At 38.4% G+C, this 144,179-nt stretch overlaps 5 protein-coding genes across 7 annotated transcripts in view; 3 read left to right on the top strand and 2 right to left on the bottom strand.

Moving 5' to 3' along the window:
• The first annotated feature begins 5,639 nt into the window (after window positions 1–5,639).
• sptlc3 (serine palmitoyltransferase, long chain base subunit 3) lies at window positions 5,640–34,189 on the top strand. Its single transcript, XM_057341939.1, has 12 exons — window positions 5,640–5,934; window positions 6,658–6,858; window positions 9,197–9,351; window positions 9,747–9,895; window positions 18,246–18,370; window positions 19,982–20,075; window positions 22,420–22,525; window positions 23,296–23,515; window positions 26,081–26,207; window positions 29,853–29,988; window positions 31,959–32,088; window positions 32,219–34,189. The coding sequence occupies exons 1-12, from the start codon at window positions 5,830–5,832 to the stop codon at window positions 32,330–32,332; spliced, it is 1,662 nt and encodes a 553-aa protein (XP_057197922.1). The 5' UTR covers window positions 5,640–5,829; the 3' UTR covers window positions 32,333–34,189.
• Window positions 34,190–37,181: 2,992 nt separating this feature from the next.
• Window positions 37,182–49,049, top strand: ism1 (isthmin 1). The gene is made up of 6 exons (XM_057341981.1): window positions 37,182–37,486; window positions 41,304–41,519; window positions 43,510–43,777; window positions 46,387–46,530; window positions 47,078–47,167; window positions 47,288–49,049. Exons 1-6 carry the CDS (start codon window positions 37,352–37,354, stop codon window positions 47,803–47,805), a joined length of 1,371 nt encoding a protein of 456 aa, XP_057197964.1. The 5' UTR covers window positions 37,182–37,351; the 3' UTR covers window positions 47,806–49,049.
• A 5,154-nt stretch (window positions 49,050–54,203) lies between these two features.
• tasp1 (taspase, threonine aspartase, 1) lies at window positions 54,204–81,538 on the bottom strand. 2 transcript variants are annotated; one of them, XM_057341957.1, is made up of 14 exons: window positions 81,348–81,538; window positions 80,790–80,984; window positions 80,157–80,224; window positions 79,401–79,469; window positions 78,875–78,995; window positions 77,996–78,080; window positions 77,676–77,755; window positions 73,686–73,777; window positions 71,016–71,189; window positions 70,484–70,562; window positions 64,723–64,833; window positions 63,308–63,415; window positions 60,537–60,610; window positions 54,204–55,747 (listed from the first exon to the last, which is right to left on the bottom strand). In XM_057341957.1, exons 2-14 carry the CDS (start codon window positions 80,917–80,919, stop codon window positions 55,655–55,657), a joined length of 1,284 nt encoding a protein of 427 aa, XP_057197940.1. In that variant the 5' UTR covers window positions 80,920–80,984; window positions 81,348–81,538; the 3' UTR covers window positions 54,204–55,654. The 2 variants fall into 2 exon arrangements, with proteins under 2 accessions (XP_057197940.1, XP_057197939.1); XM_057341956.1 differs by having other exon boundaries at window positions 81,360–81,538.
• Window positions 81,539–85,987: 4,449 nt separating this feature from the next.
• On the top strand, window positions 85,988–124,038 carry kif16bb (kinesin family member 16Bb). The gene is made up of 20 exons (XM_057341344.1): window positions 85,988–86,094; window positions 86,421–86,490; window positions 86,576–86,689; window positions 87,078–87,194; window positions 88,197–88,294; window positions 89,445–89,554; window positions 90,323–90,465; window positions 91,246–91,414; window positions 91,502–91,624; window positions 92,201–92,376; window positions 92,628–92,693; window positions 93,283–93,342; window positions 104,693–104,812; window positions 104,949–105,000; window positions 105,092–105,229; window positions 108,027–108,109; window positions 109,960–110,027; window positions 118,792–118,879; window positions 121,828–123,493; window positions 123,548–124,038. Exons 1-20 carry the CDS (start codon window positions 86,048–86,050, stop codon window positions 123,937–123,939), a joined length of 3,900 nt encoding a protein of 1,299 aa, XP_057197327.1. The 5' UTR covers window positions 85,988–86,047; the 3' UTR covers window positions 123,940–124,038.
• Window positions 124,039–142,997: 18,959 nt separating this feature from the next.
• The window catches only part of macrod2 (mono-ADP ribosylhydrolase 2), a 510,226-nt gene continuing 509,044 nt past the window's right edge, over window positions 142,998–144,179 (bottom strand). For both annotated transcript variants that reach the window (XM_057341952.1, XM_057341953.1), the window contains one exon: window positions 142,998–144,179. This exon is cut by the window's right edge and continues 161 nt beyond it. The gene's annotated coding sequence lies outside the window, so the exon portion shown is untranslated.

The following is a 144,179-nucleotide window of genomic DNA, read 5'->3' as shown; positions in this document are numbered from 1 at the left end:
AACAAACAATCATAAACTGCCTCAGTGCTTATACCTTATTAAATATTCAGTGCACTTTTTCAGCATCCGAGGGGGAAACGCACAAAAGTTAAATAGCGACTGCGAACACATTAACTGGAGCAACTAAGTTTTATTTTTGGCGTACGTTGCTGAGGATTTAGGGCAATGCAAGCAGATTCCTGTCACAATTCCCAAAGACAAACCAGCAAACCAGAACCTAAACCAGGTTATGTGCTGTATTTCTCTACAAAGCTATAGGACATTAACCCAGGCTTTAGAATAACAAAGAGTTAAACGTGTAAAAACCCCACGTTCTTGTTGTCCTTCAGAAACCTCGGATGTCCAGATTCCTTGTTTTGACAAGCACTTTTTAACACTTTTTATTGGTTAGATATTATGTTTGATACAGTGACAAACAGTGACTAATAATTATGATTTATGGCAACAACAAAAAAATCACGAAATATGAAGATACAAGGTTTCAGAAGGACAGCTGCATCTTTTTATATTAAATATACCCTTTACATCTTAATTATTAAAAAATTGGCGTTTCCTTCAAGATGCCTATCTGACCCCTCTGATCCATTTTGTCTACAGTCCCACTGGCCTCCGCAAACAGCCATCTATCTCCTGTAAGCCGTGTGTACACACTGCCAACAGTAATACATTACTACCAGACGTGGAAGTGAGCTTCTTGGAGTCAATGCATCACTACCATGATGGCATACGTCATCGATGGAGTGTTGTTTCAGAAAAGGGCAGACTTCCAATCCTGGTAGTTATGGCTGCAGCCTTGGATGGACTTGCAGGAAGGAGCAGCTCAGCATCACTCACAGGACCCAAGCAAGGATGGATTGTGATGTGGGCCATGAAGCGAGCAGGCAGTCAAGACAAATAGTTCCTGCTTTTAGTAAAAAGGATTTGGGGAGCGTGTGAGTGGACCTGCCAAACAAACGGCTGACGGAGAAAAGATTCGCAATCTGTGCAATGTGATAAAATATGTTCAGAGATGAAATAAAGAAGGGTACTTTGAGGCTTTGGGACAGAATAACGTGTCCATCTGCTGTTCAGAATGTCAGGATGAAACAAAATGTAGATGTTACAACACTGAGCTCATACATTTTTACTGTGCTTGAGTTTCAGAACCCTATATGATTCACATGCATGTCTTTTGTTTAGATAGACAATACATCCTATATCCACTGCCAGGATGACAGTCTACGTACAGATACCTGACAATACCTAATGAGATTACACTGAAAAACAGACAGGCTAACAATAAATGTGGACTGTTCTGTTATCTTCGCTGGCTTCATTCATGTAGGGTAACGACCAAAATCCTCACCTTTATCTATACAGTAACAGACGCTGGCGTGAAAGCATTTTAGCTTTAACACAGGCATAGCTAACCATTTAACCCAGCTGAGAAAAACTAGCTACAGAAGCAGGTTGGGGGAGATAAAACAGCACTGCGAGGAAAAGAGGGGCAGAGATGCTATTTGATTGACAGCAGGAAAGCAAGAAGATACGGGAGACGGGGACAGAATGGAGGCAAACACTGAGAAAATAACAGGATTTTGCCTGAAACTTCATTAGTCGAGGCTGCATTTTTTCAATAATAAATGTCTTCATCACAATTGAGTCACATGCTGTGGAAATCATTATTAGAGCTAGGGAAGAAGCAGCAGTAAAGAACTGAGTGAGCATAAGCCCTCTGTTGACATCCACTCTCATTTGCTTCATTTGTTCCATATAGTCCAACTCATTTTCTATTATTCAGAAGGATTCGTTTCTCTTTTTTTCTAGACCACCAGATTTTTTTAGCTCTGTGTTTGAGTGATTTTTCATTTCTCAGCTCTGTTTTTCTTTTTGTGACAGATAGAGGGCACTCATTTTCACCAGCACTGACAGCAGGGAGGAATATTACCTGTTTGCCACCACCCCCTGGAGCTCACCTGTCCAATTTGAGGTTGGATAAACAGTCATGACCTGACTGCACAAAGCAGCTCGGGGATGCTGACCTCTATTCTACACCCCTTTATTTGTATTCACACTTTCACTTAATAAGATCATGGGAGCCTGCGTTTCATAGTGACAACGATAAAATTATTATTGCAAATATTGCTAGTTTTATGAGGCCTGGGATGGCAAATGCATACAGAGACATAAACTTTTTTCTCTGGTGCAGCATTTTAACTGAATTTAAAAGAGTGCACTACCCACATACATTAGAGTGAACTCATAAAAATGGTGTTGTTATACAGAAAACCCTCTTAATTTACACAATTTGACAATAATTTGACAACTATTCTATGTTACGTTACTCTAAAGTGTTAGATCTGTGTGAAATATACAGTGATATCCTTGAGAGTGAGAGCTTTCATTTGATAAATGGCTCATCTATGTTTTATAAGTATTAATATGAAATTTAATATTATTCATATCATTTTCACAAGAGGGAGGAGGTGGGTTTTGGGAAGACGAATTCAGACCTTATTATGTTATTTTATATAGCATAAATGTGAAATTGATAAGACTAGTAAGAAAGTTGAGGCTCTAAGATTTAAAAAGATACTATGGGGCGGTTTCCCGGACTGGGATTATTTTAAACCAGGACTAGGCCTTAGTTTAATCAGAACATTTAAGTAGTTTTAACAAACATGCCTTACAAAAAACATTACTTGTGTGCATTTTGAGACATTATAAAGGCACTGATGTATTTTTGAGATATGTCAGTGCAGGCTGTTTCAGTTTAGACAGCTCTTATACTTATTTTAGTCTAATCCCAGTCCGGGTAACCACCCGTCTAGTTTTGTACTCCACGATTTATAGATTTGATGATGCAATATTAGTCCCACCGGTGGGTTTAAGAGGTTAATGTTTGCTTTGTTCTGTGATGTGGTATGAGAGAGTAGTTTAAGGAAGAAGCTGTCTTGCAATATTACATGTTTGGTCTGATATACAGTATACTGTATATAAGGATGCTTAAAGGTGCCACAGTGATTATATATGAGGCCAATAAAGAAAGTGTCATTGTTAAAATGTGCAGTTTGCAATCAGACAGATTCATTTGGGTACTAACATGCTACATTTTACACTCATTTATTAAAAACAGCATTCAGTTATGAATTGATGAGTGAACTTGCCGTTTGAATGAACTTGTTTATTAAATAATGTATTAATAATGAAAGTACCTTTATTATGAACGTTGGATTAGATATTTTTTTCAGACTCATATCTGTTGTGAGAATAGAGTAGAGTAGAGTAGAATAGAATAGAATAGAATAGAATAGAATAGAATAGAATAGAATAGAATAAAGCAATAATGTTGATATCATGTCAGACAGAATCACTGTACTGCAGGAGATTCAAAATTTATACGGAAGTCTCTACATTTATCTAATATTATTTAATTTTTTCCCCGTTGCTTAAGGAGACTGGAAAATCAGGTCAGACCCAGCTGATGAAGAAATTATGTGATTTAATGGCCCCTGAGGGTCAACACAAATATAGCTCCGCATTAACTCTGCCCCCTCATAGGACAGAATGGCAAGGACATCACCCATAAACATCAAGAGCCAGACACGACACACACACAGGCCTGCGCGGCAAGAACAGAATGAAGTATGAAATGTTAACGAACAAAAATTCATTATGCTGTTCACTTCATTTCCCATATTCAATTCCTTTATGAATACAGCGGTATGACGAATTAACATTTCATCATCTGATTAAGTGCAGTGCATAAAATATTAAAATAAATTCCTCATTGGTATGTGAACTATTAATTAAAGAGTGTCATTTTCATCTCTCAACAAGTGTACAGTGAATCCAGCACATTAACCTTCTTGCTTTGACCACTAGGTGGAGGAGACACACTTTGCAGAATGTGAACTCACTTTTACAAGCTGCTTTGACACTTTCATCAATGCAAGGTCTGCAATAAGTGCAGTATAAATCTGCAGGAAACACAACCAGGTTGAATTCCTCCAAATTGTAAATACATTCTCAGATACTCATTCAAAGTAAAAAAGAAGAAAGTCATGCATTTCTTTCTTTTCCTAAAACATCTACATTTAACATTCAAAGGAACCAGCACACGAGTAACTCCCTCACTGTGTTTCATAAAAAAATGATTAGCCTATTTAATTTACTTCAGGTACTTATTCTGAATACTACAGTATGCACTTTATTTGCATTAGCAAAATATGAGTTTGTCATGACAGCAAAAAGATGCACAAATATGTTCACATTTCATAGTTTGTAAAGGTCAGCACACCTCTAGATGGCAGTTTCCAGAAGCGTAAAGGCAACTTCCTTTTTAGGCTGGCATGTCACCTGAGAAATGCTGGTATTAAGGGTTTGGTTAGTGGGCAGTGCACCTATGAATACTTGGGGTAATACAGAGAATTAGTTTTCAAATACCCCCTGTTAATATGTTGGTTTCTGGAGGTTAAACACCTATGAATAAAAAATAACAAACACAATAAAACAGCCAAGGCCTCTCATGCATCACCGGGTTTAAGTCTAACTGATGAGCTATTAGTGGTTTATAGGGAAAGAGCACAGAAACACCCGTCATGCAAAAACGTGCTAGAGATAAATAATGAGTGTTAATATTAATAAAGCTAATGATGCTTGACATATCTAGGCTAACACGGCTCCCTAAACACAGAGGATTGGGAAGCTCTGTGGATGTGGAGGTGAGCAGAGGGGAGGGCTTAGGGTTCGGGTGGGAGAGAGAGAAAGGAAAGCTGTGGTTAATTAGCAGAGACAGATCCAGGGTTGGTCCAGCATTAGTTCAGACAGCTGCAGGCTGCTGCCAGTTTCCACAGCCACACGTTGCCACCCTCATTCTTCCTCTATGTTCATCAAGGGCCATTCTGGATAGATCCTTTTTCCTGTCCACACAGGTGTTCATTTATCTTATTTTATGTGAATGTGAAAAGCAAGAATAAGGCACTTAATAGAGATGACGAGAAAGTCAGATCAAAACCTACTGTACACACTTTTTAGATCACAAATCACACAGCAGAAGCTTCTCTATTTGTGTAAACACAATGGCTTCTTGTTCTGCGGTGAAGGCTTCCCACATTCTGCTAAATGGAGTTGGTGTGGCAGACATGCAAAACGCAACAAAGAGATTCAAAGTCGGCTCATGTTGGAACTGTTGCAATAATACCTGTTTCCAAACCGAGGGTGTAGTGTCACGTTAACATAACACTATACATACTGATAGTTTGGGGTGCTGTATTCATCCATTATTCTTTTCAATATGTATTAAGGCTTCTATTTCATATAATTTGTTTACCATAGTTACAATGATCTAATGAGGAGACACCCATACCAATTTTCACATTGCCCCATAATAGTCTATATTATACGCACATACTGTAGTCTACTACATTAAGTTTCACTTTAGTGGCTTATTACATCGGGTTTACTTTTACTTTTGCTTCTCCTTTACTTTACAGCACATGGGAGGAACGACAGAAATGTGACAAAGTTTGAAAGTAAGCACACATCAGAAGAACTAAAGCTCAAAGTCAGCGCTCTCTCATTCTTGATCAACGCAGTTGTCAGCGCGAGCGTACACTGTCGCGTCGCGTCGCGTCGCGTCGCGTCGCTCTTCTGATGTCCCTACGTAGACACTTCCTGGTCCAAAGTTGTGTGTACTCAAATCAAAATCAATTGAGCATGAAGTCGGATGGTAAACTCTCATTAGAGGAATTGCACCTCAACGGATATACACGCACACTTCTCTAAACTGAGGGACTGAGGGAAGTTCAATATATTGTAACTTGGCTGTCTGCGTTGACGTTGGCAAACATGATACGAACAGGTGGACATCATCCACGCAACGGATCGAGTTCTAACCAGAAACCACTGGAAGATAACATTAGTGTGAAAAATGGATATCACAGAAATGAAAAGGTATGTCAGATTGCATCACAGTTAACGTCTTTTAAACGAATGTTAAATTGTTTTGTTTGGTGTTTCTAAAAGGTAATTCACGGGAGTTTTACAGTCAAAGCTATAGCATTTTACAACGTATTCGCGGTTTTAAATTCCCGGAAAGTTTAGCTATGGGGAGTATGGTTCATTTCAGAGTCGGTTCGTTTGGACAGTTTGTATAAATGAATTAATTCAAAAGAATAATTCACTGATTCGTTCAGTTTCACTTATGCTGCAGGCACAAATCGGGGCACCATGTACCCAGAAATCTTTGCGCGTGTAGTTTACCTGTATGAAAATAGCTACTGAATGCTAACCCAAGTTTTTTCAAGTAGGTTGTTTGTAAGACCACAGCAAACACAAGAAAAAAACTCGTTTACTTTGGTAAGACAACTATAACTGTGGTTCCTATAAAACAAACTGTGGTGTTTGGTTGGTGTTTGAAAAGTAGCTTAATAGCTATATAGTTTACTTTAAACACATAGAAGTTATTGTTATTATGTAAATTTGTGTGTTTTAGTTTTATTAAGCTTAATATAAAACTAAACTAGTATTTAATGTTTTTGTTTTGTGGTCCAATATAATGCTGTTACCTCAAATAAGATCTTACATTTAAACAACAAGGTTACTTTATATTTTCTTATGATGTAATTACGTATTATTAACTGTTGTTTTAAGTTTTGTCAACATCTGATGTTGTAGGTGCATTCCAATGGCAAGGGAAATGGATTTTATCGGTCTTGGGATAGGGGTGAAGATTCATTCGAGGAGGCCCCTATGTATGTGGCTGTCCTGACGTACATGGGGTTTGGCATTGTCACCCTATTTGGCTATTTCAGGGAATTATTAAGAGCTGTTGGGCTTGAGAAGTGCAACCAGGCTCAGGAGAGAGAAGAGCAAAAGGTATGTGTAATTTGTGGTGTGTTTTGATATTATCTTATGTAAACCATTTATACTGAATTGGTGGAACTTGGAGCTATAAATGTACCTCAAGATTTGAAGATATTGAAGATATTCATTGTCAAGTACTTTGTATTTAAACAACAAAAAGTTATTGAAAAATATGTAAAACACTGATGAAATTCAGTCCCAAAGCGTTGTCAGTAAGTGAGTCACAATTTGTTTACTTTAATATCATTTATCCATGCATAGCAAAATCGCCAGTGTTAAAAAGGGTCAAATTAACTCTCACAGTGTTTATATAATCCACACTTTGAGAGTGTGGATTATATATACACCGTGAGTGTTAATTTGACCTTTTTAACACTGCCGATTTTACTGTGTATCTTACAAATGGTGTATTTCATTTACACTATGGAAAATCTCCATGGTATGTGTGCGGTAATACTGATGAGGCTAATACGCAAATAAACCTCAAAGGAGTGCGAGTTCATTGTCTCTGTTAACAGGCTGTCCTTTGAGAACATTGCCTTCAAAAAACATGCTTTTATTTGGTTACTTAAGATAATAATTTTATTTTTTTTAGTCAGACAAATCACGAAACGTACATTTTATGAGAGAATCTCACCCTTTGCGATGGCTTGATTTCGCAGACTAAAATGCTTTAATGTGAACACATTTTGTGATTTTCTGCTCTGTTGTTTCCTGCTTTGTTGCACTGTTAGTATGGATGACCGCAGCATTGTGTAAATCTTATGAGCTAGCTTTAATGTGTGAGCTGCTTCAACTAGAAATCATGTGAGTTTGAATCAGATCTCGCTGCGTAGGAATGCTGATACAGCATCATATTTTGCCATTAATATCTAATGAAAATAAATATATGAACCGGAAAAGGAATCGTTAAGCACTGCACATTTCACTCTGTGGTGCTCGATAAGGCCTGTCCACTCCATTAGCATTTAAGTGCAAAATTTACATGTGGACCCAAATTATCTTGTGTCATTTCTGGTCCTCCTGGTTTCTACATTGTAGTATTTGTCAGAACACCAGCAGAGCTTTAATTCGTGTGCTCACTGCTTTGTAATAAATGAGAACATATGAAGCAGGTGAGCCAATGGAAACGTTATATTGTGTTTTGAGCACTTATTCCATATCTCGGTCTCTCCAAAAGAGTTTGTAGTGCCTTTGTTATTTTCTACAGTTCTACCTATATTAGCTAGCCTAATAGAATTCAGAGCAGTTGAAATTTTATTGAAAGCAACATAATGAGAAGTTTGCTTAGCCTCCTCTCCTTCGGTCTTTGGCAGAGTTTACTTAAAGGGTAAGTTCATCCAAAAATCAAATTTGTGTGATTTTTTTTACTCACCAACATGTTAAACATGTTTTGAGACCTCCCGGCGTCTTCGGAGCACAAATAAAGATATTTAGGTGACATCCGAGAGATTTCCAGGCCTCCTCATAGACATAATGGTTATTGTTGTTGTCAAGGTCTAGAAAAGTACAAAAGACATCGTTAAATTAGTCCATCTGCTCATAGTGGCTCGATTGAATTTTTTTGAAGCGAAGAGAATGCTTTATGTGCGAAAAACAAACCAAAATAACGACTTTAATCTATATATTCTCCCCTGTCATGTCAGTCCTGGTGTACGTTCACCAGAGCACTTCGACGCATGCTCATTCGGTGGGGGCAGACGCCGGCGTTCTGACTGAAAATCCCGAACCGCAACTCTTGTGTTTACAAGACGCACGCTGTATATAAGCTGATCTTCGCAAAAGGTCTGATGATTTCGATATTGAGGAAGACTTGCACTTTTTTGCCCAACCGAATGCGCATGCGTCGAAGTGCTCTCGTGAACGTACACCATGACTGACATGAGAATATATCAATTAAAGTCGTTATTGTGGTTTGTTTTTCGCACATAAAGCATTCTCGTCGCTTCAAAAAAATTCAATCGAGCCACTATGAGCAGATGGACCAATTTAACGATGTCTTTTGTACTTTTCTGGACCTTGACAACAACTATAACCATGATGTCTATGAGGAGGCCTGGAAATCTCTTGGATGTCACCTAAATATCTTTATTTGTGCTCCGAAGACGCCGGTAGGTCTCAAAACATGTTTAACGTCATGTGGGTGAGTAAAAAATCACACAAATTTGATTTTGGGATGATTACCCTTTAAGGACAGACAGACTTGGGGTTTGTCTCATGGATTTCGAAACTACCCACACACAAAGAGTGACTGTGGTTACATGTGCATCTAGTGTCTAAATGTATTGAAACAGGATGCTGGATTATTCTAGAGCTGTTTAATGTTGAATGTTAATTTCTTGTATTACAGGATTTTGTTCCTCTGTATCAAGATTTTGAAAACTTTTACAACCGCAACCTGTACATGAGAGTGAGGGACAACTGGAACCGGCCCATTTGCACTTTACCAGGTCCTGTTTTTGACCTCATGGAAAGAGTCTCTGATGATAACAACTGGACCTTCAGGTAGATTTTCAAACAGTTATGACCTTGTTGAAAAGACCTTGAGAGAAGTGCTGTTGTCTCAAACAGGTTTATCAACTAGGTTAACCACAAAGGCTTCCCAGGCCTTCCGGCTTCACCCAAATAACCACATTTACCATCAGTTTTACTGATAAACAGCATAGATGTGTTAAAAAAGAGTTTCTTTAATTTTGTTCTGTTCTTATTTCTCATGTTATTCGTTGTTTCTTTCATCAGCCTCTCTAATTCTCCTCTCTCCCTGTTATTCACTCAGTTGCTCTTATATTATACATATTGATTCAGTTCCAGCCTCGAACAATGAGTAACTATGTACACAATAAGCTTGTCAAGAGAAATCAATATTAATAACACCTTGCCCTGTGTTACTATTCTGAAAGGTTAACAGGCAGAACGATTGACAACGTCATCAACATGGGCTCTTACAACTATCTGGGTTTTGCTGAGAACAACGTGGACTTCCTGAAAACTGTAGCGGAGACGACCGTGCAATACGGCGTGGGGGTCTGCAGCACAAGACAGGAACTTGGTGAGTGTGCCTGTGGCTTTACCACATCTGCAAAGTTCCTGCAATCCCAGCCAAAACAGGTCACTCGCATCACCAAGCATGTGGGCTCTTCTGGGTGTGTGGCATTTGTGCTTGCTTAAGAACAAACATAGTAGGCCGTTTGGCAACTCAAACGACTAATCGGGTGTTTTCATGAACCTGACAAAAGTATTTTTTGCAGTTGCCACCAGACCTGCTTTGAGCAGCATTCATGGGATTCCTCCTTTACAAATACATGTGACAAGTTTGTCCTTGGTGATATATTAAAAAGGCAGACTTTTACTGGTTTTGCGAGTTGATGATTGACTGGATAATTTCACATCTCTCCTTAAAGGATTGTTACATGTGTTATGGTCCGTTACTTGTGTTATGGTTCGTCAAATGGTCCTTAATGATCTTCCGGTGGCTGCCCTGCAATATTTTTCTGTAATGCAGTTTTTGTAAGTATGGAGTAGTTTGTTTAGGTTAAAAGCTGGACTAAAGAAAAGTAGTGTTTTTTTCTATTGTATCATGTTAGGGTTTTTGCAGTCAACATGGAATTTAAAAGTAGATCTGAAAGCTTTAGAAATGTGTAAAATGTTAAGGAATTGAGATGTTTACAATGTTTATATTTAATTGTTTTTTGTTTTGTACTGATTAGATTAGATCTAAAATATTTAATGGGAATCTTTGTTAAAAGGTGAGGGAACTCAGTGTGTAGACTGAATTAGATTATCAAGTGGCACATTTTGAAATACTTTGGTGTGACCAGAGCTGTGCGATCTGGTTATTCTGGTTTGTTGCGTTTGTGGCATTCTTTAGCTACTTGAATACACACCTCTTTGATATGATATCAATTTAATCAGGTATCGGATAATTCATACTAAAGCAGGCTACTTGGGATTACGTTCACAAACAGGTCTAAATCTTAAAGGGGTCATATGACACGGCTAAAACGAATATTGTCGTTTGTTTTACTTGTAATGCAGTGTGTATACAAGAGTTTAGGTTCAAAAACGCTGTATTTTCCACATACCGTGCATGTTTGTATCTCCTCTTTGCCCCGCCTCTCTGAAACGTGCAGATTTTCTACAAAGCTCATCGCTCTGAAAAGCGAGGTGTGCTATGATTGGCCAGTTAACCAGTGAGAAGTGATTGGTCGAATACTGCAAGCGTGTGACGGAAATGTAATGTCCATATTTAGAACATCAGGTTCCAAAGCAATTGTACGAACAGGTACGCCCACCTTACTTGCGTATACATTTGGGCGGTCTTAGTCAAATCATACCACAAACTGAAGTAGATTTGTGGGGGTGTGGTTACATGAGGCGTTTCAGGCAGGTCTGGGTGAGCATTCGCTTTTAGATAGAATGCATCTTTTGTTTCCGACACTTTAATTTTTGCAATTTTATGCGTCTAATACATGCATGGGCAACTTATAACACACCAAAGACACAGAAAACACGTATTTGCGCCATATGACCCCTTTAACCAAATACTTTCAAAGAAATAGATCGTCAGCCATGTAGATATTTGCTATAAATGTATGAAGTTCTTTTGCATAAGCTGTTCATTTAAACAATATTTTTGTTTGTATACTGTATATATTATTTTGGATATATTTCTGTGGGCACTCCAGGATGTGAACATAACAAATAACCCCACGACTCCTCATTAAGACCCAGTGGGCAATTGACACCACTGATTGTGTGATTTATTTACAAGTACTGTCTTTGTGGTTACCATAGGAAATTCTACAAAAAGTATGGCAAAAATTGACTGGCATGTGCGTAGTGGCACAGCTTAAAATTTAAAATTGTGTAAATTCATAATGAGCCTAATTCATGGAAAGACAAATGACAGTGGCTTAATTTATTGCACATGGCACAACGCTATACTAGGGGTGTAACGGTACGCATATTCGTACCGAACAATCACGAGCTGTCGAGGGGAAAATTCCAAAATGAAGTTATCATTCCTATGCTCTACTCCCTTGGAAGGGCAGAGCCCTTGGAATTTAGACTCTGGAGTGAACAGGGCATTTGCGTGCCATTATGTAGACGTTTGGAATGCACTTGGCAAAGTAAGCGACATAATTTCCTCATTATCTTCAGCTGGCATGTTCCTGTGACAACGAAGCATTGTGTCCGTCAGCAGATGTCGCTGTTTTAATGGCATAATTTAAGCATAAAACCTAACTGTTTGCAAATAAACAAACATTTTATATTTGAAAAAGTTTTTAAAATATGCTATATAATATATAAACAATAATATATATAAAACTTTTCAAAATATAAAATGTATGTTTATTAAGTTATGCCATTAAAACAGCGACATCTAATGACGGACACAATGCTTTGTGTTCATGGGAATATGCCAGCTGAAGAGAATGAGGAAATTACGTTGCTCCCTTTGCCAAGTGCATTCCAAACATCTACATAATGGCACGCAAATGCCCTGTTCACTCCAGAGTCTAAACTCCAAGATATGATGCGTTTGTCCCATGTATTGTCACGTATAAAAAAAATGTGCATGTTGTAAAGACATAACGTGTTTCACTCATAGAGAGCATGTTTTTGGTTTTCGTAGATATGATACATTTATCATGTTAACTGTCACTTATAAGAGCAATGTGCCAGTTTTAAAGATGTAACGCGTCTGTGCATTCACTCAGAAAACAGCATGCTCAGTTGTTAAACAAATAACGCGTTTGTCTTATGTACTCTCACTTATACCAAACAATGTGTTTGGTTTTGAAAGATGAGACAGTGTTTCTCATTCGCTTAATGGCCATTCTCTTCAGTTTTGCTGTTGGAAGCACCGGCTCGCAGAGCCATGAGCTTTCTGCTAGAAAGGGGGCGGAGACCAGCAGCTCATTTGCATTTAAAGAGACACACCAAAGCAGCCTGTTTTTCCTCACAGGCAAAAATAGACTTGTAGGGCACAGTATAATAAAAGATCTGTGGTGTATTTTGAGCTGAAACTTCACAGACACATTCTGTGGACTCCTAAGATTTATATTACATGTTGTAAAAGGGCTACATTAGAGGGCCTTTAATGCTGAAATACACCTGCAAATCGGAATCGTCATTTTTGCATATGCACTTATACTGATTCAAGAACTTCCATAAAAAATGCAGAATAGAGCCTGACATGCTGTTTTACTGACGCCCAGGAGAAGTAGGGTAATGGGTCATTAACTAGCATAACTACACAGAAAGGTTTTGTTCGCACTGCCCAGATCAATACTCTAGGTGTTTGTTTTTGGTGGCAGGTATAAAGACTAGCATCAATCATTTACAGAATGATTCGGCCTATAGGAGTGTCCCTGTATCCCTGGAATTCATGCAAATGTTTTTCTGTCTCTAAGCAAGATTTATATGTCCAATGAGGCAATCAGGTTTAGCATTGCATGCATGTCAGAGGGTGAAATCACTTACTCAAAAGAGACACTTAAGAAAAGAAGAGTCCACAACATAATGAGCCATTTATGTGTCAAATTCATTGTCAGAAGAGCTGACATGTTTCACCATGGTGATGTAATCGGAAGCAAATGTTGTTTGCGAATGACTGTTCCCTATGCGACAACAGTTAAGTGACTCAGAAATCTGGGATATTTTTTTATTCATTTACCATTTAGACATTTAACCAACAAAACGATTTTTTTCTATTTTAGTTTTGAATACACAGTTCATGGCACCGGTGCTGGTGGAATTTACCAGGATTCAAAACCGGTTAAGCTCCAACAACCCTCTGTTGGTACAACCAAACAAAACATGTGTTTACAGTAAATCACTTACAATGGTCGTCTATAAGGAGTCTATGTACTCATGTTGTTTCAAATGCATATTCCTTCAGAAAAATGTTAGTGACTTACAGAATCTCTATTTTCTTTCACTATATGCAAAAAGGAGCAACAGTTTTTCCAGAATGTCTTCTCTTCCATGGATAAGTAAACCTCCTCTCTTAAAAATATTTGAGCTTGGTAAAACATCATTTTTGTGGTGGGAATACATTTCTGGTGTAATGCATCATCAATGTTCATGACAATAGCTAAAAAATCATAACTTTGCACAAACAGGGCTAGTAAGTAGTTTTATCACACCAGTCTCATGTTAAAACGTAATTATTTTGTAAACCTTTTATTGTAAGTCTAATTCTGACTTCATGACTTTATTTTACAAACTGAGCGGGAAATCTGATTTTTTTCTGTGGTAATAGAGGTTAAAGGGTGGATGCAATGATGTTTCATGCATTCTGACTTATTTACGATGTTAAACATGCAGTCTTATCATGCTTAACATGGTCAACTTGTCAAAAAACGAGTTGAACGTATGACATAATGTTTCTGTGCTTGATACACTCCCCCAGCGATCCAACTTGTTTCGAAAAGTGTTTTATAAGTCTGGATCCCTGTTTCGTAACAGGGATTCTATTCTTTTTATTGGGCAATTCTCCCAGAAAAGCACGGCAAGGCGAAAGAAAGAGCCCAACCGACGAGAGAGACCCGTTTACCATCAAGATTGTCTGCGCTGTGTCAAGATTGGCTGCGCTGTGGGCCTGCAGCTCGTTACTCTTGCGATAGTGAGGTTTAGGTGTGTCTGTTTGTTCACAGCATTTCAGTGTTGGATGCTATATAAATAGTGGATATAACGCTGGATTTGCAGATCGTTTGAAACTGATAGATGGAGCGTTCCCAGCGCTAAAAGATGCCGGACATGAATAGCATGCGGTAAGTGAAACCAAGTCATACTGTATGTCTGTATTTGGTTGGCAATCGGCGCGTACGTGCATAATGTAAACAACACGAACTTTATAGTGAATCAATAGTTATGCAGGGATAATGCGATGATGTAGGCTATTATGTGCCCCCTGCACACCCCCAGGACGTCGTATTTTTCCGGAAATAATCAAACAGATGTATCAATCTTTTATAAATGTGATCAAACTAAATACTCTTCGAAGATACGAAGTATCCAATATACTACTCTATAGGTACTCAAGATTAATATGAGATTGGCAGAAACTATGTGTGTGCTGGCAGCTTTAACATTTACCAAAGCTGAAATAAAACACCTGTTTCATTTACTGACAGAGCTTTCAGTCGGCACATTTTAATATGATAAAATAAATTAAAGTGTTTCATTGGAGGTTTCTGCTGTTTCTGCCAGTTTATCCACTCTAGCCAGGTGAAGGAGATCTCCATGGGTCTCTGTCTCTCATTTCTCACTTCATTAGACTTCTATAATACCCCATTTAGAAGTCAAGACCCTTGTGGGTCTCTTTTGTAGCATAAGCCTCCCTGATAACACACTTGACGTGCACTGTAGATGCCCCAGTACTGATTCAGTTTTAATCCAACACATCACAGCCGCCAATGTGTAGGAAGGAAATTATTCAATTTAGACACACATTAGCACTAGAACTCAAAGTCTGAGTTTGTGCACTGTTAAGCCATATCTATGATGGTATTGCTTCTTTCATTGGGTGAGCAAGGACAGAAATAGTGGGTGTGGCAATTGAATATGAAATAAAATGAATAAATAAAATCCTGGACCTGCGAGTACCCAATTTCAAGTAGAAGATTTGTGTTTGACTTGCAATATGTAAACTTCTTCCTCTTGTCATTCTGGTTCATATTCCTGTCCAACATCCTGTGGGGTGTGACCAGTTCAATTCATAATTCCAACACTTGAATTAAAAAGGAATAGATTCTTAAATTTTCACTTTTGCCCAGAGCTGTTGTTTGGACATGATAACCTCTAACAAAAATGGCTGTTTATTAAGATATTTAAATATTGACATGACATCGCTTTAGTAATTAACACCAACACATTCAAGGTTTATGGTGCGTATCTATGACCCTTTTATTTATCTGTATTTGACCTATCAAGCACAGGTTATTCTTTTGGTTATCACTTTTTTATGACCCACTCTCACATGTTGCATTTTGTTTTTGTCTTTACGTTTTTGCATTAATATTTTGACTGTACTGCATGTCTGTCTTTAATCCCCAAAGGCACCTACCGTGAGTTATTAATAACCTTTTACCCAACACGTTCTGACAGATCTAATTTATTTCCTCTATGCTCTCGCTGTCAGAGCAACTAAGAAGTAGGAAAGCTGAAAGAGGCGTGCAGGAAATTCTAAACTAATTTCCTCCACATCTGTGGAAGGGCGAATGTGACTGGGATAGACTGTGGTCTAATGAATTCTTAAAGCGCTGTGCTCTGGAGCTGTAGTTTCGGCCAGCTGCTTTGCCGATGGGGTGGTGTGAAAAGCTGTTTTTTCTTCTGTGGCCTTTGTGGCATTCAGCTAACCCAAAGACTTTAACTTAAAGATCCAGTGTATGAAATATAGCAGCAACTAGCGGTGAGGTTGCGAATTGCAACCAACGGGTCACTCCACAGCTCACCCCTCCCTTTCAAAGCACAACGGCGGCTGACACGGCTAAGATGTCGTCAAGTTTCCGCTTCTTTTATGAAGGAGATAATGTATTTACGAAACGCACTTTGTAGCAGTTTGTCCGTTTAGGGCTACTGTAGAAACAACATGGCGAATTCCATGTAAGGGGACCCGAAGTGTATGTACACACTGAACAAAATTATAAACGCAACACTTTTGTTTTTGCCCCCATTTTTCATGAGCTGAACTCAAAGATCTAAGGCTTTTTCTATGTACACAAAAGGCCTATTTCTCTCAAATGTTGTTCACAAATCTGTGTTAGTGAGCACTTCTCCTTTGCCGAGATAATCCGTCCACCTCACAGGTGTGGCATATCAAGATGCTAATTAGACAGCATGATTATTGCACAGGTGTGCCTTAGGCTGGCCACAATAAAAGGCCACTCTAAAGTGTGCAGTTTTATCACACAGCACAATGCCTCAGATGTCGCAAGTTTTGAGGGAGCATGCAATTGGCATGCTGACTGCAGGAATGTCCACCAGAGCTGTTGCCCGTGAATTGAATGTTCATTTCTCTACCATAAGCCATCTCCAAAGGCGTTTCAGAGAATTTGGCAGTACATCCAACCGGCCTCACAACCGCAGACCACGTGTAAACACACCAGCCCAGGACCTCCACATCCAGCATCTACACCTCCAAGATTGTCTGAGACCAGCCAACCGGACAGCTGCTGCAGCAACGATCGGTTTGCATAACCAAAGAATTTCTGCACAAACTGTCAGAAACCGTCTCAGGGAAGCTCATCTGACTTGACTGCAGTTCGTCGTCGTAACCGACTTGAGTGGGCGAATGCTCACATTCTATGGCGTCTGTCACTTTGGAGAGGTGTTCTTTTCACGGATGAATCCCGGTTTTCACTGTACAGGGCAGATGGCAGACAGCGTGTATGACGTCGTGTGGGTGAGCCATAACCCTAACTCAGCCATTGAAGAGGAGTGGACCAACATTCCGCAGGCCACAATCAACAACCTGCTCAACTCTATGCGAAGGAGATTGTGTGTTGCACTGCGTGAGGCAAATGGTGGTCACACCAGATACTGATTGGTTTTCAGACCCCCGGACCCCCCAATACAGTAAAACTGCACATTTTAGAGTGGCCATTTATTGTGGCCAGCCTAAGGCACACCTGTGCAATAATCATGCTGTCTAATCAGCATCTTGATATGCCACACCTGTGAGGTGGACGGATTATCTCGGCAAAGGAGACGTGCTCTCTAACACAGATTTAGACAGATTTGTGAACAATATTTGAGAGAAATAGGCCTTTTGTGTACATAGAAAAAGTCTTAGATCTTTGAGTTCAGCTCAAAATGGGGGCAAAAAAAAGTGTTGCATTTATAATTTTATTCAGTGTAGATATAAATAGCTCATTCTAAGGCAATGAAAACATGAACAACGCTACATCGTGTAAGGTTTTTATACACCTCTGAAGACATAGTTATGTATATTATATTGCATTTCTGTCAATAGATACTTCTTAATCTTTCATATAGCACATTTAACATTAAAACGGTCTTTATGTATTTCCCCGTTTGGCAATAACGAGATCTGAGTTATTTTGGCTCTGTTTAAGCTCTTTCGTTATCTGATCATAAGTGGTCAGGTGAGATAAATTACAGATAATACCTGGTAGTACAATGTGTCTTGAATGTATCTAATTTGTGATCTTTGATTTTGTGATTACACACTACGTCAATGGGTCACTCCACGCATTGTTTCTGATATACTTCAAAATTTTGTTCGTACTTAAATATGCAGTTCTATATGCATACTGTGCAGTGACACAGATCGTCCAAAGGACATGCACGTAATGTTTATATCAGGCATATGGAACATTTCCAGATTTTCTGTTTATGTTCTTTCTTGATTGTTTTTTTATGTGTTATAGCCAACCTCACTGTTCATAAGACACTGGAGCAACTTGTGGCGGAGTTCTTGGGAGTGGAGTCTGCCATGTCTTTCGGAATGGGATTCGCCACCAATTCCATGAACATACCTGCGCTAGTGGGAAAGGTTAGCGTTTAAACATTAATCCCTGTCGGTGGCGGTGCCTCTTTATTTTTACATATGTCTGATGTTTCTTACGTATATCCGTTAAAGTCAGCACAGAAGTGTACTATTAATTAATTATTTCTGGCTGCCTTCCATTAATTGCTGCAATAAACATAAATAACACAGTGAACCAACACACAATACGACCCCTCATTAAAAGTAATCTCAAACAGTAAACAGTTGAGAAATGACAGTGATTGTTTATGGTATCTCATTTGGGTGTTTATATGGGGCCCAATGATGTTGTCATCATAACCAGCTCAGATGAGAAGACATCAGGATCTGGAGAATGTAGTTGACGGGTGGGGCGTGGTGTTAGGGAGGGGTGTTTGTCCTCAAGAAAACCGCCCTGAATCTAGATAATGTAGCCTTAAAGGTATTTCTTATGCATTTCTTCAGGTTTAAGAATTCCAAAGTAAATGCAAAGTGACAGCAGCTGTTATTATTAGATCAGGCCATGCATGCCAAAGGCCAAGGTCTTCACCTATTGGTACATCATCATCAATCCCGCCCATCCAGTTCAAATCACGAGATCTTCCCTTACTCTGATTGTAAAAGCGTCTCTTTGTCTGTCAATAACAGGCTTAGGGAGTAACTATCTCAAAGTAGAAATGTGACTAACTAAACTGCATTTTGCAATAGCCTGACAGTAGAGCAGATTTTTACAATAGCTTGTTTTCAGCTGTTTAGACAGACCAACGGTTTAAAAACAGTCAAGAACGTATCTTGTATGGCCTGTGGTTACTATCGAATAAAGCATCAATTGTAGAAACATAACTCGAGAAGGGGGACATCTTTGTATTTGGGACCCTCAAAATCTCCTTGTTTTACTATAAAATAATAATGCAACATTGGTGAATTCCTGCTTCGTACTAGGGCTGTCACGATTATTAAATAATCGTCTCATAGCGATTGTTTGACCTCATCGAAATGGTTTCAGATCATCGCAATTATTGCACATCTCTATAGAAGACACTAGGGGGAGCTGTAGTGCATCTGCATATTGCATATTTTAGTGTATATATTGTAACTAAAGCATGGTAATACTTGTAAAATGTGCCACCACAACACAACACAAAAAAACTAAAGCATATACCATAAAAATAACCTGCAGTACAATTTAAAATTATTTCAGTGTGAAAACCAGTCTACCAAAATCTCATTAACATAGAAGTAAACTTTTATTGTAGTCTTTCTTGCAAGTGAGAAAAAAACAGACTAGAAGCTTTTCTATGACTGACAGCATTTTAATGGTGGCTTCAATTCACTCCTGATCAATTTACTTCATTTACAAGTATTTTGACAGGTAAAAGCCTAAACCTTAAGTATGACGACCCAATTTTTTCCTATGTATTTCCAAGAAAAAGAACATAGTCTTTATATTCAGAACAATATGGTCGTTTCAAAGCTGAATAAAAAATGTATGAGAATTAAAAGTCAAAGCTCTAAAACAGACAATTAATCGTCATAATCGCAATGATTTATTAGACAATTAATCATCAGCCAAATTTCATAATCGTGACAACCCTACTTCGTACCCAGAATTGCACGGTAACACTTGTCTGTTTCCAGGGCTGTCTCATTCTGAGCGATGAGCTAAATCACACCTCCCTCATCCTGGGAGCCAGGTTGTCGGGGGCAACCATTCGGGTCTTCAAACACAACAGTAAGTAGTACATACATATAAACTATTAGTTTGCCGCAGAGCGGAAGTACAGTGGGAGTTATACTGTGACCTGGTGTTTATTTGCTTACCAAATTACTGTTGGATGGAGTACATAAACCCACAACTGTTCTTTCATAGTGTCGTTTGTTAATATAGAGTCATCTTTTTCACATTGTGCAAACTAACTTTCCTGCACTGAGGCATATTTCTCGTATTCATTGGTTTTATAATAGCTGTGCTTTAGGGAGTCTATAATGGTTAATGGTATTCTTGTGTAGCTACTGAAGAACCGGTGTGCATCTTTCTCCAGAGGACAGATGAAAGTACATGATGCATAAGCCACAGAAGCTTAAATATATTCAGACAGCACCGTGTAAGATTTGGTTAGGGCTTCTTTCAGCAAACCCTAGAGTCACCACGTGCAACTGTATGACGCTTGTTTGCCACGTGCACAACTGGCAAGGGAGTTCAATGCTTTTTTAAAATAAACCTGTCTTTACCTAACTGGTGGGACCTTTGCCAATAACTGCCAAACATAAGCAACCTCGCTCCGGCATGGCTGGTTGCAATATTCAGGCAGAACCAAAGACTGGTTCAGGTGTGTTTGAACTAATGCTGCGTTCCACTCGACTCACGAATTTGGAATTTTCTACCTGGAAGAGTGCAATAAAACTGAAAATCACAACTCCGAGTTAATGATGAACATTTATGTTTTAGCAAACAGCATGAATGAGTCAAAGTTCCTATGTTGTATGTTAATAAAACCTGTTTGGTGATCATTTGCAGACAGGTGTGTAAAACACACTAAATGATCCCCTCTGTTTGTGCTGTTACTGAGCAAACGCTAGTATCAAGTTTGAAGTTTATTTGTCATGAACCAGATCTCAATGACAATTTGTATATTGGAGTGCTTTGTTTCAGGCATTCTATGAGGTAAAATGTATGTATATACATATATTTGCATGTGTTGTATTTTTGCAAGTGTAGATGCTTATTGTAACCGGTGGAAGTTGTATATGTTGGTATGTGTGCGAAGTATGCAAGTAAAGTGCAAATCCTGACTGTAAACAACATGGGATTTTGCGGTTTCATTCAAAAGCTTTACACCTCATTGTTTTGAGTAATGATCATTTCCATTTTGTACATGAAGCTTTTTTACAGTGAGTGGGTGGCCCTCTACTGCACACTGAATAGTTTGTTGTTTACAAATACAAACCAAAATCTTATGGCTCGAACTTCCAGTTTTTTATAACCAAGCTAGATTTTTCGTCTTTAAAGTGACAACATAACGCACACGTTTGGTTTAGCCAAGCATAGTTTAGACACAAACACCTTTTTTTCATTTTGAATTGAAACCTGCATGCCATTGTTTCTTGTTTATTTGTTCTTGATCTGAAAGCTTTGGCAGATCCGTGTTTAGGTGAGCCTAGTGTTTCATGGTTGCATAAAAGAATCGTCTCTATTGATAGCATAGAAGATAGAGATGCTAGCTGAAAGCAGGCCGCGTCCACCCTGGCCTTGACTGGCCTACATATATCCACCTGTTAGTAACGAGGCCACTATAATGGGAAACAATATGGAACGTTCTTTTTTGGATGGACTTTGACACTTTTTTTTATTTTTAGAGACACCAAAGAGATATCTAGTTATTTAGGGTTAAAGAGGGGAGATCAAACCTGCATTTTATGTGTGATCCCTTTTCTCCTGGAGCTGCCCACTAGATCACGACTCCAACAAAACTTGTACTATGTCTGATTTTATATAACAAATAACTGTTTAGACTTAAACGGGTGCTGTTTTGAACACTTTCCCACGCTTAGCATTTTCCTAATTGCTTTTGTCAAGATATTACTTTATCGATATGTCTCTTAAGATTAAGAACAAATTTGTTTACTATAATGAAAGAATGTAGATGAAAAGCTTCCTGCAAAATCAGATGCAGTTTAATGCTGCCATCTGTTGGCCAGTTTAAGCATTAACAGCAGTTAACATTAGTGTTTCTCTGTCTGGTCCCCAGTATTGCATATTTTAGTCCGCATCCAAAACAGATGACAGTCGCATTGCTGTCCAGATAGTTAGTAAATTTAGTCAGCTTTCATAAAGGAATGTATTGGGAAAACAGGGTTAAGACCAGCATCTAGTCAAGTCAAAAGATGTGCTTATTTCATGTTTGAAATCATTTTTAAATAGTGTAATGGTTTTAATGATTATGTAAAATAAATAAAAGTCAGGGTTTGTCAAATAATTAAATTTCTTTTTTTTTGTTTAATTAATTTTCTTTAAATATTTGATTGTGTATAAAATGATTAAATGTGTATTCAATTGATGTGTTTTGTCTTCCCAGACATGCAAAGTCTTGAAAAGATGCTGAAGGAGGCTGTTTGCTCGGGACAGCCTCGTACCCATCGCTCCTGGATGAAGATCCTCATAATGGTGGAGGGCATTTACAGGTCAGAGAACAACTCTGAGCCCACGTTTGTGAATCTTTACAATTATATTCTTTGTTTATTTAATCTGCTACAACAAATAATAGCAAAGTAAACAAATTCATAAAAATGCTGTGCATAGAGAACCTTTTAATGCAGTTTTGTTGCTAATAATGTTAATGAGCATGAAAGCCTTTGGATTTTATACTGGTGGCTCCTCTTTTGTATTCAGTGAAACACTCACGTGATGACAGATAGCAATCTTGGTTGAGCAGTCAATTTTAGACAGAATAATAGTGATGTGGAATGTCATTTATATGAGCACTGGCTGCACGATCATTTATTTATTGAGGTCAAAGTCTTCAGTCATGGTTCTGTTACCTTTTCTAGCCTTGTGAGCATCGATAACCTTTTTTGGGGTCATTTATTGCATAAATCTGTGCCGTGAAGAAAACACTGAAGGGTTACCTTGTCGGATCATATACTACATTACATTGCCTGATTCTAAGTTATTCATAAACTGGCATGTTATACAGTATGTGTTTTCCTAAATGGCTACAGATCATTTTTGGATATATTTTAAAAGTGCTGTAAGCCATTTCAGCCATGTGTGCTATTCCAGAAAGGAGTTGATAGTTATTAGAATTTAACAGTTGAAAGGTTACTGGTCATCAAAGGTTAAAGATTAACCCTATTTTAATAGTCACTGTTTGCATGTTAACATGTCATGAAACATTCTGACTTCTAACATTTTTATTAACAGATCCTAACATCTGTTCGTCTGTTTCTTTCAGTATGGAAGGTTCTTTGATCCGTCTTCCAGAAATCTTAGCACTGAAGAAAAAGTATAAGGCTTATCTGTACCTAGATGAGGCCCACAGCATCGGGGCGGTGGGGCCCACAGGTCGCGGAGTTACAGAACATTTTGGGGTAGATCCGAAAGAAGTGGACGTTCTGATGGGCACCTTCACTAAGAGCTTCGGGGCTGTTGGCGGGTACATAGCGGGCAAAAAGGTGAGGATCATGTAATAGTTTCCTGTCTGTGCCCTGCCTACAAAGCACTTTTACTGAGGTCCAGACCCGCCCGAGGTATACATAAAACTGGCCCTTTGAGCTAAAATAGGATAGGTTTTCTTAACTGTGTAGCAAAAATAATTATTTTATTAAAAGATTTAAGCACAAAGGTGTAGGGAAGTCCCTCTAATCAGTAAATTTTAAATAACTTCCAGTTTAATATACCGAAACAGCTACAAGTAAGGGGCAACTAGTAGGGGCGGTGCTATGTTTTTTTGACCAATGGCAGCCAGTCATTTGAAATTCTGTTTGGTGACACTAATGGCACAAAAATGACATGCTTTACCTTTTTTTTCAAAGCACACACATGGTCTCATTTCTTCATGTAAAGCCACATATGTTCCCCAAATGTCACTCACGCTACCTACACACCGCCTCTCTAATCTCATTACTCCATTAATACAGACCACTTCACTTCATAACCACATCACGGACATGGCAGTTGATTATAAAAGACTGAAAATGAAAGACGACAGGTTTTTTGAATTACACATGGCTCTCTGCACATGTTGTGTTATATTAGGATTTTAATAAAGTGAGAGTGTTGGCTGATAGCCAGCTCTGTTTTATGAAAAATTGCTTGTTTTCATGAGATGCCTCACAACACGCAACTTGCCTGTTATGTATAGAGCAACTTTTATTATCTTGAGAATTTGGGAAAAATGATCATTCAAATAAAAATAATCTTAATTTATAAATACCTCAGTATCTAATTTTATTACTGGTTTGTTAACATTTATAAAATTGTTAAGATTTGTCATTTGTATTCGGATGTATCTTACAAATGTTTTGATGCTCTTGGCAGCCCAGCAGCTTTTGATTTGTGTTGTTGTTTGGAAAAATCTCCAAATCCTCTCCATAAGTCGATTCTCTTTCACCCCACAAAAGCATATGCAGCAGATGTGCCGTTACAGGCAGTGTTACGAGTAATTATTTTTATATGCTCGCCTTATGAAAGTACGTAATGAACACGCTTCCTAACGGCGCGGCCATAAATAGTCCGCGGATCTTTTTGATCGTACTTGTCAACTTGGGCGTCTAAAGGAACTTCTGTTTTTGAATTCCCGAAGGTGTACTGTTTTCCTGTCAACAGGTACACAATAGAGTAAAACATATGCTCTCAGCAGCTATGAGGATATTGTACACAAGCGCAGTGGGAGGTACGCAAAGAGAACCGCCAGATGCCCCCAGCCAGGCCTCCGCTTCACAGATGTGGGTGGATTTCGGACACGTTCTCTTAACTGACTTATCTTACGCAGTTTCCACAAAGCTCCCAGGACCTAAAGCTCTGCAAATCTTAAGCTCTAAATGGAAGCAGATGTTTGGTATGGAGTCCTTTCCCCTAAAAGCCCCCTCGCCCCCATCCTCAAAGTAGAGGACACATCTGGAAGCAGAGGCCCGTTGCAGCACGAGTTGCGTCTCCTCCCCTCACCCCTCCGCAGTGGATGCAGATGTCAAAGGACAGAGATTAAAAGTTGGATACTGGCTTCTGCTCAGCAGCCTTGTAATGGATGTAGAATGAACCAGGGCTAAATCTCCAAAACCTCTGTCTTATACGAAATGTATCACCTTTGTTAAATGCAAGTTTTGATAGACTTTAGGCTGGGTGTTATAGTTGTTAGAATCAGTGAGTGGTCAGGTGTGTGCTGTGTGGTTTCCTCTCCCTCTAGTGGTATAATTTTGCTATGGACATGGCATTGAGAGCTAGAAAGGTTAGACTTTCTGAGATTCAAAAATCTCATTTTAGGAAGAGCATTACTGGAAACAGTGAATCTCTGGCCACTGTCTGAGTCACAAATCTTATTTATACAAAACCAGATATCTGATTATTTTTTCAGATCATGACATTTTGATTTGATGTGCTCTAACAGTTAAATATGTACATTCTTAATGCCAGTAGTCTATAGGGGAGCCCGTGACGTTCCCAATGGCATTTAGTTGTAGGTGTAATCTGAATAGTAGTTAGGGATAGTTTACTCAAAAATAAAAATGTTGTCGTTTTTAATTCACCCTCATGTCATTCAAAATCTGTATGTGACTCTTTTTTTCTGTAAAACACAAAAAAAGATATTTTAAGAAATGTCTCAGTGGTTCCATACAATAGAAGGCAATGGGTGGCAATGTTGTTTGGTTGGTTATCAACGTTCTTTAAAATATTTTCTTTTGTGTTCTGCAGAAGAAAGTAAGTCATACAGGTTTGAAATGACATGAGGGTTAATAAATGATGAAAGAATTAACTTTTTTTAGTGAACTATCCCTGTGTAACTATTCTGTGTAAGGTGCTTTTGCATTCTTTAAAGCATCGGTTTCATTGGAATTTGCATGGGAAAAGGATAAAAAAATCAATTTAATCCGATTATGTCCTTTTGTATTTATGTCAAATATATGGTTACAATCTTGAGAACACCCCCCTATTTTAAAGTATTGAGACTGATGGACGGTTGACCCCCATCAATATTAAATATACCATGAAATAGTAGTTAATGATGTTTTTTGTTTGTGCAGGAGCTGGTGGATTACTTGCGAAGTCATTCTCACAGTGCAATCTACGCTACGGCCATGTCGCCACCTGTTGTAGAACAGATCACCAGGGCCTTGAAATGCATCATGGGAACTGATGGCACAAGAGAAGGTTAGGAACGCAGACATCAAAAGGATTGTCCAGCCTTTATCATAAACGCACATAATCAAATCTTATTTTTAAAGAAAGTGTTGTTTCCGGGGTATATGATGCTATTTTTATTTACTTGCCTATTTGCAGAGGTGCTGAATCTTGTTGCTTGTTCTGAACTGTCCCTTATTTATTTACCCATTCCAAAATGGAGGAGTTAAACGATAAAGCTCTAGTAAAAAAAAATTTCTGACATCACCCGGTGACTTATTTTGGTATAGATATAAAATGTTGCATTAGATCATATAAAAGCTTATATAATACTGATATAATGATACACTCAAATCCGTGTGCCACAGTGATTTAACAACACATTGCTTTTTGTCATGCTCAGATCAGCCCTTACTAATGGTAAAGTCACGGTATCACATGACCAACAGTGGCTTATTGCATTATTCCAATGACTCAAGACAGTAAATTTTGCGTTCTTTTCCTGAGCACTTCTCCTGAAACATGAGGAACCAGATAAGAAGGAACATCACTTTGATTTAATCAGCACGTAAATGCACTCTGCAACAGCGTATAACTCATGGAAAACAGATTTCAATAAAGTACAGGGAAAGACATAAAGGCTCTCCAGACCTTTAGTCATGGGAAGGTCACATATTTCCAGGTATTAGGAGTCCGCAGAATGGCACCAGATGTTGTGTGGGTTTTCCCAAGATGCCTTCTGGTTTTGATATGTGTTAATCCAAATTTTGTTTTTAAGACAATGTTTTATTTTAGTTGTGCTGCTTTTAATGCCACAATCGACAGGTTCCGTTCATTAAGAGAGGTGGAACTAAATGAACAAAACATTAATGGAAAAGCAATGACCAATGACCACTAAAAGGATAAAAACATGTATTGTTCCTAACTAATGTTCCAGTATAGAGGTCATTAACCACCTAACTATTTCTAAGGAAATGTATGACGCAAACAATTTTTTGCTTCTGTTGGATAAGTAGTGGCACATTGTGAGATCTACTGTATATCTGACTCCAACGAGTGTCATTACTGGCACAATGTACATTGTGTAGGGTGAGTCACACTGTTTTGAGAGTTCAAAGTGCTCCACCAATTCCCAAAGTCAATGCTGGATTTACTACACAATAATCTGTAAAGAATCTACCACATCTAAACTTTTACCGCATCCATGACAAATGATTTGGTTTGAGCTTCACCTGCTGCATGTAGCGTCGGCCAGCGTTTAGTTCTTTTGAACCGTTTCTAATGTAATGAAGTTTAACAGGGGTTGTGTTCAGCTCAAGACTTTTGTGCTTGGCTTTACAGCACACCTCTTCTTCAAATACCTGCTAGTACAGGTAATTATATGCAAACATGCTGTTGTTTTCCAAAACCTCAAGCCATGATGCCAGACTATGAGACAGACCTGGCTGTGCCCCCAGTGCTGCATGAGTCACACGATTAAAACACAGGAGGGAGAGTTTCAAGGTATTTAATCGAGACTAAACATAGAAAAGTAAAGTATGCTGCTTAAGATATTGACACTTCTTGAATGATTTTAGCTGGTAGAATGTGAGAGTCTTACCCGCCAAGCTAACATGACCCCATGGCCTCATGCGTATCTGAGTCCATGCTTTTTAGTTCACCCCCCGTCTCCAAATGTGTGCCAAATCCACTGTATCCTATTTACAAGCCAAGAGTCTCCTGGCATAGAAAGAAATTTGTCTACTATTTAGCCTGACAAAACAAAACCAGCTGGTACTGCTTTATAAGGTGTTTTTAAGACCGAAGAGAAATGGGCATCAGAATGTCACATAAAAGGGACATTTTACCCAAAAATAAAAATTCTGTCATCATTTACTCATCCTAAATTTGTTCCAAATCTGTATAAATTTCTTTGTTTGAAAGATATTTGGAAGAATGCTTGCTTGTAACCAAACAGTTCTTGGCCACCATTGACTACCATAGGAATAATTACAATGGTTGTCAAAAGTGCCCCAGAACTGTTTTCTTTCCTACATTCTTCAAAATATCTTATTTTGTGATCAACAGAACAAACCATTTCTACCATGGTAGTCAGTGGAACTGTTTCTTTAATGTTTTGCCGCATTTAATGAAAACGGTACATGTTGGTATCTGATGCTTTTTTAATCTTTAGTGGAAGATTTCAATAAGGACATTTCCTTATTGTAAAACTTCAATATTGAATATTATTGTATATATAGAGTATATCTATATTATTTAAGTGCATTCATTTAATGTTTACTTTTACAAAATGACAAAATAAAACGATTTTATGCATATTCCACGTATTTGGTAACATTGTGGCACAAATTGCAAATCCTAAAAATGTATAGAAATTTGTCAATTTGTTAAAAAAGATAAATGTGTTATTAAGAGCTTCAGTTTCTATTTAGTGTCTTATTGGTAAAAAGTGCTTGTTACTGTTTTCTTGGTTTTGTTTGTTACTATGTTTTTGGTTATTTTTATGAATGAGTAACTCACGTAACTACTTAATGGTCTAAATGAGGGGCTATTAAAAGGCTGATCCTGGGATTTGAACAGCAGAGCAGATGATGTCATTTCCCCTTTACTCATTTGGGCCTCTTTCCTAGACTTTACCAATAGAGACGATCATAGTGTAGAACAACAGACAGCATATATTCTACAGGAAACTCATGTTCATTGTAAACAAATCTGCTTACAAATAATATACCAAAGGAAAATAAAAATACTTGTTATCTATAGGGTCTAGTGTTCTAGTTATCGGATGTTTGTGTGAGCAGTAACTGCTGGTGGTATGGCATTATGCCACTACACTATGTTGCAATTGCTTGGCCGTTTTCCCAGTGTCTTCAACTATATTTGGTAAAACAACTATGCGACTTACAGGCAAACAGTGAACAAAAAAACAAGAAATGGACTGATGTTTGTGCCAGCTGTTTTAGGGACAAGTTTGTAGACATATTTGTTCTATGGTTTGCAGGCACTGCTTGACATGGTCTGTTTAACGTTTGTGCTACCGCGGAGTGGGCACAGAGTCTCAAAATGCTACAAATGACTGTAGAATTGCTGTGAAACTGACAGCAACACATTTTCTTTAAACAGTACACATACAGTACTGTATTTTTTTGTACTGTAAGTTACATTGATAGCAATTTCTTTTTTTGCCAAAAGCTTTCATAAGTACTATTAGCCTTTACAAATGTAAGACAACAGATGTATTACGATTGAGATCCCCTTTGCACACTTGAACATTGAACATGACAGACAGTATAAAGTTGCATGACCACTTAAATGATGTTTTATTGCTTTAAAAACTGGTGACCTCTATGTATGGCAATGTATCCTAATTTTTTAATTTTATTTATTTCTGAGATGTAAATAATATGCTTATACCATTTATCTTGGTGCATCTACTGTAACCGACACTTTCATAACCTGCAACGCTCTGATCCAGAAGGGGAAAAATATCCTTCAAGTACAGTCCCAATGGAGAAGCCCTTTCAGATTATTTGCACTGCTCCTTTCGGCCTACGGTTGCTCCATTGTAAATCATGACCTTTACTTTATTGTAGGCTCCCATTTTATGTCTCTCCTTTTCCAATAAAAGCTAACAAATTCTACTCGATGACATTTCTATCTGCGTCTCCCCCGCAGGCCAGCGTAGAGTTCAGCAGCTGGCTGAGAACACGCGCTACTTCAGATCTCGGCTTAAGGAGATGGGCTTCATCATTTACGGCAACCAGCACTCTCCCGTGGTACCGCTGCTGCTGTATCTGCCGGGGAAAGTTGGGTAAGCAGATTGCCAGCGTTATTAAAGCTTCTTTCCTGTATGTAACAGATTCAATTCCTAGGGTATGCACGTACTAATAAATGAATAAGATGTACACAAATGTATTTAAATATGTAATCCGATTATAAAAATCTTAAAAAGTGCCAGTGTAGCAACAGCATCTCTCAGCATTCATTTACCGAAAAACCTCTTTAGTGTGTTTTAAAAACCCAAGCTTAGATCTGTGGGCCAAAGACAAAGTTTCTTTGTAAGCTTTGTTCACGTCTGTGCGTCTTTGTGAAGGACAGTTTCCACAGTCTGGACACTATAGTAATCCCCCTTTGAACTTGTGAACCTGGCCACATCTCGGACTGCCAATAAAACCACAATGCCAGGCTTACATGGGGCTACAAAGGTGATGGCTTTGAATGCCATGTGGAAAACGCGCCGACCGCTTAAGGACGCCCCAACAAAAGCCGCAGTCATCTCCACTGGTCACTCCAAAGGCCACGCTGTCTTTTCAACAGGACGTTGGAGCGCGGCCATCTTGGATGCTCGGGTTGATCCATGAATCAGCGGTGAAGAAAAAACAAGGGAGGCAGAAAGAAAACATGACATGCGAGAGGCTCATCACCGCACAGGCGTTTTCAGACTCCTCCAAAGATAACAGCTTCCTGGCACGGCAACAAAGACCACGGCAGCTGTGAAGCCTTTTAAATCCAGCTTTCACTCTCCGCCGCCGCTCTGTTCTCTCGTTGCTGTCTTCTCAGCTGACAAAGCAGAGGTCTTCTCTTCGTCGTCTCGCTCTCAATGCTTTCCTCCTCTATTATTCCTTTCCCTTTGCCCGTCTCTCCCTGTCAATGCTCTTTTTTTCTCTGTCGTTTTGGCTAATGCAAATGACAGTCCAGCTGTGCAGTTTAGGATGAATTTCCCTTCACTCAGAGGGTGAGGGAGAGGTAACAGACAGCAGAATCTCGACAGCTTTACCCCACAAAATGTCTTTACTCGGAGCTCTAGAACGGTATAAGACAGCAGGCAATGATTGATCTCCTGCATGGTGGTATCTGATCACGGTCTGTTTGTTCTGTCTGTTGAGAAGAGTGACACGTTAAAAGCGTTGACAACTTTTGGAAACTTGAAAGCTGATTTGCTAGCGATTGTTTTTAAGGTTTAACAGGGATTAAAATGATTTGTGTATTACTGATTTTTTGGTTGTATTGAGTTGAGAAATTATTTGAGAATACCTTTTAAATGCCTGTAAATTCCACCTTTTTATTACATTACATTTACATTTATGCATTTGTCAGACGCTTTTATCCAAAGCGACTTGCATTGCATTGTACTATACATTTTGTTTCTGACTATGTGCAATCCCCTGGGATCGAACCCATGACCTTGGCGTTGCTAGCGCTATGCTCTAACCACTGAGCCACAGGAAAGCTTTTTGAAAAAGTAGTGTTAAGAGTTTCACATAAAAATGATAACGCACAAAACAGAACATTAGAAACAACATTATATTAATCGGTTTTGAATACGTGTATATTTCTTTATATTTAAAGGTCCAGTGTGTAATTTTTTGGAGGATCTATTGACAGAAATGCAATATAATATACATAACGATGTCTTCAGAGGTGTATAAAGAACTTACATAATGAAGCATTATGTAGCACTATTTCTATCTACATACACCGCAGGTCCCCATGCATGGAATTCACCATGTTGTTTCTACAGTAGCCCTAAACGGACAAACTACTCTACTGAGCGTGTTTCGTAAATACATAATCTCCTTCGGCAAAGAAGTTAAAACGCAACGATCTTATGCATCACGCGCCATAGTGCTTTAAAAGGGAGGGGTGGGCCGTTGTTTGCAATTCACAAAAACTCGCTAAATTTTATACACTGGGCCTTTAATGGGTTTTTATTTTATGCATCATCCCAGAATTCTGTAATTTACCCCCAAATCTTGACACAAACTAACTGTCTACTTACAGGGCATTCTCACGGGCCATGTTGGAGAGGAAGATTGGTGTTGTAGTCGTAGGTTTCCCAGCTACACCCATCACAGAGGCCAGGGCTCGTTTCTGTGTGTCTGCCGCCCACACCAGAGAAATGCTTGACAAGGTAATAAACTACAATCTGTTGATTCCAAAACCATAAATCGTGAGAAATAAAAATCTTTGACTCTTTTCACTGATCTGTATGGGTGTACATTTGAAGAACATTTTTCTCTTTAAACTCTGTCTCCTTCTAGGTTCTCCAGAGTCTTGATGAACTTGGAGACAGCATCAGATTGAAGTTCTCTCGTCGCAGATGTCCTGTTCGGCCACAGGTGTGCAATGAAACAGACTTTGAACTGGACAGCTGATCATTGACCGTGAGAGCATTCGCTCACTCGCTGCTTCAGTAACCTCAGTGAGAATGAGTTTTGAGAGTTTAAAGTGCCTTGCTATTCGACCAAAAAACAGTTCTTCTCTTCCAAAAAATGTGTTCAGTGTTCGTATTAGCTTTTAAACAATGCACGGACGGACAGGAGACGTTATGCTTTTTCTAGCATGCACAACTCCCAGCTTGGTCGCCAGTTCGAATCCCACTCCGAGTGGGTCATGTGGAACTGGTTACAATTACACATTTTACATGTATATATTGTAAACTTGAATTGCTTTTTTTAACTGCTCTTTCGCATATTTGTGAAGTTGTATGGTAAATTATCTTTTCTCAGGGGATTGTGGTAATAAGGAGGGACCGTGACGGCTGTGTTTGCAGAACGTTTATCAAAAGCTGCTCTAAATATATCAAACAATTAACTTGCTTAACACTGACCTACATCAGAAGTCTAGCTGCGGATAAGAAAAACCTTGAAGTGGCACTATTTTTTATCCTGCTGCTAAGATGGACTGATGAAAGACTTTGCTGGTTTATCCAGAAGTTCGTTGATTGAAAGAGATAGGACAAGGCCAAACGTCTGAGACCCAAGCACACTCGCAGTCATTTAACATTGTGGTATTGCATCTTTCAAATCCCAATAGACTCACAGGCATTTATTTGAATTTCATGTGCACGAAACTACTGATTCCAAAATAAATCTGCAGAAACATTTATGAACTGATTGTTAAAAACAAATATTTGCTTGAAAAGTTTAAGTGTTTTGTGTATTTGTGTTAGCACATTTTTGGCATGGTGCGGCTGCTCATTTGAAGGATAATCATTTTGTGTTTTTACTTTGTGGTCATTTTTTCATGATTGATGATAAAATTGACAAGATTTAAATGGAACAATTTAAAGCGGAACCGTATGTCATAAAGGGATAGTTCACCAAAATATGAAGATTCTGTCGTCATTACACATACTCTAGTCATTTCAAACCTGTAACTTACTTTCTTCTCCAGGTCACAAAATAAGATATTTTGAAAAATGTAGGTACAGTGTGAACAAGGGTGGTACCCATTCACTTCTATTGTATAAACACAAAACCATTGCAAGTCAATGGTCGTCTCATTTGTGTTCTGCAGAAGAAAGACAAGAGGGTGAGTAAATGATGACAGTTGAAGTTTCATTTTTGGATGAACTATCCCTAAGCAACCACCAGAAAACCAGAGTTACTGCAAGGCATAGCACCAATGAAGTTGTGGCAAGCTTTGTGGACATTTGCATGTATGAGCAAACACCACTTTGATCAAGCTTTTCTACAATTTAAAATAGTATCTATAGAAAACATAGCACCTGACTAAATAAAGTAATAACCGCTGACTTCAATTTGCTGTACAAAACGTTTGTTCTAAGGATGAAAAGTGGTGTCTGCACACGTCCTACCAAACTACCATCTTTGCTTTGAATAAGCAAGAAAAAACTTAATTGTCACTTTTGAAAGAGACCCAAAAGCGCTGTCTGAAGCTGGGGCTAAACATGCCAGCTATTTTGCACGAGGGCCAATATTCACCTTAACCTAGCAATTAGTATAGAGATGCACATTCCGCAGATGTGGGGTAATGACTTGATTAACGCAGGGGGGGATAAAGACAGATAGTAAACGCTGCAGACAGATGAGCTCTAGTCTGCACTTGTTGCACTAGTGTTTGAAGCAATGTTTATGTTATTTCAAGAATACCAACACCATAGTGATGAAGATTTCCCAGGACTGAGGAACTTAAGGGCAAGACTTGTTGGATGTTGTGTGCCATTTTAGGCATGCACTCGAGCTAATGGGAGCTAATAAAAGAAAGTTTCTTACACATATATTGAATTCTAAGCACAATTGTGATGTTTTGAGTACAATTGTAGAGAACGAAGAGAAATGTAGATGTGTAAGCATTAAGTGATAGTTCACCCAAAAAGGAAAATTCAGTCATCATTTACTCACCCTCTTGGCATTCCAAACCTGCATCACTTTCTTCTGCAGAACACAAAATAAGACAGTATGAAGAATGTTGTGTGAAAATTGGTTTTGTGTCCATACAATAGAAGTGAATAGGGGCCAGTGTTTTTCGGTTACCAACTTTCTTACAAATATCTTCATTCATGTTTTGCGGAAGAAAGAAAGTCAAACACGTTTGAAATGACAAGAGGGTGAGTAAACCATGACTGAATTTCCCTTTTTGGGTGAACTATCACTTTAACATGATGTTTCAATGCTTGTTGATATCATGCATACTAAAGAAGTGTCATATGTATGCTCGGCACGCTTTCTGTTCATTTAATTTCTTTCAAAGCAATGCACAATCAGGAAACAACTTATTTTGCTCGGTGGATGATTGGCAGGTGAGAAAACCTCTGCTGCTGTTTCCGCATGCATCAGGATGTGCATCAGCGAAAGGCTTTAGGTTGTAGGTTTGAACCCCAAAAAGGGCGACCCGTGAGTTATCACCATTGTAACTCTTAGCATGATACTTAGATTGATGACTTGCTCTTTGATTTGCTGGCTGTAACAGCCCAACCGGAGAAAAAAAGTTCCTTGTTGTTTATAGGAAAATGAAAGACAGAACGACGGTTCAGCAGACGAGCGCAAATGGCGGAGAGAACAAACACACATGGACACGCACAGGACGGGCCCCTCTCCATCAGTTTCCCCCACCCCGTGTCAAAGGGTCTAGTCAGTCTGGAGAACAGATGTCCAGTCAACTCTTCTTCCTTCTGCTGTGCTACCATCGCTGCAATGCACTTGAAGAAAACATCTGTCTAAGCGTTGACCATCAACGAAGGGGCCCAGCTAGCTTACTCATCCGCCCTTTGAAGTGTGTGCCACTTTAACTGTGAAGCTATTCTCAGTGGATATGGCTGAAGATTCCTTGTTGTCCTGTTTATGAAGGAGAGATCTGGAGATAAACAGCACCAAATAAGATCAGACAATTTGACTGTCTTGATTGGGACATTTTAAAATGTTACTGAAGTGTAAAACAGACCGGCTTTTCAGGATGCAAATGTCTCGAAAGGCATACAGATATTTTTGACAGAAGTTTAGTTGTTCTCCCACACCACATGGCAAACCCTGCAATACACAAATTCAGGACAAGAGCTAAACATTTGTCACACTTTTTGATGTGGGCTCCTAGACGACCCATGAAGAACAAACGAATGCAAATCGTGACACCTTGTGCCTTCTCCACACATTCCTGAAAGTGTGAAATTTGGACGAGGTCAAAAAGACCCTCATTTCATTACATCAGTAATTATCGCTTTTCACATCAAGGTACCTTCATTACCATTAGATTCACTTAAAGAAAATTTAGACCTATTGGAACTAATGACGGCCCATTAATCACTTTAATTTAACTAATCACTAAATGATTTGCAATAAAGAGACTTGAACAAAGTAAGAAATTAAGGATTTGGGCAAAGAATCATAGTTGCAGCTGCAAAAATTTCTGTTTTTCGTAGTAGTTTTGACATTTTCATGAATATCATGTTTGGGCAAGTTGTCACATGATGGACATTTATTCATAAGAATATCATCTGATATACATTTTCCATTTTTTTCTGATTTCTGTCATTTATTAAAGCCATTTCAGAAAGGTGTGTCTATATGAACAATATATGATTTTCTACTTTACGTTCAAAAATGTAATCTCAAATCGATAGTGACAACTTGTCCCATCACGGGACACAAGGGTCATGTATGTAATTTTTTCACAGGGAAATAACAAAAGTATTTAATATCTAAAACAATCAGCTTAAATAGACACCCTGTGAATGTCAATGGAGCATTTTGAATTTTACCTTTAAGTTTAAATTTCTATTGATGACAATTAACTGTAGCAACTAACATTAGTTTAATCTTAAACTGTGATTTAAAAGATATGAGATGAATTTACAACAGATATCGATAAAGGCATCTCAAGAGTCCGGTGATGAGTGCGCTGGGTGGGATGGGGCAAGAGAAGGGTTAAATCAGTAAGGAGGGGAGGTGACGGCAAACCAACAGAAGAGGGGGGATATAAAAACACCAAAGGCTTCATGGGCACGAGTCTGACTGTGTTTGTGCTGGACTAAAAACACACAACGACAGAGGGGAACACACACGTCCTGAGCTGCGGTGTCGTGTGTTATTTGACAGGACACTTTTACACAGAAGGTGTGCGCGTATGCGTGCGTGGATACTGTTGCGCAAGAGAGCCTCATACACCCCTTTAGAAGGACTGAGCTCAGTTGAGTTGCAAACTCAAGAAACTTTAGATCTCGAGCATATTGAAGATGGGCTTACAGTGAGCGAGCCTTCATCCCTGAAGACATACTGGCGTTTGGAGAGGTTGACAACACAGTTTGCGCAACTCACCGGAGCGCGACCATGTCTCCAAACCAGAAGTTTTACAATGGACGTGAAAGAGAAGAAACCACGAGGACCTGAATCTGTCTGAGATTTGATTGCTTTTACTTTGTTTTTATTTCAAAGCAAAGCAGAATGTTGCACGGTCTTAGAACTGTGTGATCTTGCGCCAATTTGCCAGCTTTACCTGCGCACCATTAAAACACAGACCTTCATATAGCATCATTTTTTACTTTTGCAGAAGAAATGTGAAATACCCAAATGGAATGGTACAAGGATTTGGAGTGTGAAGTTCATATTTGCCTTTATGGTTTGTGAACTCTTCTTTCGGACATCAGTGAAGCATTCATAGGAATAAACTTTATTTTAAAGGCAAACAACCACGGAGCTGTAAAACTCATTGATTTGTCTATCAGATGTGGATTCGTTTAGCCTTTTAAAAATAATCTCAAGATCTTCACTATTTTTCGCGTGAATATTGCTCTTCTGGACCCCGAGGTGGCTCCGCAGTGGTGTTGCGGCTCCTCGTCCGCGGCGGATCCGGAGATCGGAGTGTCTGCGGCGGCGGGAGGCGGCAGCGGGACCCCGGCATCACCGCAGGGTCCTAAGAGCGGTCGGGTGAAGAGGATGTTGCGGCTGGCGGCGGAGCTTCTCTTACTGCTGGGACTCCTTCTACTGACTCTACACATCACTGTGCTGCGGAGCAGTCCGCTTCAGCAGGGGAATGACACTGTGAGCGCAGAGCAGGACTCACAGGTGCAGGTGAGTTTATTCTTAATGTATAAGGGCTTCACGAAAACATGTCCAGGTCACCTTCACAACCCCCCCAGTAATATTTTTAAACAATACATTTGTTTTGCATTGTGATATTTGCACCCATCCATACGGACATAAATTAAAGCAAATACAACACAATTGCCGTTATATTTAGACATTTATAAAATGTATACATTTTATCAGTATGCATTTTATCATTTGCATCTATACATTTTTTCATTTCTTTGCAATATGGTAGTGAGAATTTGGGCAGCAAAGGGATAAAATTCAGCCTTTTGTACATTACATTAGATTTAACACTTTTATCCATATTTCAACGTATACATTTTATCTGTATATGTGCTCCCTGGGGATCAAACGCATAACCTTTGCACTTCATATGCAACATTTTACCAAGCTACAGAAAGACCGTCACAGATGTCAAGATATTTGACGTTTCATTCAATAATTCATTGTTTTGTAGTGTATAGTCAGGAAGCTTTGACATAGCACAGGGTCAGCAATGTTGACTACCTCTTAGCCGCAGGCTATCATTTATCACCATTGGTCCGTCAGTGTCATCCAAGCATCCTGTTAATATGATCTTGCTTTAAACTTCGGTTTTGGTCAGATAAATCTTCAGGCCAAATATAGATCGTACATGCAACCAATCTGATCTACGCTATTAAACAGCTCAGTGACTCGCAGGGCTACAGAAAGCGGACCCTGTTTGGAGTGTCCTTTTGAGCCATTAGCTCAGATTAGACCTGCCTTTAATGAGTCTGTGCAGATTTCGGCTAAAAGTGTTCTACCATCTGTTTACGGAGCAAGTGCAACGCTCCTAGAGAACAGAGCAGGGGTCAAGAAGGCTTTGAGATCAACAGGGCTTTGTTGCAAGCATAAAAAACCCTGCGGCTGCCTTTTTGATGTATTTTTAGTATGACACCCGAGATGCCTTTGACTGCCTGCAAACGTTGGCACAACACCATTGTGAATGTGTGTTTATCCACATACAGCAGGTCTCAAATGCGATACAGTTAAACAGCTGTTTGACTCTGTATTTCGAAAACTATAGCCTTGTATGAAAATCTTTTATAACTAAGTAAAACGTTTCCACGTTAGTACAACAGTTTGTTCAGTGGTTTCATTACTGTCAGTGGCTGAGGTTAGTGAATGGATCCTGAGAGGGTCTTTAAAGGCGACCTGGAGGTCAAGTCCGTGGTTTTGTGTGGGGAGTTTGGACACTGTCTTGGGACTAAACTCTCTGCTCAGAACATGTTTATGACATACACGGTTGTTGGAAATATGTCAGGAATGTACATAGAATATGTCAGACATAATCAGGTTTGGGCAGAGCTTCTGATCTCAGATAGCTTCAGGCATGGATGGATGTATAGCACCAGCACCTGAAAATCATGAGACCAAACCAAACAAAAGCGTATAAAGACAGAATAGTTGTATTATTGGATTTAAGTTCAAGGAACAGTTGTTCCTCACAGTCACTCTCGAGTTGTTCCAAACCTGTGTAAATTTGGTTGTTCTGCTAAACACTAGTTAAGATATTTAGAAGAATGCTTGTAACAAACCAGTTCTTGGCCACCATTGACTACCATAGTAGGAAAAATGTACAACAACTCGAGGGTGAGTAAGCGAAGTCAGAATTTTCATTTTTGCGTGAACTGTTCCTTTAAGCACAAAGTGACAGCAATTCATATTTCGTTATTTATCATACCACAGCATTCAATTTAACACACTTACCAAAAATGGTATTTCCTGTTTCAGAAAGGTAATTTTTGTGTATAGGTGTGCTTTGAACAGCCTTTTGTGGCGTGTCCAGCCCTCGCTTCCTGTCCGCTCTTTGGGAAAGACCCCCTGAGAGCTTCCCAATTGAAACTGGTGTCATGCTTCTTAAGCAGAGGGAATGAGGAGGAAGTGGGGAGGAGGAAGTAGACACCGAAATGTGCTGGTGGTGGGTGGTTGAGTTGTGTGTGTGGGGGGGGTGACTTTCAATCATGTTTGTTTTGTTATTGTGGGATTTTTAAAGAAGTTGTATAACTGTAACAGGAGCTGACAGTTACACTTGACAGATGTTTATAGGAGACGTAGACTCTCAAAGTTCTTTTCATGTGACTCTCAAATTTCTTACATTTTTAATTGTTATCAATGTGCTCTGTAACAGTAACGCTTGTCCGTGTGGCTCCTTAACGCAGCGTTAAACAGCTTTATACAGCAGCCCATGTTTTTCTTAGTACCTCAAGGGGATTGCATTGCAAGCCACGGAGCAATGTAGCGCTCAGGCAGTCAAATGAAATGGCTTGGGTGAAAGGGAGAGGAAGGGGAAGAAGAGACAAAAGATTGATGGTGCTCTTTGATCTTATTGTCTAGCTCAGTATGCATGATTACAAGCTACTTATAGCTGTCCAATTGTGGAGTAATTGCCCCCTGTGTGCCTATGTGACAGCGAACACATGCCTTGGCAATCTTAAGGGAAAACGATTACAACCCCTTTTGACAGGGAAAAGTGTATTTTTCAGTCAGCAGGCGAGGCGCACAACAATTTTGCAATACGAGCCTTGCACTATATCTATTTCAGCTGCTCTATAGCAAAACAGCAGCTAAAAACGAAGCCGTTGTGGGCCAGAAATCTTTCTTTTCATCCAGATGCAGAAAGGAGTTAGGCCCACAGTAGTTAAAGGGATAGGTGACCCAAAATGACCCCACTCACATTTTGTTGTGCTGCTAAACACTAGGAAAGATATTTGGAAGACTGCTTGTAACCAAACAGTTTTGGCCCACTATTGACTTCCATGGAAAAAAACTACTATGGTAGTCAATAGTGCCCCAGAACTGTTTTGTTTACCACATTCTTCAAAATATCTTATTTTGTGTTCAACAGAACAAAGAAATTTATACAGTTTTGGAAGAACTTGAGGGTGAGTAAATGATGACAGAATTTTCATTCTTGGGTGAACTATTCCTTTAAAAAAAGAAAGAAAACAGTCATTTGTTTTTTATTTGTCACAAAATTAAATATATATAACAAAGGTCATGTGAACTCATTATCAAACCATGTTTTCCCTTTAAATTATCTTTAGTATAATTTTTGTAAGGGTTTTTGTAAGCTTTAAGCTGGTTCTCAAACTGTGGCCTAAGTACTCCAGAACTCCCAGAATGCCTTTAGTCTGTGTTTATATTATGAGGTGGTAAGGGGCAATGTAGCACCTGTGGGTAATGATGCCATCAGAGGTGAGATTGAGTGAGTGGAGCTGCTAATGTCTCTAATCTTTCTCTGTGTAAACAAACAGTACTGGGCTCAGCTGGATGAAACCAGTATTGTTTCCCTTGATCTCTGTCTTTAAGGTCTGTTTCGGGAACATATGGCTGGTTTGAGGGGCGACAAAGGCGGCTAGGTTTCAGTCGCACCTTCCAGGTGAAAAAAAAAATACGTTTGAATAATTCTTCTTTTGAAGCATTTTATGGCTGGCTAATTCAAAATACAATAAATCCTAATATTAAACTTCCAAACCTGCTGTAAAATGGCATAAGGTGAATTTAGAACATGATTGTCTGGGTGTTCTGTCAGTCCAACACAAGGTTTATTATAGTGGGCAAAACCAGATTCACAGGACGATTGTATGGCTAATCACATGATTCAAACATCAATTGTAGAACATCATTTTTGATCTACAACAACAAAGAGTCAAGCATTACTTACACTTGAATGATTCACTCTGAACGTCCTGTATCATTTTTCATAATAAATCAACTCATTATAAAAAAAATGTGTCACTTGTCTAATAGTTTCTGTTTTGGATTTACGCAGAATAAGGTCAATGCGGAAAGCAGCTCCTCCGTTCAGCTGGGGTCTGGGACGAGACAGTCCAGAGTGGCTCACAGTCCAGCATCTCAGCCCTGGGTTCAGAGTCAAGTGACGGGGGGCAGCTTGCAGAGAGACGGTCCGGGAGGTTTCATGCTCGATTTGCATAAGATCCCTGATCTTTCAAAAGCAGACATAAATGAACAGAACCCCAATATACAGGTAATAACACATTTTTCCTTTAAGTTTTTACATCATTAGTTGTGTGTTGCATTTACCCCTGGTCATAATGTGACCCTCTGTGACCCCTTAAGATCAGATTTTTGGGGTATGATTGGATGGGATGGTTTGATTTGTGATAATGTACATCACTCACTACACAACTGTGTTATTGCATGTTGCAAAAAAAAACACATGCATGTTGCAAATATGATGTTTCAGTCATTAGTTAATTTGATTTCAGTTTAGCACTGTCCTTTCGAATAATCTGAAGCAGATGTTAAATAGTTAATACACCCAAATATCATTCCCTTCCCTCATGAAACAAAGATAGGAAATAATATAATATAATATAATATTTAAATAAAACATTTCCTTAGTTTGGAACCATGTGTTTATGAATTGAATGCAAAGCAGCAATTCTTTATGTATTATTTGAAATATTGTTATATAGTAACAATGTATTAGTCGATATATTTTCAGATACATATTAAATTATTGAATTCAATATATTGACAGTAAATATATATTTTAAAAGTCATAAGGGCACCCAATTTTATTATGCAATGTAATGAAAGATAACAAATGTATTCTTGTATAGAAAATGTAAAGCTGCTAACAGAAAACAAAGAATTGTGAAGGAGACATGGCCGACCAAGCACATAATAAAGCCAAATGTTGGCACACAGAATGTGGCCGAAAGCCCTGTTGCACATCAGCACCTCTATTCAAGAAAGAAGACTTTAGCCCCCGCGCTTTATCTCTCTCTCACACACGTACAGACACTCACAAACACACAATTCAAACAACCCCTAACATTCACTTAGTGGAGGCTCCATAACAACATCCACCTGCACAGCACCGGCCAGCCAATCCATATGGGCTCGGTCCACATCAGAAGAAAAAACTTGGAAATCTTAACCCAGAACAGATAAAGTGTATCAATGTCCAAAGATGGAAGGGAGCGGGCAATGAGTGAATGTGTGTGAGGGGTTGGGGTGAGAAGGAGGGGGGGTGGGCATTGGGTATCTTTGATCCGAGGCATCGTCTGGCTTTCATGTTCTTAAGGAGGCTGAGAGGCCCTTTGAACTTGATGTTTAGGTGGAGAGAGAGCGAGGGTTGAAGAGGGTAAGCCCACCCCTCTGCCCCAATCTGTGAGGCACATGTTACTTGTAGTGTGTTTGGACGGGGTGGGGGTGTCACTGCCGCCTCTCCGAGTGAGCCAGGGTGCATGACCATGACCTAAGCCGACATCCATCTAGACCCTCCAGCAGATCACACATTTCCCCTCACAAAACATCACTCAGTACAACAAACACACTCGATCTGAGTGATTATTCTTAACATGTGCAAATAAACAAATTAGAATTGCAATAGAAAGGATTGATACAGATTGCAGCGTTTGATTTTGGTTTATAGCACAGCATGGAATTAGTGTTACATTTTAGTTCATAGTGTTTACATTTATAGTGTTACATCGCATATATTTTTACAAACAAAAATATATGGGAATATACTGAAAAACATATTGCAATATTTTACATAATTGAAAACAGGTGCTTATATTTTCCTATATGCAAAGCAGATACTAGATTTAAAGGGATAGTTCACCCTAAAATGAAAATTCTGTCATCATTTACTCACCCTCTTGTCATTTCAAGCCTTAATTACTTTCTTTCTTCCGCAGAATACAAAAGAAGATATTTTGAGGAATGTTGTTAACTGGCCCCCATTCACTTCTATTGTGTGGACACAAAACCAATGCAAGTGTATGGGGGCCAGTTACCAACATTCTTCAAAATATCTTCTTTTGTGTTCTGTGGAAGAAAGAAAGTCATACAGATTTGAAATGACGTGAGGGTGAGTAAATGATGACAGAATTTTTATTTTTGGGTGAACTTTAAGTTATGAATATACTGCGTATTTTGCTTATTTGCTTGTGTATTTCAATGTAATAATTTACAACAATAACCATACTAATATATCATAAAAGGTTACTATAGAAGTGGTGGACAGTCTTGAGCAGCCTGAGTCGGAAAAGGGAACGCGCAAAGAAAACAAGCCAGGCTGGACGGCTCCCAACTGGAGGAACTGGTTTCAACGTTCCTCATCTTCATCCTCAGCGTCAACCCCGAAGGTGCCCGAGGAACAGGACTACCCCCACGAGAGCAACACAGAAGACAGCAACTTCCTCAAGCCCCTCGCTGACTGGGAACGAAGAGGGGCTGCCAGCACGGGGAGCAGAACCCAGACTGAATACGGTACGTTACGGCACGCAGCAAGTTAATGTCATAACGAATGGCTTTGAGAGGTTCGAATACTGAGGTTTGCNTGTACAATGTCTCTTATATGTTATTATCCCCCATTTTCTGTAAAATAAAGACTATTTTATATATGCACAATTTAGAATCTTTTAGACTGTAAATCGTATTATATTGTATTGTCATTGTGTTGAATGTCTGTACTAGAAGCTTCCAACACCAAAGAAAATTCCTTGTGTGTGCAAGCACACTTGGCAATAAAGCTCTTCTGATTCTGATTCTGATTCTGATTCTAATTGAAAACAGGTGCTTATATTTTCCTATATGCAAAGCAGATACTAGATTTAAAGGGATAGTTCACCCTAAAATGAAAATTCTGTCATCATTTACTCACCCTCTTGTCATTTCAAGCCTTAATTACTTTCTTTCTTCCGCAGAATACAAAAGAAGATATTTTGAGGAATGTTGTTAACTGGCCCCCATTCACTTCTATTGTGTGGACACAAAACCAATGCAAGTGTATGGGGGCCAGTTACCAACATTCTTCAAAATATCTTCTTTTGTGTTCTGTGGAAGAAAGAAAGTCATACAGATTTGAAATGACGTGAGGGTGAGTAAATGATGACAGAATTTTTATTTTTGGGTGAACTTTAAGTTATGAATATACTGCGTCTTTTGCTTATTTGCTTGTGTATTTCAATGTAATAATTTACAACAATAACCATACTAATATATCATAAAAGGTTACTATAGAAGTGGTGGACAGTCTTGAGCAGCCTGAGTCGGAAAAGGGAACGCGCAAAGAAAACAAGCCAGGCTGGACGGCTCCCAACTGGAGGAACTGGTTTCAACGTTCCTCATCTTCATCCTCAGCGTCAACCCCGAAGGTGCCCGAGGAACAGGACTACCCCCACGAGAGCAACACAGAAGACAGCAACTTCCTCAAGCCCCTCGCTGACTGGGAACGAAGAGGGGCTGCCAGCACGGGGAGCAGAACCCAGACTGAATACGGTACGTTACGGCACGCAGCAAGTTAATGTCATAACGAATGGCTTTGAGAGGTTCGAATACTGAGGTTTGCGTGACAGACGATTTGAGCTGTCACTATAACAGGGGCAGGGCATCTTTTACAGTTTGCGATTGTAGACTTTGACAGATTTCTGTGTGGCGGAGTGTGTCTGTTTGATAAAAAGCACTCCTGAACATCAAAGGAGGGACGAGAGAATCCAGAGCATCTGTTCTTTTAGCCTAATAGCCCTCGTTCTCTCTCCATCGCTCTTTCCTTGGTAAAGTGGAGCTAAATGAGTGAATATGTGATCAGACTTCCTGTCAAACACATTCTTACCCTGTCCCCACTTGCCTAAACCCCTTTATGCCTCGGAGGAATTTTCTTTGATCAATGCGTTACGGTGATACCATACAGACATAAAAATACTTGTCCATTCATCATGAGAAGCATTGTCTGTTGGATGGTTTTGGGTATAGTGTTGTAGATTGTCATATTAGTTTATATTAGTGGAACTTTGGGTCAAGTGGGTATCGAACATGTTGCTCCCTGTGTGTCAGACTGCTCTCGACTGTGACCATGTTGGTTTGACGGCACTGAGTTGGTAATGTTGCTTTGAGACCAATAACCACTTTTTTGAAATGGATATAGACTGTGGTTAGACGGATGGTCTATGTGTATACATATATATATATATATATATATGGAAGCTATTTCAGTATGAGTAAAACATATACCAAGGATGTGACCACATATTCAGAACTTGTGGGATGAAATTGAATAATATAAGCATCAAACCCTATATCAGTCAACCAATAATCCTAAATCAGTATCTGTAGTTACTGGCCTAAACTAAATGTATTAAGACAAATACCTGGAGAAAGGCACGAATCTTTTTTATCTTAAAGCTCTGTAACTTTTTGGGTTAAAATAAAGTATTGAGCAGATACATAAAAACATTCGAAACTGTGTTCTGACATTACAAATTATGTGATTTGTAAGCGTGTAATGATAATTTTGCGCAAAATGTCAGTTTGAGGTGATTTAACTTTATCCCTTGTGTGTAGATATATGTACGTAAAATAACCTGCAATATTACGCTTCAAGCAGAGATGACAATAGCGAGGCAAAAGTTGCAGCTTAAAAATGCTTCTAAATAATACAAAAATAGCCCACAAAATCAAAATTGTGTCCTTATTTTAAGCTCTCCTAATTCTAAGCATACAATGCATCAGATTTGTAGCAGCGAATACTCCACCCGTCCCGATGGCTTCTTGGTGTTTGTTGTTTAGTAAAGTATCCATTGGGCCTTCATTGAATCACAGGTTGAGTTGAAGAGTACTACTAGGTCATTGTTTAAAAAGTAGCTGGAAGTTGGCTGAAGTATGCAGTCCTGGCTGATTCACACATTCCCTTGTGGATCAGCCAATTAGAGAGGTATGCTAATAGTATAGTTAGCAGACGGGTTTATGCGCCTCAGGTATCTGAAACATACGGTCTGAATCAGATTTACACGGGGAGCTGTGAACACAACTTGTGCTTGAACTCCACAAGTTTCAGACTGCCAGCGATTGTGTTTTTGACCTGTTTTTGCCTCTGTTAGACTACATAGATGGAGAAGGAGACTGGAGTAGTTGGTCGCCGTGCAGTGTAACCTGTGAAAATGGCAACCAGAAGCGGACAAGGTCATGCGGCTACGCCTGCACCGCCACAGAGTCCCGGACCTGTGACATGCCCAGTTGCCCAGGTGAGGCTGTGATCAATTCCCTTACCCAAAGAAAATATATATACTGCTATATAATAACTGTCAATATATGAAGAGTTTGGTTCCAAAATGAGAAAATAAAAAAATCATGTTTTTTATTGTGCATTCCAATTAATATCAATCAAACTGCAGTTGGTTTGTTTTGATTTAAGCCATAATAACTAAACAAATACAGCTAACTAACAAGATAAAACACAATAAAAACATGATTTAATTTTTTTTAAACAGAGTTCTCATTTTGGAACCAAACTCTTCATATAAAATCATTAATATATATTTATATATACAGTATATATAAATATAATACATATTTTAATATTAAAACATTGAAAAATACAAGGAATTTATACTTTTCATATTTAAAAAAATTTAAGCACTTGGTTTGCCATATATGTAAATGTATTATTTTATATATTGCATTACATTTTTCGGTATATTCACAGATATTTTAACGTTATTAAAGCAAACTCTTCTTAGATTCTAAAGTTACACATTGCTGGTACTTATTTGACGGCTTTTGTACATGCAGGGATTGAAGATGCCTTCAAGACAGCTGCGACCGAAGTCAGTCTGCTGGCCGGCACGGAGGAGTTTAATGCAACAGAGCTCTTCGGCGTGGGTAGGTTGTTACCAAAATGACCCACTGTTCCATTATTGGTTGTATTTACATGAACATCATGACCTCAAAATATTACTTAACTGTGTGACATTAATGATCCTGATGTTGGTTACTCCTCAGACACGGACAGTTGCGAGCGCTGGATGAACTGCAAGAGCGAGTTCCTCAAGAAATACATGAGCAAAGTGGCCAACGACTTACCCAGCTGCCCCTGCTCTTACCCAACCGAGGTGGCCTACAGCACCGCAGACGTCCATGATGACCCTACCAGACGTCACTTCCGTTGGAAAGACGCCAGCGGGCCAAAGGAGAAGTTGGAGATTTACAAACCCACCGCACGCTATTGCATCCGTTCCATGCTCACGCTGGAATCCACCACGCTGGCTGCCCAGCACTGTTGCTATGACGACAGCATGAAGCTCATCACACGTGGCAAAGGGGCCGGCACGCCTAACCTCATCAGCACAGAGTTCTCCGCTGACCTGCACTACAAAGTGGACATCTTACCGTGGATCATCTGCAAGGGCGACTGGAGCCGTTACAACCAGGCTCGACCTCCCAATAACAGTCAGAAATGTGTAGAGAACCCTCAGGATGAGGACTATTACAAACAGTTTGAGGAAGCTAGAGAGTTCTGAGTTGAAGGTGTTGGAAAAAACGTTGAACTTATAAGGACTGAGAACTAAGAATTATTGCACAAATGTGGAAAACTGTGGCTGTGTGTTTGAACAGGACTTGCTATGAGAAACATACACACAGTTTCCATTGAGCACAGAAGAGCTCAGGATCTTCGTATGGTTTCCCTCAGAATCTCCGGATCATAGTTGCTTTCATGAAAAACTATGAAAAATAATACCCAAGATAATAACCACATAACTCTTCATGGTTCTCTTTGTATTGCATATATAAGACTTGGGGTATCTTGACATCTAACTTTGTTTATAAGGAATGAAAGGGAAAATTATATTATAAAGGGAAATCAATGTCAGGAATCAGCAAACTACATTTTGTGAGCTATGTAACATTTTGAATACAAAGTTCTCAACACTTTAAAAAACAGCAAGAGCAACCAGTTTTCATGTTTTTGCATGCTTATTATGCCCAACATGCAGTTGGCAACCCTCTCCTCAGGATCTATGGATAGATCTACAAATATTGGGTACTATATTGGAATGTTGGATAATGTTCACGTAAATACATTTAGTTGATATGAACAGAATTCATATATAATGTCCTGTCGTATTCCCGTATTGCTGAAGAAAGTGAAGTCAATCTCTGCATAATCTTTCAAAAGTATTTATTGAGTCATAGTTATGTGCCAGTAGGGATTTCTAACAGAATTTGTGCATAGAGATGTATGGACACATTTGAGTGATAAATAAACGGGCCATATCATATCACAAAACGTGCGTCAAAATGTGCAGAAGATGAGTTCTATCTCAGATCAACTGCTGAGGTCAAAGGTTCTTTCACCTTCTCCGGCAGTCGAATTAGATCCATCCTCAAATAATAAACTCTTCCAAACACTTTAAGCCATTCCACAAGACTCTTATTAGCTCCATCCAGAAACGGACCTAAGCTCTGCTTTTGATGTCAGATGGAGAATATTCTTCCCCCTTAAACAGGGCTCAAATTCTCAAATTCCTCAGTAATTCTGCCAACTATGATCATGCAATCATATGAATAGAGGACCACATTCTTAGGGGCTACACTGAAACCTCAGAGCATCCCTTTAGATGTTTATATTAATGTTTTCACGGATGTTTTTGCAGTTTTTCTGGACCAATCCCAGACCTGCGTTTACTGCTATATAAATGTCAAACATGTAACTATTCTTTGCATGCTAAGTGTTCAAAGAAATTCAACTTTAAATCCCACCTTGTTTTTTGCTAATGCAAATTATCTGCAAGTGCATTGATACATTTTAGGCATCTGTACACTTCAAAGATATAACTTTTGTTTTTTTTAAGCTGCAGCCAAAATCCACTTGGATCAAAAAAACTTATTTCCAGTTTTTCCATCATTTCAAATTCTGGTAATATTCAATGTCTGCATTCTAAAAATCAAAGGATCCCAACACTAAAACTATTTAGATTTGTATTAGCCCTCCTAATTCACTCGGACACCACCTAACGTGTATTTGGTGACAAGCATGTGTTCATTTCCCTTCCTGCTAAAACAATTTTCGATCAACTTGAATTTTTGATGTATGTGCACAGTAAACCAGATTCTTTTTCAATACAGCCGCAGGTCAAAATGAATCTCGGCAGCCCGGAGCACCCGGGTGTTGTCACCCTCTCTGCAGAAATACTCGCATTCACCAGAAGTGCACAGTGAGCTCCACAACCTCAGCGGGATGCAGATGGAGAGGGGTTTAAAATACGTCTGCTGTTGGCATAAATTGAATTCTCGTGGTCTTCTCCCGTCTCACCTTCATACAAGCACATCGCAGTGAAGGCTAAGCTTACGGCGTGAGTGAAATAAGCAGCGGTGATCTTTATTGAATCAGACCGTCTGCTTCAGAGGCCCCTCGACATCAAAGCAAACAGGCTGCTTTATTTTAAAACATCAGGCCCGTGTTAAAGCGGCGGCAGATCCTGCTCCATACCAGCTCTATCTGTTGCTCTCACACACAATCCACGTGTCCTTGGACAACGTTGGGTTGCAGTTTCCAGTGTCGCTGTGTCATTCAGACTAACCAGTAACAAGATGACGTTTATATTTATTTATTTAGCAGACGCTTTTATCTGAGAGTGCATTCAAGTTTTTACAGTAAAATTACTTAAAATCTTTCACATTTCTCAAGTAAACTTTAAATTAAATTTTAAGACTTTTTAGACAACATACATTATGTTTTTTACCCAATTGTCAAATTGTCATTTGTTGTTTTAAGTGTTAATCTCGTTGGTTCTCGTGGTCACAAGACACGCAACAACCAATGAGATTCATAAACTGACATCCGTGAAACCTCTCTGCGGCCTTGTATGAGTGAAGTGATGTATAGTATTATGTTTACATCCAAACGTGTACATCCAGGATGGCATGAGGGTGAGTAAATTATGGCTTTAATTTCATTTTCGGGTGAACTATTCCTTTAATCTTAATAAATTTACAAAATTTTCCAATGATGTAACAAAATCGTAAATTAAGATAGGCGCTTGGAAAAAAGCCTTATTGGGGCGGTTTCCGGGCAAGGACTAGTTTAAGACAGTACTAGGCCTTAGTTAAAGTAGGATATTTAAGTGTTTTTTAAATACATACTTTACAAAAAATGAAGAATGTTGTTAACCGATCAGCGCCGGCACCCATTCACTTCTATTGTAGACGCAAAACCAGTGCAAGTCAATGGGTGCCGGTTAACAACATTCTTCAAAATATCTTTTGTGTTCTGTGGAAAAAGGAAAGTCATACAGGTTTTGAAATGACAAGAGGGAGAGTAAATGATGACAGAATTTCATTTTTGGGTGAATTATCCCTATAAGCCCTGACCGGGAAGTAAAAATGTAACATGTTCAGATATTTTAGCTAGAAAACAGCAATTGAAAACTACAATTCCAAAGAAAAAAAAAAAACTGATAGCCCAAGCCAAGACGTTTGCAATGAGGCAGAACCATTAATTGGCTTTTATAAGAGACCCTGCAGCACAGTTGACCACCCTTTTATTTTATTTGAGAGAGGTGAAGAGTGGCGGTTTCGAACGAGGCAATTTTTAGACCGAATCTCATTTGCTTTCGCACTCATTTTTTCCCAGCGCTGGCACTTTATGGGTGGTGTAGCACATTTCAGGAAGTGTCTGGCCCGCAATGCGCTGCATGGCAGGCTTAATTAGAAGGCACCCTCTGTTGCGTGGAATCTGGAATAGCTGACCTGGACCGCCGGGTCGCAGTTTGGCCAAGACTAGCTCGAACGCCTGGGTTTAAGAGTGTTGCTGGAGAAAAGGGTATTACCTGGCACGACGCCCGACCTGCAGTCAGCTTGTTGGCACAGGGCATACGAAAGGCGGGGGGGTCAGGAATGAGATGCACGCAGCTGAACAAACAGGTCAAGTAGCTGACAAACACCTCAAAGGGTTCAGGGGCTCAGATTAACCCTTGTGAGGGGTTGACCTTATAAGCAAGAAAGCCATAAATGTGGCTGAAAATGCACACATAACCTTTTGACCTCAGCCTTTCGACTCGTATCGCTTCAAGTGTGCCTTACATATTAAAGAGAATAAAGCGACATGGAAAAACACAAGTTAAAAATGATCTACATTGGTCTCCAAATGAGTTACATGAAAATGTTTGACTTTTTTTTTTAAGAAATGTATTTACGGTGTCCACTATTTAATAAGACTCTGCTTATCACAAGACAGTAAAGTTGGAGAAAAAGTTAAGCCAAGTTCTCTTGTCTTCTGCTTTAAGATAGAAGGGGCATCTGACTGCTATTTCTGGCACAGGAGCATGGAGGTACGTGACTGTATTTGTACACACGGTTCAGAGCTTTTGGTGGCAGTGAGCAGTAGATACTGTACCTGTCTGTGAGCTGGTGTGCATGGAGAGACGGGCCACACGGCTGTGATTCATCCTGACAGGAGAGCTCCGCGTGTGCGGACAGCAGGCCGAACGGGGGCACGACGGCAGTCTTTGATCTTTACTCGCGCTGCCGTCTGTTTTGCGTTTTAGGTCTCGCTGAGCGCGGGGCATTGGATACACCTTGAATGTCGAGGGGACCCCTGTGCCCTGCCACCTCTTAAAAACCCGGTATCTCTTTTCAAAGCCGAAGGGGCCAGTTATAAACTCTCAGCCACAACCTCAGAAATAGCATTAAGGTGCACACAGCATGACTGTGCCAGTGAACCAGAGGATCCAAACTGAAGATGATAAAAGAAATATGCTTGTGTTAAAGGGATGGTTTAGCCAAAAATGAAAAATCTTGTATACACAAAGATATTTTGAAGAATGAAGGTGACCAAACAACATTGGCCTCCATGGACTTCCATTATATGGACACAAAACCACATAGACATTTCTCAAAATATCTTCTTTTGTTTTATAGAAGAAAGAGTCATATACAGGTTTAAGACAATGACGGTTAATAATTGATGAATAAATTAGTTTTTTGGCTGCTGGGCTTAGATGTAAATCATATTTTGTAAATGCTGTATGTTTCAGGTTGTGTCTGTGCTCTTCATACGAGCGGCATTTTGTTAACAAGCTCTTCCATTTAATCTGAATTATGAACAAAATGCCTTAATTAAAAAAAAACATATGCTTGAATGTACAGTTACAGTGTATAAATGTAAAACGTAAAACACAAATGTTTGGGTTTAAGGCGTGTTTCTCTATTGTTGGGCTTTCAGATCTAATCAAATTTCATAAATAATTGATGCAGACTTTACACAGAAAAACATCCTTTAGAAGAAATAAAAATGATAAAAATGATTTAACTTAAAATAAAAAACACATAATTCTTATACTGTAGGCTGTAAAAGAAACCAAACAGCAATGGTTTACTGACCACAAATACAATGGGGCAACTATAAAGTCTCGGACACCATAACAAATTTCTGCACAGCATATAGAAAAGCCACTAGATTTTCACCAATGATGTTTCTTTAAAAAAAGTAACATGCTTTACAAAACTGCTGACTGCATGTATTTACATTTACGCTTTTGACACTTTTATATGATTTTATTCAAAAACAACTTGCAGGGCATTCAAGGTACTGTTGACATGCTACCAAAATGTCAAATATCTTCCTTTGTATTCTGCAGAAGAAAGTAAGTCATACTGGTTTGAATTGACAAGAGGGCATGTAAATAATGACAGAATTTTCATTTTAAAGTCCCAGTGAAATTAAACATTTTTTCATGACATATTGCAGCATTTAAATTAAATATCTCATCAATGTGGGTCATTTTCTTTTTAAAATTCATGTACCCTCATAATTTTCAGTTAAAATCTGAAAATGCACTTCCGCCCTGAAATGACTATACATCTCAAATGACGTAAATTAGACGGCTTGGCCGGAGCATCCATTAACTCCTCCCAATCAACCTCCCTCATTTCAAAATCAATGCAAAAGCTGTTTTTACTCATCCAATCAATTTGCAGTGAAAAACACAAGCCACGCCCACTAATTTTCTCCTTTGAAATTCCTTTACACTCGAAAATGTATCAGGATACAGAAGTAAAAACGATTGCAACCACCGGTTCACGGGGAATTTAAAGGTGAACTATTCCTTTAAGACACTGAAGACAGCCATCTATCTGACAATGAGGCGAAGAGATGCGTGAGCTCCGGCTCCTCTGGATTGCTTCTATTTTCACCCCTGGGTTATTGTCCAGTGTGTAATTTATTTCTAGACTATAAATCTTTGGCAGCCCACAGTTAAGATTATAAGATATGTTGGGAGTGGAGCAGGCAGGAGTAAGACAGGGATAGAACTTGTGCTGTCTGTTAGAGCCTCAAAAACAAATGTGATGCTACAAATAGAGCAGTGTTTTTGTCTGGAACACTACAAGGGCTCATGGGACATGGAGACGAAACAAAGGACAGTACCGACAAAGGCATTACAAACAACGGACTGTGGACAACAGATTTCAACAAGGCCAAAAAAATAAACAAAACGCAAAATAGCCAAAGTGGTATGTGATCCAAACAACTACACTGTGAGTGGAAAGCGGAGCAGAATAAGATCTGGGTCTATTTTCAAAGCCATTGTGAATGCGGAACTGGACTTTTTTCCACACTGTTTACAGACAAAGGGATACGAAGTCTAAGTGGTTTTACAGTGGAAGTCAATAGGGGCCAATGTTGTTTGGTTACCAAAGTTCTCAAAAATATCTTCTTTCGTGTTCTGCAGAAGATAGTCATACAGGATAGAAACAAAATCAGGGTGAATGAACTTTTGGGTGAAATATACCTTTAAGTAGGTCCAAGTTTATTTTAAAGTGAAAAAGTAATTTTTGCTTATTTTGCTTAGCTGCATCAGAACAAATTAAACCTTTAAGAAAGTTCAATGCCTGAAGGAAACCACGAATAATCCATAAAAACATTGACCATGTCTCAGTTTTATTGAGCATTATAAGAGCAAGAGGTTATTACAATCTGCTTTTGCAAACGTTTACAGACATTTCATAATAAAAGTCAAGTAAAACTAAAATAAGCAAATATGCATTACATATTTCTATAGTACTGCAAGAGATTTAACTAAAAACAAAGATCTAAACCTCAAGATCGCCTATAACATCAATCCACTAAACACTACCCCTTGTCAAAAATACCCTCAACATATTTGATGCAGTGTCACTTTTAAATACATTTTTGACATCCTCTCATTCTTCTGCCGTTATAAAATACAGATCTGTTTTATCTGCTTACAAATATATTTTGCATTCTCAAAGATGGACTAACAGTCTTTTTAAGCTTGCTTTTTGCAGTCCCCTTGTATCTCCTGAGCACTACACATTATGCATTAAAAAACACAAAGCTGTTCACCTGTTAATGCAGCTCAAGCACAGAAGTGCACTATGCAGCTTTCAAGGGTCAAGTGAAGTAAAGGTATGCAAAAGAAAAGCATACTTGGATTGCTCATCATGCCCCGTTCAAGAGAACTGGGCATGTAGTTTGCTTAGTACACTTACAAGCAGTGCAGTTAGTAAAAGTAGTGCACATAAGTAAGACGCTAGGCGAAAGTGCATGTGCATCTAGTCTCGCTGGAATCTCTTACTGCGATCTAAATGCAAACAAACTTGTGGCAAAACCATCAATCATGAACCTGTTTTAAACATAGTGCAGATAGTTTGATTTACTAATAGTCCAACTCTTTAACTAAACTCTTATAGCTTAATATAAATGAAAAAAAGGCGACTCCTTTCATTTTCAAAAGGATTCAATCCAGTAAGCTATGCTGCGTACATACTCAACCAGACTTCAAGCACACAACGTAAAATCTAATAAACCTACTCAGCTATATATAAAACATATGTAATAGTAAAACTAATATCAAACGTCAAGTACGAAAACATAAGTAACGTTAATGACACCCTGTTTTAACATCCCATAGCTTATTTACAAAAGGACGGTGCATATTCCAAAAGAAGGACTAGATCAAGTCTTGTCCAGCACATACTAGAAGCTGAGAAGTTTCTTGGAAGCCCACTAAAACCAGAGCAGGGCACTAGTCCTGAAGTGCACTTAGCATGTCCTTCACTGCTGACTTTGGCCCTCTTATCAAGTGACAGTAAAACAGGTGACGACCTTCGAATGTAACATTAATGGGGAACAAACTGGTTTTATAGGAGAATTGAATAAATAATTATACTGTAAAATGATTATATGTGTGCAAGAAAGAAAAAGAAGACAAACAATGGAAGTAAAGACGTATTGCAACCATTTTCCCCATTTATAATTGTGTCCTACAGTGACAATGCCAAGCCCTTGCTACAAAGGTCCTAGTGCTGGCATATTGCTGCAGAAATAGAGAGTGATTTCACACAACTTCAGTCGCTCCCCGTTCCAAGTCGACAAACTCCACCTTCGATTGCCAGCGACTGTCCTGCCACCGCCCCAGGAGGAAGTCTGGATATGCGAGTCTGGCAAACAGAAAGAGAGAGTGTGTTTAGAGTACGCATGAGTGTGGAGGAGATGCGCACAGCTGTTGCATGCTGGGAGCGAGGCGTCTTCGATGGAATCAAAAGCAGCTGCCGCCCGCCTCCAGCGCATGCACAGCCGTGCTCTTTGACAGGTTACAATAAGTGGCCCTTGGCGAGCAAATAGAATCAAACAGCTCCCCGTCAGAGCGTGTGGAGAGAGTGACAGTGGAGGTGTTATCCCGGCGCACCCGGGCCACCTGTCACCAGCATCGGCCCTATTGAGATGACACACATATGGCGGCAGTCAGTGGAAAACGGTGACCCCCTTTGACGTCCCTGTGAGTCAGTTATGCTTTCATCTGATCCATAACTCACACCCACACTCTGTATAAACATCTAGCATGGTCCAAGACAGGTTATTGATTTCATTGAGTGAGGTAGCGAGTAAGAAAACAAGTTAGAACACCCACACTGTCCACACAACATTTACTACAGGGGTGTAATGAACAATACACTCAGTTCGCAATGCATTTACATTTAAGTGCGTTCATTTAGCAGATGCTTTTATCCGAAGCAACTTAAAGTGGAGGAATACAACAAGAGATTCATCATAAGACGGCAATAATCACGAGAAGTGCCATTAATGGACTCCGTGCACAAGTGTAGTGACAAACTTCTGTTGTTGTCAGAACTCGGGATATCAGTTTCTGGTTTACTTTCGCATCGCCAATGTGGGTATTTCTAAAACGACTTAACAAGGTTCGTATAGGTTTCTGAAAAAAAAGTGAACTTGAAAAACCATTAAGTTACAACATTTCTTAGTCCCTTATTGGGCAATTCTCCCAGAAAAGCACACTCACGGCAAGGCGAAAGAAATAGCCTGCCCACGCGTCAACCGATGAGCGATCGGAAGACCCGCTCACCATCAAGATTGGCGTTACTCTTGCGATAGTGAGAGAAGTTGAGGTGTGTTTGTTTGTTCACGCCATTTCAGTGATGGAGGTTATATAAACGCTGGATATGCAGATCGTTTGAAACTGATAGATGGAGCGGTCCCAGCGCTAAAAGATGCCGGACATGAACCCCACGTGGTAAGGGAAACGAAGTCATATGTCTGCCGTAAGGGAAACTAAGTCATATGTCTGTGTTTTGTTAGCAATCGGTGCATAAGTGCATAATGTAAAAAACAGGAATTTATAGTGAATCAATGCGATGATGTATTGTGTGCTCATGATTTAGGTCCTCCCCCCGCACACCCCCACGAGGTCGTATTTTTCCGGAAATAATCGTACAGCTGTATCTATCTTTTATAAATGTGATCAAACTAAATACTCTTCGAAGATACGAAGTATGCAATACTTCTCTATAGGTAATCAAGATTAATATGAACTGCACGTTCAACAGGACCTTTAACGTGAGATTATTCAGAGATTATTTGTGAAATAAGAGCTCGTTTTTTGACGGCAGCTAGTGTGTATTACAAGTACATTTTGACAGATATATGGCTTCCCCGGTTGTTGTTTTAGAATTTTAAAGTTTTAATTAATTAATATTGCATATAGGAATTTATAGTCTGTTATATTTGACCTGTGCTTCTCTCTCCTTTATCCTAAATGTGTGCTCTCACTGAGCGTGTGTGTGTGTGCGTACTTGTCTGTGTACGTACGTGTGTGTGTGTTGTGTGTGTGTGCGTGCGCATCCGTGTGTGTGTGTGTGTCTCTATGTCTATGTGTGTTAGTACGTGTGCATATTGTGTGTGTGGAGTGTTTTGTATGTGGGTATGTCTGTCTTCTGTGTTTTCAACCTTTTCTTGTTTCTGCAGGTACAACTTTAATTATTTTGCTTATAGTCAATATGTCTCATGTACAGCTGCTTTGTAACAATGAAAATTGTAAAAGCGCTATATAAATAAAGTTGAGTTGAGAGTTGAGTTGAGTTGTTCAGGTAACGTTAAGTGGTTTTAGAAATACCCACATGAGCAATGCGAAATTAGACCGGAAACTGATATTCCGACTTCTGGCAACATCAGAAGTTCATCACCACGCTTATGCACAGAGTCCATAGAAAGTTTGAGATACAACGTTCAGATAGTAAGGGAAAGAACGATATAGTCGAAAGGTTTTCAGTAAAGATGCAACGATATATCGGCCAATAATCGGCATTGGTCAATAAACAGAATTTTTCACACTATCAGCTATCGGGCGATCATTTTAAAACACCCGGTGATCATGGACAATATATCCTATCAATCAAAAGAGGACAGAAAAAAATGCAATGAATTTGTGCTCTGTATATAGTAAATCTTAAGAAACATCACCAGTTTGATGTTCAATATTAATAGACATTATATGAATTAATAACAGAAAGTTAAGAAATATTCATTTAATTTTTAGAATCGGTATCTGTCCTGGCATCGGTAGATATCACTCTAACTAATCGGCTATCAGAATCTGTGGAATAATTTAGTATCGGTGCATCTCTAGTTTTTAGGATGCAATACACAATACTGGTAAATGGAATGCATCAACGTAAGGATTATGGGTAGGACAGTGAAGGAATCACATCATGTAACTTCACTACAACTTTTTTTCTTGATCGCCTATGAAACATTGTCCTATACATGGATAAAAGCTTTTCATTATACATGTCCATGTGCTTAAAAAACACAAGCGTCTTTGTGACTACGTCCCCCAAGTATTCCAAACTGACGTGGAGTTCCACAATTTAGTAGACATTTCTGTCCTTTGTGACAGATTTATTGGTTCACTTCCCGAAAGCTCAAAAGATGTTTTCCTCTAAAGAATGCATCTAGATTTCCGAAGAAAATTGGAGTGCTGCTTGGCTATGCAAAACTTACCACAACCAGAGGGTGCTGCGAGCAGCGGCCCACCCGACCAACACCCTACCCTGTTGCTAAAAGGTTGATAACTAAGGTTGTTCTGAGAGGATTTTAGCACATTGATATGTGGTGTGTTTAGGGTTGGCTGTTTACTGGGTCAAAATGGCTTGGGTTCCTTCTACTGTATGCGTTTTAATAACATCGATGTCAGCCATCAACTCTTAATAAGATTGATTCTCAAGCTAAAAGACAACAAGCAGCATTTTGAAGCTGAACATGCTTATTGACTTGCATGGGTTTTTTACATGTGGTTGGAATTACCACTGCTGTGAATAATTAAGAAAGCAGATAAGACTCGATCCACTGCGGTAAACCAGAGATTCATTCTGGACCGAATAGACATCAACACTCACCCAAGCATTTAAGCGGTTGGACATAATCAGAAAACGGCTATTCTTAAGAGACATTACCAAAAATATGCCATTAAAATTCCTTCCTAACTGCCGTGTCAAAAAATCTCAAGCGTATGATGTGTTAAAGAGCTGAAAACCAGTGTGTTCAAACCAGAACTGGGGCTGTAGTGTAAAAAGCAGATCTATGACAATGACCGAGCTTTAGCTGCGGTTCTCACATTCCACTTTGTTCACAGCCACAAAGTGCCGTCCCTCTTTCCGAAGGCTAAACGGAAAGAAACGAACAGCGACACCCATTAGCCACCAACCAGAACGGGAATAAGATGAGAATCTTGAGTTGTTTTCCAATAGTAGTTATGTATGGGGATTTGGGAATCGAGTTGGAAGGTTTGAAATCTTGCCATCCTCTCTGGCCTCAGAAAAAAATCTACATTCCAGGCTACCGCAGAGGTTTTCAACTGTGCTCCTGGAGACCCACTGTCCTGCAGAGTTTAGGGTCAGGGTTGGAGGTGATTTCATAAAGTATTGCTGTATTAAACTGTCAGAAATTTGTGGCAAGTTAACACAAATACCTGTCAAGAGGTTTTTATCGCATTACGGATGGCAAACAATGCAGGTACAGCGGGCAGGAAATTACCCCGGCAAATTCAATCTCTTCTCACAAACACTTCCTGAAGTGACAACATGAAACGCTTTCAGGAGGTTTAATATCTTAGCACCTTCGTCCGTGCCAAAGAAAGCGTTTGTCTTACTTCAAAAGACCATCATTAGTCAAATTTCTTTGGCACTTCCAAAATGAAAGGCCCTCATACAGGCTCCTTAGACACTCCAGCTCCAGCCTACTGCCCAGCATAGCAACTGTGTAAACAGATACACAGGTTTGGAGGTAAGGACAAGATTCATCTATGCCGGGAATATGAGCCAAAGAGCTTGAAGGAACAGACAGCCCCAGCTTCCAGCCAACGCAAACCCAAACTGACAACAGACTGGACAACGAGTACACTGGCTCCTACGAGAACAGACTGGAGCCCCTGTTCCGAGCGCAAATCCAACAAAGGACTATTCTTAAATGGTTTAACGCACACTTCCAGATGCGCTCGGAGCTACTAGCGTGAATAGAAAAGGTTAAAAAGGCACGCAGCTCTGGACTGGGTTTTCTATCTCGCTGAGCTGCCAATCAACTCTCGGCTTTCATCTCATCAAACGAGCATACACATACCACAGTACAATACACAGAGGAATGGAAGGAATGTTTCGGCAATGGTACAGAAATGAGTTTGTGTCTTTCTACTACACTCTTTTCTAAAAGTGGTCTGAAGATGCAAGCAGACCGGTCAAATACCAGGAACTCTTGTTTAATAATGACACTAACAGCCGTATATGGGACCAGAATGTGACTTGCTTGATGATATCCAGCCATCTTGAGCTTTGAATAGAATGGGTCACATCCCACAATCGTTCTCGTGGAGACAGCAATCGTTCTCGTGGAGACAGTCTGAGTATCTGATGTTGAAATGTCACTGTAGGAATGTCTTACCCTGGCTTTGCTGTCCTGGGCCGACATGTATCCAACACACATGCTCTCTGTAGTGTGGCTCCACAGAAACTCCACTGCAGAGTGAGAGAGAGAGAGACAGAGAGAGAGAGAGAGAGAACAATAGTGAGATTCAACTACTAAGCAACTGTTAAATGACTCATTTGTTTGGAAAGACAGGATGGCATTTCAACAAAACCTAATCTAACACCATGTCTACACCGGACGCCTGTCGCGTTCGGTGTAGACACGGTGTAAGATTGACATTGGAAAGGTACGTCTTGCAAAACTGTGCATCATGGCTGGTATCGGCTTTGATTGTAAAGCGACTATTCATTGACTGTTGACTCATTGTAATACTCGGAGACCAGAACAGACCAGTTTCTTGTGATGTTTGTGAAAGCAGCGAGCTGCCATGTTTATCCCTGAATGTTTAAACAAAAATGCCTGGAAAAGTAGTCAGCATCTTTAGGCGTAAAGAAAGGAAGTGTGAACAAAACATAGATCAGGAAACTTCACGAAAAACATTTTAAAACATTTTCAGAATCTCAGATGATTAAAAAAACTAGATTATCATATATTATGTGATGTTTTTGCCCTTGCAAACATTATATGGGCAGTTTATGGATGGATCACTGCTGTCCAATCACAAAGTAGTTCTTCTAGACTACAAGTTACACCAAAATACTACCCATTTAGTTCTTAGTGTAAATATCATTATTATATGTGACCTTCGACAAAACCAGTGGGTCAATTTTCCGAAATTGAGATTTATACATCATCTGAAAGCAGAATAAATAAAGATCTGATTTATGATTTGTAACACCGTGTCTACATTGGACGCGACAGGCGCGAAGCGACATGACAACCCGCTAGTTCTTAATGGGCCGCGCCACATCCGGTGTGGACAAAATTTGAAATTATACTGGGTTCTAATGCGTTTTTTCACATCGGTCGCATCCGGTGTAGACACGGTGTTAGGATAGGACAATATTTGGCAGAGATACAACCATTTAAAACTCTGGAATCTGAGGCCGTTTTCAGACCTGACTTCTTTTTCGAAGCTGCTAGCGTCTGTTTTACATTATAATCCCATGGAGTAAACCGTGTTTTCAAAAAACGTCCTGAGCGCTTTTTTAAACGCCAGCGCCGGCATCTTTTTCTGCAGCTCAGGGCGTCTTTTCAAGTTGAAAAAAGTTAAACTTTTCTGAAAAAAACGCCCTAAGTCAAGCTCCTTTTCACAGCTAAGCAATGACAAGCCAGTAGCGAGACCTGTCGTTTCCATAACAACATGCGAGGAAGGTGATTGGTCGAGCAGGATCCTTCTCTAAAAAATAAAATGGCGGCCGAAGCGCTGATTTGAACATATTTTTATATGAATTAAAGTTTATTTTTCACTTTTAATAACTTTCGATTGCATTTCTAGCGAGACATTAGTACTGTAGTTTTAAAATATGTGGTTGGTTTTTGCAAAGACGGTCTCTGTTTATAATTCAAATAGACTTCCCTTACTCTGCCTATATGAATCCTGTGTGCTAAGCTGCCTTCATGCACAAACGCTGCCAGCTTTTCTTTTTACAAAAAAAGCGCTCTTGTCAACTTTTTCTTCTCAAAAAAGACGTCAAGTGTGTTCATGAGGTTGCAAAAAAATCGAAATATTGAGAAAATCGCCTTTGAAGTTGTTAATCAGAGATGCTGTAGCAGGCCGTTTCTAAGAACAGGTTTGTTTTAACGCTGTCTATTGGCTTTAATGACATTGTGTAGAGTAGATGAACCCGAAAGCAAAAATTCTAAGCTTTACATAGATACCAAACTTGAGTGGGTAATTCCCAAAGAGTGGGCAGCAGCAAGTGAAGTTTGTAAGTCTGTGTGTTTCTGGCCATTTTTATAAGCAATTTTGCTGCATCCACTTACAAAAAATAAAGTTTTGATATATTTAGTTCAACCTTACAGCTCAACCTTGTCACATGCAAACAATAACGTGTGAGGCTAAATCTTTTAACTGGCATAAGCTGTAGCTGGGCTGAGTCAATCTGGCAGACTCACTCAAACAGATTTTGTACATTATTGTGATTTACAAGGTTCCCACACTTTTTTACCAATGAAATTCCAAGACTTTTCCAGTCATTTACAAGGCCCTGAAATTACACATGAAAAATGTTTACGGATACTTTTTTCTGATAGGTTTCATCATGTTTTGGCTTCTCTACTTAAAGGGGTAGTTCACCCAAAAATCATTATTCTGTCTTAATTCTGTCATCATTTTCTCACCCTCAAGTTGTTTCAAACTTGTATAAAGTTTGTTGTGCTTCTGAACACAAAAGAAGATATTTGGAAGAGTGTTTGTATCCAAACAGGAAAAAAACTGCTATGGTAGTCAATAGTGCCCCAGAACTGTTTGGTTACAAACATTCTTCCAAACATCTCTTGTGTTCGACGGAACAAAGAAATGAATACAGGTTTGAAAAAACTTGAGGGTCAGTAAATGATGACAGAATTTTCATTTTTTGGGTGAACTATCCACTTAAAAACAGTTAAAACCAGTGTAAGGTGGCTGGTTGGTTTTAGATGTTTTCACAGCCTTGGTCCTAGCTGGTTTGAGTAGAGTTTCAACAACGTTTGGCTGGTTGTAGCTGGTTAGTCTTGAGGACCAGCTTGAGCCAGCCACTAGTCTGGTTTTAGCTGGGGGGGTTTCGCAGGGAGAAGTTTATTGTAGTACACAGTGGTGTTTTGTCACCATAGTGTTGTGTTGTTTTGGACAGAAGAGCACATACCAAGCAGAGCCTTGATGTCTTCAGAATTCTGCGCTTCTCCACACGTGCAGCACCTCAGAACGATCACCCCACCCAGAACACAGTCCTCACCGGCCAGGAACGGCGAGCCTTCGGCACACAAACAAAAACAAGCCAGACTCATTTCAACCGTGACCCTTTTTCCAGTACAACCAGATTGACTTACCACTACAATCAGTCTAAATCTCAAGCATACATGAAAGTGCATTAGAGACATCTAAGAAAGTCCAGTGATCCTGTGAATGATTTGTTAGTGCTCTGTTCTGGACGTTAATGAAATGAGGCTACACATTCATTTCCTTGCTTTCCCTGCCAACATAAACGACTGAAAACAATTATTCTTTTCAAAGCTTTTGTTTTATTAACCGTTTGAGAAAAATTGGATGCGAATCAACTTTTTGCTCTTTAATAGGTTAATGGTGGAAGACGTCATTTCTGTAACCCCACATGGAGCCGTGATAAAGGGAGCGTTGAGAAAGCAGGTGGGAAGAAAGCAAACACTCACAGTTTTCCACCGAGGAAAAAAGCAGCATTATAAACTTCAAGCCCATTACAATGATCACATCTCAAAGCCAAACTAGCAATGGACGCAGACTTAAACCACACAAGCTTAAGGTCAACGTGGAGGTTTAATATTACCTCAGAAAGGTGTTTGGCTTCAATAAAGCCATGCTGGTTTTTCACATAATGTTGTACAAGGAGTACAAGGCTCTTTTTTATGACATTTTCAATTGTGCTGGTTTAAACACCATACTTAGGCATCTTATAACATAGTTGTATTCAATATTAAAAAGGTTTTATTCCATAAAAGAAAATAAAATGTTACACAAAAAAAATATTTTGGACATTTATGTACTACATTCATTGTAAAAATGTTTACTGACCAAGCTTTGCAACATTTAAACACACAGGGAAAATAAGAAAAAAGGCCCTAAATATCTGCAACAAAACTATTAAGGTCACAGGCCAAAACCAACAAATTCCCACATGCACTGTGTGTGTTATATTTAATATGAAATCCAAGCGGTCACCCAGCTTCACGAGACCAGAAAGACAAAACAACAGAGCAGAGCTTCTGAACATAAAAGACCACTGACATCTTCAAATACGATGTCAACAGAGTATTTACTAAATCTGAAAATAACTGTGGCCGCACAAATATGATTTAACCAAAAACTTGTGGAGCACGTTCAAAAGAATGCCATTGATCCCTGTATCCGAACAAACAAACCAAAAAAAGAATTGCGGCGGTCGTATTTTTGTAGTGCTCATTTCCAGTCAAGCAAGTTGTTAATGATTTTGTTGTTTAGTGTTTAGTTTAGGGTTCCTCTTACTCACACATACCAAGGTGAAGCGATGTAAGAGAGAGAGGACGAGTGTTTGTGAAAGTCACTCACTGATGAATTTATTTTGCATAGCCTCCAGTAGAGCCTGGTGTGCGTTCTCAGCCTGCATGGCAGCCGAACATTCTCTGGCCAAAATGGTGCGAATCAGGTGCTCTCCAGAGCCTGCAATAGTACAGACAAGCAAAACATTCCTAAATCCCACAATTATATATATACAGCCATGGAAAAAAATTTAAGAGATCATTCCAAATTTTTTAAAATCATTTCTAGATGTATTGTGGCCATTCCAGTTCAGTGTGTTAAATTTCAACAAAATCAAAACTCAGGAGTGACATAAAGTCATCCAACAGCAATGTGAAAGACTGACAGCATGACAACTGATAAAAATCGAGGTTATCACATAAAAAATAACTTTTCCTAAATGCATGTACAAATATTACTGTTGTATTGCCTAAAAGTAAATATGAGCTTGTTTTCTTTGTAGTATTTGAGGTCTGAAAAAATACAAAACATGTACAACTTTTCTGTTATTTTGACCTGTTTCTCAAGTTTTCATTTTCTGCAAATGAATGCAAATAGAAACAAAATTGTTATTAGAAATAGTGTTAGTAGTTCACAGAATTAAACAAAAATTATAATTTTACCAAAACATTTTTTAAAAATCTCTTATTAAAAGTCTCCTATCTTATTCCACGACTGTATATATTTTTTAACAAAAACAGCATTTCTTAAGCAAGAAAACAATTAGATATCAAATACAGTGGCATTAAAAGCAAACAATATATGAGCACAAATTATGCTAGAGAACCACAGCGAACTTTCTTTTCTCTCGATTTTAGGTGGTTAGTGAATGCCTCATTTTTTGTAAATCATCAATTCTTAATGAATGTTTACAGTTTGTGACTGAACAACATCTATCACACAATTTTGCTGCAGTAACTCTTTATGAGAAGGTCCTTTAAGCAAGCGCGCCCTGGAAAAACACGCATCTAGCAACCCACAGCGTCTCAAATGACAGCAAGACTGTGAGACTCTGTGCTTATATGACACCGAGCGCTTCTTAGAACAAATTTCCGCAGCCGTACAGAGAACAAGAGCAGCTTTGCATTGCTGAACTATGTTCCTTTGGAGCAAATGATCTACCTGAAAGACAGGTGCAGGCCTGCCGCCTCCTATACAAACAAGGCGTGATGAAATCAAAAATCTTTCTGAGGTAAAAGGGTGCTGATGTTTTGATAACAGAAAGAAAAGCAGGGATTATAAATGCTGTAAAATGAAAGGTCTGTGTCCACGCTTGTTCATATTTTCATATAAACTACGAAAAAAAACTTGGCTGTTTTGTTATATATTATTCAATGGTCTGAAATGTCTAAATAATCATAACATCAAATGAAAAGACTGTAACCGCATTTCAGACTAACTGTGACTGGCAGCAGGTGTGTAAGGAAATGTTAAATATAAAAATTGTAAATATCTTACTGTCAAAAAAAGAACAGCCAGTCATAGAAATTTTCCTTTCAAAGGCAAAGTCAAGGGCAGCCAGGTTTGAAAAGAAAAAGAAGGGGGTGTTAAGAAATGCCTTAAACACAAAAAGTCTGGCAGCAGCTCGACCCCGAAAAACCATAAAGTCTAATGAAAATAGCCGTGTTGTTTCTGTAAACACAAACGTGGGTCTCGTAAAATATCAGGTAACTACAACAAAGCTCTGTGCAGGTTTGTTGCCATGACAACGAGATGCTAATTTCTTTTCTTTTCGTCTTTTTTGTATTTCAAACAAGAGAGCGAACAAACGTCTGGCTCCACCGTTGGCCTATGGGATTCCTTTTGTGCCAATAAGAATGAACGCAAACTTTTAAAAAACGAACAAAAATATACAATGAGAAAGAAAATAAACACTTTGATAATGAAAACAATAAACTCAATTGCAAGAAAGTGACATGATTTTCAAATAAACTGCTATTTTTCTTAACAATTTTCTAAGTTTTGTTTTTGCAAATAATAGTTTTGAATTCGCTGCTAGATTTTTCATTTGCGCTTTCCGAGTTTTCGTTTACGCTTCTCAATTTTTCGTTCGCCTTTCTGGCACAAATCTCACGTGTAGGCAGGACTTATGGCCGCTTTACACTGATTGGCTAGTGAGTTTTTGATTGACAGCTCCCTGATAAGGAAGTCGATACTGAAGACAGTACAGTGCAACGAATCTTAGAGAACGATCTGCATGCTGTTATCTTTATTGTTTGTACTTAAAACTACTTTCTTATTTAGTTAGTATATTAGTAATTGATATTTGAAGTTGGCAAATCATGCGCGGTGTGGATCCAAGCGTAGTTTGCATAGTTACTGTACAGAGATTAAAACTTTTAGCGATTTTATTATCTCGGTTACATAAATGTACCTGAGGGTGACTTGTGTCCAGCTGATGAGGAGGATGACGATGTCACTCTTGCATACAATATCCTTTTAAAGAATTAAGTCCACTTATAAGTCAAGTACTGTATCTTTCTTTTTAAACTCATGGTGAATGTACAGTATTATACCCCTTTCTTTACATTCACAGGAAGTACACCTCATAAAACAGTACCAATACATTCAAATGACATTTATGTTTTTTAAACGCTACAACAAAACACATTCATAAGGTGACACAATTAGAGGCCTTTAGAATGTTTTATTAATATAGTCTGCCTCTTGCAAACAACAATTTCATTATGTATTTACACACCTACATAAAACAGGTTAAAGAAAAGCAGAAGAGAGACTTCTTTAACTATAAACAAACATTTAAAGATAGAAACAATACATAAAATGCCACCACAATTATAATCTATAAATTAGAAATATGAACTTGAAACATAACACTTTATGTCCTCAAAACTCACTAGGCATCTCGTTTTCCTGATATCATTGTAATTATAAATTATAGACTGCTGTCTTGAAGGCCTCTAAACCCATGTAGTTGTAAAACCTGCATGTGAATATGGCTAACGTTATCTATCCTGTCTTTACTCGACGTTGGCTTGTTGTTACGGCGTGATAGAGCCTGGAAGCGTATCCTACTTTTAAGTGCGTGAAAGTTGGCAACCCTGCTAATATACTAACAAAATAAGAAAGTAATTTAAGTACAAACACTAAAACAACACTATACAGAAAACCGCAAGCAGATTGCTCTCTAATCCACTGCACTGTCTTCAGTATCGACTTCCTGGTCAGGGAGCTGTCAATCCAAATCTCACTAACCAATGAGAGTAAAGTGGCCATAAGTCCCGCTCACACATGAGATTTGTGCCAGAAAGGCGAACGAAAAATTGAGAAGCGTAAACGAAAACTCGGAAAGCGCAAATGAAAAATCTAGCAGCGAATTCAAAACTATTATTTGCAAAAACGAAACTTAGAAAATTGTTAAGAAAAATAGTAGTTTATTTGAAAATCATGTCACATTCTTGCAATTGAGTATATTGTTTTCATTATCAAAGTGTTTTTTTTCTTTCTCATTGTATATTTTTGTTCGTTTTTTAAAAGTTTGCGTTCATTTTTATTGGCACAAAAGGAATCCCATAGTTGGCTCGCTATTTTCAGGTTACCGTGAACTCTTCAGAAATAAATGTTACTGGCAACATTACAGCAAGTTAACAGTTGATTTAACAAGCAAACAGTGCCATGATAGCGCAAACTCTATTTCCAGTGGAAAGTAAATAAAACAAAAACCAGAGACGGCATGAAAAGGCCACCAAAGGAAACAACACCAACTACCCGGTCGCCCTTTAGCGAAAACCACAGCGAACGCACAGGGCGCGACGGGGTTGACCTGAGCACCCGCGCGCAAGCAGGAGAACGCGAGCTCCGTGTGTCAGTACGAAGCCAGAGTGATTGTTTTTCTCTTTTGATAGGAACGCCTTTTAAGTTGGGAAATGAAAAGCAGGTGAGCCGCTCGAGCGCACATTCGAACGGGCCGTCCTCGCAGTCATGCGCTTTCAATTTTGAGGAAGATGAAAGAGAAACACATGCTGAAATGGCCATGGGGGAGAAGGTGATAAAATGTGTGATTCTGCTTTTGTTTTCGGAATGGCGAACGATCAAAAAAAAAGAGGCACAAAACACGACGCGAGTTTCGTGCCTGTTGCATGCGAGTTGTGCAATTATAAAGTAAAATGTCAACAGGGAGCACACATGTAAAACAGCGCTCGTAATATTTCAGAGCTGTTGAACCGTGCGATTGAGGAAAATCTCACGAAAATGAGAAATGATGCTTTGAATATGAAAACGGCAGCCAATTTATAGGCATATTACAACAAAAATATGACGTATCATGAGAAATCTCCTACTTAATGATCATTTACTGATATAAAAAATGAGAAAAAAATCAATTATTACCTTAACTATAACACCGCAATACAACATGTAATGCAATGTGTATAGCACAATGCAAAATAAACAACAAATTCTCTCAAAGAACAAGTGTGGCCAACAACAAAAACAACAGTTGTGCGATTTTGCTTTACTAGAGGAAGTCATACATGCTGCACCCCTGTGCAACATGCCAAGTCTGAATGAACCACAGTCTCTCTCAACCGGGCCAGGTGTGCATTCACTCAAGAGATCGGGCCGGGCCAAAGGTGCTTTCACACCGAGGTGCCGTGGGCCACTGAGGCCAAGTGTATGGATGTGATTCGAAGAAAATATGGCCTTCATCTTTCTAGAAGTTGTGCAAGTGATTACGGTACAGGAAAACATATTAACAGCAGCTACGGTTCGACCAATCAAAGCCACGTTTTTTACAAGGTGTCTGGTTGTTAAAGCAACATCGTGCCTTGTGAAATATTACAATAAATTACAGGTGCAGTTATGCCTGAAAAGTGCTTCACACAGTGTCGTGGTTATGAGCTGAGCAAGTGCACATTTATGACACCTGATATCATTTACTCCAGTTGTTGAAAAGGAATTAAACCGAGGTACTCAATTCTACTCGCCCGAATGTCACCATATTGCTTGTATGCACATCAAAAGAAATGTGGCGCATCCACCCAAACAGACTTTTCCTCTTCTTTAATCTTGACCTGTTGAGAATAGCTTCATTTATTCAAACCCGATTGTCTCATCCTCTTCCGTGTCTAACCAGGAATAACAAGCTGTTATTCCTGTACATCCTCTTTGGGCACAAAGGACAAGTGCGCTTGTATTTGTTGTATAGATGGTGAATCATGTCTGTGGCTTATTGACCTGGCCTTGACAGACAATATAAAATAGAAAAGCTATTTTGATTCATGTGACAGAATGCATTCGTTTAAAAATGTAAAGCATAGGGCCTTGGGTGCCGTTTAAGGCAGAAATACCAAGCAAAGAATGAAGTCTTGAAATATGTCCTACCTAAGTGTCTGGCTAAATATAGGGTTGATAGTTCACCCCAAAATGAAAATTCATCATTTATTCACCCTCTTGTCATTTCGAACCTGTGTGACTTTCTTTCTTTCGCATGAACACAAAAGAAGATATTTTGAAGAATGTTGATAACTGGCACCCATTCAATTGCATTGGTCTTGTGTCCATACGTGAATGGGTGCCAGCACTGTTCGGTTACCAAAGTTCTTCAAAATATCTTCTTTTGTGTTCTGCAGAAGTAAATGATCACAGAATTTTCATTTTTGGGTGACTTTAAGGTTATAAACAGCATAGAAAAACCAAATTTGAGTAAAAATGTGCTTTTGCTCAGTAAATTAAAGCCAGTTCGCTGGTGACTTTATTAGAAACTACAGCTTGACGTGTGGTTTTAATCACATAATAAGAATTACAGTCACATAGACTTTTTATTTAATACCTGAGGTACTCGCAGCTGTAGAGTAAAGACTGACATCACGACCGTTTTCAGCCCAGCAGCCACACCCATAATGAGCGGCCTGAGAGACACAAAAAAACCATGTCAGAATCACAAAATATCCAATACATTTATAGATTTAAACATTCATTTTCGATTGGTTTATACCTGCTTTATACCTTTAGATGGTTTATACCTGCTTGTAAAGTATTTTCTACCTAAAACAAAGGCCTATTCACACCAAGGGTGACACAACAACCACCTGATAAATGATTCTTCCACCAAAACTATTTACACGGTGCAATGCAAATTTTCTCTGCAGAGAAATTTGCATATGATGTCACACTCCTGGAATGGGAAGTAAACGTAAAACAGTGTAATAGATTGGCCTGTGCTGACCACTGTGTTTTGTGTGACAAATTATTGGCTGTTATTTTGGTATTGGTGGTGTGTTGGGTCATCACTTAAGATAAGAACAGAAGAACAAGCAAGGCTTTAAATAGAGTGATTAGAAGGTGCCAGTGCCAAGAGTTACCTGTCCTACCCGGCCCGGGTGTTTCATTGCCAGTCCCCCGCTGGATACGGCAGCGGCCACATTCCCTTCCCGATCCACCACCACCGCCCCAACCGTGTCCAGACAAGCCGAATTATTCTCCTCACCTTCTACCATGATGTCCGCAACATGCTCCAAGCAGCCAAAATCATTCCCCTGAACACGAAATTGCTGTTCAATTACAATTTCCGATTACACACAAAGATATTAAACAGCGCTTTGAGTTTCTGCACTCTAACATCCTGACTTCATTTACACGGTGAAATCGTAAATAAATGTACTCTTTTAAAGTGTCAATGTATCTTCATGCCTAACCGTGGGCCAAGAAAGATGAACAAAGAAGTTGTAGTTTCTGGCAGCATCACAAAGGCATGTTTCCAGAACCTATGCTAAAATGAAACACAGACTGAACGCTGTTTTTTTTCTTTTGATGGAGTCCATGCCGTCTGCTTCAAGACCCAGCTGTCTACCACAACCAAACATGAACCTTCTCACCAACCTGAGAAATGAAATATACTTTGCTTTCTAACTTAAGCAAATAAACTCCAATTGTGGCCCATTATCTATCAGCGTCTGACAAACGATCCTAGCGCTGTCATTTACAATGTCTAAAGTGGTCATGTGAAAGGACTGTTTTCATTGGCTGATTGCTGTGTACTTTGGAAAGAGTTGATGTGGGCTGAAAAAAGCACAGAGCGACTTATTTTTATGATAAATTTGCCATTCCTGGGAAACCTGCGGCGGGAACGTGATGATTTTAATTTATAATTCATTCTTCCCATGAACAGAGTCATTACTGGAGCTCAGATCTTCAGACATCGAGTGATTGTTACATGAAATAACTTTCTAAAACATCAGACTAAAACAGATTTATCAGCAATAAATTTGACAAATTCCACCCCGGCACAACTCCTGCCTGCAGAACTTTCCAAAAAAAGAACATAAATTTTCCTCTCCTTTGTGGGTAGCTGTTTGTACAACCTTTACGTCTTAAAAATTAGTCCACTTTGTCTTTGTCTGGGTTTGTGATGAAAACACGTTGGTATTGGGGGAACTTAGAAACTGTTTAACGCTGCTCCAACCACAAAAAAGTTTGAACAATGAATTTCCAAGAAATCAAAAAGTTGAATCTATAACGTCTTAACCGTGAAAAGATGAGATACACTTTAAAAACGGCACTAAACGTTAAAAATACATAACAGAGTTTACAGAGGGTTCTGTCAAGCACATTAAACCCGTTAAAAATGAGCAAGATCCAAGATCCAACTCATGGCCTCCAGACAAGCGACACAAATGCATTTCATCCCCAGTATAACAATAAATATACCACATATCAAACAAACCACAGGCCACTTGAGAGGAGACTGGGGGATGTGTTGTTATCTTAATTACCATTTAATGCATAGCTTTGGAGCAAAGAGTTTATTGAACCGGACTACATTTAGAAACAAGGACGCAATGTGGCTCCCTACAGGCACAGATCATTCAAGTAGACAGAACCAACAGGAATCATTTACATTAAACTGATGCTATCTTTAAAACAAACCATACAAGCTTCTAACTCCAAACATGAACGCCATATACTCTCCACCCCAGTGTATTTGTCTTTCTTGTGGAAAAACATTTTCGCCCAAATTTTCCCTGGGATATTCAGACTGTAATTTGCAGTTAATGACCCACAAGTGACCCACGTTTCGGGTTCTCTTCGAGACCACACAAGCATCACACCGAACTCTCCACTGAACGTTCGGTACTGGAAGCTATTTTCCCTCGACACCTGCATTCCATGTGTACCTGTCAAATCGCTTCCTTGAAAAGCGACCAAAAAGTACGGGAGATTCAGCATGTTCTAGCACATTACGGGAAAGAATTCGCCCCCGAAATAACTTCAAGATGTGGGTGAGGGAGATCGGGCAGCAGGGCGGTTTTGGTGCTGAAACGCTGTGGACTCTCAAATCACAGCGCTGCGTCAACAATCGTCTTAAATCTCTTTCACAAAGCCTCCAATCCAACCTCAAATGAACCTGTGATGTTTGGTTACATAAAAGCGGAGAAACAAACGATCCGTCAAATCAATGATGTCGCAGAAAACATATTGAAGTAAACATTCTCTAGATAACAAGTGCGTGACCAATGTCGATATCAGCTCCTGAGAACCGTGTCACCTCGGTCAAATTCCTTAATGTGTGATGCCTTGTCAGCAGTGCGTATTTGTGTGTTTCCTGTGATCGTGAGTAATTAAGGTCCCACGTTCCTCCTCAAGGTGGTCATTACCCGATGGGTTTCCTCCTCTTGGTATGTGGTGGTTTTGAATTAGAGGACTGAACAGATGCAAATCCTGTTATCAGTCCAGTAATAATGTCAGAGCGAATGCCTCTGCCAAGCCGTGTTTAAGCCTAATTAAACGTGTTGAACTCAATGGAAGGGTGGAAACCTATAGATCACGCATTTATAGGAAAAACTTTTTTTTGTTTAAAGAGGTCTTTCTCTTTTTTTGTAATGAGTGAGTTTAGAGAATGCCCAAAAAACGTATTTTGCGCTTTACAGAAAACCCTAAAAACGAGCTTTTATGCTGCAAGCCAGATGCTTTGCAGTAAAACAAGCAATAAAAGATCTTAGATTAATTTATTCATATTTTACACATTCACTCACGCGTCCACTTGATTGTCGTCTTCTCTTCGTCTCCACCTGCTCCGCAAGCTCCATCTTCCTCTTGTTCCTTTTGTAGGCCGACAAACTGAACTCTGAAAAGGCAGATAAAGCCATGACAGATATTACTCCACTAGTCTGACTTCCATCTAAGACTTCCATCTAAAGGCTAAAATACACTACAAGACTTTTAATCACATTTTGCCCAGATTTTCAGTCTGGACATGTTGCAGAAAGTCTGTGCCAGTCTGCAGATTTGATCAGTTAGTGTGTTTCTATCTGAAACTTTCAAAAAGTCTGCAAGTGTATGATGTCTAGTTAAAAAAATCTGTTCAGATTTTAAAAATCTTGTAGTGTATTCCAGCCATAAGACAAAAATTGTGAGTGCGTGCTTGAGTCATGACCCACTGCGGCTGACTCCTGTGGTCTTATAGCTGATCTTATTATTGGTTTTATTCTTCATGATTATATGGTGCAGCAAGAGTGTGTTTTTCGAGGGGAAGCCTTGATTTTCATAATAAATCAGTATATGGGTAGAAATGTTGTTGGATCCCTTTTTTTTCTCTCCCTAAATAGTAGGTTAGTTTATGGCATCAGATCATTTCGAACACACACACAATCTCTTAAACACTGTAAAAAATGTGCTCAATAAGTCATTTTAACACGTCGTCCATACTTTCTCATCAAAATAATTGATTCAACTTCATTTTATCCGTTTTGAAATGCAACTAGATTTTTTAGGTCAGTTTAATATCATTTAAATGTAAGTGCCAATTTGATTTAACTCTAAAATTTAAAGAGTAAATATTTTATGATTTTTAAGGTCCTATTTTGGTTTATGGAGCGTCCAACAACAAGTTTACGTACATACACGGTGTAAAAACACTTTCATTTTCTAACAATAGGCAGTTATATTAGATCACTTCTTGACTGACTCTCAAATGCTTCGTTCGGCGATTCATCCTAATCCCTTCCTTTCTGTCAGCCTACTCTGATCTGATTGGTCAGATGGTCTAGTCTGCTGTGATTGGTCTACCGCGTGCAGTGTCGCAAATGGAACGTAGGCGGGCATTACACGGAGTGACGCAAATCTGACCCGGAACTGAAATTAGAACCGACTCGTTCGTGTGATTCAGAGTCGACTCCTCTTTTCCCAAGCCAATAACTTTGTTATTCGTTCACTTTCAGCTTTACAACTTGGCAGACTGCTTACATACACACACAGCAACATTACACACTGAATGAAATGTAATTTTAAGGACATTGTAATAGTTACTCTTTAAGGGTGCGTTCATATTTGTAGTTCGGTTCTTTTGGTCCGGACCAAAAGAAGACAAAAATAAATTTAGTCCTGGTTCGCTAATCTTTGGCAAACCTAAAGATATCGAACCTAACAGCTTATGTGTAAAGTCGCAACGTGATTGGACAGCTTTTATGATGTATATTTTAAAAAGGAAATTACCGGAAATCCAATGCTGTGTGCTGGGTTATACATGCTCAATATATGCCAGCGCATATGAGGTTATTTTTAGCAAGTCGGTAACTTGCAACGACCTCATGAAGTGTTTAAAGCAGTCAAAAATGGCACCAGGGATTCCTCCGTTACATGTGCAAGCACAGATCTAATAAACAATCCTTTTATATTACCAAAGATTTTCGGGTCGTATATTGTTATCACTTCCTGTTTTTGGTTCTGTTCCGTGCCTTTGGTCTGTGTTGCGTTCATATTTAAATCAAACCGCACCAGAGTTCGTTTGAAAGTGGACCGAGACACATCTTTTCAGCGGTCATGATCTGCTTGTTTGGTGCGCACCAGGGTTCGGGTGGCAGCGATCACACATAAATAAACCGCACTAACAGAGTCCGATTTAATCGAACCAAACAAGGCATATGTGAACACACCCTAAGAATGCTTTCGAACCAAAGTTTAATTTTTTAAATTTTTTACAGTGCAGGAGAGTCAACATGGGCATATAAAAGTATAAATGCAAATGATTACCAAACGCTAGAGCATTCCACTTTGAAAAATCTTTTAGTCAAAGCAAGTGACTAAATAAAACAGGAACATTTAAAGGGCTAGTTCACCCAAAGAAAAAATCTGTCATCATTTACTCACCATCTTGTCATTTCAAACTTGTATGACTTTTTTTCTTCCGCAGAACACAAAAGTAGATATTCTGAAGAAAGTTGGCAACCAAACACCACTGGCACCCTTTGACTTCTATTGTATTGACACAAAACTAATGCAAGTGAATGGGTGCTAGTTACAAACATTCTTCAAAATATGTTCTGTGTTCTACGGAAGAAAGAAAGAAAGACATAGAGGTTTGAAATGACAAGACGGAGAGTAAATGATGACAGAATTTTCATTTTTGGGTGAACTATCACTTTAAGCCATTTAGCAGAATTGAATGCAATACAATAAGTGCAATTTGTTAAGGTATCGTTTTTAGCCAAATGAGAGCACATGTATTCATACTAATCATTGACAAATAAAACTATTATATGCCACGTTAAGCCTTACAATTGTGATTGAGGCAAAGGTTTTGATAAAACCCTTACAATAAATGCAAAACTAGGTATCAGGTTACTTCCTGTCTATGTATTTTAGTGAGAGCTGAAAATAATTGGTGGGACTTCAATTGTAAGACAATGAAAACCAGATTGACATTTCATAAATGAACACAAATGCTTGCTGCAAACAACTGCAATAACAGGTTAAACATATGCAGGCAAGAAAAAAAATAATCACAATTCAGTTTGCAAACATTACAGACATTATTAGCCACATGTTGAAAGCATTGAATATTATATAATAGTCCATTTAGATTTTTTAAAAGTCTAGTGCGCACAATTAAATACGTCAAGTCTAAATAGAGTATGAGGTTCAGACTGAATTAATTGCAGAAGTTTAATACTTACGGTTAAGATTTTATAAAAAGAAATGTCTATACAGTGTAGCCTTGCCTTGCAAGCACTGTAATTTATCTCAAGACTGCCAAGTTAACATTTAACTAGGCCTAATGAAGAAATACAATTGCTGGCTGGGGAATGCAGAACGAAAATATCTTAAACAGATTAAACCTTTGTCACGCACCAAAATTGATTCGACATCTGTCTGCTAAAACAAATCTTGTTCCAGCGTCCAGATTAATCTTCATTTACCCTTGAGATCGTTCCGATTATTATGCAAACATTGTCGTCTTGCTATCATTTTCAAGTACCACGCAATAACAGGAAATGCTTTGCAACAGCAACATTTTGTCCATATTTAAGATCTGCAAAAAAATAGCATAAGATGTCTGCCCCCTGCCTCTTCATTTTCCATTGTTATGTGAGTTTGGCAGGAGAAATACAAACCATACAAACCACACAAACATAAAAACTCCTGCGTGTTAAAAAAATAAGAGAATATATTTCAGGTATGATATTTTTTGTGATATAATGAATCTATTCTTTCAATTATTAGTAATTAAACGTACAATAATTGATTAATAATTTAAGAAATACTAAAATAAAACAGCCCATTACGGGCAGTGTGTAACAGGTTGAAACATCACCGCTGGCCTTCAACAAAACCTTTTATTACATTATATGGGAGAATAAATTGCAAGCTTCTTTAATAAAGGAATTTGGACAGCCGTCTCACCTTACACATCCAAATAAAAGGGGAGGGAATTCTGTGGCTTACATAAAACCCTTTTAGACCAATTAAAACTGCCTGTAATGTGCCGTTTCTTACTGAAATACAAGAGCCTTTCAACAAGACCTGATGTATCTTACCTCAAATCTGGCATTCAAATTTGCTCTTAAACTTCTTGGCTTAATTTATTAATAACAGTAAAGTGTTAACAATTTTCAGTAATTCAGAAGCCTTTTCGGCAAACCCTTCCAGATCTCTATTTACAGATATAGACCTAACAAAATGAGAAACATTGCTGTAACGCATACAGAAGTCAGTCTATAGAAGAGTGTGGGTGGTCTGATACTCACTGGTGGTCATCTTATCTGTCAGGCATGCTGGGATACCGTGGCTGATTGCCCATTGTTCTGCTCCTCTGCCCACTAAGAAACTGACAAAGAAAAGGAAGAGCAGAAGGGCGATTTCATCACATTACAAACCTTTCACGAAAATTTTCATGTTTCAGGGTTACAGTTATACTTTCAAATAGGGCATTTAAGCCATGCTTTAAAACTTCGATTCTGAAGCTTTTTTTGCAAGTATTTATAATAAAATGGTACCAATATTATTTATTCCATGTATATGAAGTCATTTCACATGAAACATCACACGCAGAAAGAGTAGAGCTCACCAGGGAGGGATCCTGCCAGCCGAGAGTTTTCCTTTCTGAGCTTCACTCAATAGTCTTCTAGCCACCAGCACAGGGTTTTTGATTCCTAATGAAAAAGTGAACATTAGTATCATTTTGCTTTCAAATACAAAAATCTGCATTTGCCTTGCTCATACATTTTGTTATCAAAGGATGGTGTTGTGTTCGTTTTACAGAAAAAATAGTACCCACAATGCTGCATTAAAGGAATAGTGACAAATGACAATGACAAATCTGAAATAAGTTAAACTATTTTGTGTGGATGGGAAGAAAGAGGGTGTACATACTGTACATCAGTTTTGATTTGTTTTTACTGTTTTCACAGATAATACAACATCTTCAACAGTCAAAATGATAAAAAGGGGAAAGCAGCTTTCTCAGAAACATACACCTCCGGTCAAACGTTTCTGGACACTTGAATGAAATGTTTCTCGTTGTCTTAAAAAGGTTTAAATGACTGAAATTAATTTTATAGACAAAAATATAATTGTGCCAGTATAAAATTTTGTCTAATAAAAATTGACTAAATGATGAAAAAGCAGCAGTCAATAAAAGCACAGAAAAGATGGGAAGTCCTTTAATATGGTTTAAAAAGCATTTTGGGGTGAAACCCAAGAAGCTGCTTGAGAAAATGGCAAGAGAACATTTCTGCAAATTTTAGGCTGATAAATGTTAAGATGATAAATTATGACAAGTTTTATTTTTGTTTTGATGGAAACATAATCCTAATAGTTCCCTTGGTGTTATTCTACAGTTTTGATGAGCTTTCTGTTTTTCTAAAAGGTAAAGTGCTCAAGTTGCTGAGTAAGTGTCCAAAAACATTTGACCGGTAATGCAGCTTTCTTTTTTAAGAGAACCCACCACTCAAAGCACCAACAGCTCCATAATTTAATGATTTGCCATCCATGATGCTGGCATCACACTCGATCTCACCCGAAAGGTTCAGGTTGGAACCGGTACCCGCATTGGTGAATGGGGAGTCCTGTAAATAAATATCAATAATTTCTTTTAGGAAAATGACATCCACACACAAAACCCACTAAAATCACAAGCTGAGGGGATGGATTTATATATCCCTGTGTTAACCTCTTTCTAACTATTACATAATAAGCAAACATTTATCAATTTCTCAAATATCACTTCTATTTTTTATTAAATGTGTACTTTTTGTATAAAAAATCTTCAACTTCTGTCAGCTTCAACAACTAAAAATAAGCTAAATTTGAGTTTTTGTAAACATTGCTGGCTGCTAGTTTGTCTGAGCTTTGGACAGGACTACCTATATGTTTCCACAATGGCAGACAGGGAGCAGGGTGGAATGGAGAGGTCCCTACTGAATTAGAATGAACTTGAAAACCACAGCTGTGATGCTGTGATCTGCCATCACCTCTAGCTCTATAAGAGCTGCTGTCACAGCCTCCAGTGCCAATCCTCCAGCTCGGAGTCGGTCCACTGCCTGAAACACATTAAATCACAGCTGATGACAGAAACCTTACACGTGCCAAAACATAAAACCAACTCGATGTGCACAGAATGTGTGAATTCTGACTTACTTCAGGTAATATTTTTAAAGCGTTTAAAGCAGAAATAGCATGCTAAAATAATGTAGTCAAAACACAAAAAAAGGGATAATTTAATACAAATGGCTAAGAATGAAGCTGATTTCATGCTCTCTGCTTGACAAGCTTTAGGCAGCGAGTGTGGAACGTTACATTAAGCCGGGCAGTAGCTCAGACCGCTGCTGGTGTCAGGTTATCAACACATAACTCAAATTCCCTGACACAGGTGTTTTACTGGAGCTTGATCTCTTATTTTCAGCCCTTACACGACACTTCAGACACACGCAAAGCACTGCACATACACTTGCTGTTCTGTGCAACACTGTTTGCTGGAAAAAAACTTCAAATTCACCTGGTGAAGCTTAGAGACTTTCTGGGGCGTGTATTAATATGCAGGATAAAAAATGTAAGAAGCTCTAGAAACAGGCAACTACGTCCAAACCACACAAAAATATCACAGAGCTTAGGCTGACATCTTGCCAACGTGACCTCTGGTAGAGCTATTCAAAGGTTAGCGGTCACAACAGAAATGTAAAGTACCTTTAAGGTTTCAAGTTTGGAATGAAGAAGCACATGCAACTCACTTTCTGGCAAGCTCTCTTGCACACATGCTTGTATTCCTTGGCTTTGGATTCCGAATGATACCCTGCCCCTGAGGGGATGGATCAAAATCACGAAAATAAGACATATGTAGATGTATTCAATTGCCTACAGTTTTCCCCATTCTACCAGCAGACCTTTGTAAATAAAATACATTTTCATAAGTTCCATTATAAACTAAATATTAAAAGCAATAGTTGAAAAAAAGACAATGTTATTTATTCACCCTCATGTTGTTTCAAACATAATTGTAGGCTCTCCGGAACATATTCTTCATAAGAGACAACACCACCAAAACAATTATTTGCATATGTTGAATGAAGAATTTGACCCAACATGAGAGTAAGTAAATAATGACATAATTTGTGTATTACTTATGCCATAAATACAAATGTTGTCCATAATATCAAAGATTACGCGTAAGAATTCCCAAAATGTTCTGCATAAATGTTTAATGGTAACATTATACATTCCATGTAAAAATATTTAAATACAAAGTAAATAAAAATATATATATTTTACTAAAGTATGTTTATGTTTATATTCTTTATGTGTAGTTATTTTACAAGTGCTATAAAATTACATTGATGATACATCAGAAAAGGACAAAAATTCACCTGCGTGTACCAGCACAAACCCCATGGCTTTCCCATCACAATGGGGCTCGGTGCTGTTCATTATAGACCCTGAATTGTTTAGTGGAGACACAGTCTCCTTGCAATCTGCGAAATTTTCTAGATTTTCCATGACCCGTATTCAGTGTAGCTTGCATTTTGCATCATTCATTCACAACTAACGTACTTCTCCAAATCCTAAGAACAGGAGAGGGAGAGAGGGAGAGAGAGCGCGAGAGAGAGAGAGAGAGAGAATGAATCAGCATACACACACATCTATATATCTAAACCAAAAGAAAAGAAATACTCAGTATTTGCAGATTACAGTATTTGTATAATTAGTGCACGACTGTAAATGATCTTTATACACAAACACTCTAACAATTTGACCAGCATGAAAACATTATAGACTAACGTTAAATATATCAACGCTTGCTCACGACATGGTAGTAGTAAGAATAGTTCAAATACAAAGTACAAATTTAATTACGATTACATTAAGCCTCAGAACATTGTAAAATCTCACTGTTCCAACCCAAAACAGAATGAAAGAATACAAACTATATAACTCACTCCGATGAAATGTTTAGTTGCATGCCGACAGAAGATCGCACTTCTCCATGATTATACGCATGGTTCAGCATCTCTGTCATAAACACAAACACACAAGTTTGCTTGAAATGTGAGTGTAGATGTGTGTCTACTGCATGATTGTGATGTGATGATAAGCGGCGCATGTGCGCGCGTCACACCAAAACACTTCCTGGTTCAGTGACACACGTGACTGTGTGCTGCAAATCAGCGGCCTCTAGCGGCAAAGTAGTGTGTTGCGTTTAATGTACAGTGTTGGAAAACATCCAGTATTTTCTCTGAACTGTTTTAGTGCCAGTTGTATTTATTTAAACTACAAAATTGTAATGCATCCATAATATAGGCCTATAGTATAGAATAGTAAAATATAGCATACTTATCTTTTACAGAAATACTAATCATATATAGAAATGCGCCTCTTTATTGTTGCACTGCTGGAATCTAGTGCAATATGCCTCTAATAGTAAACCCCCGCACATATGGTATGCAGATGGAATGCATTTAATTAGTGAATTGTGTCAAACGTGTGTCAAATTTTCCAGTTTTGATAAAATGTATTTTGGTACATGGCATGATTGTCTAAAATTAATGCCAGTTTAGTTCTTACAAACATGTCAAAATATAAAAAAGAGAATGCACTGAAGAAATTATGGTGTCCCTAATAACAGGCATGTTTTCGATAAGCTTATAAGTTTGTAAAGTCTGCAAATAAAAATGGGCAGGTTAGATTTTTTGGAATTGCTCAAATACTAAATATATTTTGCTGCATTTCATTGTCTGCTTAAATATTAGAACAGAAAGACAGAGATAACATTCTGGTGCTCCATATCTGATATCTGAGGATTTTGTTAATAAGCACAGCTTGAAGTTATTTATACTAAACAGATGGCCTCATTGCCATGTCAAGTAAACCGACTCTGGCAGTAAAATTGAAAACACTCATCTTGGGACTCGTCATGATGCATTCATGTCCTCTGACTGAAGTCAAGTATGGATGAATCCATTGTTTCAAAAACTGATTTTTTTAGAAATAAAAAAATGGAGGCAAGTTTCCTGCACTGGAGATTTTTAAAAAACATCAGCAAAATTATATAAAAAAAATATATATATATTTTAAACCCACAAACTACATGTTGCAGCTTGATAGCATGGTTACCAAAAACAAGGTTACCAAAAAGTCATAAGAACTTAGAGTAGGCCATCTTTATCTTTTCGCAGAAGCCTCTATCATTTAATTCTTTGACCAGGCTCAAGTTGCTGAACATCTATCCATCATTCAAGATAAAACACATGTTCTTAATAATATCCAAAAGAAGAAGAGTATAATTCATCATCACAACCATGGATGCAGAATCCTTTAAGTTTAACTTATCATATGGAGGGACTTCAAGATCTTCCATGATTCAGTTTTGTTTTACACACAAGAAAGGCAATACTACAGGAGCATGTTTTGTTCCAAATTTGTTCTGTGCTCTTTTGAATATTGAGAATATTTAAAATATCTTGAATATCAATGATCTTGGTATATTTTAAATATTCATCTTGTCAGGTTCAGAAACGGAACTCAATGAAGCAATGTTGTGCTATTTTTATACATATTAGTTGTTTATAAGAGTTTTTATATAACACACACATGAGTTCTTGTTTTAACAAATTTAGTTGTTTTTGTTTTCATGACATTTTAAAATGACACCTGACATAAGTCAAATGTGGATATTTTTCATATATGTGTTTTTGTGCATGTGTGCCCGCATGGGCGCCGTTGTGTTCTTAAGGCTGAAACTGACAGATTGATTGTTTTGTTTCTGTTAAATTAATCCGTCATCCAGACATTCACCACCTTGCAATTCAGATTTAATCATTTCATTCAATCTCAGAACTTGACACATTATGCCTCCTTAAACTACCAAACAACTGTGCTGTCAAATCTGAAAACAAATGTATTCTTCAGGCTGTCTTCATTGTTGTTTTTCCTCTTTATAGTGTATTGTGATAGATTCCTGGTAATGTGTTGTTCAATGCTGTGGAAATAGTTAACACAAGAGTGATTGTCTTTGCTTTTGATTTTTCTTAATATGTCAGTGCTAAAGATTTGTTTGCCATTTGTTTGCAACCTGTGACAAAAGCTTTTTGTTTAAATTAAACATTGATTATGTAAGTGTTGTTTTCTGTCATAACATCTACAAGACTTAAAATGTATAAGTGGATGATAAGAGCTCTCTTCAATACGCTTTAATCCACCCATAATGACAGACAACAGTTTCATCTTTCTTTTTTAAACTGGGTTGTGGTTGTCCATCGCTTCGCTAAGTGATGTCTATTAACTATTCTTCATGAACTACATGAAGATATTAGACAAAGTATCTAAACTATTGTGAATTCAGGTTTTTTACAAAATTGAATTATAAGTGTGTATTAGAGGTTTTTAATGAGAGAGAATATGGTTTCTTTCTATCTTTTCATCTAAGCATTGTGTCCAGATGGTTGTACATTTGTCAACTAACAAGTGCTTTCCTTTAATCATCAGTTCACTTATTAATGGTATTTATGTTGGCTAACATTCACACCACAGTTTAATTAGGGCAGTGGTGTACGCCATTTTGTAGCCTGTAACACAAACTACAAGATCAAAAAAAGAGAAGGAAAAATATGAGCAGCTTGATGTTGAAGTGAGTTGATGGTACGAAGTTGTTTTTTCTGGCAGGACTTCATATAGCAAAGAGTGAACACTCACCCGATTTATAATGATTAAGGTTAAGTTATTTTTTACAGTTTTCTTTGTTTGCTTTTTTGGTTTCAAACCTTTAAGACACTGTGTAACTAGAGTGGTAAGCATAGCACAGTGAGCGTGTATGATTTCAAAATCATATAACTTTATTCAGCTGGACTATTAAAATATTCCAGTTCATGTCAGCTATAATGTTATATTCATGGTCTGTCGCTTCTCTGAGTAAGCGAGAACAAATGTTGCACACAAAGGAGCGTGATAAAGTGGGGAAAACTTTGTCTGCTTTGTCTGACACCAGGCCTTGTCTGCGCACCATGTGATTGGTGACTGACAACTTCCTTCTCTTTAATTCTTCAGTGGTGATTGGATAAGAATGTCAGAAGAATAATCAGTAGAGGAAAGATCTGAGGAGTCATGCATCCATGACTTTCATCTGAGGTTTGATCTATGCCTTGGGAGATATTTGAGCATGCTTCTTCTTCACTTTTATCACATAATGATGTTCTCAGTTAAAATTAAACAAGTCTGGCTGTGGCTATAATGGTGAATTTATGGTTATCTTGTTTTTGGTTGTTTTTTCAGTATGGGCAAAAATTGAGTCATTTCTTAACCAATTCCTGTACTTTATGACTAAGATTATGGAGAATAAATATTTGTATATATTTATAAAATGTTGCATAAAATAAAATATTATAAATATATACAGTATATTATATATATATATATATATATATATAGGCCTATAATATATAAATATTTGTAAAAATATTTCAAAGCTTTGTCTTGTTAATTGCACATATGAAATGTGACCCAATGAATATTACAAAAATAATAAAGTAGCCTGCCAAAATCTCCAAAATTATGCGCGTCTTTATAACTGAGGAAAGACTACCATCTACAGGACACGAACGAAAGGTTGCAAACTTTGTTCACACCCGCAGTATTTCAAACGCCCACTGTGCCTTCAGCTATAGGTTTTTGGAGATCACAATTTCAGACATCAATTGAAAAGAGACCTTTACAATTTCCAGACGTTTTTGTATTAATACAGTTAGGGAGGAACAAATTTAAAATTGTTCATCGGATTTATCCTGTAAAAAAGTTAATAGCTAAATTTTGTAAAGATATTGATTTAACCTGCAAAGAGGGAGAAGAGACCATTATTCATTTGTTTTACGCATATACACAATTATTTTGGTATGACTTGATTTTCTTTATAAAAAGGTGTACAAACTTCGAATTTGAACTTAATGAAAAAAATGTTTTATTATTATGATAATAATGTAGAATTTAAAATAACCTAACCTGCTAACCTACTTATTATATATGGGACATTTTTATCCATAAATGTAAATGAGCATTGACAAAAACAAATTTCACTCAACTTAAAATAGAAATAGGCCACTACCTAAATGCTTTGACAGATATAAGAAATCATAAAGCAATAAAAACTGTGAAATATTTTAAAGCCCTGAATCTATCCTTTGATTCATTTGTGATTTATACATTTATTAAATGTCTTTTGAGTCGCGAATCTTTTTCTCTTTCTTTTTTTGTATATTTTCTAAAGGTATTGTTTAATGTCATTAGGACTGCATTTAATTGTATGTTCTGTTTATTGTTCAATATGCTGCAATAAAAAAAGCACGCAACGTCACATAAACCTAATTAATATGCAAGAGCCAGCAAATAAGAGAAGTCCGAAGTATTTAATATTCATTAACCAAGTCGTCGCAGGTGAAAGGTTACAGATCAGCTGAAGTACTTTGTACTTTTGCGAGCTGCAGTGCACATTTCAGTTTGTAGTCATGGTGGAGAGATATGATTTGCAGAACAGGTGAGCACCCATTTGAAGTTGCAGGCGTTTATGAAAGCACATGACATAAATTATAGTTACATTGCATAATAAATGTAAAGTTAAGTCAAGCAGGTAAAGGTGGTCATGGCGTCTGTACGCGTTGCTGTGCGGGTCCGTCCATTAAGCCAAAGGTTAGTCCAGCTTCTTGTGTTAAAGTCAACAATACTGTGTACTTAATTATACTTTCTTGAATCTATATCTTACGAATATTGTCTTGGTACCTAAAGGTTTTGGCTTTGAGTGTTATTTTTATATACCGCGTCAGATAACCCTGACTACGTTACAGAAAGAAATGTCAATTGCAAGTCAGTATTGCACATTGCTTGCGAATATTAAATGGTCAAATATGAACTGAAAAAAATAGAAATACTATGTATTGTTTGATAAAGCCATTTCAATAAGTCATTGCCCAAAATAAAAGCTTTTACTGTACAATTTTCGTTTATTTACAAAACAGGGAGAAGGACCTGTCAGCCAACGTCATTATACAAGTGAATGAAAATCAAACCTCTATTCTCAACCCCAAGGTGAGTACAGTTTGATTTTTAATAGGCATTTTATTTGTATTTGTTCAGGTAAAGTTTGCTGAAGCATGTATATGCTTTGTAGGAGAACATATACAGCATGACTGGAGAAGCGTTTGGTGAGAGAGTGAAGTCTTTCTCGTATGATTTTTCCTATGACTCAATGAACAGCAGGAGTGAGAATTTTGTGAACCAGGAGAAGGTATAAACTTAATTGCAACTGTCATGTGCTTTTTAACAATATAACAGTATTAGTTTCAGGGGTTGTAAAAATGTCAGGTGCCCTGTTTGTTTTTTCTGTGTTGATTATATATTGTAAGTTTAAACATGTATACACTGTATGTGTCTATATGTATAATATATTGTATAATATCAATATTGTTTAATATATTAAGTGTAATTGTCTCATTGTCTTATTTCATATTAAATGTCTGAAGCCATACATATAGTAGCTGAGCTGTTATGCATGATTTTGATATTACAAATTTGTTCATAGATGATGAATCTCATCCTATAATAAAAACAATGTTGCATACAGCAAAGATAAGATATTAACTACCTTAAGGATCTTATATCATCTGCCATTTCAGATATTCAAAGACCTGGGCACTGATGTGCTACAAGCTGCTTTTGAGGGTTACAATGCCTGTGTTTTTGCCTACGGCCAGACGGGCTCAGGAAAGTCCTACACCATGATGGGCGACCCGGTTAGCATCTCATTTCTTTTGTAACACACCGCCAGTCTTTAAAAGACACACGTAATGATTAGGTTTTTTCTCAACTCCATTGGCTGCAGATTTATTATTTTACTGCATGCTTCTCTTGAGTAATCAAAAAATGTGGCAAGGGCAGCATGCGAAGAACTTGTAATTATAGCCAATATCAGTTTGTCATCTGAGAGACTCATTCAGATTTGTTCTGATAATAGTCATTCTGTTCTTTATATTTCCCTTCTGTCCTGCGTAATAATTAAAAACCGCCACTGCGGATCAAAGGGTGAAATACTGCAGAGACGTTAATGGAGTTTAGATTTATACAGAGTGCTGGTAAAGTGTAGAAGAAAACATGAGGGGGAGCTGAAGTTTCTAGACTTCTGGTGATAAGGAGGGCAAAGCATCATGGGAAATCTGTCTTGTTATACTTCGAGGTGTGTTTTGTATGTAATATCCCAATGTAATATGCAGAAACGTGTATAAAGAAGTGTACATTTGGTTGCTTTTTCTGAAAGTTGCAAATGGTATTTATAGTGCAATTAAAGGGACAGTTCACCTAAAAATAAAAATTCTTTCTTCATTTACTCGCCATCGAGTTGTTCCAAATCTGTATGAAATTCTTTGTTCTGATGAACACAGAGAAAGATAATTGAACGAATGCTTGTAACCAAACAGTTCTTGGACTCCATTGATTACCATAGTAGGAAAAAAAGTCAATGGCAGTCAAAAGTGCCCCAGGACTGTTTGATTTCCAACATTCTTTAAAATATCTTCTTTTGTGTTCAACAGAACGAAGACATTTATAAAGCAATTTTTCCTACTATGGTAGTCAATGGTGGCCAAGATCTGTTTGGTTACGAGCATTCTTCCAAATATCTTTTATACAGATTTGGAACAACTTGAAGGTGAGTAAATAAAGACAAAATTTTCATTTTTGGGTGAACTGTTCCTTTAATACTAAAATACAGTATCTGCAGTACATACTCCTTGTTACAGGACGATTACGGACTGATCCCACGAATCTGTGAGGGATTGTTTCATCACGCTAGTGGAATGTTACAAAGAGACAACTCATCATTTCACATGGAGGTCAGGTATGAATACAGTACAGCCAAGTAATGGCATAATCATGCAGCGAATGTTGCATGCCATGACCACAGTTGTTATGGTCTTCCCGTATCATTTACTCCAAGGACGTTTATTGAAGTTTGACGATCCCATCAAGATTCCATGGAGAAGGACTGACAGATTGCATTGTGTAAATGAGCCGTCTCTTCTGGCAGTTTGTTTGTTCTTGAGGGTATTGTTAGATGGCAGGACGCTAATTATGACCAGACAATCAGGAAGGTCACTCGCTCTGTTTCTGCGGTTAACACAGCGGTTTCTCAATGATAACCCATGCGGTCTGTTGATTAGATGCATTTAAACTCCTAATGAACCGGTTCGACAAATGCCGTTTTCTTGGGATTCCAAATGAGGTTTTTGTGGTTTAACCACCTGGATTCTCTGCTTTAAACAGTGCTCATTCATTGGGGACAGATGTAGCATTAAAGGCATTCCAGATTTCAGACTGTCACATTTTAATTAACTCACTCTTGGTTTGTATCTCAAACTTCTGTCTCTCTCTCCAGCTTCATTAGGAGCTGAAGAGGGACCGATCCGTCTTTCATTCTGGGAGCCTGTTTAAACATTCACACGAGTTCTGCACACAGCCTGAAATAGGTTTATCATCTCATGGGATTTGGTGTCTTTTCAGACTGTCAAGGTTTTTTCCCTCACCCCGTTTGAAGCTGTGTTGCGATGTACGGCTACATATTTACATTCAAGGATATTGTGTGACATTACTGTACCTAATACCCCGTCAAGTCGCCGCGTCCCATCACAGCAGAGTTTACACTAATTTTATTCACACTTGATGATATTCAAACGAGGCTGCTAATTGACTGGAGTTTTCCAGGCAATTGCTTCGCGACTGATTTCGTCAAAACAAAGCAGATTTAATAAGCTAACGACTCAATCAGAGCTATTAAACTGAGACATAAAGTAAACGAGTGCTGGTTAGCGCAATTGCCGGGAATGAGCGTTACTGCCTTAATTTAGCGAGTCCCTGTTGAAGTTTGTGATGACATTATTTCATCTCATTGTGTCAAATAATAAGAGCTTGTTTTTGTAGTTTCTAAAATACAATGTTTTAAGAGGGCTGTGAAAGCAAACTAAATTGTTTTTTATGCTTTGTGCCTGCAGCTACTTTGAAATCTACAAGGAACGGGTTCGAGATCTCCTACCCAGCACAGACACACAAGGGTGCGAGCTGAGAGTGAGGGAACATCCCATAGATGGACCGTATGTAGAGGGTAAAATGACAGTTCATCTAAGTGTCCCATGCAAAAGAAATACTGTGTATATATATGTGTATATGTATTTATGTGTGTGTGTGTGTGCGTGTGTGTGTGTGTGTGTGTGTGTATATATATTCATATCTGTAATAGGGCTGCAGAATAAAGTTTTTGTTTACATAATATATGTTTTTGTACTGTGTATAATAGTTATGTATATAAATACACACACGCACACACACACACGCATTTACATATTTAAGAAATATTTACATATATTTTATATGTATTACATGTATATTTGTATATACATTTTTATATAATTGATCTATTTTATAAATTATATTAATCATTTATCTTATTAAAGTTATCTTTTTCTTAAAATTATACATGGTATTGTATGGTATTATACACAGTACACCAACATATATTATGTAAACAAAAGCTTTTATTCTGCAAACGATTTAATTGTATTTGAAAGATGAAATGAAACTGGAAGTGCTTCTGGACCAGTGTTTACATCTTGCAAAGTGGTCAATACTCTGTACGGCTTGAATAAAATTGAATGCTTTTTGAACAAGCCCTCTAGTATGCATAAACATTTTTGGACTAAAACATATTTTAATTAGAAATACGAATGAGGGTCTTTAACAAATTAACTTTATACAACATACATAACATTGCATTTTCTTTAAAGTAATTGCAAAACACTATAAGCATTAAAAATGTTTGCTTCCAAACGTCATCTTACTGATGTAGCTTGGTGTGTGTACATATGTTGTTTAGCCCTGTCCAGACACCAGGTGCAGAGTTACATTGAGGTTGGCCAGCTGATGGAGGAGGGCAACAGGAGGCGTGCCACTGCCAGCACGGGCATGAACCACGTCAGCAGCCGATCCCACGCCATCTTCACCATCCACTTCATCAAGGTCACAAGTCCATTTAGCCTTCGCTAAATGCCATCTGCTTCTCTTTTTGTACATGTGCAGATAGCTATCGCAGCTTGAAGTTATCACCTCCTTGTTTGTATTATCCAGCGAGTTCTCTCTATGTTTGTTGGGGCTGGCAGGGTAGTGTTACTGTGAGTTTATCAGGGCGGGTTTGTGATGCATGAGTTATGTAGCACAATGTTGGTTTGACCTTTGGGTGTAGATAGTTTAAGGCTTTACTGTAATCTAGGTGTGTATGCTATCATTTACAGATATATATTACTAATGAAACATTTATTTCTTGTGTTTTCATAAATACATTTTTAATTGTTATAAATATTTTACTTAAAATAAAAACCTTTTTGGATGGTGTCCGGTTAAAATATTAGAACGGCAAGTAAAAATCTACCAGCCCAACAGGGCAGCAAAAATGTTTTATTGTTCAATTCTGTAGTGCACTGTATTATTTTCTGTATTTTGTCATTATTTAGTATTTTCTAACGTTTCGTGATTTTTTATATGAACGCCAAAAAATATTTTGAACGCCAGGAGGTTTCTGCTGGTTATAAACGAATACATCCAGATTTCTTTTGAACATTTTAATGATCGTCTTAGACACTCCAGGGGATCAGCTGTCACGCAGCATTACGCATTTCCAATCTTCATTTCCTGTGCTTCAATCAAAAGTGCTTTTGCCTATTTTTCTTATCCTATTGCATTTTGATTGATTTGAATTTTAAAATGTGAAATGTCTGATCTTGCCATCTCATGTTTTTATAGGCCATGTTTGACGTAGAAGCACCGAGCGAAACAGTGAGTAAGATACACCTGGTTGACCTGGCAGGAAGTGAAAGAGCAGGTGCCACACAAGCTACTGGCAGTAGATTGAAGGAGGGTGCCAACATCAACAGATCTCTGGTCACCCTGGGCATTGTCATCTCTACTTTAGGTAAACAACTGCTTGTAAAGTGGATATTTCAGGTGAAGGTTCACATTTTTATAAGGCTTCACTTTATTTCCCTGTCTGGTGTCACAGCTGATCTTTCTGTTGGTGGTGGAATGAAAAGGAAACACAGCTTTGTTCCATATCGAGATTCTGTGCTCACCTGGCTGCTTAAGGACAGTCTTGGCGGAAACTCCAAAACCATCATGATAGCCAGTATGTCAAAGGTCACATTTCTTTCTTACTGGTTGTTTATAGCTTAAACCGATTTACAGAGTTTTCTTTCTAGAAATTCATAATTCTGAATAACCGGGGGACTCTAGTGCACAGTGTGGGGATACTGGGGATTGAATTTACAACCACTGTGTTACAAACCCATAAATGAGCTTTGCATGATGGACAGGATGAAATACACAGCCGCGGATAAAAATAAGAGACCATTTCAAACACCATTTTCAGTTTTGATAATCTTGATTTTTCTCACAGTATTCATGTGTCAGTCTTTCACATTGCTGTTGGATGACTTTGTCAGTCCTGAGGTTTAATTTTGTTGAAATGCAACAGACACTGGACCGGAATGACCACAATACATCTAGAAATTAAATGATTAAATGAAAATTTGCAATGTTCTCTTGTTTTTTTTTTCTGTGGCTATAATTAAAGTCGAATGAACATTTTAGATTAACTATCTAAACATGCAGTACTAAAAAGTTGCAGTTTATGGTGCATCGCAGAGGGTTAATCTCATTTTGCCCTAATTCGGTGGCGCAATGTCTCTGTTTTTCGTTTCAGCCATCTCACCTGCTGATGTGAACTACAGCGAGACTTTAAACACTCTTCGGTATGCCAGCCGAGCTAAAAACATCGTAAACAAGCCCACAGTGAATGAGGACAGCAGCGTAAAAATTATCAGAGAGCTGCGAGCTGAAATTGCTCGCCTGAAAGCGTTGATGTCCACAGGAGAGCAGGTGTGTTAGTCAAGGTTTTTGCAGAAAAGTCAGACATATCAAAATGAACTCAGTCATTTTTTCGAATCAAATTAATCTATGTAAGCAATGCTATACTCATTCATTTTATATCTCACACTTCATCAAATATCATTTAAATTCATGTAATTTCACGCTTTTTACACTCGGTAGCATTACGAATCCTACGGCCTCAGTGTGTTTTGTTGCTCAGTTGTTACACGATTTTAACGCTTCAGTTCTCATCCTATCAGATTGCATCATTAGAGCCGCCTTCAGGGTCAAGTGTGGAGGAGAAACTTCATCAAGATGAAGCTAGAGTAAGTGGCTTAATTTCTCTGCATATCCTCCGACTACTTGAACAAATCTTCTGCTGATTGAGATCCGGGCAGCTGATGGATGTTTAAGTGGGATGCATGCTGATTTAGAGAGATAATTAAAGGCTGTGTTAGAGAAGGTCAGCAGCATGATGTTGTCTCTTATATTTTAATTTAATTTTATGCTTGTGTCTTCGTTTTAGATTTGAATATGTACACTCAACCCTTGTTCTGTCTGTAAAGCAAAAGTTTGATTTCAGGCTGATTTTGTAGAGTTAAAGTAGGGCTGCATAACGATTAGTTGCAACAAATATTTTGCAGAATAAAAGTTTTTGTTTACATAGTATATGTTGATGTACTGTGTATAATCATTAAGTATATATAAATACACACACATGCATGTATAATTAAGGAGGGGCAATTATATATTAAATACTATATTATATATATTTATTATATATTCAATATTTATATACATATTATTATGTAAACAAAAACTTTTATTCTTTTATTTCGTTACGCAGCCCTAGTTAAAAGAATGCCACTTTTGCTGCTTGCAAAAAATGCAAACAATCTTTCTGTTCTATCTCAGGTGCAGGAGCTGACAAAACAGTGGGCTAGTCGTTGGACAGAAATCCAAAATATTCTTGGGGTTAGTGACACACGCACACACACTGTAGTCATCTATTTTTAACAATGCAGTACACCTTTACACACATACCCAGAAATGTATTTGTTCCATGAAATATAAATGTCACCATGTTTGTTAGCATTTAATATTTCTCAGGTTGCCTTCCTAGAATCACTTTTAGTTAAAGGGTCTCAGGTCGATTTTGCTTCTGTAACTAATTTGTTCGTCCGCACTGATCTGACACACTCCGACAGAGATTGCACCCTTCTGTGCGAACAGGGGCTGTCAGTGAAGTTCACTTGTGAGGCGGTAAACAGAATCACTTTAGCTCTTCGCATCCCTGTGAGCTCAAGGAGGACATTGCTGGAAGGTCACCTAAACAGCCGCCTCCTGTGCCACAATCGTTCTAAAAAAAACTGATTTTAATCATTAGGATTTGGTTCTTTTTATCATTTTTGTCTGTGCACTATTTATTAAATGAAATACAAGATAAGAAACCCAAGATAAGGTGCACATGCTCTTGATGCATACGGGCCATGGTGGTCCCACAAGGATGCAAGTTTGGGTCCATAAGACACCCCCACAAAAATGTACCTGGTCCTGCAGCATTCTGTAAATGTTTTAAGCTGTTGTGTGTGATTACTTTTTCCACAGCTAGGTGGCAGTGTTATGCTTGGGATGTGCAGAGGTTTTGCCTTTGGCTCGTTGTTTGACAACGTGTTGTTTAGCAGCCTGTGGTGTTGTAAATGGAGGTTTTCAGACTGGAGGTGGAGTCTGGGGTCAGTTTCAGGCCACAAGCTGGAACTGTCAGAATGCCACAGCAAAAGCTCATTGGTATGAGAGACTATCACCTCTGTCCTGCCTCTGTGTGTGTTTATGTGACAGCAGATAGGGGAGACAGAGAAAAAGCGAGCTACTGAGGAGAGAGCGAGTGATGCATTCACATTTTTTGCTTCTCATTTGTCACGCGTCATGTCTTCCTCCCTGTCATTTACACACACGCACACACGCACACACACACACACGCACACACGCACACACACACACACGCACACACACACGCACGCACGCACGCACACACACGCACACACACACACAAATCTATGAACCAGAGAGCCAAACAGAGATGGCAGATGGTCACGCAAACTCTGAGCTTTTAGCTGTTCCTCTGTAGCTTTCCAGTCAATTAGGACACCGAATGCTCAGATGTACCATTCACTTTCTCCACGCCAGCTTGCCCACTGCCTCTCTCTGACCATCCTGCTTTTAGCCAGTCAAAATAGATGTGCGTGTTGGTGGAAATAGAAAGTCGAGGAAATGTCCTGGGACCAATTTGTCGTCAGTTTTTGTACGTTTCTTGTGCGTCTTTGCCAAGTCGGCTAACAGCATGCGAGTGAGCTGTTGATGCATCAGCTGAATTTAATTGCAGTTAATCACTTCAAATAGCACTTCGCCTGGGCTGTTTTATCAAGTCCCGTCATAATGAGCACGTTTGCGTCTCGACTGCTTATTCTTCGCCGCCTTTTTCGAGTGATTTGGCGTCTTTTTTGAGGGAAAGTGTTGCAGCGAGAACGAGTCAGCCCACACGGAGAAATAACAAAAGAACAGATCTTTTCAGAAGCTTTTTTGGTCTTCCTTTGAAATTGACCAAGAAACAGAGGAGCTAACAATGCAACCCCAGAACACAGATTAGTTTTTAGAGTTTGTCTGCGAATGGCAAGTGATTCTACGTTAAGCATTTTGTTGTCATGATTAATTCTCATATGCTATTGATGGCAGATAATAATATGTCATTACGTTTTCCTGTGCAAAATTCAAACCAGCAACCATCTAGAACTCCTACGTAACCACACAGTAACATTCAAAAAAACACTCATAACATCTTGGCAACAGCAGAGCAACGTTCTGGCAACCACCCACAACAACAATTTTGCTGGTTGCCAGGACATTGCTGTGCGGTTGCTTAGGAGTTCTGGGTGGTCGCTGGGTGGCTCCAGAAATAAAAACCCACCCCATGGTATTCTGCATCATCAGAATAAAAGGTACAAAAGCTGTCTCTGCGGCGGTACCCTTTCAAAAAGTACACCTTTTTACCTCAAAGGTAAATACTGGTACCAAATGTATACGTATTTGTACTTGCATATTAGGACATTTTTAAGGGTACCATCCCAGTGACCGCTTTTGTGCCTTTATTCTGACAATGTGGTCCCTGGATATAGCGGTGACTCCTCCGTTAAAGTTTTTTAGTCATTGTATCATCTGGAAAGTAAACATTAGTCTAAAAACTTTAAACGCAAATCGTCACGCTACGCATAACTACGCTTTGTTTGTCTTTAAAGGGATATTTCAGAGGCAAAACAAAATTTCTCCATGTTTTACTCGCCCTCAAGGCATCCTGACTGAATATGACTTTCTTCTTGAAGAATAATGCAGTTGGAGTTATATTACCACATATAATTTTTCTTCCAAGCTGTAGAATGGGAGTGAATGGGGGGCAATTTTTTGAAGCTCCAAAAAAAGTGCATCCATCGATCAAAGAACTGCTCGATACAGCTCCGTGGTCTTAACAAAGGTCTTCTGAAGCGAATCAATGCATTTGTTTAAGAGAAATATTCATATTGAGAGCGCTATTAATGCTTAATGTCTAACTTCTGTTATCCCTCGGCTGCACGTGATCCTGAGGCTTGTTTTGTTCCAATAGGATACCGTCTCCTCTGTGCGGGTGCTTTCGTCACTGTCATTTACCAGAAAAACAAGCCTCTGGTTCACGCGCAGCCGAGGGATAAAGGAAGTTAGATACTAATGTTAATAGCGTTGTCAATATTATTTCTGTTAAACAAACGCATCGATTCGCTTAAGAAGACCTTTGTTAAGACCACAGAGCCGCGTCGAGCAGTTCTTTGATCGATGGATGCACCTTTTGGAGCTTCAAAAAATTGCCTCCCATTCTACCGCTTGGAAGAAAAATGATATGTGGTATTAAAACTCAGACTGCATTATTCTTCAAGAAGAAAGTCATATTCAGTCAGGATGCCTTGAGGGTGAGTAAAACATGGGGATATATCCCTTTAAGAGGTTTATTTGTCATTGTACATGTCATTGTCCAGTATGACTTACTACGTAAACATTTTCTAAGATCCTCAATTTGGATGATTTTTAATAAACAAGGTGAAAATTTTAAACCAAAAGATGGCACTGTAGAACTTTATGATGCTTCCGGCTCTTCCACATGGGCTTGAAGCAATGAAATAGACAAAAGAAAGTCTGGCTGTGGTTTACATTTAATTTTCAAGCTATTTAGATTACTGTGTCATCCAGCCACCATAAAACTGCTTTAATGGTGAAGTCAACATGTGGCAGAAGGGAAGGGGTGGGGGGCGATGTACAGTGGATGATTAAAATGGCTTCTCTGGGTGAAGAAGTATTAGCTGAGATTATACGTTCTGTTTGTCGTTTCTCTTCCACTGATCATAATATCCGCTGTTGCCACCCAGTGTGTGTGTATGGACTAGTGGAGTGATGGCCAAACATGATGTACATGATGGTTAAATGTATATTTTCATTGAGATGGACTGGAGTGAAGATCCGTTAGTGTAGTGAAGTACCTGTCTGTGAAAATAATGGCATTCTGTGGGTATTTTTATATTCCCTTTTTGTTCATTTAATTGAACAAAGCTCTGTTGTACATTGAACATTTTGTGAAAGCAGTCAATATAGACCGTTTCATCGGGTGCGCACCTGAACTGCAGTAAACTTCCGGTGTGTGTTTGTTTATCGGTCTGGCTAGTGTCTAATAATATAACCATTTATATTTTGTTAATATTAATTAATATTATTATTTTATTGTATAATAATTGTATTAAATAAACGATTTGTTGAATTTTGTTGTATGTTAATTTGATTAAATTAACAGTTTGTTGAATGCGTCGTGTATCTTTGTCGCATTTAAAGAAACCGTATGCGCCATTGACATCTAGCGTTTTTTTCATCGTTGTCATCTAAGTTTCTTTTGCTTGTTATCAGAAATAATCTCTGCACTCTGTTATTTGCGAATGTGTACCGGAAGTTAAGGACAGTCCACTAATGCACACATGCTCAGTAACATTTGTATATGTTGTTGCTTTAAACAGGCTATAAAGCAATTTTTGCATATTTATAAAAAGGGCTTGACGAGACCAATTTTGAACATTTTGTGAAAATGCTGTTTTACATTGTCGTATAGAATTTGGTCTTCGTTGTATTTAGAATCCTGAATATTAAAAATGTTTTTATTTTAAATTAGATCCCGAATCCTTGTTTTCCGATGTAGTCTTTGCATGTAAAACATGCATGTAGATTTGACATGTGTATTAAAGTTATTGAGGATCGATATTGTAACAAAAATAATAGCAGGGTTAAACATTAACATTTGGAAACTACATCATAAAACTATGTTTGCCGAAGTATTTCTTTAAACTTCTAAAGCTCTCAGTCAATCAAACAGTTTTTCATGTCGGTAGTGACCCTGACCAGGGAGTGCTAAGCAGAAAGCAAAGCCGCCGGGCCTGTCTCCAGTAAGCATAAGACCTCTGAAAACATGCCAAAGGTTGATGAAGTGTTTCAGAGCTTTTTCCTCAAAGTACATAAAGTCGATAGTAAAGCTTGCCGAATGGAGAACTTTTCGAGCAAGTCTGAAAGGGGAAGTCAGGGGTAGAGAACAGGTTAAACGAAGAAGCCCATTAGCATGAGGCTCATTACGAGACAATGCTATGGTCTGTAATGAAGTGATTTTGATTAGTCACATATGGTGTATTAATCTCAGAGCATCCGGTGCGCTAATTAATATGGTCGTGTTGTAATTCTCTCCATTGGTGTTCGGTGGCGTTCCAGTTGCTAGCTTGCTAACGGCACATGGCGTGGTCTCAGTGGGTGTGTTGTACAAAATGAACAGAATGATAACAGAAGTGTGGTCCATGAGATGGTCGAAATATGTCAGGCGTAATGCATCCGTAGCAAGGACGCAAGCTGGACCTCTTATTGTGTTTTACGAAACGTTTAAAGATATACTGGTCGTCTTTAATCACTGTGATGGCGAACCTCTTTCGTCATAGATGTCTTGGACCCCTTTTAGCCCTTCGCAATGAACCATTAAGAGTTATTGGAGAAGAAAAAGCCAGCTGTTAACATCTGATACAGAAGCAGAAGTGGGGTGTGTTTTCTGAAAGGTCACCACTTAGAATGGTTTTACCTCAGTCCTAGACGTGCGGCTCACAGAGAACAGATTTTCACCTGCAGGCCATTGTAGAGTACATGTATACAGATTTCTATTCAATTTAAAGCGCAGTTTATAACCTTATAATAATGACTTATAATTTGATGGGAAATGTAAGTTTGATGTCATTTGATTTTACCCACGTAAGGGTAAGTATGTAACCTGCAATTATACGTTTAAAACCGAGATGGAGAGTAAGAGGCAAAAGGAATGGATTGCAGCTTTAAGCATATTTTTTATTTATTTTGTATTTCTGGTTGGTCATCTGGTTTCACTATAATATACTTTATTTTCTCATTGTCAGTTCAGCATAAACATTAAAACTTGTCTTGACTTTTTTTTTGAAGATTTTTTTTTTCTAACTGATCCATAATCTCATTAATGTTCTTATGAATATGGCTTTTTTTGAAAATCTATCTAGTGCAAAAGTTATTTTTATGAGAATCAGTTCCCACATTAGTATTTTCTGGCTTCTGTTTTATTCTTCACTGTCTTTCTGCGCATTCAGTTTGTTAATGCGAGTCGATTGGCTGCTTCACAGGAGTAAATTGACGTTTTAAGAGAGTGACAGCAATTCTGCGCCTCTGGAAAGTAAACACAATCTTAATTCGTTCTCCAAGGCCGATTTGGAATGCAAAGTTATGCAGCTGCGGTATTGTAGATTGGTTAAAGGTGGGCGGGTAGTGGATGGCGCTTCGTAAAGAGACGTGCTTCAATAGCAGACTCCCTGAAAGTGTGAGAATGATGGAGGAGAGCGAGGGGCATTTCTTCTGTCCAGTAACTCCCAATCTTCGGCAGCTGGCAAGGTGATGCACCCTCATCGCATTTGTTAATTTAGGAGAGCTCATACAGAACTGAAGGGAACAGCGAGGATTGATGGCGGACATGGGGCCTAACCAGAGCAGTTTATCTTGCAGTCAATTGTGCCATTTGTTTTCATTTCGGAAAAGATGCGTCAAGTCCCCAGAGCCAGGCGCACACACTAACACAACAACACTCGTTCTTGTTTTGAGATGATTCTGGAAGAGTGTTTATACAGCATACGTCGTCTTGTCCTACCGTTCTCTCAGTTTTCCTTTCCACTCTCTTGTTTCTCTATCACTTTCACTGTTTATTAAGACCTCTTCTTTAATTATGCATGACAACTGTGTTTAATTGCAGTGTTGTGATTGCAATGCAGTCTTTTTTTTTTCAGCCCGGATAGGCGTGAAATACCTTCAGATGATAAAATGGCTTGACGTGAATTAAGCATTCCTTTAATGAGCGCTGTGAAAGGAGAATAAATTATGTAGCATTTGTGCCGTGGCTGTCGCATCAATCTGAGAAGCATATCAAGAGGTGGACAAAGGGAAAATGAATGAAAGTTTTTATTGGTCCTGGTGGTTGGCCAGCCGAGACTTTGTTAGACTTGGTAAATACAAGTATCAGAATTTTCATTTACAATAAATTTTCATCCAGAAACCGTTACAGTTGTTTTGCAGTTTATGTGAATGCAAGAATCACTAGTACTGTTGCTTGTAATTAAGATTAAAGATTAACATTAAAGGGATAGTTCACCTTCGAAATGAAAATTCTGTCATCATTTACTCACCCTGTTGTCATTTTAAACCTGTGTGATATTATTTCTTCTGCACAACACAAGAGAAGATATTTTGAAAAATGTTGGAAACCAAAAACCATTGGTTTTGTATGGACACAAAACCAATGCAAGTCAATGGGGACCAAAGGTTTGCTGTTACCAACAAATATCTTCTTTTGTGTTCTGCAGAAGAAAGGATGTCATACAGGTTTTAAATGACCAGAGGGCGTGTAAATAATGACAGTATTTTCATTTTGAAGGTGAACTATTCCTTTAAATATTGAACTTTGACATGCAACTACTTGTCGTGCTTGGTTTATGGGACAGACATAAGTAATACTTTATATTTTGTGTCTTGTTCAATGCACTGTATGTGTACTTCTGATTTCGGATTTATAAATGGCAGATGATAAAACGGGTAAAAAAAATCTCATAGACTTACAATGGACCGCAATAGTTTAGCTAGGTTTTCATCCAAACCTGAATCTTTTCAAAGTTTACAAAAAAGGAAAAAAAAAGGAAATAGGTGCGTTTCCATCAAGCTGTTCTAGCGGATGACGATGGTATGGGCAACCCAACATAACCAACATAAAACAAGACCCGGAAACAACTGATTAGTGACGTGGATGTAATGTTCACTACGTCAGACTTCATTCAGCAAATGTGTTTGTGCCGACATGTTTCCATCTCCCATAATTCGCATTAACTCTTTTTTTTTTTTTGCGCAAGTGTAAAAACATTTTTGCAATTTAAGGATTTTTCTATCTCTCGTTTCTGATGCGATACACAAAGAAAAACAGGGTGATGGTGTTGGTTAGATAGTCAGGGTTAGATAGTGGTTGGTTTTACACAAGCAAGCACCACTGGAAATGTAGAAATCCAGTTTCTTACTGTTTTGTGTAGGCTGCTCAATATCACATTAAAACGTACAGTAGTCCTGCTTCTTGACTTGGTTTAATTTCTCTCGCTCTCTTTCTTTATAGACAGTGCACCATTTTGGAGCTCTTATCCTCTCTTGATCACTCAACCCATATATTTTCAAAGCTCTTTTTAATCTTCACCCAGTGCAACTGGCTTGTTTTCCGAACACATTCAGTGCCTCAAATAGCCCCGTGCTTGGGCCACCAGGACCACCTTTAATTTTCAGAGTGTGTAAAATAGATGACCTGCTTTATGATGAGCTTCCAAATGCCGCCCAGTTCTCATTTGCTTCACGAGTCGAGAGTGCATGTCATTTTGCAACCAGCACAAACCTCAAGCACAAGAACTTCTCCAGGGCAGAACGTACCCTTAAACCAGGCTCTTTTCCTCTCTCTCCTCCAAAAGGCGATACAGTACATTAATCTGCCGACATGGTTCCTATCAATCTCTCTGCCTCTCCCTCTCTTTCCCTCTCAATCTCTCACTCTCATCTAATGAAGTCTTGGAAGGATTCGTTTAATTAAGTGTGGAGAGAAGACCCTCCACACAATCGATGCCTCTCCCTCTTCGTTAGGGGAAAAGGATTTCGCTTCGTCCGCCGCTGTCGATGAGGTGGAAATAGACACATTGCTCTCTAGCCTGAAGTGGGTTGAGTGTGAGGGTGGAATGGAAGATAAGAGGGGAGCGATGTGCTAGAAACAGGCCCGTTTCCTAAACCGAGAGTGCTGGTAGTAGGTTCTTTGATAAACTTTTTTTTTATTATAAATCGCTTGTAGGGAGAAGTTCGGAAGCGGTTACTTTTTTGTAATACTAAATTTCCTCAGAGAATTAAAAGCATTTTGTTTCTGCGGTCACTGAGCGCAGAGAACCAAAGCGCATTAGCTTTCCTTTCATTCAGAGAAGAAAACCCCAGGTGCTTCAGTCTCCAAAACTTTGAATTAATACCAACACTGTCCAAGTCGATGGCTGCTTTCAAGATGTCTTTGGCCCTCTATGATTTGAATTCGTCCTCACGGACAGATTGGTATGTGCAAGTTTTTCCTTTTGTTGCACTGCTCTTTCAGTATGCTCGGGGCGTTCGAAGGTCTCGTCTCATTCTTCAGTCGTGTGGATTGGTGTCATTATTTCGTCCCTCGTATGGGAAACGGTCGTCTGTTCCCAGTGAAAGCACATTATTTAGAGCAGAGTGCTTATTTGATGAGACATGCCACTTTCTATCATTTCAGAGATGTTTGCATAAGATGGTAATGGCATAGAAATGTTTAAAAGTTCTGCTAGACTGAAAGAACATATAGCAACAGGAGATATTTGGGGTTTTGTTGGGATTTTTTGCATGTACTGTACACATGAAGGGTGTACAGTACATGCAGTAAGCAGCCCTATCGACAGTTTCAGTGCCAACAACATGTTATGTGGTCCAAACTTCCCGTAGACCTCCGCAAAGAATCAATAACTGTTGAGTAGTAATTTGAATACAGTTAATACAGTTAATATACTGTACAATAAAATATTCAAATAAATTAAATGTGAAATAAAAAAAAAACACAGACCGGGGGTGTCTATAGAGGAAGCGAGTTAGGATTTTATGACTTCCGGTTCCATCGCTGTTGTCTTGTGGAAATGTTACCTTAGTTTTGGAGACCACCATATGTTGTCAAATGTAATGAGATCCCCAAATTGCTTCTTAAAGGAACAGTTCACCCAAAAATGAAAATTCTGTCATCATTTGCTCACCCTCAAGTTGTTCCAAACCTGTATAAATTACTTTGTTCCTGCTGAACACAGAGAAAGATATTTGGAAGAATGTTTGTAACCAAAAAGTTCTTGGCCACCATTGACTACAATAGTAAGAAAATTTAAAATGGTAGTCAAAAGTGCCCCCGAACTGTTTGCATTCCTACATTCTTCAAAATATCTTTGTGTGAACAAAAAAGTATACAATCATTTTTTTTCTACTATATGGTAGTCAATGGTGCCCCAGAACTCACAATTGCTAACATTCTTCCAAATATCTTTCATTGTGTTCAACAGAACAAAGAAATGTATACAGGCTTGGAACAGCTTGAGGGTGAGTAAATGGTGATAGAGTTTTCATTTTTGGGTAAACTATCCCTTTAACCAACTTAACTGGTAAGACCTTATCGGTCAACCAGCTTAACCATAAAAACCATGCTGGTGGACAGGCTTGATGGACAAGCCTGGAAATTTATACTGATCCAAGTGTATTCCTTAATGAGAGACTTTTGCAAATGTCATGTGTCAACTAGAGTTTGCGTATTCATAATGCACCCTTGTTTCCAGTGTGGTGTGAATGTAAGCTTGTGATCAAAAATGTAAGACACAGGATGCCTGTGAGCTTATGTGATAGTGACTCCCGCAGAATCAAAGGTCTCGAAAGAATACAATCATTGATCTTTATATTGCATCTGTGTGCTCCATCCTGGTTGTCAAACAGCATTTGAAGAATGTGTGTTTTCATGGGGTGCTTCCCATCTGTGGTAGCTGACATAAGGGGCATAGCGTGAACACATGCTATCATTATAATATTAAAGAAAAGCAGAAATAATTTTTCTGTTTATCATCACCTTCCTGTAGAGGGATTCTCCAATGCCATTGAATACATATTTAGCAGTTGTGTTTTTCCCTCTAGTCCAAGTATCAATTCATTTTCTCGGTGAATACTGATTTAACTTTGACTTTAGAGTTTATGGTTGGAGTGCTGATACTGGAGTGTAATGGCTTTTAATCGAAACGTCAGCGCTGCGCTATATCACTACATTAATCACAAGCCATGGCATAGAATAGTGACATCATTTACCCATATTTCTCATGCTGTGAGCGTTTGTGCGTAAGAAAACGGTCTTGGGCACAGCCTTTTCCATATTCTGTTCTTACAATATATCCCGAAGATGGTCTTTGGTTTATTTTACATACCATTAGCTTTAATAAAAAGTGCATTTTTATTGGCCAACTGAAATGTTATTGCTTCGGAGGAATCCTTTCCTGTTTTAGCATTACATCTTTAAGAGTCTGATGGCAAAATCTTTCTCTCTTTTTCTCTTTCCTGCTTTTGTGTGCAATATACATCAGGTGGAACCTTGCAATCCCTCAAACGTGTCACTTCGTCTTTTAAGCATCTTATCCCGCATTTGTTTTCTGATGTGCGCATTTTATCGATTGTTTCTGTGCTTGTTTCAACAGGGTTCACCAGCACTTCTCCTATGAGATTGGCTGGGTTGTGGAATGTGCAAACTCAATGTAGAGTTCGAGACCGACCCGGCGTGATCTAAATGATTTATGGTGTTTCCTTCTTATTTTCACATCCCTCCTCTCTCTTTCCCAGCATCCCCACACTCCCAGCCTTCTGACATATAGCCAAAGCCAGATATTATTCTGCTTGGCCTTGAAGCCTAAAGGCAAAGTCATAAACAACGTGCACACTGCTTCCTCTGCTCCGATGCTTTACAATTAAATGTCTGTCATTTTAGGTTTATGAAGTGCTCCTGCTTCTTTAAACTGTCGTTTAGTGGGTTTTTTCTTCCTCTGATGGTTTATTTCATCATCTTTCTTGCCAATCTCCATTAATCTAAACTCTTTTCCTTTCAACTACTTTACTGTAGGAAGATACAGTAGCTCTCAGAAAAGAGGGTATCGGAGTAGTGATTGATTCCCAAATGCCGTATTTGATCTGCATTGATGAGGATCTGCTGAGCACGGGGGTCGTCCTCTATCACTTAAAGGTGGGTAGCAGGCCAATGCACAGTAACAACATTTTATTCATTTTCAATTTCACTGACCTGATCTCAAGTCTTTGTATTGATAAGATTGGCAATGACATTCATAAGGGTTCCTAACATTCCTTGTGCTGTTATATAGGAAGGCAGAACTTCAGTAGGTGCTGGAGGAACCGAGTCAGAGCAGGATATTGGTTTGTATTCTGTCCACACTGAGTTTTTCCTGACAGGAAGCTGTCGGCAGTGTCAGAGCCTCTTTCACTCTCAGGTTTTTCTGTTTCTCAGTTCTCCATGGTGAAGCTCTTCAGAGGGAACACTGTGTGTTTGAGAACCAGAGAGGGGCTGTCACACTCCTGCCGCTCCCAGGAGCCATGTGTGCAATCAATGGGGTGGAGGTGACTCAGCCCTGCCTCCTGACCCAGGGTGAGAAAAACCACACCGTCAGAGTGTGTCTGTCTGTTTAGATATAGATATAGACAGTGTTTCCCATAGGATTTTGACAGACTTGTGGCACGTCATCACGTCGTGTTAGTGTTAGCACTTAACTGTTTTTCTTCTACTCTCTTATCTGTCACATTATACTGTATTTTACAACAGGATGCCACCAGCAGTCACTAACCGCTGCTAAAATCCTGATTCATAAACGCAACATCCTCGGACAAAATCACAATACAGTACATCTACATTAAAGAGTGGCTATATGCTGTTTGCCCTTTCTCCACAATGTGGTGATGTAATACGAACGCTTCTTTGATTTTAAATGCAAGTGACGGTTAAATACGAGAGGGCTCGCGCACACACATGGAGCTCATCGGAAGTGCATGCGAACACGGAAGAGGAACATGTGAGCGAAGCGGAGCGGTGTGTCGCTCCGCTCAATATTTCGCTCAATGGACTGCGTTTAGCTCAGTCACTCACAAACCAAGCAAACACTCCGCTCACATTACGTTCGCGGGAAAACCAAATCCCGCTCAGATCCCGCTTTGACATAAAATGTGTCTAGTAAGCCTAATTGTTTTCAGTTTATAATAAACTTCTTGAATAAATGTCTGTTTAAGTAGTAGGCTGAAAAAAGCAGTTATGTTTCAGTCCGACATTCTGTGACATTACAGCCAATATTTTTAGTCTTTTTTTTTTAAAGAGTGCCTAAAATAACTGTATAATAACTGATAAAGTATATTTGATTTTCGTTGCTTTATTTCTGTGAACATATAGCTGCCATAGTGCAACATTCAAAATAAAAGCACAAAAGATGAAATGCACTATGAACTCCTTTATTATTACTGGGGTTAATAAAAGAAACAGTAGAACAAATGACAATGGTAGTCAAAAGTGCCCCAGAACTTTTGCTGTCTTACACTCTTCAAAATATCTTCTTTTGTGTTCAACAGAACAAAAAAATTGTAAAGTAATTTTTCCTACTAGTAGTCAATGGGGTCCAAGAACTGTTTGGTTATAAGCATTCTTCCAAAAATCTTTCTCTGTGTTCATCAGAACAAAGAAATTTATACAGATTTGGAACAACTTGAAGATGAGTAAATAATGACAGAATTTTTATTTTTGGGTGAACTATCCTTTTAAATTGACTGTTTCTATTTAACCAAACAATACATAAAAACAAGCATTTTGGGTTTAAACAACCCATCTTGGGTAATCTACAACCCAATGGTTGGGTTTGTCCCTTTGTGACCCAACGCTGGGTTAAAATATATGTTATATTTTTTAGTGTCAAATGGATAAAATCATTGGTTTTCAAAAAAATTCAGTGAAGCTCTTGAAGTACATGTAAAACTTGCCACTTTGCATCTCTGCATTCTCAACCTTTTGGAGCGAACCAGACCCGCCCTATACATCTTTAATTCTTGTCCAGGTCCACACGAGCGACTCTCGTCTCACAGCAAGACTCGCAGCACTTCCAGAACAGCCAAACATGACTGAGGTTAAGAGTCTGGCGGACAAAGCACCCGACCCTCAGTTAATTGGCAGATGAAACAGATAGAGTGCAACGGGTTTGAAGTGCGTGTGTGGGATTAACCTTTCAAAAAGGGTAAAACCTCCACAATTCAGACAGAACAGCTTGTCTTCCAAGGGCTTGATCTATTCTGGGAGCAAGATCAGAAAAAAGGCAACTAAAGGAAAGGGGACTCATGAGGAGAGAGTGAAACATGCTATAGTCTCCTTTTCACAAATTTCAATTTGCCAGTGTTCCCCACTTTAGACATGGTGGCATCTCAAGCCATTTCCTGTGAACAAATGATAGTAATTTCCACACCAACCATGGCCCAAATCCATCTGATGCCTGCCTTTCAAGGACTTTGTCACCCCCTGGAAGTCATTAATAGAGGCAAGATTTTATTTTACCCCAAAAGGAGGAAAGGAAGAAAGAAATCGTAATCTCACAACCAGTGTTGGGTGTTACTAGTTACTAAGTAATTAGTTACTGTAATTTAATTACTTTACCCTTTAAAAAGTAAAGTAAGGGATTACTCATATTTTTTCTGTAATTTAATTGCAGTTACTTCGGATGTAATTGAACTAAATACTGTGTAATGTATACAATAATAGAATTGACATTAAAATTCAAAGTCTGACTTTAAACTGCATGCATTAATGTATCTTTCTCACATTTGTAATACTTTAGTCAGTTACTAAGAGTACTTTATGTAGTTTATTATTTATTTGAATGAATTAAGAGTTATTTCGTGTCTATCCTTGAATCACTTAACTAATCAAGGTTGATGTAGGATATAGAAAGTAATTAGTAACTAGTAATGAATTACTTTTTCTGAGTAACTTACCCAACACTGCTCACAACCTCAGTGAAAAGTTACCTTTCGGTAACATTATGCGTAATGGATTTGATTCCCAGGAAACGGCAACACAATCTCACAACAAAAAAATTGATTTTACGATGTGGCTATTTTTGGCTAATTCGTATGAATTTGTACGATCTGTTTTGCACGATTTGCCTTTGCGCCAGAGGTTTGGGGGGGGGTGCATCAGTATTGCTTTTTTCTAGTAATTGTTTATTTTTTTACAAATTCATACGAATTAGCCACTTCATGAAATAGTTATGAATTCCAGAGAGATCAGAAACACACTGTTAAAATGTATACTTAAAATGCACAGTGGGTTGCTTTGGATTAAAGCATTTGCAAAATGCATGAATGTAAATGTAATCAATGCCATATTTTGTATTTCTGTGTGTGTATTGTGTCAGGAATGAGCATTCAACTTGGAAAGGCCACCGTGTTCCATTTCAACCATCCTCAAGAAGCAGCCCAGCTCCGAGAGAAGCGCAAGGTGATGGAAACTCCTTACAACTCTTTATTCTCCTTTGAAGATTTATTTGTAAGTTAATCGTAACATAATTATGTATTAAAAGAACTGCTAGAAAAAAGGTGGGCAGAACTTATGTTGAAAAATGCAAGTCATCAGAAACACTCTGTCGTATTTGCTATGCCAATTGGTCCCCCACACAAGGTAGAAGAAGAGCTTTCTTCTTCAAAGAGGCCCATATATACCTCCCTCAAGCTAAAATTATAAATCCCTCTTGGTATGTTTGCCAAGTGCCGCTTTTCTCTTTCTTTCTGTCTTTTACACCTTTTTTCTTTATTTCCTCAGAGAGGGAAAGTAATTGTGCACCGCAGCGTCTTCTGATAAGAGCCGAACGTGTTTCTGTCTTTAGTTTGCAAGTGCGCACCTACATTTCCCGTCTTATTTTCCTTCTCCCCCAGCCTCAGACACTCTCTAACTTTCTCTCTCTCTATGTCTCTCACTGCTGTGACAGGTAATTAAATATTTCCTGACTGTTAAGTCTCTCATTGTAAAGTTAGACAGCAGCTGTTTCGTGTTCTGCGGGCTGAGATTACAGTTCCTTCTCTCTGCGTGAGCTATTCTTATGCTGGCAAACAACTGTTAACTTGCCTCGCAGAACTCTCACCGGCACCATTCAGTCATTTATGTCGAACGAAACTTTGTTTTTACGCAGACATACTCATTTCCGTATTATACATTAGCGCATGCTTGACGATTACTTGCATATCCAACTTCACAGTCTGAATGCTTTTGCCATTAATCTTTTGTGCCAAGATGAATGTTCTCCGTTGAAAGATCAACAGTGCTGGTCACCAACATATGTTTTGGATGCTGGTCCCCTACATGGGATGCTGAGATGTCCTCACCAGGCTGCTTGACTAACATCTCTCCCATGGAGAGCCATATTTATAACACAATTTTTGATGTTTGTTCTTTTTTGGGGGGATTTGTGGTGAACAAAATGGCTATGTTGGTCTTCTGGCTATACCAGCACCACATAAGAGAGCGTTATGATTGAATGTTGTTTTAGGATAATAAACTGTCTAACACCTAACATGACAAAAAAGCACCTTAAATGTAATCCATATGCCTCATACTCTTTCTCTTTTGAAATACTATTTGACAGCCCCAGTCCCCTTTTATTATGTGGAAAGGAATGGACAAGATGTTCTTCAGAGAAATGTCATCTTTAAGTTATAGACCACTTCGCTAGATCCAGAAGCACCTCTGGTTTCACTTTCATTTATCTTTTTTTAAAATCTTACCTAATTACATCTTGTTTAATATATTGATCATGCTATAAATGTTCTATTGGTTGGATTTTGTTTAAACGCTTGTGTAGTGTGGTTCTTCTGGACCTGTTTTGGATCGTTGCTTACGTTTTCCGAAGTGGTCTATACAGGTCATATGCGCATGGGTTATCGCACAGAACTCGCATTTTTTTAGTGAACTATTCCTTTACGATAAGGTATCATTAGATAGATCAGGCTATTGCCTGCGCTAGAACTGACCTCTTACCTGTGACGTAGCTAATGTGTAAATTCACATTTTCGTAAACTTTTATTCGAACAGGGACAGTTCACTATAAAAGGCACTTGATTTGCATGCTTATTGAGGGATTGCAATTACGTTTACCAGACTACTTACATTCCACTCTCTCATTTGGAGCTGAATGATGGTGATTTGTAGTGTTTTCTAATGGCATGTTTGCTTTAATTAGTGTGCCGTAATTGCCGTGTGTTAGAAACAGCTGTCTTTCAGTAGTGAGAGATGAGGGGCTTTTACCACAGTACCGTGTGTATGTGCTCATGCATCTGTGTGTTTTCTCTCCACAGTCTGGGCTCTTTGCATCGAGTAACTACATCACGTCCGAGTCCTTTGAGAACTCTTTCAGTCATTGTAGGTCAGTACATCTTCTGTAAGACATACCCCATCCATTCCTCTGATTCATTATGTTATATAACGCTTAGTCAGAACTGTAGTTTTATCATCTCTCCATTAAACAAAAGTGCAGGGCACTTATGCCTGGAAAAATTAACTTTTGATGATTCACTTAAGAGTTTTTATAGACCAAGGCTAGGACACTTCGCATTTGGGACACTTCTGGTTGCTTCTAGGACAAGACTTGAGGACAAGGATATTGTCCTAGATGAATGTTTCTTTTAGTAATATATTAAATTGTGCACTTTTTAAAAGAAACTAATTATTTGAAAAAGTAACTACCATAGTAGAAAAAATTCCTAGTCAAAGGTGGCCAAGAAATGTTTAGTTACAAGCATTCTTCCAAATATCTTTCTCTGTGTTCAGCAAAGAAAGTTATACAGATTTGGAACAACTTGAGGGTGAATAAATGAAAAAAGACATTTTCATTTTTGGGTGAACTTTAAGAAAGAAAAAATAAAAAGTGTGATTTTTAAAAACATAAGGCTATGAAATATTTCAATAGGTTTGCTGACTTGGAATGCAGAAAAAACATCATCTTGACATTCATGGATAATGCATTGTTTTAGAATCTAATACAATTGTTGCAATAATTTGACAAAGAAATCAAACGTGTGTGTGTGTGTGTGTGTGAGAGAGAGAGAGAGAGAGAGAGAGAGAGAGAGAGAGAAAAGTTGTTTCACAGTCATCTAAGATTAAATATTGAGTGTTTACTCCTGTCGAGGCTGTAACAGATGTTTACCTTTAGGTACATTGTATTCTCAAACTTGATGCTCCAAACACAAGGTTTGTAAAGACGTGCTTTGTACAAATAACAAATAGTGTTTCAAGACCATGCACCATTCCAGTCTTTGAAACGTGCTTCTAGCTGGAATGTGTCTGTGCATGTAAGTGCGTCTGTTAAAAAAAGAGAATAAGACAGAATGTGGACAGCTAGAGAGGTCCAGGATCTTCCGCAGGCTTTTGTGTAGACAACTATGACAACAAAGCTGGCTCCCACTCCCAGCTGAGGGACTTTTTCTCTGACATGCTACTGTTTGCATCTGGAGTCAAGAGACGTCATGCATCATCTGTAAACCTCCAGGCATTGCTCACGCAAACACAAAATCTATCTGTGCTGCTCTAGATGCCTTTAGCAACGTTCTGTACCCTGTTCCTCCTAATTGTTCCTTTGTCTGTGTTTATAAAATGTTTGTTTGTTTGGTCGTCTTTGGCTTTGTTGTTCAAAGCTTTCTATAGATAATGGATTTGTGTGTTTGAAGTGGGCACCGCCAGCCGAGCAGATTGTTAATTTATTTTGTTCTGGCTTTCGTTTGATAGACTGTGGATTTGGTTTCTGCGAAAGCAAAATAACGGCTCAATGGGATTTGATGCACGCATCAAACGCCTTCAAATACAAATTAGCAAAAAAAAGCATTACACTGTCCAAATGTGCTTTAATTTAGCAGTAGGATAAAGTCAGTTTTGCACTGTATATTTATGTACATGCCTGCGAGATATGAAACATTTTTTGGGAGTCTCATTTTATAGTTTTCCCAAGGTATCCATAAAAGCGTGAAACATTAACAGCTTTCCCAACACTACAATATAAAAAACAAATATGGAAATCAGAGAGCACCTTTCGAAAAATAAATGAATGCAACTTCAGCTGTATATTTTATCAAATGCACTTGCTGTACATGTGTTTTGAGTATTAACAGGGTCGGCAGTGAAGACACCAATTATATCTAGAATTCAGAGCAAAAAATGGCTCGCAGTATCTAACCTTCATTTCAAAAGTTGTTTTTAAAGCACCCCCCCCCCCTCCAAAAAAAGCACAACAGACTGTGCATCAAGATGGTAGTGCCAGAAACGTGTGTGCTTTAATCTATATGCAGATGCATGCACAGGTCTACTGGTAGCCATATTACGGGAAGCAAAATTATGGGCTGCAGGTTCTGTGTAGTGGTGTTCAAATTGATTCCCGTTTGATGGTTGAAACAGATTTTCCATCAGTGGTTTGTGCAAGAAATTGTATCTGCTCAATGGGGTTCAATTAGCGCGGTTTGGCATGCAGATGCTGGAGGCTTCTAAAATACTGTAACAATTGCATATCATATTTTCCTTATAACATATTCGCTTAAAGTGGAAATTAATCATCCAGTCAAGTTAACATTATTTATTAAATAGGTTTCCACTTCAATCAAAAATGATATAGTAAACCAGATTAGTGTGACCCTTTAAAAGAAAAAAGGATGCCTTTTATAGGTTTTGTAGCAAGGGCGCCGCCATCTTGCAGTATCGCTTGACAGCGACGTCACCGGGTTGGTTGTCTTCCCCGAGTTCATTAAATACAGGACAGTGGAGGACATATAGGGAAAGATAACAGTTGAGACCGTGAAACATGGAAACTGTAAAGCCACGGGATTATCAGAGGAAATATTTACAGTTAGAACACGGGAAATTAATAAAAATTGAAAAGTGTTATTGTCTTTTTTAGAAGTTTACCGACATAGACATATTTGAATAAATGCATTAAATTACACATTTAAATGTATGGGATTACTTTGTGTCAGTAAAAATGAACGCAAATAAAAAAAAACGAACAAAAATATACAATGAGAAAGAAAAAAAACACTTTGATAATGAAAACAATAAACTCAATTGCAAGAATGTGACATGATTTTCAAATAAACTGCTATTTTTCTTAACAATTTTCTAAGTTTCGTTTTTGCAAATAATAGTTTTGAATTAGCTGCTAGATTTTTCATTTGCGATTTTCGAGTTTTTGTTAACGCTTCTCAAGTTTTCGTTCGCCTTTCTGGCACAAATCTCACATGTGGGCGGGATTTATGTCCACTTTACTCTCATTGGTTAGTGAGATTTGGATTGACAGCTCCCTGACCAGGAAGTCGATACTGAAGACAGTGCAGCGGATTAGAGAGCAATCTGCTTGCGGTTTTCTGTATTGTATTGTTTTAGTGTTTGAACTTAAATTACTTTCTTATTTTGTTAGTATATTAGCAGGGTTGCCAACTCTCACGCACTTAAAAGTAGGACACGCTTCCAGGCTCTATCACGCCGTAACAACAAGCCAACGTTGAGCAAATACAGGATAGCTAGCCATATTCACATGCAACTTTACGTGGGTTTAGAGGGTCAAGACGGCAGTCTATAATTTATAATTACAATGATATCAGGGAAACGAGATGCCTAGAGAGTTTTGAGGAGATATACAATAAAGTGTTATGTTTCAAGTTCATATTTCTAATTTATAGATTATAATTGTGGTGGCATTTTATGTATTGTTTCTATCTTTAAATGTTTGTTTATAGTTAAAGAAGTCTCTCTTCTGCTTTTCTTTAACCTGTTTTATGTAGGTGTGTAAATACATAATGAAATTGTTGTATGCAAGAGGCAGACTAAATAAATAAAACATTCTAAAGGCCTCTAATTGTGTCACCTTATGAATATGTTTTGTTGTAGAGTTAAAAAAACATAAATGTCATTTGAATGTATTGGTACTGTTTTATGAGGTGTACTTCATGTGAATGTAAAGAAAGGGGTATAATACTGTACATTCACCATGAGTTTAAAAAGAAAGATACAGTACTTGACTTATAAGTGGACTTAATTCTTTAAAAGGAAAATGTATGCAAGAGTGACATAGTCATCCTCCTCATCAGCTGGACACAAGTCACCCTCAGGTACATTTATGTAACCGAGATAATAAAATCGCTAAACGTTTCTCTGTACAGTAACTATGCAGCAATGTTTCCATTTAGCACGTTAATTTCTCACAACCCAATAATCTGATGTTATAATGCAAGTTGTTCGTTCCTTTTTAAGAAAATAATCTTAATAGTCCATGAAATAATACCTGACAAAAAAATATAAAGCACACAATGAACGAGCTAAGTAAAGACAGAATTGCTACTGTACAGGAATACAACTTTTAGCGATTATCTTTATTATCTGAATTACATTCATTTACCTGAGGCTGAGGAGGACGATGATGAAGAGGAGGACGCTTGGATCCACACCGCGCATGACTTACCAACTTCAAATACCAATTACTAAAATACTAACTTTACTAACTAAAGTACTTTTAAGTACAAATAATAAAGATAACAGCATGCAGATCGTTCTCTAAAATTCATTGTACTGTACTGTCTTCAGTATCAACTTCCTTGTCAGGGAGCTATCAATCAAAAACTCACTAGCCAAACTTGCTGTGCGTGTGTTCACTACTCTCTGGATGGGTTAAATGCAGAGGTCACATTTCGGGTATGGGTCACCCTACTTGACAAATAGGTCACTTCACTCACTCCCTTCACTCACTTAGAGTAATGCATTTAAATGTGTAATTTAATGATTTTATTCAAATATGTCTAGGTTGGTAAACTTCTATAAAAGACAATAACACTTTTCAATTTTTATTAATTTCTCATTTTCTGACTGTAAATATTTCCTCTGATAATCCCGTGGCTTTACAGTTTCCATGTTTCACGGTCTCAACTGTTATCTTTCCCTATATGTCCTCCACTGTCCTGTATTTAACAGTATCTCTCCCATTGTGTCTGATGAACTCGGGGAAGCCGACCAACCCAGTGACGTCACCGTCAGCGGTACTGCAAGATGGCGGCGCCCTTGCTACAAAACCTATACAAAGGCATCCTTTTTTCTTTTAAATGGTCACACTAATCTGGTTTACTATATCATTTTTGAATGAAGTGGAATGTTAACGTGACTGGATGGTTCATTTCCACTTTAATACTAGGCATGCCAATGATAACTATATCTCATGATTCCCATAAAACAAACCGTGCCATATTTTATACTGTAGGATTGGATAGAAGGAATTTGTTTCCCACCCCTGCAGCTTGGCTACTGTACACCATAAGTCTGTTGTAACTTCAATAACAGTTTTGAAAGTAACCTTTCATCAATATTAAAAATCCCAAGTGTATGTGAAAATGAAACCAACCCTCCTTGTGTTCATACTCGTGGGTTCATAGGCCACTGTGAAAGCACTGCTTTATTTCCTTGGGCTTTGTATGTATGTAGGATTAAGAACAGAGGTTCAGTACGAGTTTGTGCATCTTTGCGTGTCCATGTTACACTTTTGAGTTTGCAGACAGAAGGTGTGCTCCCGCAAGTTTTATCAGCTTGAGAAACGGATGCCTCTCACCTGTTCTGACGCTCCGCTGGAAAACCGTATCGTTCTGTTTTTGCGCTTTGATTATGCACATTCGCAATTGCATCTCATTTTTTGGAAATGTAGAAGTGGACTCCCACGATTCGTTTTCCTCATTTTTACTTGTACACAAGGTTTGCACAGGATTTTTATAGTGATTAACTAAGCAACTTTGTGAAGAAATATCCAAGCACCTAATCAGTCTATAGTGTGCTGATAGATCATAGAATATAGTCATCAAGTTAGGATAGTGAAATTATATAATTATATAATAATACTTGTTTTTTTTTAGGGCTCTTGGGTTTGAAACTAAAGACTTTTTTCAGGTGCTTTGGATGTTATAGCTCATGTGTCACTGGTGTCAATCAGCATCGTCTGGATGTGTGCCCAGAACTGAATGCCCGTGAGCATAGTATTTTATGTGCATAGTAACTGATCCAATGTAGAAACAATTCTTATTGACCTAAATTGCATTACAATTTGATGTTGAAAACACAATAATATTGTTTGTTCTCAGTGGAGGGAGAGAAACAAGAGTGTTATTGTTTTTATCCACACTTTATTGATGAGTACATAGAGAATCAGACATTCATTTGAGGTTAGATTTCAGCGTGAGGCATAATATTGCATCTTAGTGTCTTGCGCATAAACAGTTTTCGGGTTTTTTAATATGGGATGAAATTAAATTTGGATTATTCCTGCCTGTTCTGCGCACCATGGCAGCAGAGGGTATTTGATGTAGCTCTATATTGGATTTTGTTGTTTGTGTAGCTGTTGATTGAAAGCTTTCCTTTGGTTTTTCCGCGGTTATTTAATTAACCGTTTTTCAGTACAGAGAAAGTTTTGTCAACGAATAGTTTTTGCTGTTGTTCCTGAGAATAAACGCATTCATACCCATTTAAGTACATTGTGATTTTAATAGGTGTGGCCCCCTCTTGAAGAAAGATTTAGCTGACAAATAGCTCACCTTAAATTTCTTAAAGGCCCTTTCTCTCTATTGTATTCTCGCTCTTTATCTAAACCGAGCCATTTTTTCCTGAAAATACAGGACAGCTCTCAGTGGTCATTAAGTTTAAAAAAAGCATGTGTTAACTCGATTCAGGATCTTGGAGACAAATTACTTCTGTTAGGTAAGCAGGACCGCTCACTGAACAGTAAAACAGCTGCGATACTTCTGTGCACAAACTAAACACTTACAGAAAACTTTAACCAGGCACTAAATGCAGCAAAATAGTGCTGTTTTATGCTATTCTTTGGCATATTTCTTTGCAAACACTTTAGTGTAAATTATACTGATTGTAGATTGCATCTAATTTACAATATTGTTATTTTTCTGGTGCAATTATTGTTTTATGAATATCATTTTGAAGGGATGTTTATGTAAATGGTCTTCCGACTGTGGCAAGGGGAACCGATTATCATATAGAGATATAACTGGGCATGCATGCAGACGTGTGGTGTAGACGAGAGAAACCTCACACTCCAGCAGCAGGATGGGGAATAGCACCAGGAAATTGCATTCGGCACAGATTTTGTTGGTGTGTTTGTGCCATTGCCTGATTTGCATGATGCGTTCAGTGTATCGGGTGCAAAAGCAACACTGAATGCGGTGCGAATGCAAACAAATGTTGGTAACAGTGGGTGGAATTCATTCCCTCTCAGTTATTACCAAAGATGTAAAAGTCTTTATCATCTTTATCTTTGTGCTTCTTAATGACTAGCTCATATTGGTTTGAACAAAAGTGGATGTAACAATTCAGTTTAGAGTAATCTTTTATCTGGGAAAGTCTGTGTTTTCCAAGACATTAAAGAGAGATGTTGAAAATTATGGATGGATCAGATGGAGCTACAACTTAACATGCTAGAAGCCTGTCACCAAGAAACTGACTCTGTAAACTCTCAGAAGGGCAGAGGGATGCCATGAAAGAAAGATCACAAACAGGGCACAAAGATGGGATGAGTCCAGAGGTTATTGTGCAGAAACGGAGCAGATGTTCTGCTTCGGTAGAAACTGGGTGTGACTCTCACATCCTGAAAAATAAAGCTCTTTGGTCGACCCCTGGTGGCTGGCTGCAGTATAGGTCATAAACCCCGCCCTCTCCATGTAAACAACTGGGATAGGAGCCAAACTGTAAAATCCTGTTACACTTCAAATATTTTTTTACCAAAGATGTTTTCTGTTATTTTAGTCAATTTTTGTCACGTTGATCTATATCTAAGTGTTAATTTTTTGAATAAGTTTGCTTTTAGTTAGTTATAAGATGTTAGAAAAAGGGGAGTGGTAACATGAGGGTCATCAGGGAATATGGGCGGGACCTTGATACCGCGCTCTACTTCGTGCTCACTACTGTGCAAACTCTGGCTCCAAATGACGTTAGTAGCAGTTGTCATAACTCTGACGTTTTGGCTTCATTTTTCTACATTGGAAGTGAATGCGAGCACATCGTCCATATTTTGTACGGTCTATTGTAGAAACCCTGGAGATGTCAACCAGTCAAGATATGGAATTTCAGCGTACAACATATTTCAGTATCTGCAGCCTGCAGTGTATCTATGAATGACAAACTAAATCCTATAGGTTGTGTTTGCAAAGCGTCAGTTTGTATAACTTACAGCAATACTCAATACTTATTATTTTTACGGATATACAGTAACTGTAGCATACTTGTATTGAAAACGACCAGCTTATTTCAGAAACATACAGCACGATGTTGGCTCATACTAGCAGTTTCAAAATGTGATACATATTTTCTGAGTCAAATTAATTCAAAGTTCTTCACCCCAACTGTAAATACAGTGTAAATTGGCACGTGCAGTGGAAACTGCTGTCTTGTAAAATCTGCATTGTACAATTCTTTGTCTGTTACTTTGTGTCAGAAATGCTCTGAGTAGATGCTCTGTTGATCACAAACCCAAGCTCAAGTATAAGCTCAATACCCCGTGGTTGTTCTTCCCCACCGAGGGAGTTCTTGATATTTTTCATGGTTTTAACTCGTACACGCTCTGCTATCCAACAAGTTGTGCACAAGGCTCCATTAAATCTTCAGCTTTCTGTCCAAAATCCTGTTGAGGTTGATAGAAAGTCGTCTTCATTTTCCCACCAAGCTGCTTTTCCCTCCCCACGCGAACAGTCTGAGAATGAAGTGCTTGTATTTAAATCCTCAAATCTACATGAGTGCATTTTATTTAATTTCACAGCTAGCTGAGTGGCCCTAATCACATCCAGACATTCGGGCCCTTCGCTTTACAAATCTAATGGACACTTTTGGAGATGCGGGACATTGTGTGGCTTAAAGTCTTTTGCCTTTGATGGCTGTTGGAGGTCTCTTGTGTCATAACCGTACCAAAACTAATTAAAATCACTCTTCAAAACAAAGACTACTGCAGTGTGGTTCTGAATATTAACCAAATTGCTCTACTCTTTTGTGGCCATGCTCCAGTGTAAATATCATTAAGAAATGTGCTGGGTTTTTCCTCTAATCCTTGTAATATAATTACAAATGTTGGATTTTTATTCTGTATCTCAAATTGTGAATATTCTTCCTCGCAGCTCACAAAATGTTTTTGTCCAAGCTGAAGATGACCCAGAAGCTTTCAAAAGCGGCTGCATGCAGGATGTCTCTGGAGAGGGTCTGAGGGTAAGTATGTGGTGTTTCCTCCACTCTGTCATTTATCTGTTTTGTTAGTAGACTTGCATGGATTTATGCTTTTCAGAAAACTGTACTTTATACCTTAGAGAGAAATGATAAAAACAGATGTATGGATTATTGTTGGCATGCAGTCACAGTAACACAATGTAGCTGGATGGTAGCATGGTTTTTGTGTAAGCAGCAGTCTCTTCAGAAATGTAGGTGAGGAAGTCAGTCATTGCCTCAGGGACACAATGGGAGCCAGAGCTGTTTGTACGTTTGCACTTGCAAATTAAAAAAGGTAAATTGCAAAACTCATATAGAGTACCTCAGAGATGACGTATTTTTGTATGCAAACCCCAGAGGTGAGTTAGCTTTTTAGCACTTCCGGTTCCATCTCCCCAAAGTGTCTGTTTTTTTTTTTTATGGGTTTTTGGTAAGTCACCTGAAATAAGATCTGTGAGTAAAACAACCTCGAAATATTTTCACGTTTAATTTATGACATTAAACACACCAGTTATAACCTGCTCGTGATTTTATTGTGTCTTAAAAATGGCGGTTGCTTAAAGTGACTACTTCCTTAGGTGGGCGTTAGACTTCACCGTGCATGTAAACCTCACAAATAATGCAACATGGGCACAAATCTCCAAAAATGTAGATGGGGATTCATTCACAGAGTTATTACTTACTAGGGAACACGTTAATAAAGTTGAAAGAGTTGTCGAAGGTTTGGTGGTGATGTTGATATCGAGTGACCGTAGTGTAGTCTGTTAATAGCCTCGTGTTAGCTTTTTACTTCTGGCGATTGTATTTAGGCTTCAAAAATAACAAATGTTGTGTTAATTTGTAAAGATTGTCTTGATAGACAAAACGTGAAATCATAAACCTTTGTTAATCACAGAGCTTATTTTTTGCAATCTTCTAAAAGTCAATGGGAAAAATGCATAAGCTTTCGGTCAAGGGAACCAATGCGGCGCTAACTTTCGAATTGGCCTACAAAAATGTGTCATTTTTGCGTAGTCTATTGCATAGTAATAATACTGTAGACTTGTCATTTTATTTTATTCATCACAAAAGGAATTGGTCATATTATCCATGCTGTATATATAATATAAATGATTATATATAAACAAATTAAACTAATATTGTTGAGCAGCGATGTCACAGGGGTAATGTTAATCCTCTGTGATATCACAAATATGCAACCTAGTTTAGTTTGAACTCTTATTTAAGTCAGAAGGTATTCTGAGTTCAGACAATACAGTGGGTGTTTGTTTTTTATTACCAAGAAAACATGCTGTTCTTGGATCTCATTCACTTTCTTACAAATATGGGCCACCTGTCCTAACAAGCATTATTACTTTCCACAGAAAGTCTGATAAAATATTTTGAGTATAAAAGGTTCCTCTTTCTCTCTGTGTAAGCAAGCATTGTTCTGATTATGATGCACATATTTTATACCTATTACATGTGTATTGCATGTCTTTATGACTACCCCCTGGAAAGAGAGTGCATCAAAGCAATGGCCTAATCATATTTTCATCTGCGGAAAAGCGGCTAATGCAAATAGCATGCAGGGCTAACACACAAAGATTCATGGAGTAGGTGTTTCCAAACAATTACGTCTCACTGCTTCAGTCCTGGCTCTTCTGTTTATATTGGGTGAAGTGTTTAGTCCACTTAACCAGAGGCCAGCAAGAAAAACAGAAATGAGGAGTAGAATACAGAATGAGAAATTTAAACAACGCTTGTTTAAACAAGTCCCTTCTCAGAAATACACTTTGGTCCAGAGCAGTAATTTGTAACTGGAATGAGACAAACAATTTGGTTAAAATAATTAATACAATATACAGTTGTGCTCAAAAGTATACACACCCCTTGCAGAATCTGGAAAAAACTGAAACGTTTGGAAAAATAAGAGGATTTTTGAAAATTAAGGTTTATTTTTAATTTAGTCCTGCCCTGAGCAAGTTATTTAGCTAAAGAAATGTTAACATAAAGTTCACACTAAAGAATAATAACAGAATTTCTAAAAATAGCCCAGGGCAAAAGTTTACACGCCCCTGATTCTTAATACTGTATGATGTTACCTAAACAATCAATGACAGTTGTTTAAGGGTTTCTTGTTTGTCATGAGTCATTAGACTGTCCACTGATCTTCAAAACAATCACCCAGGTCCTCCACAATCTTTGCTTTTTCAGCATTTCTGGATATTTGACTCATGTCCAGCAGTAACTGTATGATGTTGAGATTCTTCTTTTTACATTGAGGACAATGAAGAGATTCATACACAACTATTACAATAGATAGAAACATCCAGTGCTGCCCACAAAGTCAACACGATTCATTTAATCTATTGTAATAGTTGTGTATGAGTCTCTTGATTGTCCTCAATGTAAAAATAAGAATCTCAACATCATACAGTTACTGCTGGACATGAGTAAAATATCCAGAAATGCTGAAAAAGCAAAGATTGTGGAGGACCGGGTGATTGTTTTGAAGATCAGTGGACAGTCTAATGACTCATGACAAACAAGAAACCCTTAAACAACTATGACTAAACATAAAAACTGTCATTGATTGTTTAGGTAACATCATACAGTATTAAGAATCAGGGGCGTGTAAACTTTTGCCCTGGGCTATTTTTAGAAATTCTGTTATTATTCTTAAGTGTGAACTATATGTTAACATTTCTTTAGAGAAATAACTTGCTCAGGGCAGGACTAAATTAAAAATAAACCTTAATTTTCAAAAATCCTCTTATTTTTCCAAAAGTTTCAGCTTTTTCCAGATTCTGCAAGGGGTGTGTAAACTTTTGAGCACAACTGTATCCTAACAAAAAACAATTGTTTTTCAAAACAATGCTAATATAATATTTTAATGAATCATTCTAGTTTAAACAATGAAGTGACTGAATAACCAAACAACTCTATATTTTCCCTTTATGTGTCTGCAGATGTTTTGCACATCTCTTACTTCTACCGACTTATTCTGTCCCCAACATAAGATAGTTGGTAGTTTCAATAGATGGGGACCTTCAACGTCTCTACTTGTTCCTAACACACCCAGGGCACTAGCAGAACACCACGCCACTAACAATCAGGCAAGAGGTTCCCAAAGCCCTGGAAAGGAGCTTCAGACAAACGTCAACTTCCAGGGGGAGAAGCGGCACTCAGCCTCTCATAAATCAGAAACTGAAGTTGTGTCAGTGGACGTGACAAATAAGGAGCTGGAGGGGGAGGAAACGGGGGTGAATGGAGGTCTCTGGGATACCGGTGTACCCAAGGAGTGCAGTAACGGGACCTCTGGGTTCCTCAATGTCGAGCAGCAGTGTCTTTGGCACCCGGTCACAGGTTCAGAAGGGATCTTGTTAGCTGAGGAATCCCATTCACCGAGTAGACACTCGTCCACAGGAGGAGGAGCAGCTCTTATCCCTAGTTTGACTAGCTTGGAGCACTTTTCTCAAAGACAGAGCCCATCCAGCACACTTACCATTGGGGGCCAATTTAGCGAGCACTTTTTATCCAGAACATCGGTTGAGAGCCAAGAAGCCAAAGCCCATCCGGAGGGAAGTAGGTTCGGCACTAGTCTGGGGAGCTTTGTAGGTAGAGTGTCCTGGATCTTAGCAGATGCAGGACGTGTGCTCACAAACACTTTGAAGGAAACTGGTGGTACAGGAGGAGGCTGGTACAACCAAATGTGCTCACTGGTAAAGGATCTACCCATTGTACAACACATACAGTTTGAGTTGACTCTAAGACAACAAGCAAACTCTGTTAAGGCAACCCAGTTTCAGTTCAGTCCGTCCCTTGAGACTCCAAGGAAACAAAATGTAGTCTTGCCTTTCAAACAAGATGTGTCAATATTCAATACAGATGCAATGAAAAGCACTCTTGAAGCAAACCAGACAAAGGGTTCAGTGACCATCCAAAGAAGTGAGGGACTAAAGCTATGTTGCCAAAGGCTCCAACCAGTTCCCGAATCACTGCTCATTCTCCAGAACCTTCCACCTCAGCAGCTTCTCTCCTGCCTACACAGTGTCATTCCTGCCGACCTCCTCATGAAAGAGACAGTGTTAGCTTTATATTGGCTCAGTGTTGGCGGCTGCTCTCAACCTGACCCACAGCCTGCTGTTATTGTCCTCCTCCAGACTCAGCTTTTGGTTGTAAGTTTTAACTCGTCGCCCGATATGTCCAGTTCCACACATTCTTTAGATAGTTTTCACCAGTTAGCCTTTCAGCAACTGTTGGAAATTCATATAGGTTTTGCTGGACAAACTGTAAGACTGACAGGTAATACAGAGAGCAGTATACTTACCTTGTATACCTACAATGCAGACTTGACCCAAGAACTCTGCCGAACCCTACTCGAGGCCATTTGTCCGTACGAGAAAGTTACGCTAGACCATCCACTCCTGTCAAATGACATAGTACGCTTGTCCTTTGACTGGGACTGCCATATTAAGGATTTGCTCTTACCCTCTGGTGCATGTCTGACGTGCCGTTTCTATAAAACTCTAGCCAGGTTGGTGTTTCTCTTACATGGTAACATGAGGGGTGAGCGTCCAGCACTTGCACATGTGCAGTTGCTTATCTACACTACTGTCAGATTTCAGCGATCCAGTCAGGAGCGGCACGCTCACCCTACGAGACCCGATTACAAGATGGAGCCTAAAGACTCTGAACTTGTTCAGCTCGTGTTAACCGACACCCACCTCTGTCTCTTACATGAGAATGCCGTTTACCACCCACCTCCACGATCGGTAGCTGTGGAGGCACGTCAAACCCAGTTTAGGCTAATAGACCTGCGGCAGCGCTCAGATGTCCGTTGTGTGCTGGTCAGAGATGGATATGGTAGCAAGTGTCTCGATGTTGTTTTGGTCCGTGAGTGGCGGAGATCAGGTGGTACAGGGGGTCACCCTCAACCTCCAGAGGTCTGTGGTGCTGATGAGGCAGCTGCCCTGTCTCACTGCACCTCAGATTCATCTCCCCGGAATGAAGTGTGGAAATTAACTTTCAGCACCTCCGCCGAGGCCACCTTCCTGATTAATAACTTGTCAAACGTTTGATCAAGGGCCTTCCAGCAAAATAATTAACAGCTCAGCGAGGAGAATTCGACAGCAGCCTGCAAAAAGGGCTGAGTGCACCAAAAACATGACATCAGGATAGAAGGAATGGAATGAAGGTGTTTTTAATTGTCTTTTTGTTTGTGTTTCAGTTTATGACCCTCATTGTAACAATTTTTTTAAGACAGGAATACATAATGTTTAAATTTGATTATAAATACATGTATCTTCAAAATGTATGCATTGTTTCCAAAGGTTTTTCTAAGGTTGTAAAGCTGTTTGTGTTACTATTAGTAATTGTATTTAACTGGCAAATACTATAGGGGAACAAAAACATCAAAGCTAAACCATAGTCAAATGCAGTACTCTCATCTATCTATAAAAAAAGTGCATAAAAACAATAAATGAACAGCACTTTTCTTTTTAAGTTCATTCCATTTGTTTTCAGTTATTTCAAGAATAGTATAACATGTGCTTTTCATTTGGGTTTGACATGTTTATCCTAATATGTAACCAATATGTTGTCATATTTTTTCAATTGCATTTTTTTTTATATTGTTTTGTATGTTATATTTTATACATCTAAACTATTTTGTTTTTGTTAATTTTCACATGCATTTTCACTTATCATTCCTTTCATTTCTCCTCATAGCCTTGCCTTGAAAAATATGCATGTTGAATTTTGGCAGCAGCCGGCAGTTATTTGTATGCATCTCTTGAGCTCATCATAGCGTGGAAGATGGTGGGGTCAAGGTGATGCTTTTCTGATGGGTCAGTAAGGTTCTCTAAGCTTCCCATTGCTAGCTAATATGCTTCATGGCTCCTCCTGTTTCAGACCCTGCTGTGTAAAATATTAGTTATGGTTTTCATGTACTTCCTTTTTGCCAGTCATGCTCCCTGCTGTAGACTTCAGGCCCCTAAGAAAGAGAAAGTGGAAAACATCTTCCTGCCTTTTCTGAGGAGAATACTGCTGTACTGATGTGGGAAATTATGGGAGTTTGTTCAGTGCAATCAGCTAGTGCTTTTCATTGACAGAATGTCAGCGAGAAAGGGACACCGTTCCTCTTAATACAAGTTGAAAGTACATCATGTACCTTTTTAGAAATCAGTGCTTTTCACCTTGTGTAGGTTTGAAATCTGGTGTGAGAGAAAAGCTGCCATATACAGCCAGACTTTCCCCAAAAAGTGATCTTATTTAGCCTCTTATAGCTAACGATATCTCTTTCATCATGCTTTTTTATTGCACAAATATGTATATATACGGCCACAAAATAAATACCTTTTCAAAATTATTTTCAGTTCTTTTGAAATTACTATTTATAGAGTACTTAGGTAAAATAATCATTTTTGTTTCATTCTAACAATATTTCTCCCTTGTCTTGTCATGCTGTCAGTCTTTCACGTTGCTGTTTGATTTTGTTGAAATTCAACAGACACTTGACTGGAATGACCACAATACATCTAGAAATGCTGATGAAAAAGTAACATTTGGAATGGTCTTTTATTTTTTCAGACTGAAACGGGCTTTCATAATCCTGCATCTTTTCTATATACCATACTTTCCCATTTATGTTTTATGTTTGCATTAAAATTTTTGTCAGATTAAAATTAGATACACGTGCGAAGAGACTGAAAATTCTGGTGTCAACACAATTTCTGACATCTGACAGGTCTGCAGACAAGATGAAAAGGACACTCGTTAATTTCTTTTAGTTGCCATGTTGAGTCTTTAGTTCAAGATGAGTTTTAATAAATGGATACAACAGCTGTAAGTAAGTGAGTCGTTTCACGCAAAAAGTAGTTGAACAGTAAAACCAATTACTGTATAGCGTTGTGAGAATTCAATGAAGATTTTGTGCTTTGTGCTATGGTTTTGATCTTCATATGCTTGATGACAACATTTGAGTCTATAATGATAACATCTGTCTTAACGCAGCTTGTCTAAATGAAGCGAGGCTTTTTAAACGTTGCTACTCACACATACACAAGCGCGCACACTTGCTCTGTCTCTCACTCATCAAAAATATATATATTTTTGCTAGTGTATTGTGCAGATAAAGGGAATGCTTCCGTCTCTGTTATGCGAGAAAAGCTCATTTCTGCGTATACTGTGCTTCTGTCGGATTTCGATTCGGAGCATAGAAAGTCTCGCTAACAAATAATGTTATTGCAGGACAGGAGTGCGGCGCTGGATACCATTCTACCTAATAGCCGTCCCAAAATTTGCAAGGTACCGTCATAACAATAGCAGACACCGTATTGCAGCCAAGCTGGTCAATCAATTGTACAGGCAAGAGCTCTATCCTACCATAGCTTCCCTGAGGATGCTTTTTGAATGCTTTATCCATCACATTAGACGTAAACCTGTTTGAAGAATAACAAGGACATATGACAGCGCAAATAGCAAGGCACCCTCTTCCGAACCACTGATCAGGTCAGACAGACAAAAGGCAGGGGATGATGTGTGAGGCTTATTCTGGGGAAGCGTGTGTGTGTAGGTTCTCGCCTGGTCCAGCGAGACCTCTTATCTCGCCTTTGCAGGCCCTGTGAGGTGGGATGCGTTCGCTTTCATTAATATACTTCACACCTCTTCTGCTTTAATGGCTTCAGGAAGTGCCAAAGTGCCTGATGGGAAAAACGGGTGGGACCTTTTGAAGGACCGACAACTCCTGAGAAAATTTCTCATTTAAGCTACTTTTGTCTCGTCGCTTCTCTCTTTTTCTAAAAGAGCCATCAATCATACACGTGTGCCTTTGTTTGTAACCTTACCTGCTTGATCCCAGAAGATCCATCAAGTTAGTGTACAGTACATTAAGTAGGACGGTAATGACATTGAAATATAGGGCTGCTTGTGTCTAACAATGGCTTTTAAAGCAGCTTTATGTTTAATAATCAAAAACGGAGGATATTTTACCAGAGAATTAATAAGTATTTTAACACAGTACACCAGCTGGCAGTTTATGTGTTTGTTTGGTAATATTTTACAGAAAACAACAAATACATCCCTCCTGTCAAAGTTTTGATAAGCAGCGTAACAACTGTGCTTTTTGTGTTTTTAGTCTTATTTAATACTATGTCTGAAACGTATAATCTGAAAGGAGTTTATTTTAATAATTTATGTCTACACACATTAAAAACAAAAATAATTTTATGTCTACTGAAAAAAAAACTTCAGTGTTTTATGGTTTTTCCAAGTATAATGTAAAAAACATGTTTTTTTGCCAGATATTTGATGAATTTTTTAAAATACGGTCAAAAAACATGAAATTACAAAAAAGACAGCAAATAAGAAAAACAGGGAAAAGTTTTTACAGAGGAAAACTGTTATTTTATGGTTTATTTCTGGCACCCCATCTTCTGGAAAATAATTTTACAACATTTTTTTACAGGATTTTTTGGTTACAGTTTATTTTTGAAAAAAACGTAAAATTAAAGAAAAAAACCACAAATTTACAAGAACAATTACTGTCATTTTACCGTTTATTTCTGGTGCCCCAGCTGTAATTTTTTACAGTGTACTTAAAGGGATAGTTCACCCAAAAATGATATCCTCACTTACACACCCTCTTGTTATTTCAAACCTGTATGACTTTCTTCTGCAAAACAAAAACATATATTTTAAAGACTATTGGTAGCTGAACAAAGGTGGTACCCATTGACTTTGGCATTGGTTTTGTGCCCATACAATAGAAGTCAATGGGTACCGCCGTTCTGTGGTTTCTTTCCAGGGGACAATCACCGGAAAGCTCCAGTGATTCCATGTACGTTAATTCATGTTAGCAAAATGCTGGTCTGTTCCTTTAACCTCCAGATTCCTTTGCTCATTACTGTGGCTCAGTCTGTTGGAGTCGGGCAGTCTCTTTATCAGGAACTCTGCTGGAATTTGGCAAGTACGGGTGAGCCTCATGGAGACACACACACTTATTATGCCAGCCCTGAATGTCATCCGGCTCTTTGAGACGCGACTCATTTGTGAATGTCTGTCCTCTGGCCAAACGTATTTCTCTGCCCTTTAGAAAGATGATGTTGTCATCCGATGTCATTTTTTTAAATTGGAACACTCTATCCCATCACCCCCTCTCCACACTTTCTTTTTCCCCTCTTTTGGACTCTGCACGAGTCACATTAGCATTTTGCAGAAACCGCAAGACATTTTGCCACTGCGGTTTGTGACAGATTTCACGAGCTCAATTTTAACCGTTGCCCTAAGGGGGAGAGACACAGTTCTCCATCTGTTGATAGTGTAGCTGAAGCCAGCAGGTCTTTTAAGAAAACTTCCTGCCCTGGCTGCCTGATGCACTCCAAACTGCAGATCGAAATGTTGGGCTGTGATTTCACCTGTGTCTTTTAGCATGAAAACCTGAGAAACTGAGCACTGGTAAATGCTAATGAGACATTAACGCCAAGATCTGGGATGAAGGTATGTTTTGGAGATGGAGGTGTGTTGTCACTGTTCTGCTTGTTATTATTCTGCTGTAAAACTTTGAAACTGCTAATAACAAACACTTTAGATGTAGGTTGAGAGACACAGTTAAATGCTAATGCAATTTAAAATCTGTGATCAATCTGAAGGTAGGAAGGTACAAATATGCATAAAAATGTAGAAAGTGTACATTCCTTTTTTTCTTACATTGTTTACTCCACCAGTTTGATTGCATTACATTAGTTTTTTATTATAGCGTATATAATTCTTTTTCTGAGAGTTGATGGTCATATTTTAGAATCAAATTCTCAATTTGTACACATTTTAAAAGTTTTATGTATCATTTTTTTGGAGGATCTATTGACAGAAATGCAATATAATATACATAACTGTCTTCAGAGGTGTATGAAGACCTTACATAATGAGGCATTATGTTTTTATTACCTTAGAATGAGCTATTTCTATCTATACACCGCGAGTCCCCTTGCATGGAATTCACCATGTAGATGTATGCATCTACAGTAGCCCTAAACAGACAAACTGTTATGGTTTTAAATATGTCAATAAATATTTGATTCCTTATGATGTCTTTCTCACCTTTTGAATCACACAAACACAAAATAGCAGTTCAGGTTTACAAGTCCAAAACTTTTTGTTGCGCTTGCTAGTCTCTGTTTTGTGCTAATATTATACACTAGGCACAGTTGATTCAAAGATAACTCCACACGAAATGACTCCTGAAGACACTGCTGTAAGTGTTCGCTCATAATTTCAGATTGCAGATTGTGCTCAGTAAAAATGACGAATCAGCGGGGGGCCATAGCTCCAACTGCTGAGATTTTACAGCGGAATAGAAACATTTCTTGACAGGTTTGTGGCTCCTTATAAAAGAGAATCCAAAAATGAGTTTTCACTTGGGGTTGTAAGGTACAGTAGCTGTTATGGCAGCATTCATGCCATAAAGACCCGTAAACAGTGAACAATAATGTGTGAAAACAAAATACAGAAGGCATTGGGAGAGAACTTGGATGCTTATAATATAAGACTTGCTCTGTTGATGCTGACAGACTGTTCTTGAAAGCGATAGTTCCCTCAAAAATGAAGATTCTGTCATCGTTTACTCACCCTAGGGTTGGGAATCGAAAATCAATTCCAATTTGGAATCGGAATCGAAAGGCTAGGAATCGGATCGGAATCGAAAGGAATAGGAATAGAATACTTGAGATTAAAATTTGAATTCCTCTTATCAATTCCTGTGTGCATATTTTCAGAAAAGTACATGCGTTGCATGATCTGCTGCAATCTCAATAAAAGCCCTTATAAAAATTATCAATATTTTTTACTATAGTAAGCATAGTTTAGCTATAGAATTTGCATTAAAGCACAGGAATCACAAATTAACCATAGTTGCATTATAGTAACTGCAGTTTAACCATGATGTAGTTCAACTATGATAATACAAATTGTAATAAATCAGAAAAGGTGTGTTTCTATGTTTAAATATACACAAAACGGTGCTCATAAATATATATATATATATTGCAAACAAGTCAATAAGCAGGCTAAATGACCATACAGGTTGATATCTAAATGTTTTACTTCAACTGTGGAATCGAAACTGGGAATCGATAAGAATCGAAATCGATAAGCAGAATCAGAATTAGAATCGGAATCGATAAAATTGAAACGATTCCCAACCCTAACTCACCCTCTTGTCATTTCAAACCTGCATGACTTTCTTTCTTCCGCAGAACACAAAAGAAGTCATTTTGAAGAATGTTGGTGACCGAACAACGGTGGTACCCATTCACTTCTATTGTATGGACACAAAACCAATGCAAGTAAATGGGTACCGCTGTTGGTTTGTAAATGATGACAGAATTTTCATTTTTGGGTGAACTATCCCTTGAAGTTAGAGATATTTGGTAAATTTCAGTCATAAACTTAATTTATAGTGAGAGAACTGGCAAAAGAAGATCGCCGTTTCTGACCCTGCTGGCTCAGTCTACTTCCAAGCCTTCTTGAAATGATACTGTAATGTCTGAGGCAGATTTTTGCACTGACCGATGAGTTCTTTGTGCCCCCAAAAAATCCATCGTCTCAAATATCGCGAACTCTGTTTTTTATGAGTAGCTTAACATTTTCTGGGGTTTGCTTGGGCAGTTATGCCACAACTTTCTTGTTTTATTAGTCATTTATGTATGTATTCATTGAATTTAATTCTGTTTCTCATTGAAGTTATTCATGGACACATCCTTTCTACGGCAAGCCTGAAGGAACAAGGACGCAAGCCCACACAATTCAGGTACTCTATAAATTACATCCTGTTTCAGTCTATGTACCACCGGTTGTTATTTTCACACGCATGAGATTGAATGAGGCAGTCGTTTAGTCTCTTGCTCATCTTCTATTCTTAATCCATAAAATCTTACCCAAAACACCTGGTGAGGTAGATGTGACACCCTCGGCCAGAATTAAGTCGACTTGTTAGATAACTCATCCAGATCAGTAGGATAAAGAAAAAACAGACTCTACAAGGCATCCTCCAGGCAACATACAGTATACTGTATTAAGACCACAGTCCAACTGTCTAAACTAACCATCGCATTTATTGTAATTGTCAATATTCTTGAATTAGTTTAGATTCAAGCATTTAACTCTATCTAACTTCTATTCACTCCTCTCTTTCGGTTTTGGAACACACTTACTATTTACTTTGCCACCAAGCAGTTTCACAAACAAGACAAGGTTGTGTTTTGCTTTTTCATAGCCTCTGGGTTTGGAAGGACTCTCCATGAGAATACTGATGTCAGGGAAGTTTTTCGCATCCCTTCTTCTCCACGTCTGTCACCGTCGTTGCTTTTTGACTGGTCTGTATCTCCGGTGTGAAGTCACTAATCATGTGGCAGAAGTTCAATGTGACTGCAGGCTGAGCTCCATTATAAATCGTGTGGGTTAGAGAATGCATAATTCGTTTGCAACAGACTGATTCATAGGCCCTGTTGTTGCATAATTACTAGTATTTTAGACAAACGACTGCGCTGGTGTTAACAAGCTAGCCCTAATATCCAGAGACAACTACACGTCCCTAACACTCATTTGGAAATAATTATTACTTTTTAAGAGTTTCAGCCATGGTGTATTAAATTGGAGCTGGTTGCATTAAATAGCTAGTTAAGTGCACATCAGGGTGGGTTGCCGGGTGAATGTTACATCATCTAATTAATATTCATCAAACTGTCATAAGATTTATAATGGGCCAAGACATCAACAAGTTAATATGGGAAAGTCTTGATGAGAAATCCCAGCCTGATTTCACGGGAATTCATAACAATTTTAAGAGGTGGCTATGATGTGAATTAGATGTGGAAAATGCCATGTTGAAGCCCCTCCCCTAACCCCACCCCTAAACCTAGCATCACGGAAGCAAGAATACAAATGAGATCGTACGAATTCATATGAATTAGCTACCTCGTAAGATAGTTACGAACTGAGATTTTACAGCGGAATGGAACATTTCTTAATAGCTTTGTGGCTCCTTATAAAAGTGAATCCAAAGATGAATTTTGCCTAGCGGTTGTGCTACAAATTGTTCTAAAACAACACAAATAAAATTGTACAAATTCATACGAATTAGCCACTTCGTAAAATAACTGCTGTGTGATTGTTTTGGAAAACCTATTATATAAGTCCCTCCAGAATAATGTAGCGTACAAACTAAATTTAATAGACAAAATAGATGCTTCAGCGGTAACAACACAAACAGACCAGTAACCAAATAATATAACCAGTATTATTAAGTAAACTTCCGGCCAGTGCGTGCGTCTGAAGAAATCGTCTATAAAAAGGCCATAAGATCTATCAAAAGGTATACAGTGGTACCTTAAAGCCATTTCCCCAAATTCTCATGCTGTTGAATTTACAATCAAGTTTCACTACACAAGGTCAGTGATAAGCTTTTTGAAGTATTTGGGTGTTTTCTCAGCACACCAAATCCTCTGCAGGAAACCTTTTTACCTCATAAGATAGCCATTTGCCTTCTGATATAGAACACAGATCATGCACTTCAGTCTATAAACCTTAGGCCAACTTTTGTTCCAGGACTCATTCCAGCTCTTCCATTTTCCCCAAAGCATCCGAGTATCTGTTTGTTCCCGCCTGCATCAGTCAGAGCTATTCAACACCACATGAAGCAGATTAATATCTCCTCTGAGTCATGCTTGTCTTGGCTGCGTGAGGTTTCCGTGTTTAATATGAAAGAGAAATAAGCAGAACATGTTCAGCACGCTGGTTGAATGATTGATGCATTGCCTGTCATTTGTATTTGTTGTAATGACGGTTCACTCTGGAATATATTGCAGCTGTTGTGCATCAGGAGATAATGCAGTTTTATCCGTGGCAGTTAACAACATTATTTTCTTTCAAATTACTTCATGCTTGGGTCAATAGAAGAGACAAAAATAGATGGGTCCAGTAGGGTTTTTTATTTGGCTAGTCACATATGGCTTTCTCTGTGCAAAACAAACTGGCTTTCCTCCTGAAAAGAGCAGCATTAACTTGCATTATGTGATTTACTGTTAGCTTGCTTGCTAGTCTAGCTGATGGATTAGCAAAGTAATGTTCATACTGATAAACTAACATGATCCTTTTGATAAAGCTGGTTTCCCTTACAAAAATAGTGATATACTCAAAATATACAAAAACTGTACTTGAGCATACTTCATGATTTTTTTGTGTGGTATGTGTAATATTAATGTACTAGACGTGTATTTGTAAGTGTGCTATTTTATTACTAATTTGGACTAAACTGATGCACTTTTTGAGTGTACAACTGATAGTCATCTTCGATTTGCCGAAGAATCTTTTTTGTCTAAATGGTTCCATAAAGAACCTTTAACATCTGAAGAACCTTTCTGTTTCACAAAAGGTTCTTTGTGGTGAAAAAAAGTTCTTCAGATTATAAAAAGGTAAGAAAGAGATGGTTCATTAAAAGACCTTTGACTAAATGGTTGTTTGTGGAACCAAAAATGGTTCTTCTATGGCATCGCTGTGAAGAACCTTTTAAGCACCTTGAGTGCAGTTTATTTTTTGTGGCACATTTTTTATGTGAAAGCACACTTGGAAGTATATTCATAGTAAACTACTAATGTAGTAGTTTTTATACTGCAAGTATATTTGTTAAGGGATTTAACACCATATTTATAGCACTTTAAGGCCCGGTTTCACAGACAAGGCTTAAGGCTAGTTCCAGACTAAAATGAATGTGTGACATGTCTTAACTGAATATAACTTGACCAGAAATATATTAAAATATATCAGTGCCATTGTTTTGTCTCAAGATGCACACCAGTAATATATTCTTATAAGGCATTTTTATAAAAGCGAAATAAATATCTTAATTCAACTAAGGCATAGTCCTGGCTTAAGCTAAAAGTCTTTGCACATACAGTCGTTTTTTTTCATATTTGGCGCTCGTTTGTACGGTGTCTCTGGATTGTCAAAACGCCTCTCAAAATGCTTGCTACAGACGTGTAAAATGCAGAAAATCGAACCCAGTCCGAATCTTTTTATGACGGACGAAAATATCGGAGGCAGTGTGTGAGGTCGTATTTTTTTTTTAACGTGCGGAAATTTCGGACGCAAATTTCAGACTCAATGTGCAATGACCTTAAGCCATGTCTGTGAAACCGGGCCTAAGTATATTGACTTGTTGCTAAATAAACTTGAACAAGTAGGTTTATAAGACAGTATTTTATGCTACACTTTTAAATAAAGGTGCTTAAAAGGTTCTTCACGAAGATGCCATAGAAGAACCATTTTTGGTTCCACAAACAACCATGGTTTAAAGAACCACGTCTTTCTTACTTTTTAAAAATCTGTAGAACCTTTTTTCGCCACAAAGAACGTTTTGTGTAACAGAAAGGTTCTTCAGAAGTTAAAGGTTCTTCTATGGCATCTAAGTACCTTTTGAAGCAACTTTTTGAGTGTATGTGAAAAAAATAGAGAATACAACTAAAAGCCAGTATACTTATAATACTTCATTATACTTTTATATGCATCTCAATCAAATGACTAAGTATAGGCCAAATATACTTTATAGACTTTAATATCAGTTTAAGTCAGGTATACTTGGGTATCAAAATTGTCTTTTTAAATGGCCTCTTTGGCTTTAATACTGGAGACCCAAAGTCAAGGCACCTCTGGCCTGCTGAAGAACATTGTCAGCCAAGAAACACAAACGGCTGAAGCCTATGCATCATGTCTCCCCTTCAGTCCAGATGAGAAATGCCCACTCCCACACTTGACGGTTCTCTGGAGGCCAAAACTGCTCTGCCAAGTTTACGCAATAGATTGAAGGTTCCCAGGCTGTCCCATTCTTCGTCCTCCAGAACTTTGAAAGTTCTCTCTGTACAGAAGAGCCATTCAGCATTTCCTTTCCCTTGGGGCCAGGGTCTACCTCTCTGACCCTATCACAATCGCCTAATCTGAATCAGCGATGACCCGCAATCTTTGCGTAGCGGTGTAATTGGCATTCCGGTTAGCACAAGTTTACCCCACCTCTCCCCTTCTCTCTTTCAAGGTGCCAAGCCTTGTTTCTGAACTGTGTAAATTGAGCCAGTGAGGTCCCCAGGCACCTTCCCTCTGGTGGAGACCTGCCACAGCGGTGGTGCAATTTGTCCAACCTGAATGCTCTCCTTGCCTCCAGGGACACTCTCTAAGTGCTAAATGACCCGGCTGAACCCAATAGTAATCCAACACTAGAAGTTATTTCAGTTGGGATTGCCTGCATTTAGACTGTGTATATATCTCCATCTGAAGATAGTTTATGCTAATTCAAGGTGATCTGATTTTCCCCCACTGCTTAGTGAAGCCATCTTTCTCAGCATCCCCGGAGAGAGCTGCAGTCACTTTTGCTATCTCACTTCCTCTGCTTCTCCATTTGCTTATACCTTTTTCACATACACTATACCTGTTCTGTAATTGTTGTTCAGTTTTGCATTTATTATAGCTTTTATAAATAAATACATAATCATAAATTAAATGATCACCGTAATTTGAATGCATTTCCAGTTATTTATATATTTATTTTTGTAATGTCAGCATGCACTCCAACAGGCCCACTTTTCTATAGTTTATTTTCTGTAATTTTTCATAGTTTATAAAACTAGACATGTAAGTACACTGTAAGTGTAATAGTAGTAAACTTGAGTGAGTGCACAACTAATATTTAACAATTTCCGTTTGTACTGGAACTATACAATTAAACGTGTAGGGATATTGATTATAGTTTACTAGTTTAATACTTGTTGCACATTATTTTAGTTTAATAAAATACACTTTGAAGTGGGATCTCAGTAGTGTTCTGTTAAGTATACGTATAAGTGTTTTTCAGTTTAACATTAATTATTATTTTAATAAATGAATTGATCAGTGTAATTTAAATGCATTTTAGCATCTTATGTTATTCAGTTAATGCAATATAGCATCACAAATTTATTGTATTAATTACTGACTTAAAAGTATCCTAACCAATTTTTATTAATTTTGTACCCTAAATTTGATCAAATTTTTTTATTTGACAAAATCATGTGGCTTTTGAACAGCACTGAACAGTAAATAAGCCGTGAAGATGTGACGGACGTCTTTCTTCAGCGGAACTTATTTTGAAAAAAGTTGGTATGGCCCCCATTGACTTGCGTTGGTTTTGTGTCCTTACAATAGAAGTCAATGGGGCCCAACGGTTTTTGATCTCCAACATTCTACAACATCTTCTTTTGTGTTTTCCAGAAGAAAGAAAATCACACAGGTTTAAAATGAAAACAGGGAGAGAAAATGATGACAGAATTTCTATTTTGAAGGTGAACTATTACTTTAACACCTGTGTTAACAACCTCTTGTACGTCCCTGATCTGATGTGCACTAATATGTTCAGTTGGGGGCAGTAGCACACTACATTTCTATTCCCCTCTCTCTCTCTCTCTCTCTCTCTCTCTCTCTCTCTCTCTCTCTCTCTCTCCTCTTATAAATGAAATTGTGCCCTGCAGACATGTGGTTGCTTGAAAAGTATAAAATAAAAAACAAAGTCTAGCAAAATGGCACATAACTGCATTGACTCTGAGAGGATATATCTGCTTTTTCATGCGTTTACGGTGTCTGTCAGCATTAATCCACTAAACTATTGTTTTCATCCAGGGTGTTTTAGTACAAAGAGTCTTGTGATTTAAAAAAGGGGGGTGGAGGTTGTGGAGAAAACAAGCAGAGAAATGGAACAACCAGACAAGTGGAACACGAACAAGAGGAACGGGAAGGACTGTCGTGTGACGGTGGTAGCATTAATTAATATAGCGCCCAGTGTGAAGGGAATCGATTCCTCCCCTGGCACACGCACACACACACATACACGCCTGGACGGCTGTGAGCTTGGGTGGAGGAAGTGTAACGCGGGATGGCAGCATCTGTGCCAACAGCTTCACCTCTATTTTCATGACACTTCTAATTGTGCCACCTGCTAAACAACCCCATGCCACTGGGCAAAAACACGATGTTGTACTTCCCTTATATACAATTCAGTAGAAATAAATTTTTAGAATGCGTTTGTGATGTGTTGTTTTTAAATTATCATAAATATTACATCTAACCTTACTTGTTTGTATTTTTCTGCCCTTATAGAAACTGTTCACTAAAAAATCAAGTTCTCTAATATTTTGCTTGCCCTCATGTCATCCAAGATTATTCTTTTCTTTGAATGAGTTGAACATCAATTTTTTTATTTATTTAGACGTCAGATAAAAATACCGTCACTTTATATACATGATGTAGCAATGTGTTGACGTGCCAAAAGAATGTATATCTGTCATAAAAAGTAATGTCATATAAAATATAAATCCAGTGGATCTTCTGAAGGGAAACAAAAGGTGTGTTTGTGTGTGCGAAAACAATATTTTGAGCATATTTAGCAAAATTGAGCACAACACAAATGAAATTATTTTGAAGAATGTTGGTACCTGAACAATGGCGGTACCCATGGACTTCTATTGTATGGACACAAAACCAATGCAAGTCAATGGGTACCGCTGTGGTTCAGTTATCAACATTCTTCAAAATATCTTTTTTTTTGTGTGTTCTGTAGAAGAAAGAAAGTCATACAGGTTTGAAATGACAAGAAAGTAAATGATGACAGAATTTTCGTTTTTATGTAAAAGATCACTTCAAAGGGCCAAAAACAGCTAATTATGACTGTTTTTGTGAAAAGCTCTAACATTTGATGTTGACTTTTTTGGCTTGGTTTGTTACTAATAATAATTTCTTTCTCTGATTTTCTCCAAGTCATGAATAGGCATGGCTGGGGTGTCAAGCCCTGTCAGAAAGGTGACAGCTGGTGTGCAATGTGAGGTGCTGGGCAGAATCGTGTGCTGGAGCGTGTCCACCAGCAGGGAGAAGACTTTGGCTCGGCTCCCCAACACCATGCAGTGCATATGGGCTCGACCAGCCGTGGCAGCCCACCTCCCGACCTCCCCAATTACACCAACAGCCAGCTGAGTCTGGGCCTCTGTCTCACCCCAGTAACAAAACATCATCTTCCCTCGGCATCTCGAGTCACGAAATATCACTTTCTGAGCCCGGCTACACACTGCTATCAACATGCTTTTTAGATGCAGTGTGAAGACAAGCTAAAACGCTTTTTAAACTTCAAGGACAATTTTCACTTGAAATGTAAAACTGCGCCTCTAGTTCTTTTGACCTCACGTTGAAGAGCGATTGTTTAAATTGTGGAGTAAACATGAACTCTCCTAAGCGTACCGTTTAAATATTCTTTTGAAACATCTTTTCAGACATGATCAAAGTGTCATATGTTTTGCTCATAATGGCTCTGAATATAGTTCTGTCTTTCCCGGATAAATTCAACCGCCTTCATTTTTAACACCAGGATGATTTTAATTCCCAACACTCGAGTAATTTTTTCATCTTTTTCTCAGGGCCGATTGCACTCCAAGACACTTCCATAAACTGATGTAAAGTCTTATTTAACACGGTCTGTATAGCTCACAAACCATTTGGTTTCATTTTATTCAGAACAGAAGCAATTCTTCTCATTCCATGATCCTATGAAGTTGATTGACAAGCATATTCCTTTGATAAATAGACAGAAGAATTTTCTTACTTTTGAATTTTTAGGGTTGTTAAATGATTAATCGCAATTAATCGCATCCAGAATAAAAGTTTGTGTTAAAATAATACATGTCTGTGTACTGTGCATATTCATTTTGTATTTATAAACACTTACAATTACACATACAAGTAAACATATTCAGGAAATGTTTACATGTATATATTTATATTTACCGATTATTTGATTTATATGTAAATGTTTATTCATTTGTATATTTTATATTTTTCCTAAATAGATGCATGTATGTTTTTGTGTTTATAAATACAAAATCAATATGCACAGTACACAGACATAGCCTATGTAAACAAAAACTTGATGAAATTAATCACGATTAATCGTTTGACAATGCTATTTTATTCATTTTCAGAAGTTATTGTTTATTATAGAGAGCATATGATTGGACAAAAATAGGTTTAGATCATCAATAAAATGTGTGGATTTATGTGGAGCTGGAATCATTGATCATCAATTTCTATATATAATGTTGAGGTTTAGAGTTCAGCGGAAGGAACATCTCTAGATAATAAATGAAACATCTGCATGATCTGGAAGCCCGGGGCACTACAGCCTCTGGTGCGTGGAGAAATGCCATTGACTTGGCCCCTGTCATCCTGCTTGTGTATGGATTACATGTAGTCTGTTCTATCTTGGACACCAGTCGCTAATATTCCCCTGCTAGAAACTCCCATTTAGAAACCTCTGACCTTTGAGCCTGGTTTCATTGTCATTTGTGACACGAATTCCATCACCTTTTAGTTTCGATCCCCGGCATGCGAATCACATGCTTGACATCAAACAATCTGATCCAGTTCAGGTCTCGGTTTTGATTTGAAAGAGATAATGAGAAAAGTCATGCACTTTGTGTGTGTATGATCTACCTTTATGTCAGAGATACAGTTCAGATTTTACGGCATTGATCCGTCGCATTTTGATAACATCATCTCTCTGCTCACAGGTGGTCAGTTCTCAACATGTAGGCAACCAAACCGTCAACATATTTCTCTCTTCCTTCACAGCGCCCGATGATCAGTCACATCGCCGGACAGGAGGAGACCTGTCTCTCTTCAGGAGAGTGACAAGTGAATGCTTTGTGTCAGCCAATCTGATGGCCTCTGCTGGCTTTCATGGTATGGACCCCAGGGAGGAGCCCATCTCTCTCTCTCTCTCTATCTCACACACCTGGTGATAGGATATGTTTGAGACCCTTTAGAATAGTGCCAATTGATTTCTCTTTTCACTCCACGGTCTGGCACATTTCTTAATCTCTCCCTCTCTCTTTCCCCATCTCTTATTTTCGTCCTCAGGGCAGAGAAGGAATAGAAATACAGCACATGAAGTTTAGAGCCGAGTGACAGCGCCCTGACAGATGGTCAAAAGCAGCATTATCAAAGGCTGATGGAAGTCTTGAATGAAGTGGTTAGGATCTATATTGCTTTGGGGTGAAGTGATGGCCTTATATCAGAAACGAAGGCACATTAAACGAGATGTCTGAGATGAACCGAGAGCTGGACTGATGATGTTCAGATTAGAATTTCAAGATGAGCAGAGCAAACTTTTCACATTCCTTTTGCGGCTCCTGCACTTTTCTTTACCTGCGGCAATTACACCATGCTGACCGGAAGATGTGTACGATAATGTGAGGAAGATATGAGAATGAAAAACGATATTACTGTCTCAAGTGAGCACAATGCACTTATCAGGGCCAGACAGTAAAAATGTCAGTTGATACATGGAAATGATCCTGGTCTATTTGCACAGATAGTGATTTAGGAATTGGACGCACAAAGTAAACGCGTCCTCGCGTAATGACCGTAATTTCAGACTGTTTGAGAGGTAATGCACTTCTGTTCTGGGTGACAGGAATAAAATGAAAAACGTAATTTTGATCTTCGAATCCAGCCATCTTCATGTCAGAGCTGCTGACTAAACCAGACACAGTTTGTTAGTAATGACAGAAAATCGTCATTCCAGCGCTGTCACTGTCAAGCTCTCATTTGAACTGTCTGTTCACTGGCCTCACTAGTGATGGTGTATTATAAAAATTGTAAATTCTTTTATTCAAAGTAGATCAGATGTGTATGATCATATGTGTGCCTTGTAAATCAAACCGGTGATAAATTGTAAGCGATCAACCAGTTGGGATTCAGGAATATAAAAATATGAAACAAAGAAAATATCTCTATTTATATACTGTATTAGACATTTATTTTAAATGATAAATGTGGAGGATTTTAGCGACATCTAGAAGTGAGGTTGCGAATTGCATCCAATGGCTCACTCCATCCCTCCCTTTCGAAGCACTGCGGCAGCTGACACAAGACTAAAAACCTCGCTTCTTTGTCGAATGAGATAATGTATTTATGAAACGCTCTGTAGAGCACTTTGTCCGTTTAGGGCTACTGTAGAAACAACATGGTGAATTCCGTGTAATGTATGTATGTAGATCGAAATAGCTCATTCTGAGGTAATAAAAACACGACGCTTCATTATGTAAGGTCTTTATACACCTCTGAAGACATAGTTATGTATTTTATATTGCATTTCTGGCAATAGATCATCCAAAAAAACGAAACAATGGGCCTTTAACTTAATAAGCAGCAACTGTTCTGTCACCAAGCATCAATAACACAGTAAAAACAAAATCTGAGGTGATGCATGTCTGCATGATGCACCTGCTACAGAGACCCATTTAAAACCAACTTTCTCCTCCTCTGCATTTTCTTTTCTGCTTTCTTTTCATTTCCCCCTGCATTGTTCAAACGTATCGGGATCACCTGCTCTGTTCCTAATCTCATACAGCACAGCTGAGGTGCGGGGCCGACGGGGCCAGTGTAAATGTCCTGCTGGGCTTCCCGGGTTCTTTTATTCCTCCTACCTTCATAGAGAATTTGTTATGGAAATACATGGTGCATTAGTGGAAGCAGCAGGAAGCAAGGGTGCAAAATAATGAATCGTGCTGGGAAGCCACAGCTCTGGCCCATTTTATATATGAATTTGTAATCGCATATGGCACGCTATGCTGTAGTTTGGGTGCTACAGTAGCACTGTTCTGGATCTTTGATAACATATCCTTGGATTTAATGTATTTACCTTTCATGGTCTGTTTTGGAGAGTAAAATCCATCGCATTGATCATTTGCTTTTTTATTTTTTGATCTACACAGCTTTGGGTGGCCATGACATAACGTTACATTATCACACCATCAACACATTTAGCTTTCAGATGTGGCATTTTACATTTCCATAAGTTTTATTTTGTTGTCTCAATATTTTATAATATTCCTTCAAGTTAACGTGTCAACTTGTCTTTTTCCTGCAACATAGCTTCTGCTGACAGAATCAAAAACAAACCTCTCAGATTTTAGGTGCTCTAGGAGAGATCGCACTTTAATTGCAGCAAGACTCTCACAAATCCCTCAGAAGAAACCAGGTTTCTTTATTGGCCAGCTTTTGTGATCTAGACCACCTTCTGTCTCCACCTCCAAACGCAGCTCGTAGGATTCTTTTGATGACGAACAGCATTCTGTACCTCATAAGGTCAGAACCACAGGAGCACAGCAGCATGTGACAAGAATCACAAGAATTCTTACAAGTGACTCTCTTTCAGATTCCAGGGAAGAATTTCAAGCTTTGTCATACTTTGTTGGAATAATAAGTTTAGAGTTAAAGGAGCAACGTGAAATCTTTGTTTCAAAAGTATGTGTAAGTTACTGGGCTATATCACTGTAAAAAATAATTCATTTAACCAATTGCCTTAAAAAAGTGAAAAATATTACTCAATGAATTTAATGCAAACTCGTTGTGTTGACTAAACTTTTGAGTTCATTCAACTTGAAAAATATTAAAGCAAACAAGGTTACTTAATTTTTTGTAGAACCAAATATTTTTTTACAGTGAACAGTAATACAAATATATACATGATATAAAATGAAATTAAAATTGAGATGTCTAGCACAAAGACAAATGTGGACGCTGTTTGTTGGTTGGTTCTAAACAAGTGATACTCCTTAAGATTAATTTTTTAAACATGATTAATTGAAGACCTTGCCTGGGATTTTAAACCCGTCACTGAAAGACTATCAATGTATAGCGTTCCTTTTGTATTTCCTTTTATGTTTTTACCAAACATAACATAAGTGTTCATTTGTCATTCATGTTGTACACTCCTTAAAATGGACAGGGTTTGGTCGCATGTGCTTTCTGTTGATTGACTGGATTTGTCATTATTTTGGGCAAATTAAAGTGAACCTAATTGTTCCAACATTAAAAATGAGTGCCACAGACAGATTGAATTACAGTATGTATAATGCGTAATGGTCATGTGCAAACATGTGTCTGTATGCAACATTAAAACTGACAATTCACAAAACCATAAGCTATTCAGTCATATTTAATCTCAGCACGTTTTTTAAACATTCTGAAATGATCTGCTTAATAGGGTTTTATCATTAAACACAAAGACATCATGCCGAGGGAAACAACTTCATAACTTTATTCATAGTTACTTGATAGCAAAGCAAACATCAAAGAATGAAGGCAGGAGTTAATCTGATATACAAGTATGGCACCATTTAAAGGAGCAAATTAATCTTTTGAATACATTGTTTTTTTAATCAACCAAAATGCATGAAGATTTAAAATCAAATCAAAAAACGATCAAAGACAGAAAAAAAGATATGTTTAAATGAAAGAAATGTATCACTCATCACCACGTAGAATTGAATTCATTCAAAGCCACACTTTGTCATGTTCTCCCCGTCACCAATTTGTGATCATTTACGTGTGTCAAAAAATAAGGCAGATTATGTTTTGGAGATGCAAAAAAAATAAATACTGAGGGCTTGCAAGTGAGATGGAAGAGCTGGTAGGGACAGAGAACGAGGGAATGAACTGCAAAGAAAACATTTTAAACAATGGCATGCATCTAGTTACACCATGAGTGAATGAATCTGTTAGCACACTCGTCAAAAACGGGCACATCGATCTGACACAACCGAGGTTTGCCTTTTTAAAACAAGCCATTCGCAGAAATCAGAGCAGCTTTGGGGATGAAACGTGACCAATGCTCATGTGTGACGTTAAAAAGGGAAGCTTTTGTGCACCTCTGGTGAAGTTGAGGACTTGTCGATAGCGTCCAGGTGGTGCCAAATACCACCACTCGATGTGAGATCGCTCTTCACACTTGGTTCCTAAGCTCACGAATAAAGTGAAACCTCTTTAAAGTGACATCATTGGCTTGTGTATGCACACACACGCACACTCATGCACAAATAGACATTTAGTGTTATTCACAGGACTATAGAATCTGATCATATTTGGTCTGAATTTTGCATTAAGAGTTGGATGGAAAATTCAGCCGTGGCTTTACAAATCAGGGCTTAAATAAAAGCATCAGGATGATTTTAAGACGCGTTAAAACAATCTTATTTAAATCAGTTCAGATTGAGTTTAAATCAGCACCAGGATGCCTCGTTGAAAAAATATTGATCAAGCAGCTTGTTAGTGAGGTATAGTAGCTCCTCCAACTCTATGACCCCTGCACTCGCTCTGATATGTTCAAACTCTCATTTGTTCCATTTTATATACCTATATATTTGATTTATCATTTATATGTGGTAAAGAAAGACAGGTTGAATAGAAGGGAAGTGAA

The sequence above is a fragment of the Triplophysa rosa genome, linkage group LG9, assembly GCF_024868665.1.
Source record: "Triplophysa rosa linkage group LG9, Trosa_1v2, whole genome shotgun sequence".
In the NCBI taxonomy this organism is placed as follows: Eukaryota; Metazoa; Chordata; class Actinopteri; order Cypriniformes; family Nemacheilidae; genus Triplophysa; species Triplophysa rosa.
The sequence above is the reverse complement of the archived record's forward strand: the minus strand, read 5'-3'. Positions and strand labels throughout refer to the sequence as shown.

Coding starts and splice junctions, on each gene's coding strand:
- kif16bb (XM_057341344.1), top strand. CDS start 86,048: ATGGCGTCTGTACGCGTTGCTGTGCGGGTCCGTCCATTAAGCCAAAG. Junction 92,694..93,282: donor TTCATCAAGATGAAGCTAGA/GTAAGTGGCTTA, acceptor GTTCTATCTCAG/GTGCAGGAGCTGACAAAACA. Junction 105,001..105,091: donor CGAGTCAGAGCAGGATATTG/GTTTGTATTCTG, acceptor TCTGTTTCTCAG/TTCTCCATGGTGAAGCTCTT.
- sptlc3 (XM_057341939.1), top strand. CDS start 5,830: ATGATACGAACAGGTGGACATCATCCACGCAACGGATCGAGTTCTAAC. Junction 18,371..19,981: donor TACCTGCGCTAGTGGGAAAG/GTTAGCGTTTAA, acceptor GTCTGTTTCCAG/GGCTGTCTCATTCTGAGCGA. Junction 29,989..31,958: donor TATCTGCCGGGGAAAGTTGG/GTAAGCAGATTG, acceptor GTCTACTTACAG/GGCATTCTCACGGGCCATGT.
- tasp1 (XM_057341957.1), bottom strand. CDS start 80,919: ATGGAAAATCTAGAAAATTTCGCAGATTGCAAGGAGACTGTGTCTCCA. Junction 64,834..70,483: donor TACAGCTGCGAGTACCTCAG/GTATTAAATAAA, acceptor GTACTATTGCAG/GCTCTGGAGAGCACCTGATT. Junction 63,416..64,722: donor TATGCAAAATAAATTCATCA/GTGAGTGACTTT, acceptor TGTGTGCCGAAG/GCTCGCCGTTCCTGGCCGGT.
- ism1 (XM_057341981.1), top strand. CDS start 37,352: ATGTTGCGGCTGGCGGCGGAGCTTCTCTTACTGCTGGGACTCCTTCTA. Junction 37,487..41,303: donor AGCAGGACTCACAGGTGCAG/GTGAGTTTATTC, acceptor GGATTTACGCAG/AATAAGGTCAATGCGGAAAG. Junction 46,531..47,077: donor TGACATGCCCAGTTGCCCAG/GTGAGGCTGTGA, acceptor TTGTACATGCAG/GGATTGAAGATGCCTTCAAG.